This window comes from Myodes glareolus, chromosome 4 (assembly GCF_982192425.1).
Source record: "Myodes glareolus chromosome 4, mMyoGla1.1, whole genome shotgun sequence".
Lineage (NCBI taxonomy): Eukaryota > Metazoa > Chordata > Mammalia > Rodentia > Cricetidae > Myodes > Myodes glareolus.
In genome coordinates, this window is record NC_142029.1 from 98,635,266 (window position 1) to 98,779,444 (window position 144,179).

At 47.3% G+C, this 144,179-nt stretch overlaps 1 protein-coding gene across 6 annotated transcripts; it reads right to left on the reverse strand.

Annotated features, from left to right (window-relative positions):
* Positions 1-41,502: 41,502 nt before the first annotated feature.
* Igsf9b (immunoglobulin superfamily member 9B) lies at positions 41,503-98,703 on the reverse strand. 6 transcript variants are annotated; one of them, XM_087905743.1, is made up of 20 exons: positions 98,455-98,703; positions 88,254-88,451; positions 85,912-86,058; positions 81,051-81,202; positions 80,629-80,746; positions 79,423-79,564; positions 79,080-79,225; positions 76,652-76,785; positions 76,173-76,313; positions 75,968-76,084; positions 75,563-75,713; positions 74,560-74,683; positions 72,234-72,409; positions 70,337-70,563; positions 69,428-69,512; positions 67,214-67,375; positions 66,534-66,579; positions 64,389-66,041; positions 56,336-56,457; positions 41,503-53,230 (listed from the first exon to the last, which is right to left on the reverse strand). In XM_087905743.1, exons 1-20 carry the CDS (start codon positions 98,516-98,518, stop codon positions 53,022-53,024), a joined length of 4,314 nt encoding a protein of 1,437 aa, XP_087761869.1. In that variant the 5' UTR covers positions 98,519-98,703; the 3' UTR covers positions 41,503-53,021. The 6 variants fall into 6 exon arrangements, with proteins under 6 accessions (XP_087761869.1, XP_087761870.1, XP_087761868.1 ...); XM_087905744.1 differs by having other exon boundaries at positions 74,572-74,683; positions 76,643-76,785; XM_087905742.1 differs by having other exon boundaries at positions 76,643-76,785.
* Positions 98,704-144,179: the final 45,476 nt, after the last annotated feature.

Genomic DNA, 144,179 nt, shown 5'->3' on the forward strand with positions numbered 1-144,179 from the left:
TCTTAATCCTACTAAAAGAACATAGCGATAAAGTGACTTCTAATGACCTATTTCTGTACTCACAGATGAGAGCACCACATGCCCTCATCAGAGCTTCTTCTTGCTGTGGATGGAACACAGAGACTGCCACTAGATAATGTGCAGTGAAGGAGGGACTTTACTGCGTTCAGTCTTAAAGGGGAAGTCTCTATCAAAACCTTACTCCTGAGGTCAGGGGTCTGTGCTGAAGAGGAGCTGGAAAGACAGAACGAGCCAGAGGTGATGGATGATTCCAAGGAAACATTTTCTTCTAGACACAGCAGGTCTAATGAATAGATGACCTCCCAGACACTGTGACAGCATTATACATGACCTGCACAGGTTCAAATCCAAGCATGGAGAAGAGGAAATGGGCACCTGGAAGTTTCATACATACCAGGTAATGTGAATAGTGATGGAAGATTTTATATATGTTGCCCCAATCTTAGCTGTAAGCTCCACAAGCTAAAAGTACTGGCCTGATAAGATATGCCCACTGGTACAACAGAGGCACGAATATTATAACCAACCACTTTCTGATTGGAGCTAAAGCCTGCTCCATGAAATGGAATGCAGATCTGAGGCTGTTAACAGGACCAATAATCACCTGTAGTTAAACAGGTCACAGGCCCTAGGAGAGAAGCCAATACCATTTATTCAGCTAAATGGACATAGTACTGAAATGACTGCTGGTGACTTATTGCTGTGGCTATCATAGCACCAGAACGTCTCTCAAGTGTCACCCAAGAAGCTTCTTTTTGCAGTCGATGGCAACTGCAGTTACCACAGAGACAACTCCTCCCAATTGGTCAATGTGCAGAAAATAAAAAGACCATGGAGCGCTCAGTTGTAACTGGGACATTTGTATCACACCTTTCCCACCAAGGCCCAGGGATCTTGGCAGAAGAAGGGATATGCAAGCACACAATAGTGCCAGAGGTTGTTTAAAGCACCAAGAAGCAGCGCCTTCCAGACACAATAGGGCTGGTGCATGTATGAATTCAGTGACCGTGGCGGTATTGTATGCCCAGGCCCTGGGAAAGCTAAGCCAGCACAGGGTGAGGAAGGCGGACATTGGCAACTGCTGGGAGAGGGGAAGTCAGTGTTTTCTTTAGTGAGGTAACTCCTGGTAGGCTAACCACAAACCAGGGCAGGCGTCAATCCCAAGGCTAGCTGGGTAGCACAAACCGGACTCCATGGGAAAAGGAACAACCCGGAAGTTGAGTGTGAAGGGATGGAAGGATGCAAAGGGTGACGATGGGGGAGCTGGGGGAGAATGAGTAGAGTCAAAACACATTGCATGAAATTCTCAAAAATTAATAAAGGCATGGTAAAAAAGGGCAAAGTTATTGGATAATATCTTGCATCGTGCTGCATGAGAGCAGACAGAGGGTGGGGCGATCCTGAATGTGAGGCCAGTCTGACTTTTGTAAGACTCTGCATCGAAGAACTAAAAGAAAAAATATGTATATTAAATTTTGTCAAATGCTTTTTCTGTACTTACTGAAATGGCGAGGTTGTTCTGGTGTATTATTATGTTCATATTGTATATTGCATTTAGGGTTTTTTTAATTTTTCAAATGTCAAACCAGTCCCTCAAATAATCCCACTTAATTATAGTCTGTAGGATAATCCTACTTAATTATGGCCTATAATCTTGTTTGAAAGTGCTTGAGTTAAGTTTGCTGGGGTGATTTTGTGGAGGATTTTTACATGTGCTAAAGATTTGGGTCTATAGCTTTATTTCTTTTAAGGTCTTTGGTTTGAACACAAGAGCAAGACTGACTTTATAAGAAAATTTACATATTATCCTCTCTTATTTTTAGTCTTTTATGTATATGTATATACATGTCTGTGTATATGGGTACATGTGGGGTACATGTGTGTTTATATGTGTGTGTGTGTGTGTGTGTGTGTGTGTGTGTGTGTGTATGTGTACATAAGCATCACAAGGCCAGAGGTTGAAGTCGAATGTCTTCCTTCATTACCCTCCTTACTGTATGATACAAGGGCCTCTCTATTATCTGAAATTCATGAATTCTGGCTGGTCAGCGAGCCCCAAGGCTCCTTCTGTTTCTTCCTCCCTCACCTCAGGACCACAAGTGTGAATCACCACACTCAGCTTTGCTTAGCTTGCCTTGGGTTTTCAGGTGGTGCTAGGGATCAAATCAAGTTTGTATGCTGGCAGCGTGAGCACATGACCCACCAAGCCCTCTCTCTAGCCCTCGTCAATGTCTTAAGAATTGATAAAAGTGTGAATAGCACTTCGTCTTTATAAATTCACCTTTTAAGAAAATTCTAAGGGTTTTTTCCCAAAGTGATCGTAACACTGTTCTTCCCCTCGGCTGTGTTTGAGAGTTCAGCTTCTTGCACATCCTTAGTGCGTTCGCTTACATTTTTGTCGTCTTCCATTTAGTTGGTATAGAGAGAGCTGTCATCGTCATTTGCATTTTCTGGCTAGTTTATGATGCTGGTAAGTGTTCCCCCTGTATGTTTGCTGCATGTTTTAGTTAGTGTAATCTCCAAATCTTTTAAAAATTAGATTATTGCCTTCTTTTTATTGAGTTGTAAGATTTCTCTATACGTTCGATGCAGGCAGTGAAAACACTGTATTCCTTGCCTGCCATTTTCCTAATGTCTTTGGAAAGGGAAAAAGGTTTAGTTCTGATAAAGGCAATTCAGTTTTTTTCACTGATGGAATGTTTGGGGTATCATATCAAAGAGCTCTTCACACAATCCAAAGTTATGTTAATATTTCCTGCCTCCTTCTATAAGATTTATAATTTTAGCTCTCATGTGTAGGTGTATTATCTATTCTGAGTGCTAGTGCGTGAATGTGTTTGTGTCCTGTGGAGCTCATGTTGAAATGAATTCCTAGTTATAAAAGACTGAGATAAGACTGGATAGGGGTAATTATGGCTCTTCCTTCATGACTGGGTGGATGTATTCATGTTCTTAATGAGTTAATGAATTAAGAGGTTAATGGATTATCTCAAGGATGAGTCAGCTACAAGAGTCAGTGTAGCCAGTTTTTTGGCCAGTCTTGCATGCTCTTTTTCTCTTGGCATGTCATTCCATGTGCCGGGAAGAAGACCACCACCACATGCAGTCTCCCAACCTTAGACCAGAGCCATGAACCGAAACAAACTCACAGACTGGACCTGCCTGATAGTGACAGAACACAATCACAATACAATGACAGCAGAACGTAAATTCTTTGTGAATGCACTTGAATATTCCCTAAGCTAGACCATATGGCTATCATAAAACAATCTCAGTTCACTGGAATAAAAAGTAAAATATATATAATATATAATATAATGATATGCAGATATAGTAATACTATATAATTTATTTATAGTAACAGGGCACAAAGTAGCAGCTCTGACTGAGCATGTCCGCACGCTGATCCCTTCCCCCACTCCTCTCTCTCATTTCCTTCCCACCACCCATGCTTTTCCACACCCAACAATTCCCTTTCGGCCTTCATTCCTTTTCTATTACTTTCCCAATTCTCTTCTCTCTTTTTTTTATCTTTTTTTAGTTGATTGTATTAAGCTACACATTTTTCTCTGCTCCTCTCCCTTCTTCTCATCTCCCCTTCAACCCTCTCCCATGGTCCCCATGCTCCCAGTTTACCCCAAAGATCTTGTTGTTTTCTACTTCCCATGTAGATTAGATCTATGTATGTCTCTTTTAGGGTTCTCATTGTCTAGGTTATCTGGAATTATGAATTGTAGGCTTTATGTCTAAAAGCCACTTATGAGTGAGCACATATGATAATTGTCTTTCTGGGTCTGGGTTACCTCACTCAATATGATGTTTTCTAGAACCATCCAGTTGCCTGCAGATTTCAAGATGTCATTTTTTTTCTGCTGTGTAGTACTCCATTGTGTAAATGTACCACATTTTTCTTATCCATTCTTCTGTTGAAGCGCATTTAGGCTGTTTCCAGGTTCTGGCTATGACAAACAATGCTGTTATGAAGATAGTTGAGTACATGTCCTTGTGATACGATTCAGCAACCTTTGGGTATATACCCAAAAGTGGTATTGCTGGGTCTGGAGGAATGCTGTTTCATAATTTTCTGAGAAATCGCCATACTGATTTCCAAAGGAGCTGTACAAGTTTACATTCCCACCAGCAATGCAAAAGTATTCCCTTTACCCCACATCCTCTCCAGTATAAGCTGTCATTAGTGGTTTTGATCTTGCCCATTCTTAGAGGTGAAAGATGGAATCTCAGAGTTGTTTTGATTTGTTTTTCTTTGATGGCTAAGAATGATGAGCATTTCCATCAAAATCCCAGCAAAATTCTTCACAGACCTCCAAAGAACAACACTCAACTTCATATGGAAAAGCAAAAAACCCCGGATAACCAGAACAATTCCATTCCCTTCTTAAAACCCCTTTCTCCTCCTATGTTCCCCTTTCTTGCTGATGACCTGTACCCATACCTATGAGCACATAAATAAACAAATATAGAAATTAGAGACTGGATTCAACAAATGACAGCAAACATGCAGTATTTGACTTTCTGCATATGGGTTGCTTTGCTTAAAAGACTTTCCACCTTCATCTATTGTCCCGAAAATCTCATAAATTCAGTTTTTGTTTTCAACTGAATGAAATTCCACTGTATCTTTGCAGTACGTTTTCATCATTCCTTTGCCTCCTGATGAGCATCTGATTCTACTCTGTTGCTTTGTGACGAGAACAGCAATTATCACGATGTCCTCTGCAGGAGGACAGAGATCCTGTGGGTGGGTGCCCAGAAGTGACACTGCTGGGTGCAGCTGCGTCATCTGGCGGTTCTAGATGTCGTCCTTGGAGAAAAGTCTGCACTTGCTGTCATTTGTTTACTGCCTTCTTTATCTTTTTATAAGCAAAAGATTTTAATCCAAAGCAAAAATGAAAATATAGAATCTGAATGAGGTTTGCTCAGAAGCCTGGGTTACTGCTTGGAGCTTCAGTTAGGGTCCAAGAGGAACTGAAGCTGCTGTCTGAGGGACTAGATAATGTGATTTTCTGGTGTGATTGACAGGCGTGGGTTATGTAACGGTTTGTTTGCTGGGCATATCCTTTCCCCCGGGACATCTGATTTTTTTTTTCCAACAATATTTTTAATGATCATTTGGGATTTCACTTAATGTACCCTGATCACACTCACTTCTCAGTCCTCCTAGACCTACCTCCTCCATCCTTGTGATCTCCTTACAAAAAAAGGATAAGAAAAAAAACATGCCAAGTCCAGTTTATGTTGCCCGTGTACTCTCTGGAGTATGGTCGAATTCACAGTGGCCAGCCCCTAAAAGAAACCGAGTCTTTCCTCAGCCCACCTCACCCCCACCAGAAGCCATCAACTATGAAGAGTTACACGCCAACATCCCCATCACAGTTTTTAAGTTCTCTTCAATGGCTTCGTGTCTGTATTGTTTCTTTTAGGGGGGTGTGGTGGGAGGAGAGGTTGTCATAAAATCCTTCGATGTCTCTGACTCTCAACTGTGAGCCCGCCGTCATCAACCTCTGCACAAGAAACTCCCTTGTCTTTTACAGTTAGAAGAGCACAGAGCGTGGACTTCTACGTGGGTTTTGGTGACGGCATGGACCCCAGACATCCACAAGGCCTCCAGCAGCAGGACAGACTACAGACATCAGCATGACCTCCAGTGGCAGTACAGACCACGGACATTAACACAGCCCCCAGCTGAAACTCAGACCGTGAACATTATCACGGCCCTTGGTGGCAGCAAAAGCCATGGGCATCAGCACGGCCTCTGGCATCAACACAGGCCATGGATACCAACATGTCCCCAGTGGGAGCATGGATCATGGACTTCAGCATGGCTTCAGGAGACTGCACAGACTGTGGACATCAACATGGCCTTCGGTGGTAACAGGGACCATCAACATGGCCTCTAGCAACTGCACAGACTGTGGACATCCACCTGGCCTCTGGCTGCAGCATGGACCAGAAACCAAAACATGGCCTCCAGCAATATTGCAGACCGTGGACCTCAATGGCCCTCAGCTGCAGCATGAACCACACACAGCATCATGGCCTTTGGAGGCAGTGCATCTGCTCTCAATCACATGCATCTCCAACTTTGCATAGGCATAGGAAAATAAAGAGAGACTTGCCCCTAATTTTTTACATAGGGAGCACAATTTGCCTTTCTCTGACCAGTCTCAGAAACAGTCCAGGCAGGCTGCATCTTATCCCTTGCCCCTAGTTCCAGGATATGTTTGACCACAAAGGGGAGTGAGTAGGGTCTTAAGGAGTTTCAGGTCAGAGTGACCATAAGCCTTTAATGATAGGAGAGGTGTATTCATAAACACACACACACACACACACACACACACACACACACAGGAAAAAAGAAAAAAAGAAAATGAAAGCAAGAAAAGGAAGACAGCTCAACAGTTAACAGCACTTGCTACTCTTGCAGAGGACCTGAGTTCAGTTTCCAGCACTGACTCGGCAGGTCACAGTCATTCAAAACTCCAGCACCAGGGGAACTGATGCCCTCTTTTGACGTACACAGTTACTGGGTACACACATGGTATATACACATCCATGAAGACAAAACACTCATACACACACAAAGAAAATTTAAGTTTTTAAAGGCAACAAAAATTGAAGCAAACAAAACCCAGGAAAACATGACTGAACAAGTTAAATAGGTTCTCTAAAGCCTTGCATAGAGCACGAGGAGGTGAGGACACAGGACTGTTTTGCAATTTTTGTTGGAGATTTGTGAAAGCTTATTAGTCCTTCACGTCCTCCTCCTCTGGTCTCAGACACCTTATCTTTCTCGGTAGACAAGTCCAAGCCCTTCCAATAGAGCCTGAGGCTTAGATGGGGTCCCACAATGTTAAGAACTACACAGAATCAGCCTTTTCACAAAGACCAGTGACGCTGGATGGAGAGCACATCACGACATGGAACAAACATTTGTTGGAGGCATACGTGGTCTATGTTGGAGGCATACATGGTCTTTCTTTCACCAGTATTACAAAAACAATATGGTCATGTTTAAAATCAAACCGACATCTGACTTGATTTTTCTAGCAGTTTTTTTCCCCCAGAGAGATTGGGAGTGGGTCTTCATATTTGTGTTCTCCACAGGATGCAATTTAGCAATGTGGTCTTCGTGACAGGAAGACTTGAATGGGTGATGGTTCTGAAATACCTTGAAGATAGCATATGCATATTCTGCCCCATCAGCACACCAGACATCACTGAGGAGTGCCAAACATAATGGGTAATAGATGGATGGACACAGAAGCTGGAGAAAGTCAACCAGTCAACACTGGTCCTTGAGGAGCCAGAGTTAGTTCATTGAGGGCTTGATGCAATTCAGTCAAGTATTGTTCTTGTGTAAAGAAAACACCAAGCCTTCCTTCAACACACTGACCAGATTTTGCTTCTGAATCATCAAAGTTCATCTAACCTACAGTTTGCTCTATTTGGCCAAATCCTTATGCTGCTGGTTTAACTGTTTTATTGTAAACAACCTCTCTCCAGCTTGACACTAATCATGCTTTGTCTAGCTACTGTTTATCACCAGGACTAGAGTGTTCAACAGTATCTTTCAAAATAGCATGCTCCCTAGTTCTTTCGGGGATCTGGGACCATCTGGATCTTCACAGCATTCTCACCAGAAATAACTTGACAAAGATCTATGGCCAGAAAAAGGTGTGCTTTTTACACCAAGAAAAGCAAAGGTTACCATAAATAGTGTGCATGTTTTCTCTTGATAGTAGTCACACAACCAGCATTGACCAGCTCACTCTATTGTCAACCAGTACTCAAAACTAGAAATGTGAATTTCTCTACCTTGAACTTGAATTCTTTCTATAATTTTAATAGCTTCCAAAACTCATTATTTCAACCTCACTTATCAGATCAATAGCCCTCCCTTTCCTAACTAAGAAAAGCACATTATCTCAACCCAAGACATCCTTCTGGAGACAGCAGGCAAGGGTGTGAAGAAAGCCCATGGCAATGATAAGCAGGAAGGATGTAGTCATGTCTGAATTCCTATATATGTAGTAGAATATATCAAAACTTAGTGGGTAGGAAGAAAAAGAAATGGATCTTTAAATTAAAGCAATGTTTTTATATTTTTAAGCCTATCTTGCAAATAAGAAAAATTTGGATGGAACTGTGGTGCTTAAGAATATGATTCCTGCTGTATTTATGCCCAATTTTTATTTTTAAATGTTTGGTTTTACAATATGCTCAATTACATATAGTTTTTCTTAAAACTTTGGAAGTAAATGAAAAAATAAAATGCAAATTTCCAGTAAGGACTAGAGACTTTAACAAGTGTATATTTATCGCTGATTGAGGTGAACCAGAGTAAACCTGATATCCCTACCTAAGTAGTGTTCCCATGGAAACAGGGAACAGAACTTTCAACCCCTAGCAAAGACAAGTGTCAAGTTATACTGCACAGGTTTCATTTCTTCTATACTCCATATGAAGACAAAGTTCATAAAGGAGATCCTTTTGTTGTTGCTTCGACACAGTTTCTCTGTGTAGCCCTAGTTGACCTGGAACTCACTTTGTAGAGCAGGCTGGCTTTGAACTCAATCTGCCTGCCTCTGCCTTCTGAGTGCTGGGATTAGAGGTGTGTACCAGTATTGCCCAGTTTAGCAGCTTCTTTTAATAGTATAAAATATTATTTACTTAGAATGATTCAGACTCTTAAGCCCATGTTAAAAATGAAGATGTATTAAATTTTGTACTATGGGATTTTTCTTGAGGAAAAAAATAGATGGATCTTTCAGTTTTGAAAAAGAAAAAAAAAGCTAAGTGAATTAGCCAAATTGGGAATCTGATCGCCAATCTCATTAATTCAAATTTATGCTTTTAATTAAAATTTTAATTTTGAACTTTTATAGAGTATTAATCTTCCAAGTACCCTGGAGATAGGAATAAAGGTTACTAATATTCTTCCTTAGATTCTCAGTCATAAATGTTCAGTAAGGATCTACTGGTACAAAGGGAGGGAGAAAAACAGTACAGTGAAAAGCAGAATTTACTTATCTCCTTAAAGTGCTTTTAGGATACAAAGACCCAGGGATTCTATGGCTAAAATCTTGATCAGTGTATGATGTTTAGAAATATGTGTATTACAATATGTGTGTGTGTGTGTGTGTGTGTGTGTGTGTGTGTAAGGATCATTACAAACACAAACTGTCTCAACTTGCAGTACAACAATACTGCTCTCCTCTCTCAGCAGATGCTCTCAGGGCACGTGAATATCTTACCCTAAGGACAAAGTGACTTTTGCAAATATAATCAAAGTTAGAGTCTTTAGACAAGAAAACTTAGTTGGTAAACTGAGTTTGAGCCCCAGAACCCACAGAACAAAAGTTGGGCATGGTGGTGCATGCTTGTAACTCCAGCACTGGGGAAGCAGAGACAGGCAGATCCTGGGAAGCACTGACCAGCCAATAGAGCATACTTGGTGAGTTCCCGGCATGTGAGAAACCCTGCTGCAAAAACAAAACAAAACAAAAACAAGGTAGGATCAACATCTGGAGTTACCTGACTTACACAACACACACACATACACACACACACACACACACACACACACACACACACACACACACACACACACGATGCTCTTAGGTGTACTGGGTAGGTTCAGTCTCAGGCTAGCAGCATGAATCCTAGAAAGTGGAACAGTTTCTCTGGCCAAAGGCAGAGAATTGTGTGATAAGCAAGGAAAGAGGATGGGGCTGGAGATGCGATGCTGCTCAGCAGTGAGGAGCATGCGCTGTTGATGAAGAAGGGCCCTGCTCAGTTCCCGGCACCCAAGTCCGGCAGCTCATTACAGCCTCTAACTCCAACTCCAGGGATCGGAAGCCTGGCCTTCCTGGGCACTGCACTAATGTTCACACAAACCCACAGTATAAATAATTTTTAAAATGAAACAATCAAATAAGTAAATAACCCTTTTTAAAAAGAGAAAAACAAAGATATATGGTGGAAAAGGAACGTGGATAGAGGAGGCAGAAGTGGAAGCTGTCGTCAGAGAGATACCAGGTGGGAGAAGAATTCAGCTCACCAGGGTTAGTTCTGAGGATGGAGGAAAGGGATTGGAAGTAAAGATGTAGAAAACCTCTAGCAACGGAGACTAACGTCTGGCCAACGGCCAACATGGTAACGGAGAGTTAAGTGCAAACACACGCAGCTGAATGTGTATGAGAATGAACGTACACTACCCAGACCATCTTAGAAAAGTACCCAAGTCGGCCAACACCCTGATTCCTGCCCTATAAAATTTGGAGCAGGAACATTACCATGCCTTGGAAAACAACATGGGAGCCCCAGTGAGAGCCCCAATCAGGTGTCCTGCTCTCTCTCTTTTCTGACTTACTCCTTGAGACAGGGACTCTCCTTGAACCTGGAGCTTGCTGCTTTTGCGAGGCTGAATGGACAGCGAGCTCCTGGGATCTGCCTGTCTCTGCCCCATAGATAGCTCAGGGCTGGGGGTGCAACTGGGAGCCATGCCAGGACTTTATACAAGACTTTTTCCCCTCAAGAATGTGCTTTATTAGGAGAAAGGACCTCAAGACTTTTTAAAAGGTCCAGAACACCGTCTCGGAAACAGCATAACAGGGCCCTAAAGGAAAAGAGAAGTTTCCCTTTAAAACCCATAGATAAATGAAAATATGGTACACACGTAAAATGGACTACTGTTCAGCTCTAAGGAAAAGTGAAATCACAAAACTCCCGTGAAAAATGATGCACAATAATAAGAGAGGCATCCCAATCTCAGAAAGAAAAAAGTAATAATCGCATTTCCATTCACATTTCCATCTAGCCTATGGTGCATACAAATATATGTAAACAAATGTGTGCACAGGGGAATAACATTTAGGAAGGAGAACAAGGGTGCAGGCAAAAGACAATTGGGCTGCAAAAATGATGCGAAACTGACTGTTTTGCTAGTTTTAGCTGTCATTTTTTTTTACATTGTGGCGGACAAGTGCACCACACTTTTTGGTGGAAACGTGTAATGAATAGTAACAGTGTAAAATCCAAAGAGAGAATCACCACAGCTTCAGAATGTATTCTTTTTTTTTTGTATGAAACCTTTATTTGATATTATCTGTTGTAAATAGAAGGATCATTTGGAGGACTGCCCTCTTTTATCCTTTCTCTTTCCTATGGCACGGCATGGGAAAAAAAGTAGTAACCTGTATGGAAAAGCCTCCATTCTGGTCCCAATGCTGATTTCATCTTTTTTTAATTTAATTAACATTTTTTTTCATTTATTTTACTTACTGACCACAGTTTCCCCTCCCTCCTCTCTTCCCCTCTCTCCCACAACTCCACCACCACCCCGCCTCCCATCTATCCCACCTCCCCATCCACCCTTCCTCCTCTGGCCGCCTGTCAGAAAGGGGAAGACCGCCTATGGGTTTGAACAAAGCATTGCATATCAAATTGAGGCAAGACTGAGCTCCTCCCTTCTGTATCAAGACTGGGTAGGATAATCCAACAGGGGAAACAGATCCCCAAAAGCCAGCTAAGTGCCAGGGACAGGTCCTGATCTCACTGCTAGATGCCTTACAAATAGACCAAGCTACACAGCTGTCAAAAACGTGCAGAGAACCTAGGTCAGTACCATGCAGGCTCCCTTACTGTTGGTTCAGAGTCCATAAGTTGCAGCTAGCTCAGGTCAGCTGTCCCTGTGGGTCCCTCCCCGTCATGACCTTGATCCCCCTGGCTTATACACTCTCTCCTGCCTTTCTTCAGCAGGACTCCTAGAGCTCCGTCTAGTGCTTGGCTGTGGATCTCTGCATCTGCTTCCATCAGTTACTGGATAAAGGCTCTCTGATGACAATTAGGGTAGTCACCAATCTGATTACAGAAGATGGCCAGTTCAGGCGCTCTATCTACTATTGCTAGGAGTCATTGCTGGGGTCACCTTTGTGGATTCCTGGGGATTTCTCTGGCACCAGGTTTCTTCCTAATCCCCAAATGGCCCCCCATTAAGACATCTTTTTCTTTACTCTCCCCCTCCATTCTGCCCCCAACCTGACTCCTGTATCCAGCCTGCCCAACCCCCTCCTTCGGGTTCCCATTCCCCCCAGTGCCTCATCTCTGTCCCAAGGTTTATTGAGGAGATGTCTTTTATTTCACCTTCCACATGCATCCCTCTTCATGCCCCTGTTATCTAGCCTCCCTGGGGCTGTGGATTGTAGGTTGGTTATCCTATCATTTTCTCCTAGTATCCACTTATGAGTGAGTGCATACAGTGTTTGTCTTTCTGGGTCTGGGTTACCTCATTCAGAATGGTTTTCTTTTTTCTAGTTCTATTCATTTGCCTGCAAATTTCATGAGGTCAGTGCCTTTTACACCTGAGTAATACTCCACTGTGTAAATGTATCACATTTTCCTTATCCATTCTTCAGTTGAGGTGCAGCATCTAGGTTGTTTCCAGGTTCTGGTTATTATGAATAATGCTGTTATGGACATAGTTAAGCGAGTGTCCTTGTGGAATAATTGCACATCCTTTGGGTATATGCCCAAAATTGACATAGCTGGATATTGAGGTAAATTTGGAGTGGAAAGTACTTCTGTATAATGTGTTGCTTTTATTGGTTAATGAATAAAGAAGTTGGATTGGCCTGTGATAGGACAGAGTAGAACTAGGTGGGGAAAACTAAACTGAATGCTGGGAGAAAGAAGACAGAGTCACCAGATGCCATGTAACCACACAAGAGACAGACGTGACAGATCCTTGCTGGTAAGCCACAGTCATGTGACGATACACAGACTAATAGAGATGGGTTAGTTTAAGATATAAGAGTAAGCCAGAAATACGCTTAAGCTCTTGGCCAAACAGTATTGCAAATAATATAGTTTCTGAGTGATTATTTCAGGGCTGAGCAGCTGGGAACAAATGAACAGCCTTCATAAACATAAATTGATTCCCAATTTTCAAAGAAATTGCCATTCTGATTTCCAAAGTGACTGTACAAGTTTGCATTCCCCCAACAGTGGAAGAGTATTCTCCTTACTCCACATCCTCTCCAACATGAGTTGTCATCAGTGATTTTGATCTTAGCCATTCTGAGAGGTGTAAGATGTTATCTCAGAGACATATCGATTTGTAGTTCCTTGATGGTTAAGGATGTTGAACAACTCCTTATGTTTTATACATGGCATTTAAGGGGGGCCCAGTGATCCAAAGAGGTCCTCATGCTTGTCTACCAAGTGTTCTTACTCACTGACCCAGCAACCCAGTCCTAGGAAAGTGATCCTTACAAGTAGGTCTAAGACATCAATCTGACTGCATGGTAGATTAGCAATTAGCATGAGCCCTCTATTCGGAAAAGCTCTCTTTACATGGCACAGAAAGGACTCACGGAGGCAAGCAGAAGAAAACAGAGACTGGAATAATACTTCCTCGGGTCACATAAAACATGAAGTCAATAGAAGCTAGAAGAATCAGGACGGATTCTCTCTAAGAACTTTCAGAATGAATATGGACCCACCAACAACCATCTTTATTATAGATTTCTGGCCTCCAGAACAGTGAGAATAGACTTGCCTTGCTTGGTGCCACCAAGTAACATGGTCTTTGATGTAGAAACCTCAGAAAAGAGCCACATAGGGTCTTTGGGTTTGCTCATAGTTCTACGAGCCCTGGAGGAAGCAAACATCCAATAAAATATTGAAAGCTTTCTTGCTGGACCATGGGATTTCTTGCACCATGGGGTTTTCTGTTTTGGATTGGTTTGGGCTTTGGGTTTTTCTTTAATTTGCACTGAACTATCATACCCTTATAATAACTAGGATCATTCTCCCCTGGCATGCTGCCATTTCTTTCCCAATCAGGGAAAAATTGAGGAGCCCTAGCGCTTCTTTCCACTTTTCCAAGTCACTATGTTTGGGAGGAAAAAGTCCCTAACCTGCCATTCTAATTATTCTCCCCATAGATGCGCACAGAGCTCAGTTCTTATCCACCAAAGAAAAGGGAGTGAGACAGCTAATGTCTAAAACTGTCTTGGCTTGATCCTGCTCTTGTTTGTTTGTCTGTTTGTTTGGAATATGAGCTATGCGACTGAGTTCCTATTTCAGTCCTAGAAGCATGTATATGTATTTTATTGTTCTTCTTTTCCTTTTATTATGTTCCTAAGGGTAGTGAAGTTTTGTAGTGTCTAGGCATGAATCTTTCACTTTGAGCCTTTGTTTACTCCCTACCCTCACAATGGCTCCTTTCCCCCTACAGATCCCATCACACAGGTCTGCAGTGTTTTAAGAGATCCTTGTAACTGGGTGTTTCTCTCCCACCTGCCATTTCCTGAATAACCAGTCTGAGGCTTAATATTAAGCCACACCAGACCCTTACTTCAGAAAAACTCCAAGAATGAACTTTCCACCCATGTCATGTATATACTCATTGACCCTGAAAAAACACTGTCACCTTGACAGTATCAAAGTTGGAGGATGTAGGAGACCACCAAATGTGACTCTGAGCTTCCTTGTCCTCTCCAACAGCAAATGGTCAACCCTGAATTATGCCAGTTTTCACCAAGGACAGAAAACACAATTTCTTAGAACTAAGGTTTGGTTTCTTCGGAATGTAAACGCAGTCCATGGAGAAAATGAGGAGCAGGAGGCATGGTCTGATTGTGGTTGTGTATTAAGCACTTTTTCTTCTTCCTCTTCTTCTTCTCTGTTTTGGTTTTGGTTTTAGTTTTGAGATTTTTTTGTGGGGGGTAGTTAAGCTTTTGTCACTGTTGTTGTTGCTGTTGTTGTTGTTGTTGTTGTTGTTGTTTGAGGCAGGGTTTCTCTGTGTAGCAGTCCTGGGTGTCCTGGAACTTGCTTTGTAGACCAGGATGACCTTGAACTCACAGAGGCCCACCTGCCTCTGTCTCCCAAGTACTAGGATTGAAGGGGTACACTACCCACTTAGCACTTTTTTTTTCCCCTTCCACGTTCCCTTCTCCCCCCACCCCCATGCTCCCAATTTTCTTAGGAGATCTTGTCTATTTCCCCTTCCCAAGGGAATCTAAATATGTTTCTCTTAGGGTTCTCCTTATTATTTAGCTTCTCTGGGGTCATGGACTATAGGTTCCTCATCCTTTGCATTACAGCTAGTATCCTCTTACGAGTAAGTACATATCATGCTCATCTTTCTGGATCTGGATTAACTTACTCAGGATAATTTTTTCTAGTTCCATCCATTTGCATGCAAATTTTAAGATGCCATTGTTTTTTAATGCTGAGTAGTACTCTAATATGTAAATGTGCCACATTTTCCTTATCCATTCTTCAGTTGAGGGACATGTAGGTTGTTTCCAGGTTCTGGCTATTACAACTAATGCTGCTATGAATATAGTTGAACAAATGTCTTTGTAGTATGTTTGAGCATCCTTTGGGTATATGCCTAAGAGTAGTACTGCTGGCTCCAGAGGTAGGTTGATTCCCAATTTTCTGAGAAACCGCCATACTGATTTCCAGAGTGCTTGTACAAGTTTGCACTCCCACCAGCAATAAAGGAGTATTCCCCTTACTCCACATCTTCTCCAGCATAAGCTTTCATTGATGTTTTTGATTGTAGCCATTCTGACAGGTGTAAGATGGAATCACAGAGTCATTTTGATTTGCATTTCCCTTATGGCTAAGGATGCTGAACATTTCCTTAAGTGTCTTTTGGCCATTTGAGATTCTTCTGTTGAGAATTCTCTGTTCAGATCTGTACCCAATTTTTTAAATTGAATTATTGGTATATTTATGTCTAATTTCTTGAGTTCTTTATGTATTTTGGAGATAGTCCTCTGACTGTTGTGGGCTTTGTGAAGATCTTTTCTCATTCAGTAGGCTGCCTTTTTGTCTTGTTGACTGTGTCCTTTACAACTAGACCTTCTTCTTCTTCTTCTTCTTCTTCTTCTTCTTCTTCTTCTTCTTCTTCTTCATTTGTTTTTTGTTTTTTGAGACAGGGTTTCTCTGTAGCTTTGGAGTCTGTCCTGGTGGAACTAGCTCTTGTAGACCAGGTTGGCCTCGAACTCACAGAGATCCCCCTGACTCCGCCTCCCAAGTGCTGGGATTAAAGGCATGTACCTTCACTGCTCGGCCTACAGTTAGCACTTCTTAGTATGTGAAAAGTTAAAAAAAAAACCCTGAATGAGGGGAAAGTTCTAAATGGCTCTATAGGGCGAATCAATAATCAATGAGATGACTATTGAACTTCCAGATCAAGAAAAAGAATTAAGAACCCAAACATCCTGTGTATAAATTATATATATTAAAGAAAAATATAACTGAAACTAAAATATCACTAAAAAATAGAAGAAATTATTGAATCAAAGACACTGAATAAAATATAGAGAAAATTTAAAGAAATTAGATCATTATGTTAGGTTTTTATTAATATCTGTATTACAATTGACCATGACTTGCTTGAAACAATCTATATTTATTGTATGAATTTCTATGGAACAGAAATGTTACTCTCTCTGGCTGTGAGCATCACAAGATCAGTAGTTAAGATGTCAGCTCTACTTGAGCTCTTATCAAGAGGCCAAGAAGAATCCACTTGCAGCTCGCTCAAGCTATTGACAGAATGCTTCCCTTCAGCCCCTTAAGACTAGACTTAGGTCTGTCATTGGAGTTGACACAGCTTAATTCCCAGTTCTGGAGAACTGAACAGTGCTACAAGTTCAGCTGGGGAGGCTTCATGGCAGGTGCCAGCACAATGATCAGACTACACCTGGAGAGGGACTCAAGTAATGTCCAGTGGCTCAGAACACCCATCTAGTGTGACGTGATCCACTCTTATGGGACTCAACTCACTCCTATAAGCAGCATTAATCTAATCATGAAAGTAAAGCCCCCATAAGCCCTCACTCCCAACTTCTTAGAGGCCCTACCACCTCCAAATTGCCACAATGGAGGCCAGGCTTCCAACACATAAACCTCTAGGACAGTGGTTCTCAACCTTCCTAATGCTGTAATCCTTAAACACAGTTCCTCACATTGTGGTGACCCCGACCACTAAATTATTTTGTCGTTACTTCATAACTGTAATTTTTCTGCTGTTCTGAATTATAATGTAAATATCTGATATGTGACCCTAGTATTCACGACCCACAGGTTGAAAACCACTACTTTAGAAGGAAGATTGTGTTTAAGCCAAAGCAGAAACTAAACTCAAACCTTAATTCACAATGACATTGTTAAAACATAGAAAACATCTTTTGCATGTTTGCTCATAAAATGAACATAATAATTACTAAACAGAAAATTATTTTTTGTGGGTAGAATGAGAACAGATGACACACCCCTGTGACAGGGCCCATAAATCAGGAATAACAAGAATGAACTTACAAAGAGCAAATTGGGAGGACTGAATCCAGTTCTTCAGCTCTTAGATTAATAAGAAAATCAAAATACAAACAAATTAAAAAATACACAAAAGTATTAACTCTTACATTTTTGCCTCTGAGCAGACCTTCATCCATCCCATAAGCAGACCTTCATGCATCCCAGCCAAATATGAGTTACCAATCAGCTGTGAATGAAAGTGGGCTCAGTTAAAGAGATCACTTATCCTAAGGAAACTTAAAAGGGATCCTCTTCCAAAGCCACACCCTTCAAGTCAGAGGCCCATCAGGTCTACATGAAGTCTGCTCTCCCATGTTCAGAGCTGGGGCCCTCTTGAGATCATGGCCAGGTTCTAGGAGACGGGCTGGAGACTCCTCCCTGTGGTGATAATCACTCAGATAAGAATACAAAGCCTCTGAGGAAAGGCAGCACAATGAGAAGCAAAAGAATGAACAACGCCAGGAAACCAGAAAATATCACATTAAAAACTGTAAGAATTTTATCATTCGTGAGCGATGGCACAAAGAAAAAGGGGACAGCAATCTAATGACAAAGAATGGGGGATAATGAGAAAAGAACGAATGGCTGGTTACCATAAAAGATCAGCTAAAAATTTTAGAAATGACTGACATAAGAGGAGCTTAAAGGCCAATAAAAGGATCCCGATCTGATATAAAACTAGTGGCAAATTCCTGTACTGATGGACCATATTGAAACACTTGCACCTAATATTATACAAAAATATAGGGAAGCTTTCTAATTCATGTCACCTCATTTATCAACTCTTAGGGTCATTCTAGTCTTAAATCAAAGTCTTTAATCACTTTAAATTTGTTTTATGCAAAGTGAGAAATATCACTCTAAAGTCGTTCTTCTGCTTGCAGATACTCAGTTTTTTTTTTTTAGGACTATTTGTCATTTCCACTATATGTTTTTTAATATCCTTGTCAAAATGTAGGTAGCTATTCCCATGTGGGTTTATTTCTGGATCTTCCAGTCGTGTCCCAGTGGTATGTGTGTCTGTTTTTTCTGCCAGCACCAGTCTGTCCTTGTCACTATGGCTCTGTAGTATACTTTGAGGTCAGGTATTGCGATACCTTCAGTAGTGTTCTTTTTGCTTAGGGTTGCTTTGGCCAGCTACTTTTGATCTTTTGTGTTTCCATATGAATTCCAGGATTTTTTCTGGTCCCATGAAAAATGGCATTGAAAATTGAAATAGATTTATAATGCAAACTTGAAGGCACTTGAAAGAAGAAAATGAGGAACAGACAAGATTTTAGCAACACCATCCACATGCCTGTTGCTCGAATGAATATTGTGAAAGTGGGTATATAACCCAAAACAATCTACAGATTCAATGCAACCCCATCAGAAGTGTATTTTATAAACACAGAAAATTAATTAGAAACAATTGGGGAAGGGGAGATGTGGGGAAATCCCAAAATATTTGAAAACTAAACAACATAATGCTAAATAATACCTGGGTAAAATGATAAGGAAATTTGAAAATATTTTGAATTGAATTCCCATGGACAGTTTGTAGAATAAACACAAGGGTACACGCAAAGCTGAGGATATAGCACTTCACTGACATGTGTGTGTGGCATCTCCATTTAATTTCCAATACCAAAAAAAAAAGCTGGGGACAATGGTTATAACAAAAGTAAGTGTATCTGTATGCCTATATTTACAAGAGTAATCTCAAATCAATAATGTACATTTCCACTTGGACTAATTCATTTTTCGGGTTTTTTTTTTTGATAAGTTCTCATATAGACCAGTCTGGCTTTAACTTGCTATGCAGTCGAAGATAACCTTCAGTCTCTGACTCTCCTGCCTCTACCTCGAGCACTGAGATTATAGGCATTTGTCATCCTGACAATCATATGAGCATTACTGAAGACTGAACCTAAGATTTTGTGCATGAGCTACGTGCCAAGGCCCCACCTTGAAAGAAAAATTGCAAAAGAACAACTAAGCTCACAGTAAGCAAAAGAAAATGAATGAAAACAAACAGAATTTAGAATTAAATTAATTAGAGACCAAGAAAGCAATAGAGGGGAAAATAGAGAATTTTACTGCAAACAAAAATAATCTTTGAAAAACAAATTTTAATTAAATCATTAACAATAATGAACAAGAGAAGAGAAAGACTCACTTTAAAGATCAAAATCAGTGTCAAAAGAGAGGATATTGCCACAAATTACTTCCTAGGTAAAGTTTCCATGAAAGTGTCATGAAATACCATGCCAACCAATCAGACAACTTAGCTAAGTAGATCCACAGCTTCCAAACAATGCCTAAAATTTCAACAGATTTTTTTCTTCATCCTGCTAATATAAGCTGCTAATTACTTTGACTTCCAGGCATTGAAGCATCCTTGCGGAAAGCTGATGCATTTAGTTTGCTCCATCTTATTAAAGACTTGACATCAGTATTCAGGAAGGATATTTATCTCTAGATTTCCTCTCTCATGATGCCTTTGGTTTTGGTGTCATGTCATGGCAATGCCGATCTAAAAAATTAGCTTCAAAGTGTTCTTTCCTGTTGAGCTTTTTGTTTGCTTTGTTGTTGCTGCTGTTTTTGGAAGAGTTTGGGAGTTAAACATGTGATGTAGTCTATCAGTTGAGACATCTGGGTCTGGATTTTTCTCTATTCGGGGGGGGGATTTGTCATTGGCTCAATATCTTTAATATTTATAAGTCTGTCCAAATTTTCTATTAAAGATTCAGATTCAGGCTTGACGGATTATATTCCAAGAAGTTTTTTTTTTAATTATCAAATCCATTAGGTTCAAACTGTTCATAACATTGCCTTATAATCCTCTCAATTTTCTCAAAATCGGTTTTGATCAGATGTGATGTTGCTTCTCATTTTAATTAGCTGAGTCATATCATTTTAAAATATTGCATAGTTAAGAACTTGTCAGTTTTGCTGATCTTTTCTAAAAAGCTATTTTTGGCATTTTTGTTTTCTCTATTATTTTGTTAGGACACAACATCTCTGCTATAATCTCTTTCTTTTTTTCTTTCTTTCTTTCTTCCTTTCTTTCTTTCTCATTTTATGTCCAGTTTATTCTTCTCTTCTTTTTTAGTGCCTTAGAATATGATTTACCATCAGATCTCTATTCTTTTTAATGTAAGCATTTACAACTATAATACTAAAGAGACGAGAGAACATTCAAGACGGTTCTGAGAGAGAAAGCATCTGTAATGGTTAAGGAGATCGCACGACTGAAGAGAAAAATGCATATGCTGCAACGGTGCAACAGGAAAAAGTGTCCTACACGCAAGGAGCCCACCCCTGGAAGATTCCATCTTATGTAAACCCAAGTTCATTTAAAGGAAGAAAGCCTAAGCTAAAGGAACTGAATGCAGCTGCCTAGGAGAGAGTTTTTACCAGGGTCAGCACACAGAAGCTGATGCAGGACCAAGGGGTCCAAGGGGTCCAAGAGGTCCAAAGGGTCCAAGGGGTCCAAGCACCATCTTGACCTGGAAGAACTTGGCAGTGTCACCATTTAGTACTGGCTGCAGAAGCAAGAAAAATGCAAGATTGGAGGGGTCACAGATTCTTCTCCACAATTCCAGAGGGCATCTACAGCCAGACACTATGTGGTAAGGTAGAAGTTTCTGCATGGGAGTACTGAGAGGCTCTTGAATGTGGGAAGCTGTGAAGGTGAAGTGTAGGGGACCAGCTCGATAAAAATACCACTTGCCAGGATAGGGGCATGGGGATTTAGAAAAATTAGTAAAGAATACAAAGATGCATGAAAAATAATAAAGCAGAAACCATAGAATAGTACCTGGAGAGCATTCCAGTGACTATTGAAATTGTCTGCATTTAATTTTCCATGCACATTTATACCCCAATACACAAGGGGAACAGAAGGCAACAAAAGATTTCTTTAACATGATACAAAGGACAACTGGACAGTTAATGGCTTTAATACTTTGAGGCATCAAGTCATTAGCATTCTGTTGTTTAGCCAGTGAAGCCACTGTAGACCAAGTATCCAGAAGGCAGCCATTCCCTGGTAACCTCATATTACAAAAGAAGGAGCAGAAGTACACTTGTATATCCTGATCATCTGCCAGGGTGGAATGAAACGGATCTACTTGTATGAACCATCTGAATGCGAAAAGAACCCTACGCTTGCCAACCATTTTCAGCAGTCTCCAAAGTCTCTGACCATCAGACAAGGTGGAAATAGTCTCACATTTTTGGGTCTCCACAGTGAAGCCTGTGCTACAGTAAAGATTCTGGAATGCTAGAGATGCCAGGGCTATGGGACAGCCACCAAGGAGGACTGCAAGCTTGGAATAAAGGCAACCTAGGAAAAATTCATACGTGTTTCCGGCAGTAGAGCTGGATCCTTTTAGAGTCCAGCAAATTTCATCATTAGCCCTAGACATTGGATATGGAACTACAGGATTTGATATTTGTCCTGCTACATTTTAGTCTTGCTTTAGTCCAATCATTTTTGTTATGCCCTATTCTTCTAATTTAAATATGAATGTTTATTTACATTATGTGTTGGAAGCATGTAACTTTAAAAAAATTGAACCTGACAATTAAGGAATTCTGAACTTTTAAGATGTTGAAACTGTTAATGTTTATGGACTGTTTCAATGTTACACTGAATGTATCTTATATTATAGGATGGTTAGGAGTCTATGTGGACAAGAGGTGGAAGGATGTGGATTAAAAGTAGTGTGTTTGGGTGTAAAATTGACAAGGATAGAACTGTGATCATGTTGACAACTTAAAACAATCTAGAATCACTTGGGAGATGTGCCTCTGGACATGCCTGTGGGGGGTTCTCTTGATTATGCTGAGATGGGAAAACTGGATCACTATGGTAAGCACCAGGCTGAGACCTCAGATAGTATAATAGAAAATGAGAACTGAGCAACCAGATACACTCCTGACTACAGATGCAAATGACTGGATATTTCACGCTCCTGCAGCCTTGACTTCTCTGTAATGATGGACGGCATCCTGATTGTGAGCCAGAATTAGCTCTTGCTTCCATAGTTGCTTTTGTAAGGGTAATCTGTCACAGCAACAGAAAGGTTATTTAAGGGGGCTGGAGAGATGGCTCAGAGGTTAAGAGCATTGCCTGCTCTTCAAAAGGTCCTAAGTTCAATTCCCATCAACCACATGGTGGCTCACAACCGTCTGTAATGGGGTCTGGTGCCCTCTTCTGGCCTGCATGCATACACACAGACAGAATATTGTATACATAATAAATAAATAAATATTAAAAAAAGAAAGGTTATTTAAACCACTGTTTATTGGACAGGATCTTTCTGCTACCTTTCCTAAAGAATTGTTTTTGGAGACTTAAGAGATGGCTCAGAGGTTAAGAGCACTGGCTGCTCTTCCAGAGGTCCTGAGTTCAATTCCCAACAACCACATGGTGACTCACAACCATCTGTAATGAGATCTGGTGCCCTCTTCTGGTGTACAGGCATGCATGCAGGCAGAACACTGTGTACATAATAAATAAACAAATCTTTTTAAAAATTTTTTGCTGAAAATAAATTCATGACTGACTTCTTTTCTTCCATCACATTTGATAATACATTCTTTCCTCAGTATCCAAAAAGTATTGATCACAGAACACCCTGAGAATTCTAATGTCCATTGATGATGTTCTATTTTTATATAACAAACCACAGTGTGAACAACCTCCTATACACTTTAAGTTATCCCTAGATTACTTATAAGGCATGTAACCTATGTAAATCGTTGTTATGTAATATCCTTAGTTAATAATGACAAGGAAAAAAACCTTTATGATAAGTAGAAATACAGCATTAAAATATTTTTGGAAGTTTATACTAATTCTACATAGTGTGGTGGTTTGAATGAAAATGCCCCGCTAGGCTCATAGGGAGAGGCACTGTTGGGAGGTGTGGCCTTGTTGGAGGAAGTGTGTCACTAGGGGTGGGCTTTGGGATTTCAAATGCTCAAGCCAGGTCTGGTGTCACCCTCTCTCCCTGCTGTCTTGCTGATCTGGATGTTGAACTCCTCTCCGGCACCATGTCTGCCTGTGTGCTACCATGCTTCCCACTGTGATGACCATGGACTAAACCTCTGAACTGTTAACCAGCGCCAATTAAAAGTTTTACTTTGTAAGAGTTGCCTTGGTCAAGTTGCAGTGGTCACCACATATGGTGTCTCTTCACAGAAACTGAAACCCTCAGACACACAGTAAAGTAATGATTTCATTGTTTCATGTTATACAAGGGCATGATGTATTTTAGCTGTAGTCACTTTCAGCCCTCCTCTCCTGCCCCTTCCTTCTGCTGTTGAGCCTCTTCTTCTTCTAAGTCAACCTCCTCTCTACTTTCATGTCACTTTCTTTTTATCTTTGTGACCCAGTAAGTTTCATTAGGGTTGCTGACAAAAACCTGGTTCAGGACTGTCCTCCTGATCATTGCTACACCACTGAAGAAAATGCTTCTCGCCCTCTCCCATCAACCATTAACTATCTACAAATTCTCAGGAAGGAGTGAGACCCCATGAGCCCCTCCACCATCTATGGCAGGGCATTGATGGTATTCATCTTGTACAGACCTTATGCTGGTAGTCACAAATACTTTGTTTTCAATAATACAGTAAACAAAGATGGTGAAGGCTGCCCGTACCCGCTGGGAAGCTCTGAGGAGTGTGAGAGACCCGTGGAAGCTGCAAGTGGTGGTGTGGTAACAGGACAGGAGTCTGCAGAGCCCACTAGCCCCAGAACAAGTAAAAGCGTCGGGGGCATGGGGTGGGGGGCGGTCAAGTGTTATGGGAAGATGGTTTTAAAAAGTGGAGTCGCGAAATTGAAAGAAAAAACGGCAGAACAGAGCCTCGCAGCGGAGAATGACGAATCTGTACTCTTCGTTGCTCCATCTCAGCCAGCAGGCCTCAAGCACAAGGGTCGTCCTCAGTGAGTCATGGGGCTGGCGGCACTGATGGCAGGGAGATGTGTGGAGGCCCGGAGCGCCTCCTGGAGGAAAAGGTCATTACTGAATAGGTCTGGCTCTAGGCCCTGCAGCAGGTCAGCTCCCAACATGGAGCCACCTCAGCAGCAGCCTGTGCAGCTAGCCCTGCTGAGAGACAGAGTGCAGAGGGCTGGGCAGCCTACAAGCTCAACATTCGTGCCTGGTGAGCCTCAAGGAGGCCAGCGCAGAGGACAGGGTGGTGTGCAGCAGCCTGTAGCTCCCTCGGAAACATGTCATTACTAAATAGTGTCGGAACTAGGCCTGCCAGCTGGCTGGCCCCCAGCACAGCAGCTGCAGCCCATGCCGCTTGCCCTGCTGGGAGACCAGAGCAAGAGGGGTGGGCAGCAACTGAGCAGGTTACAAGCACAAAGGTCGAGTTTGGGAGCCTTGGGGTGATAGTCATTGAGGGCAGGGATGTGGGTGACAGTCAGGAGCTCCCACATAATCTGCCCCCTAATGCTCTGCCTAGCCTTAATATCACCCTGACTCTGGCCAACAGCAGGCTATCTGACACAAGTCTCAACGATGGTCCAGTGTTGATGGTGCTTCAGAAACCAGCAGCCTTGAACCAGACCACTGACTTGTCTCAATGAAGATCTGCATGTAAAGCTGTTTGAGCAAATATATACTGTGTGACCCACTGCGGTTTCCAATGCCACTATGGCAAAGGAACATGTGATGGAGAGGTGGGAGAGACGGAGGAACCCAGCAGTTAGTGCGTGGTGGAGAGAGGAGGGGCTGGAGATGCAGAGGAGATGATACGGGTGACAGAAGGCTGTGGTGGGCAGGAGACCATGTCCCGACTGTGTGTGTGGCAGCAGCCTGGAGTTTGTGCAGACCCGGAACACACTGCCTAGCCACGTGACTGTCCTGGCTCTGAGCAACCACAGTATGTCCACAGTGAAGAATGGTTCATTTTGTGGTTTGGACCTTCTCAAAAGACCCTATTGTCCTTAGGGTCTTTGGACCCTGGAGGCCACATTAGAGTCCATGGCCCATGTTGCCTTGGAGGCCATGTTGATGTCCTTAGCCTGTGCTGCCACCGAGGTCTAAGATGGTATATGATCCGTGCTGTGGCCAAGGATTGTGCTGAGGTCCGTGGTCTGTACTTCCACCAGAGACCATGCTGAGGTCCGTGGTCTGCACTGTCACCAGAGACCATGCTGAGGTCCGTGGTCTGCACTGTCACCAGAGACCATGCTGAGGTCCGTGGTCTGCACTGCCACCAGAGACCATGCTGAGGTCCGTGGTCTGCACTGCCACCAGAGACCATGCTGAGGTCCGTGGTCTGCACTGCCACCAGAGACCATGCTGAGGTCCGTGGTCTGCACTGCCACCAGAGACCATGCTGAGGTCCGTGGTCTGCACTGCCACCAGAAACTGTAGTATATGTAATAAAAATCCAGAGACAGATATTGGGGTTCAACCTGAAGATCAGAAAAGTAAAAGCAGCCAAGCCACCAGAGAGCTCTTACCTCTTTGAAACCCTCAGACTGAAGGCGAGCGAATGCCTGTCTCATCCCGCCGTATATTGCTCTCCAGTGCTGGGATTAAAGGCGTGTACCACCACCGACCAGCCTTTATGGCTACCTAGTATGGTTGCTGGAATTAAAGATATGTGCCACCACTGCCTGACCTATATGGCTGACTAGTGAGACTGTTTTGCATTCTATTCTTCAGGCAAGCTTTATTTATTAAAATACAAATGAAATATCATTACAAGACACCATGTGGAAGGAAACAACTTTTGCAGCAGCCTCGAAAACTGCAGCTGCACAGTTGAAAAAGAGGGACATAGCAGACCTCTGTGGCAAATCCCTACCCGCATCCCACCTTGCCCCCCACAAAGAGTAACAGACTAGACAGAAAGCCATCTAGAGAACTCTGAAGAACTGTGATAAGGATGCTGGAGTGTATCCATGGGAGTGGACATATATTTAGAATGTTATTTAATGGGCATAAAAAAAATCCTATTTAGCAAAACAACACCCCACCCCAGGGCCTATGACTTCCCCAGTAAGAGCTTTGGACTGGTTTACAGTATAGGCCCAAATTCTTTCCTGTGGAGCAGGTATCAAATCCAGCCAGAAAGCAATGGTTACTCCCATCACAAACGTGTCACTCTGGTGCCAGTGGGCAGAGCTTGCTTGGTCAATTGGTATTGTTGTATGCTGAGTTCCTAAATGAGTAAGCCTGCTGAGGAGAATCCTCCCTCAACTGTCTGCCATAGATGGGCCAGCACTCTAAGAGCTTAACATTGTCACGCTGGGACTCAAGTTTCTACATGTTTGCTTTGAAAGAGGAAATCAGCACTCTGAACACAACAGAAAGTTTGGGAGTTGTTGGCTATAAAAAGAGTGTGTGAAGTTAGGCAAGCAAGTAGGGGATAGGGAGCACCTTGAGAGAAAGTAAGGGGGATGGGGGACATGGACAGAAAGTGGGGGAAATAGGGAGGAACTGAAGGGAAAGTCAGGGGACCTGTAGGATAGGGTAGGGATGGAACTGGAGGTAAGGAAGAGAGGGTTCAGATCCAAACACATTTTATGCATGCATGAATATTGAATAAAATATCTAATAAGAAAGAAAGTTGGCTGATTAACAAGCCAGAGGGACCAAGCCAGTAAGAATCATTCTTTCCTGGTTTCTGCCTCTGTTCCTGCTTAAACTCCTGAATCCCTCAGTGATGGACTGTTTTATGATGAGTTTTAATGTCAACTTGCCACAAATTAGAATCCCCTGAGCAGGGAGCCTCACCTGAAGGAGTGCTCTGATTGTCCTGATCGATGTGGAGAAGCCCACCCTGATTGTGGCAGCCCTTTCAGGTAGTGGCCCATGCAAGCAAAGCCTTCCCTCTTGCCCATGGTGTTGCTGCCACCACTGATTCCATTGCTGATAGCAAAACCAGAACTTCCCAACTTTCATGATGGGTTAAGGTCCAGTGGCTCTCGAGGGACTTCCTAGGCTTTCAGCATCAGATTGGGACTACTAAGGTACCCACCTTGTAGACTAAGTAACCATGATCATTCCCTAACCAGCTTCAAGGACTGAGGACCAGGTTCTCCGCATCTTGGGTAGGATTTAACTATCATTATTTTAAAGCTCACTATCTATATAAAAACATACATACATTTCCCCCCTAGGCTCTGTTCCTCTAGAGAACCTGATTAAAACAGACTGTGACCTGAAAGCATAGGCTTAAATAAACCCTTTGAACCTTCTGCCCCCAGATAGCCTGGACTGGCCTGTCCTGAGATCCTGAAAATTGAGACAGGAACATATAAAAAGATCCTCATGCATCTGGGGACATTGAAACCCTAAGATTTTCCTGAATCAGCTGCTCTTCATCTATTCCAGTGATATCAACCCCATAATGGGCTCCCTGAGGCACTTGTCTTGTAAGATAGGAATGGCTCTCCTCAGACCCTATGCCTACTCCCTCTCCTTCCCCCTAAGTCTCTATGCACATTTCCGGCCCATAAGTCTCTAAAATGTGAGCTAATGGCCAAGGAGAAGGTAAGTTGTGCACCACACAAACTACATTACTTTTAAATTTTATGCAAGAGAAAACTTGGGGCAGGCGTATGGAGAGGGTAATTAAGGGTGTGGGGGACCAGAAGCAGGAACACACTGTTGAATCTTATCCACACTAGTCTACTCAGCAGACATTCTGGATGGCGCACTGCAGCTCGAGACCAAGAAGGCGCCAATGTGTGCATTCTGTGCACACTTCCCACACTTGCATGCTCCCCTGTTGTCTTAGTTAGGTTTTCATTGCTGTGAAGAGACACCATGACCATGGCAACTCTTATAAAGAAAACATTTAATTGGGGTGGCTTGCTTATAGTTTCAGAGGTTCAGTCCTTTATCATCATGTTGGTGAGCATGGAGGTGTGCAGGCAGACATGGTACCGTAGCTGAGAGTGTTGCATCTTGCAGGCAACAGGAAGTCAGCTGACTGTCACTCTGCGGTGAAGCTTGAGAAAAACACCTCAAAGCCCACTCCAACTGTGACACACTTCCTCCAACAAGGTCACACCTCCTAATAGTGTCACTCCCTTTGGGGGCCATTTTCATTCAAACCATGACACCTACTGAGTGTTTAATTCTTATACTTAGATTCTAAGAGATGTATTCAATGAAGTGGTACACTAGTCCTGTGTCTATTCTATGTGGCGCAAATACTTTCCACCAGTTTATAATTCTTACTTTTCAATAGAGGATCTTGGTTGTAAAACAGTATTCCAGCAAGGTTACAGGCGACCTTGTTCGGTTAACCCAGAAAGGAATGCTTGCAGAGATAACCCATTTCCCAAGATAATCTGTCTTGATGGAATCATACAATTCCAGGAAAGAGAAACTACACATCTTCAGGTAACACACAGAGCTGCAACAATTCCCTCATTCTCAAGCCCTCAATTCCTCAATTACCCCTCTCTATGTATGCTAATAAACACAGTCCTATCTGTGGAAGGTCAGACTTCCATCTCTTTATGCTGCCTCAGAAATCTAACATGTTTTGCCATGCTCCTGGTGTTTTGATATATAAAAATGTCCCTAGATTTTTGTAAGTAAAAGTAATGTTTCCAAACGGTATCAGGATTTGAGTCACAATAACTTTTTTTCTCACACTAATTTTGTGAGGATAAGCATTAAGTTTAAAAGTCTAAAATCTCTGTGCTTAGGACAGCTATGAAACAAATAGCCTCTACCCTGTAAGTCTCACTGCCCAAGGCCCGACAACTTCCCGGAATGCTGGGGACTCTTCTTGTAATTGCCTGATTTTGTACAAACTATACGCTTTCACTTCTGTAAACAAGCTTGCTTGCCCCTGACTACATGTAGACAACATGTGTGCCTGATCACAGGTAGGCAGGAAACAGGTCAGGGTGTGTTCTTGCCCTGATTTTACGAAGGCAGAAATATGTAGCCTTGTGAGTTCTGTCTCTATAAACCTATAACTAGGAAATTAGGGACCTCATCTTGAGAGTGCTCTTGGGTGTGGTCTTGGCACCAGTATCTGAATAAAGCCTCTTCTTTAATAAAATTTATTCGTGGCCAGATTGATGAATGTCTGAATGATCCCAGAACCATAACAAACTTATATAGGAATTTACCTGTGGTTTGTTCTAGGACATGTATGGATGTAGTTTGACTCTTCAGTCACTTGGCAGTTAAGAACATCAGCTAATCCTGCCCATCAGTTCTTACTTGTCTCAATAATGACACACTAAAGATCAGTTCCATGATGGGGATGTAACTCAGTAGACAGAACACTTGTCCAACAACCCTAAAACCCAAGAATTGCATAAACTGGGTGGAGTGGCATACACCTGTAATCCAAGCACTCAAAAGGCAGAGGCAGGAAGATCGGAAGATCAAGGTCATCATCAGCCTGGGATCATGAAACTCTGTCTCGAAAAAGTTAAAGTGTTAATGGAATAGACTAGTACTTACTGCTATTAACTTGTAGAACCACAAACACTGGGAAATAAAATCCTGCCTTCATCAACATGTCACGTGTGATCTTGATTAATATTCCCTTCACATCTGGGGATCAGCTGACCTACACTGGCTTCTTACCCAGTTCTAATGGGAGCAGTCACAGCACTGCAGTTCTGCGGCCGTTTCAGCCCTGCAGTTCTGCGGCAGTTATAGCATTGCAGTTCTGCAGCAGTTACAGCACTGCAGCACTGCACAGTTATAAGCACTGCAATTCTGCAGCAGTCACAGCATTGTAGTTGTGCTCCACATTTAAGTAATCCCCCAGCAGGCTACCACGGGCACACTCTCACTCTCTCTGCAGGAGCCCAGGAGAGCAACCCCAAAAGCAGGGTCCATTTCAGGCCTTTACCTATAAAACGTCTGTTGACAGTCCTCGCCCACCCTAGTACAACAGGAAGCCTCTAGGAAACTGTGTAGAAGTTTGAATACGAATCCATGAAAGGGTAGGGAATGGAGGGCATCTTCGTCATCCATCACAGCCTTCAGTCTCCTGTTAGGGTTCTCCTTCTTATCTTAGACTTCTTTGAGAATTGCTATCTCTATTTCTTCACCTACCCTCCTGCCTAGTTCTCTATAATTTATTTGACTTCTGTTCCTGGCCTTTCCACCCAGATCAGTTTTTAACAAGGTTGTCATTGGTTCTAAATGAACATCCATACCATAAGGATGTTCATAGAGGGTATGTCACTTATACCCTCTAATATTAATATGTTAATTGAGCACGAAGTTAAGTCAGATGCTCTGTTACAAGGTCATGTTTAAGCTGCTATCTTCTTGTTGTCTCCCAGGTTCCTCTTCTCATTCCCTATTTTCTTCCACTCTATGGGGCACATCACTGGAATCCTGGGCCTCATGGCTTTTAGCAGACTTCCACCTGCAGGAATCCTGATCTGGACGTGGGAAGGGGACAGGGCAAATGAGGTGAAAGTGTTTGCTCAGTGTCTCTTAAGTCAACCGGGGCTGTCACGCATGTCACAACTCCTTTCAACTTCAACATATCCTGCAATATAGGACTTTTCTTTCCCGATGGTGGTAGGTTCTTCTCCCCTTTTAATCTTCAAGCCTATGATGGCACAAAGTTAGAATTTGTTATCAACCTGGTAGAAACACCTGGAAAATGAGGCTCAGGGCATGCCTTTGAGAAATTATCTTGTTAGGTTAGCTGGTTAGGAGGACCCATCTCAACTATGAGTGGGATCATTCCCTGGGCAGAGGATCCTGCGATGTGTACTGGGGAGAAAGTAAACTGAGCATCAGATTTGCACGTGTTGCTGATTCTTGCCTTTAAATGTGATGTGGCCGACTATCTCAACAATAGTAGGCTGTAACCCTGAATAATAAGCTATAATCATTTTTTCCTCTATTAAGTTGCTTTTGTCTAACAGCAACAGGAAAAGAAATGGAGAACAATGATGTCATCAAGGCGTTAATTACCCTGGGTGTTTGCCCTAATGATACAGTCTCTCTACACACTGCCACACCTATGAAAATGGTCTCTTTACAAAGGAATCTTCCTATGATTATTTGTTTCCTATTCAAACCCCAATTTGCACAGTGTGATGTCATTCACTGACACCCCTCAGGCGTATCCATTTGCATTTAAACTTGAATGCTATTCCTTTTAGACAGCTAATCAAATCCAATAAGGTCACCAACGCAGAAGTGAGAAAATGGAGAGAGTCCCTAGTCATTACTCTCAGAGAGACTAGAAATCGAATGTACTGGGAGCAAACAAACACAGCCACATCACACAGCGAGTGGGACTCTGTAAGCAGTGTGTGGTTCTCTGCAGTGACTCGAGTGTTAGCATTTGCAGCCATCCACATTTGGAGGCTCTGATCGCTACTGCACTGACAGCAGCGTGAGCAAGAGGGATCCTCACCCTCCCTGTAGAGCCTTTGAGCTGGACAGGACCCCTGAGCTTGCATTCTCACCCATTGCTTCTCCGGGACTGCTTCTGTAACTCAGGGAAACATGAGAAGGGCCTTGGGAAAACTGCCCCTTCTATTGAGCAAACAATATACAAGGGCATTGAAAGTTCATGCCCTTTCATGAACTTATTCAATGAAATTATTTTTCAAGGCAGGGTTTCTCTGTGTAGCTTTGGCTGTCCTGGTACTCCCTCTGTAGAACAGGTTGTAGACCTCAGACTCACAGAGATCTGCCTGCCTCTGCCTCCTGAGTGCTGGGATTAAATGCATGTGTCACCACCACCCTGCAGGTTTAATGAAAATGTCATGAGTATCATCCCAGCTAAAGATACACAAACAACACTTACAGGACTCTCATCAGATTTGACCCTGCTGATCACTCGCAGGTCTCCCTGATTCTCTCTCATCTTTCTGGTTCATCTTTCTTCTATACCAGTTTTTTGGCCTGCCCCTTAGACACCAGCATCTCCCAATATTCTATTCTTGACCGTCATCCATCTCTTTCTCCACATTGTCATAAACAAACACAACTTGGTTCATGGCTCAGCCTGAGGCTCCATCTGCTCTTTCTCTGTAACAAACTGAATTAGCAAAAAGAATTTGGAAAACCCGAGGGTCAAATAGGTACACAGCGAATCCAGGAGGAATCCTTGTGTGTGGCAATACTAAGCCCCAGGAAAGACAATTACAGTCCACAAGGCTTGCCTATTTTTTCAGTAGTCCAAGGAGCAGAGGAGAGCTGAGCAAGGGAACTGGGTCTTCTATCCCCTGGTGGCACAAAAGATGGCCAGAACCCTTCTGCTGTTACAACTGTTAACATAAGGGGGTGAAGGTGATGCGACAGCAGTCCACAGCTCAGACCTTTGCTGCTAAAGACTGTGTCTCAGAAGATAACTGGATAGGAGACTGTACTCTCAAAAAAAATAAATCAAAATCACAGATTTTTAATACGGATGAGAATGGAAAGGCAAAGCATGAGTAATAAATTCGTGGAGACTCATTTATGTGCGTTCATATTCATAGGGACCATTTTATGCACATTTCGCTACATATTGAGAATATGCATCTGAGGACGTGTAATATAAAAGTTAGCAATTCCTGCGGATGGAGAGATAACTCTGCAGTTGAGAGTACTTGCTTCAGGAAAGCTGACACTGCTCCCCTGCAAGAGAGCTGGCCACACACACACACCATGGATGTTGGAGAGTTGGTCCCTACGGCATGGGCCTAGGAGAGCTGGCTCCACACATTGCCTGAGGGGGCAATCCCTGTGGCCCTGACCAACCAGTTCAACTACCCCCCAGACCTACATCCAGGGCCTTCAGTTGGCCCACCCGAACATCTGTCACATCTGTAACCTGCGGGTGTGTGTGAAGGGACTGGTTCTGCAGATAACTGAGGGACAACAGCAGGATGTCCACGGGGAGTTTCAGTGAGGGTCCAGGGATGATGGTGTGCCAGAATGCAATGAACAATTTATGGGTGGGGCTGATTGGACAAAAGGTTATACTGTGTGACACACTGTAGCACCTAATGCCACTAACATGAATGAGGAGGTGTTGGAAAGATGGGGGAGCAGGGTGGGTTTTGTGTTATGAGTTTTGTGTTGTTTTGTGGGGTTTTCGTGGAGGGTTCTGCAGAGGTGAAGGGACTGGAAGGTGAGCAGGATTGGAGTGCATGATGTGAAATTCTCAAAGACTCAATAAAGAATTTGTGTGTGTGTGTGTGTGTGTGTGTGTGTGTGTGTGTGTGAGAGAGAGAGAGAGAGAGAGAGAGAGAGAGAGAGAGAACTTGCTGTTCTTGCGGAGTTCCTCGTTCAGCTCCCAGCACCCCCACAGCAGTTCTGGGAGATCTGAAACCTTCTTCTGCCAGACCTTCACAGACATGAGGCACACATATGGTGCACTTACATACATGTAATCAAAACACACATGGATAAAAATTAGAAAATAAATAGACCATTAAAAGAAAGTAATTTTTGAAATAAGAAATGCCCACATACACTGGTTTCATTCTAAGAATAGCTTCAGACAAATACACTACACTCTCACCAAAGCTGGGGTTAATGTGGAGAGGTAAAGGAAACGTCTCCAAAGGTATAATTCAGTTAAGAAAGAGAAAAGAACACCCTATCATGTTTCAGGTAGAGGGAGCAGCTAGTTAATAGTGTCCCGGTAGATGAAAAGTTGGCGTTTGTTGTCATTCAATGGTAGCAAAGGACATATGGTACCGACTGAGTGTTGGAAATGAAACATAATAATTATTGGAATGAAAATAATAGTTGAATTCCCAAATTTAATAACAAAGTAAACAAGCAATAAAAACCAACTGAAAATAAATAGCACAAACCAGAAAAAAAAATAAAGAGAGAAAAATCAAGAAACTAATATAAAGTGAAATAAAAACACAAAGCACTATTCAGCACGGTGAAACAGATGATAGTTTCCTCAAGGTTAGCTAACTGTCCCCTCTGCAGAACAGACACTAACACACTGAGTGTCTTCATGCTATGAAGACAGACAATGTTGGGCTTATGATCCACATCTGGAATCTCAGTACTGGAAACCCCGAAGCAGGGGCATCATGAGTTCCGGGACAGGTTGTTCTACATGGCAAGATCCTATCTTTTAAAAACACAAAACAGGGCCGGAGAGATAGCTCTGTACTTAGAAGTTTTGGTTGCTCTGGCAGAACATCCAAGTTCAGTTCCCAGTACCCACATAGCAGCTTACAACCATCTGTAACAAAAATCTAGGGGATCTGATGCCTTCTTCTGATTTCCACGGGCTCCTGAGTACACATGGTGCACATATATAGACTTAGGCATACACACATATGCAATATATAGATATAGATAGATATAGATGGATAGACAGATAGAATGATAGACAGACAGAATGATAGATAGACAGATAGATAGATAGACAGACAGACAGACAGACAGACAGATGGTAGATATTTTTAAAGCACACAAAACAAACAAAAGCATACTTCAGAGACGATGTTTAGAGGCTTCTGGTGTCAGTAACAAGCTAGTGATATTATCTAAAAGCCTGCTGACTCTGAAGGCTCGGTGAGCTATTACAGACTTCTAAATGCAGAGTTTAATTTGTTAATAGCTATTAACCAAAAATAAAGAGGGAGCTGATGCTGCAGTTGACCTGAGCAGGGAGAGACAGCAGGAGAAAGAGGAAGGTCTGAGTTTATAAAGGAACTGTTGGTTTTTTTACTCTTTGGTAGGAGCCACCACCCAGCTCCCAAATAAATCACATGGAGTCTTATTTTTACTTATAAATTGCCGGCCTTAGCTTGACCTGTTTCTAGCAAGCTTTTTTTTTTAACTTATTTTTTTTAACTTTAAAAGGTCTACCTTTTACCTCTGAGCTTTTACCTTTCTCTATCTTCCCTTCTTACTCTGTCTGGCTCTGTAGCTGTGTGGCTGGCCCCAGTCATCCTCCTCTCCTTCTTTCTCTCGCACCTCCATCTTCTCTTCCCAGATTTCTCCTCTTCTTTATTCTCTCTGCCTGCCAGCCCCACCTGTCCTTTCTCCTGCCTAGCTATTGGCTGTTCAACTCTTTATTAGATCAATCGGATGTTTTAGATATGCAAAGTAACATCACTTCACAGAGTTAAACAAATGCAACATAAAAGAATGCAACACATCTTTGCATCATTAAACAAATGTCCCACGGCATAAACACATATAACACATCCTAAAATAACATTCCACAACAAGAAAGATCTTTGGTTTTGGCGCCTAGAGAGAGGTGTTAAACAACTTGTACAAGGCAGACTGTTGATCCTGATAGACCCCTAATAGGATCACATCTCCAAGGTATGTCTTTCCTTACATTTCTCCCTTAAACTCTACCATTTACCTATTTTTCAATGCTTGTTGTCTTCACTATTACAAAGTTACCTCATTTGTGTGTGTGTGTGTGTGTGTGTGTGTGTGTTTTTGTTGCTGTTGCTGTTGCTGCTGCTGCTGCTGCTGCTGCTGCTGTTATTTTTGGGATAGCATCTTACTCTTTAGTCCACTAGCCTGGAACAAATGATCATCTTCCTTAACCTCTGAAGTGATGGAATTAAATGCATGTACCACCATGCTCAGCTATATTTACCTTTTAAAATACCTATTTTTAAGCTGAATGTAGTGGCACATGCTTATTATCCAATCAACGGGAAGGTAGGGTCAGGTTGATCCCTGGGGTTTGCTGGCAATCCAAATTACTTTGAGAGTCTCTGGCTAGTGAGAGACCCTGAGGAATGATACCAAGGTTGTCTTCTGACTTCAACATGCGTACGCACACACATACACCTATAGACACATGAGTACAAACATACATACATATATGGAAAAAATAAACAACTTGTCTGTTGCTAATATAAACACTACCTGTCTTGGGCTCAGCAAACTTTTCTTGGCCCCTTACTTGTTTAGATTCTGTCCTGATTAGTGTTACCTGTCGATTTGACACAGCCTAGCGTCATCTGAGAGCAGAACCTCAACTGAGGAATTGCTCAGACCCAATTGGCCAGTGGGTATGTCTGTGGGAGATTATCTTGATTGCTGATCGATGTGAGGGAGCTCAGCCCACTGTGGGCAGCACCATTCCTGGTCAAGTGGTCCTGGGAAGTACAAGAGAGTTGGCTAAGCAGGAGCCTATGAGCGAGCCAGCGAGCGTTGTTCCTCCGTGGTTCCTGCTGGACTTCCTGCTTATAAAGTGAGTACCTTGGGCAGAGGTTGCTGTGGTTTGAATGACAAATGCCCTCTCATAGTCTTAGTCATTTAAACACGTGGTCCCCAATTGGTGACACTACTTGGGGAGGTTTAGGAGGTATGGCTTTGCCAGAGGAAGTATGTCACTGAGGGTGGGCTTTGAGCGCTAAAGCCTCATGCTCTTCCAGTTCACTCGCTCCACTTCACACTTGTGGTTCAGTGACTTCTCGGGCTCCTGTTCTAGCCATCTTTCTTCCCTGCTCTTTATTATATTGCCTCCCAACATAATGGACTCTTATCCCTCTAGAACCACAAGCTCAAATAAATTCCCCCTTCTATAATTTGCATCAGATCATGGTGTTCTATTGCAGCAACAGAGAAGCAACGGATACAGGGGTAACTCTGTTTGAAATAGTAAGCCTGAAGGCCTTCAATTCCTATCATGGTGTCCCTCAATGATGGGCTATGACCTAGAAGTGTAACACAAGTAATCCTTCCCTTCCCTAAACTGTTTCTGGTCATGGTGTTTCTCACAGGAACAGAAAGTTAGAGAGGGTCTTGGGGAATTTTTATGCTGATATTCATGTTATTTGAAGATAACGAAAGTTTAACTTTCAGAAGTTCAAACCTTCCCTTTGCTGAATGTTAACTATGAACATTAACTATACCTGTTAGATTTTCAGCACAATATTTCCTGATGGAGTTGGCATTTTTTTTTTCTCGCTTTGGACTTTAGAGTACAGCTGCTCATTTCACCATTGGCAATGATACCGTGTAAGGTTTAAAACATGTCCAGATTTGAAAGAGCCTGCTAATCTATCAACTCCAGCCTCTGGAAAATAGTCACTGCTAAACTTCTCATCCAGGTGGGGGCCATCTTTCTAATTCGTCCCTTTTTTGGTGAGTGGATGATCCACTATCACAACTAGAAAACCTAGTAAGCTGTTGCGTTTTCTGAATTGATTCTTAGAACAGGTCCATTTTATGGTGCCTACTCTCTATGCCTTTTGATACCCCTAGTCACAGAATGCAGTGGAGTTCTAACATCTGCTTTGGGGGGGCATCACTCTCATCAAGCTTCACAGAATCTTCTAGAAACTATTAGAACTGCCTTCTAGAGTCGAGACTGATAAGCCCTGGATCATGGGACGATGCCCCCAAATGAACAAAATCTCCCACTAGGAGATTTGCAGTCCTGATCCTTGATCCAGCAGCCTCGGCACTTACCCGCTGCTGGCACAAATGGCCCACTCTTTTTTTCTCAGGAGTGCTCTTTCTCGATATCTCTAACGTATATACCTTTACCTGCACCCTGCTTCAGCTCCACAAAGGTGACAGTCTCAACAACTGCATTGTCAAGGCATGTCAGGGACGATAGCAGCTGTATAGAACACTGTCACAGTGTCCTCTTGACAGCTGGCTTCTGTGGAACCTGACTTTAGAATTCCACCCTTGGGCTCCTCGCACCAGATTATTTTAGAATGTGTCCCTTATATACAAAGGCTGAAGCAGTCAGTTGCGGATGCGCTGCGTTGTGGGAACACTCTTTGGGGGAAAAAAAACTTAAACAGACAAAGGAAAACTAGACAGGATATAGGGAAGCAAATAGCAATGTTATTTCAGGTAAATTCCAGTCTTGGCCTGCTCCGGAAGATCATGATAGAGGTGCCTTCCTCTAAGGCAGATTGTGGCCTTTGTCCGTGAGCCACCCACTAATAGCAGGTCACAATGGGGCAAGGTCTGTGACCTCTTAACCAAGAAAGCTTGTGTCAATAAAACACACAAGTCAGCAACGGAACTTGTGAGACACCAGCCACCGGGATCCAAAGGAGTTGGAGACTTGGCACACCCACCTAAGAAAAAGAGTCTGGCAGGCTGCTGCGACACCTACTGTGTCCCTAAACCCTAAAACAGTGTCCCAAGAAATGTCTGCCTTGATCAGCAAATTCTCTCATCCGCCACCTGCCTAGCCCTGGACTAGTGTCTCAACTTTCTTCTCAACCCACTCCAGCTGGAATTGCTGTCCCCCCTCTTCCGCTGAGGCTGCCCTTATCAACAACAACTACCTCCTCTGATCAGCCCACACCAGTGGTCACTTTCATGTCCTTCACTCGGGACTTTAACACTCCCCTGCCTTTCTATATCCTGCCTCTCTACCTAGGTTTTTTTTTAAATGTAATTTATTTTAACTTTATTTTATGTGCATTGGTGTGAAGGTGTCAGATTCCAGGGAACTGGAGTTACAGGCAGTTGTAGGTTGTCATGTGGTGCTGGGAACTGAACCTGGGTCCTATGGAAGAGCAGCCAGTGCTCTCAACCATTGAGCCATTTTAATACCACCTCTAGGTCCTCACTAGAATCCTAGTTTTATAACCAGTGGCATCTCCCCTAGATGTCTAGCAATTATTTCAGACTTCAGGACTTCATTTCCTTCCTCTTTCAACTTTCCTTGTCTCCCTGGTCCTCTAGTTCTAGACTGGCAGATAAATACCTGTTTGCTTGCTTGCTTGCTTGTTTGTTTGTCTTGATTCTCCTTCCTGTACCTCTGATGGCAAGTCTCTCAACAAGTGTGGCAGCCCTCCCTTGCCAGCATGTGTGCAATAGTCTGACCTTTATTTATCTCCATTATGGCTTCCTCTTTTAAAAGCCACGTTCTTAACTTAGGATGGTGCTAGTGATCTTTTCACTGGCCTCCCGAGCAAATGGCCTTGGTTTGTATAGCCCGTGAGTTTGCTGTCCCATGAGCCCCACCTAGCCCTATCTTTACCTCGGTGTATTAATCTGAATTCCCACGAATAGAAGTATCACATTGCTCAATACTGTTGGGTTCCTAGGAGCTTATGGGACCAAGTTTGAGGGGGGAGGGGCACAGGTGCCCTTGGACTGTGTCGTGTCCGTGGAAGGAGGTCCAAGCAAAAACAGTCAGTGCTAGGATCTCATTTCTATGCAAACATCAAAGCTGCTGTGAAACACAGAGGCGAGGAAGAGGTAAAGGGATGGATGAAAGGAGCGAGGAAAAAGGGAGAAGCCACTGATGGATCCTTCCTTCCCTGGCTGACAGGGATGGTGAAGATGTATTTTACTTTACACGTGAGTTTAGTGTGAACACAAAAATGAAATAAATCTGAAATATTTAAAGTACAGAGTTAGGGGAACTTTTAAAAAAAATGGACAGGTTAAGAATCAGGAGAGATGGTTCAGCCATTAAGAGCACTTGCTGCTCTTGCAGAGGACCCTAGTTTGGCCCCCAAATTCACATGGAAGCTCACCACTGCCTGTAACTCCATTTCCAAGGTGTCTGACACCCTCCTCTGACCTCCTCAGGCTCCTGCATATACATGATACACATAAGAACATGCAGGCAAACATTGATACACCAAGTTTTTAAGGCTTAAAAAATTCAAAAACACTATTCGACATAGAAAAGGCCCTCTTGGCTATGTTCACTTATAATAAGAGGCAGAAAATCACTGTGTATCTGCTTTTAAAAATTAAAACCAATCTACATAACAATATCAAAATATTTTCCCCAATCCCTACCAACAAAAAGGAGGGGACAGAAATCAAGGAAACCAAGCAGGAACAAGAATTGCAGTAGACTGATGAGGCCAAGGACAGCTGTCTGGACATTAGATCCTACTCACCCCTTACATGTGAACTTCTTAAACTATAGCAGAAGCTTTTCAGTTTGTGGATGAACCTATGTGTGGGCATTGGCTGGTTGGTGCTAAGGCTTATAGCGTGGGCCTACAAGCTAACAGTTTTGTCCCCAGCCTGCATATCATTGGGAGACAAGGGATTCTTTAGGTGCTAGGGTTTCAGAGACTACTGGAATCTTTCTTCAGCCATGAACTGAAATCACTGAACTCATGAGTTAAAGTGACCTCTCTCACTTTAACTTGGTTGTCCTGGGTATTTTGTCAGTGTTGAAATGGTGACTGAGATAATTGGTTGGGTTCTTCATCCAGAATAATACACATAGTTTTTAAGCCCATGTTTGGTATTTGTCTTCTACCAAGTTCCAAAACAAAAAACTTTACAAGGCAGAAAAAATGAGAGTTCAAGACCAAGCTAGGCTATATACAGAGCAAGTTTCTGTCTCTCTCTCTCTCTCTCTCTCTCTCTCTCTCTATATATATATATATATATATATATATATATATATATATATATGCACATAGAGTTGACAAGACAGGGGGCATTGCCTAACAACAGAGAAGAAAGATGTCAAGGCCTGAGGTCAGGGAAGGAACCTGTGTCAGTGGTAGCAGCCATACCCACCAAATGACCCTGGAGCTGAGCTTAAGACTGGTAAGCCTGCTGATTCCTTCATGTGGAAGGGAAGTTGATCCCCGAGCCCTTGACTCTTGTCAATGAGACTCCCACATTGGGCTAAGACGCAGCGGGTTATGGCTGTAGATATCCAAAGGTGGAGTCAAACCAGACAGTGACCTTTGGCACATATGACTCCAGGCAGAAGTAAAAGATGTGAATGATCTTTTGGTGGAGACAAAACTCGGTTTTAGCTTTTGCGCAAACATCATCTTCCTCGTGAGGCCTCTGAGCACCGTTTTAGGCTGCAATGGACTCTTCCCTTCTACACTTGGGGTTGCACCTTTCCCCACTTTTCCTGCCCATATTTACCCCATGTTTTCTGGTCACTAACCACTTTATGACATGCTATGAAGTTGTTACTGCAATCACTGCTGACTGTGCACCACGACAACATAAGTTCCCCAACCTAGAGGACGAGGAAGCTTATCAGTTTTTACCCCTGGTGGATCCCAGGTGCAGACTACAGGGATTCACACAGAACGACCCCTCAAAACACACCTAACCAGTAAATGAGGATCAACCAGTTTAGAATCGTGTTAAGCCGCAAGTTAAAATGAGCTGATGGGGGGAGATCCAGGACCAGTATTAAAACTAGATACCATAAGCAAATACTCTAGATATTAAAAAAAATTAGAAAACACACTTTTTAAGCAAATTTTTATTTATATCAAAATACAAAACATTTCTGAAGCAGAGTAATGTTACATGAGAAGCAATTAAATACTAAACGCTTTGTTAATCAGCTTAGCTTGCAACATCCCCAGGGGTGCCTTCGCTGGCTACACATCTGGCTATTCGATATGCCTTCTTTCTCTCTCTTGTCCTGTGTTTGCTTATGTACTGTTGCTTGTTTGCAGAAATGAGCATGCAGTGTTATCGGTGATGAGTTGGTTAGTTTCAGCAAGCCTGACAGAGCCAGCAGGTGAAGCCTGGAAGAGCAACCCAGGCCAAGGCAGACGGCGCATCTCCCCCCAAAATGAATCTGGGGAGGAGTGCTCAGCTTTTACACTGACAAATCTGAGGCCCACGGGATCACTGTCCTCAGCAGCCAGGGCAGGCATTATCGATTGGGACCACGGAGCAGGTACAGCTATGGGTCACCCACAGTGAGGCCTTCTCAATGGGCTAAAAAGCCCACCCAGGCCAAGGAACAGGAGATGCAGAGATCCCTAGAGGAACCTTTGTCCCCAAGAAACTAGGCAAGGGCTAGAGAGAAAAGATGTTCCTCCCAGCCTTAGGCGGTTAGGATTTGGTAGCTGAGGTGCCTGCCCCCTGGACAGGCCCTTCACAGATACTTAGTTTGGAGATTTTTGAAGGGGAAAGCACCTGTTTGAGAGTGTAGCTGTTTTGGATACACCTCCACTACTAACCTAGAAGGGGAAATGGGAAACAGGAAGGAGCATGCCCCTCACTCCCATGGCAACCCCACACCCAGTCCTACCTGGGTCTCTCTTTCCATCCCCAGGTAGTGCGTTCACTTTGGCACTATGCACTGGTGAGCTCATGCACACATGCATGCACGCACACACACATGCATGCACATGCATGCCACACACACCAACACCTGGTTTCCCTTCAGTATCTGCTCGGGTAGAAGATGGGGAACCCCCCCCCCCCACTTCCACCATCATTTTCTGTCCCCAAGAGTCCCCTTGGCCCACAGGTCTCCAGGACCCAGCTCCAGGCTTGACACACACCAGCATTCCCAGGCTTTCGAAGAGTGATAAAGCAGGGGGGCTCCCCAGAGACAGACTATACAGAGTGTAGAATATGTCATAAGGCTTTGGTACAGCACCAATTCAATGTTCATATAGTTTGAATTTTAAGGTATCTTTTAGAAGAAAAAAAAAAGCTTACTGAAAAAATAGTGTTTTTTATTTACTTTTCAGTTACATACCTGAAGTTCAAAAAGTATGCCTCTAGTTGCCATCCAAATTCACACTCAGAGGTGTTCTGTGTGCAGCTGCACAATGGGTGGGTTAACTGTAATTTGGAACCAAAGTCAGCTGCCTATGATAACTGACTTTAACCAATCCATACATACATACAGAAAGAGGAAGGAGCAAGAGGGGGAGGGAGGAAGAGAGAGGAAAGAGAGAGAGAGAGAGAGAGAGAGAGAGAGAGAGAGAGAGAGAGAAAACACAAAAACTACCCCTAAACCTCCCACCCCAGCCCCCCCTAGGAAAAAACATCTAATAAAGACAATATACAGCAAGATCTAAGGAACCAGTGGGACGAAGGTGACTGATTCCGTCCAGCTGGCCTCGTCAGGAACAGCACCATGAAGCACCCTAGCGCAGTGATGTAATACTTAACATTCAAGAAATGGAAATGAGGTCTGAATGGTCTCCATAAGAAGACCAGGCATGAATGGGGAGAGCCCCCAAAGAAAGCCAAAGGAAGAATAAAGGTTTGAAATGAGAGCATGGGATCTCATGACAAAACTCAGAGTCATGTCCAGGTATGTTAAAACTAACAGCCCAGAGGTTGCTAGGTGCAAGAGGTGCGCAGTCTGTGAGGGACCCTGGCAGGGAGCTCCAGGATCCTTTGCCTCCCCATTTCTGTGTCTACAGATGATGGGGGTAACAGGAGGAAAGGAATTCATACAAAAACTGCCTTTAGGTGAGTGAGGGAAGAAATATGTCCAAGATGATGTAGTCCCTCCTCATGAAAGAGAAAAAGGTGGTAATAAAGGGGGCCCCAGAGTTGCTGACCAAAGCAGGATGCTCTCTGCCCAGTCAGGGACTCCATGAGGACAGGTAACTTGGGAAAGCATGTCCCATGCCTGTCCTCATCCTCCAGCCCCACAAATGGCAGTTAAGAAATTAAATCTGAGTGGAGCTTCAGGACTTTCCGACGGTGGCACACGGGACTCCGTGAACAGAGCTTGGTTCACTGCTCCCTTTGTGACCCCTCAGCCTCAAATTCCAACATCGAGATCATTCATTCTACAGAGAAACTCCTACCAGTCCTTGAAGGCGGCACTAGTTACTTCCTCAACAGGACAAAAAACCCTACTTCAGCATCATAATCCACCCTTCACCCACAGGAGGGGTGCTGTGTCCTGTCCCTCAACCTACCTCATGCTTTTGTGTTAATATTTCCCAAAATGATTCCACATGAGTACCTTACACAAGGTGAGGTCCAGGCAAGAACCGAGGAGTTGTGGATGGGCCTCCTTTCCCCCAGGCACCTGGCTGAGGACAGCGGAGAAAGGACAGAGCTACAGCAACCCTTGGGAGAGCAAATTCCAGATCTGTTCCACATTCATTCCATAGAGCAGAGGTAGCCAAACTCAATCTCTTTGGACTCTCTCAACCTCCTACCAATAGGGAAGAACATCACAGTTCCAACAGCCTTTCCCATGGCCTAGGGACCAAGATGAATCACAGGTATACAGAAGAGTTCAGGGTCCTGGCAGCAGCTTTACCAGAGCACCCCTCCCATTGACTGAGAGATTCAAGGATGACAACCCATCTTTTCCATGTATAATCAGACACTGACCCTTGTTCTGGGTTCCCCTGTAGAAAGCTGGCTCTTCTGCAGATTAGGTGACTGGCGTTGGGTCACCAGACCTTTCTCTTCCAATGCTCACCGTATACCATCTTACTGAGGTCTGGGTCAAAGAAAGGGCAAAGGTAATACTTTGCCCAAGTCCTAAAACTTCAGGGTAAAGGACACGTCCATCTTCCCATTTCCATAGAAGGGTCCAGTTGGACATCATGAAGTAGGATGGTGATCTCGTGTCTTGATGCTGCTGAGGTGTCTAAGAATCAAGCCTTTGGCTCAATGTGGAAAGAGGAAAGTGTCAGAGCGAATCTGGGCTTCATGGAGTATGAGCCCTAAGATGCTAAAATGCTTAATTCTGCTGGTCTCTTTTATGACCAGAAGTGAGATAGCGTCTGCATACAAAGAGAAGAGGTGGGCTCTAAGAACCAAAAAAAAAAAAAAAAATAGTATGGAAACCCCTCTTTGGTAAGTGAGGAGGGGACTCAAGCTAGGAAGGGACAAAGAATTTGCTGTTCTTCCTCTTGCCTAATCTCTCAGAAGGTTTACAAAAAACACCTAGCCTTATCCTCTTTTGGCCTCCTGAGGAGGCTGCAGGTAGGAAAAGACACACTTTCAGTTAGCCCCAGTGCTGGAGTCCACCCAATACTACATGGACAGAGCCCATAATCCTCCAATATCCTTGAGAAAATTTGAGTATTTTGAGCAGAACATCGAAGGAACCATAAGGTCTCCCTAAGGGTCAGGAGTTAGACTCAAGGCTCCATACCTCCCTACTCTGCCTATCACCCCTAAACCCCCAAAAGTCCTTCCCATGGTTGAGGCACTCTTAGCTAGCATCATGTTCTACTTGGGAAGAAGTGGATTTTCCCGCCTTTTCTTGAATGAGAAGCAGAAAGACTAGACTAAGTTCTGAGTCTCTCCTGGCTTCGGCAGTGGTCTCAAGCCTGTCACTCTGATCACTTGGCACGTGAGAAGAAAGAGCTAGCACCAAGAGATGCCCGCTTAGGCTGCAAGGCGCATGGCCCTTCCAGCATAGGTGAGGTCTCGAATTCTCAAAGAGGTATTCCTCAGAGTGCACATCTTTCTGTCCAGACACAAATGAACTCCTTCCACCCATACCACGTCCTTCCAACACATTATTTAGTTTCCAAGCCTCAGGCTAAGAAGGAGGAAGAAAACAGAGGGACTGATCCTTCAAGTCCTGCCCAGCAACATTCTCTCATCCCTGATCTTCCACTCAGTGTTCCAGGACTAGACCACGCTCCCCATTGCCGACAACAACTCATTTTCCAATTAAAAAGAAATGAAAACGCACAGGCGCTATATTTATACTAGATATCACATTCACACTGGTTCCAAGAATCTGCAGCAATAATTACCAGGGTGTTATCTTCTCCAAAACTGAGCCCACGCAGTCAGTCTCAAAAATCTCACTGCCACCTTCCAGAGAGGAACTGCTTGGGCCCAGGTGCTACAAGCCAGGACAGGCGTGACGGTAAGACCCAGACACCCTGACCTCCCTCTGTCCAAGATGCTGAGCTAGGAACTAAGTACCAGCCTTAGCTGCAGGAGCATGGAGTCATGCTTCCACGCTTAGATCTCCGTCATCCTTTCTATACTGAGCACCTCTATCGAACTGGACGAGTTAGGGAACCCTCCTAACAGGAGACACACCGGAAAGAGACGTACCACCTTCAGCTCTCTCGCTCTTCCTGAAAATGACTTGAATTTTTTTCCTATCTACACGTTTCTATCAGAAAGGCTCAAGAATCTTCGAGCAGACAGTATGTCTAAGGAAGGATGGAGAAGTAGGTGGTATCAAGGCATGAGCTAGCACCCCGGACCACCTGGGGGAGGTGACACTGCTCAAAGTGTCTCTAAGCACAAGTACAAAAATAAAGCAAACTATGACTTCATATAGATATATAGATATATAGATATGCTAGATAGATAGCTTTATATAAGTTTTCTTTACATTTATATACGTCTGCAGAGGGCACAAGCCTCCACTCCTGCCCGGCTTACATCTCGTTCCCACCCACTCCTCCCACTCCCCACGTGGACAACTTACCTGAAGCTCCCACTGTTAATGACCACTATTGCATCTGATTCTTGCCCTCCCCCCCCATGAGTCTCATTTCACCTTAAAATAGAACAAGTTATATATATTTATATAATTTTATATACAATCTCCATAAAAAATACACTCAGGATGGTATATTATGAGTAAGACCCTCCTACCCAAACAGAAATTTGTCTAGCAAAGAAAAGAGTCAGCCATAACTAGGCCTGATGCTACCCAGGCAAAGCGGTATCTCTACAGTTCCCTCATGCCCACTCATCAAATTCACATAAAAATCATAGCCATACAACACACACACACACACACACACACACACTGCACACACAGACACCACACATCCCAGATACTCACACCCATCTAACACACTTACTTCTGAACACTGAAATACACAGTTGGCCAGGGGGTTGTGACCAGGCAGATAACCTAACACGGGCAGAGAAACAGGTGCCTTCTTTCATTTCTCGGACCCAGCCAGGGCAATGTCAACCTGTGACAGACTGTTTAATTGTTCTTAGTAGGCAATAAAACTACTTGGGGATAGAATGAGCTTCCCTTCCAAGGTTCGCAGGGTAACTGTGAGGAGGCTTATTCTCCTCCACCAAATAAAATAGATTCCTAAGCCAAAAAGAAGCCAAATGTCCCCTGAGTCCCCACCTCCCCTATGAGGAGCATCAGGCATTTTCCCTTGCCACAGTTTATGTGAAAATCCCAGTTCACCCCAAAACATGCTTACAGTATTTTAAGGTTGAAAATGTAAATTCCCTTCCCCAGTCCAACCCCTACACCCTCCCCAATTCTCTCCCCAGCCCGACCACCTCCCTATTGTAGACCATGCAGAAGCCAGAGGTCCTGGAGCCACACACAGCGGGGAGAAGAAGGAAGTAGAGCCCGAAGGATGTGAATGTGGGTGGAGAAAGAGCTTGCTCTACTTCCTAAAGCAGATCCAGGAAACCCATGCTAGTGGGAGATGGGCTTGCTGGGATGTATTTCTTCAGTACCCAGGAGAACAACAGGTGCCGTCATTCATGGTGAGAAAGTTGGGTGGGAAAGGTACAGTGAAGGCCCCAGCTGCAGGCTGAGCTTCTTCTACTGCTTTGGTTGAATTCCCTAACCAGGGGTCCAAAGCTGATCACTGTTCACCAGTGCTCTTCAGAATCTCTAACCGCTGCAGCCAACAACTAGCCCACTGCAGAAGAGAATGTTCAATGACTGGCTGCTGATCAACCCAGCTACTTAGCAGTTAGGATATCCCAACTCTTCCCTCCTAAGGCACGGCCAGCCACTAAAAAATAATTGCACTAATACATTTTTTTCCAGTCTACACAGAAATCCCTATGATTGGGGACTGTCTCTGAATCAGACTCAATCGATTAGGGATTTTTGTTACTATTATTTTAAATGAGGTCATGAAAAAAAATTCTACCCTCTTGGCAATCTACGACACCAAACATCTGGTGCAGACAGTGTATCTGTTCCTGAAAGGCTGATTTGGAAGTATAGACAGGGGTCCAGATAGAAGGTTCTGGACCCATGCTGATTCAGCATCCATCAAAAGGTGAAAGAGTTACAAGCCAACCCCACGCAATGCCCAGTTGCATGAGTTGGTAAGAGTTAATAGAGTCCAACCAGAGCTTTGCTTCTCGGTTTATCGATTTCTCTTGAAGAGATTTTCAGTTAGCCTCTTGATCCAAGAGGAAGCTGGATACAGTAAGGAGTACAGAAGAGATGGTCTCTGATTTCAGATGAAATTATTTGCCTCCCTTAGCTACACTGTGGTAAATCTAAACTATCAAAGGAAGAGAAATTGAAGACAAAACCTCTAGATACCAGGCCATTGTGTAGCCTCTGGGATGAAGACACTCTCTACAGCTCAAGAAAGACTGACAAGTCTGGAGGCCCAGCCTCCTGGGCACCATCAGCACCAGTGCCTGATGGGCATTTTCAGACACAAATAAGAAGAAGCACAGCATGTCCCTGCTGTCAGGAGAATGAGCACCAAGCTCCCGAGAACAACCTTCCCTCTCCACTGGAAAGCAGGGACTGACAGCATTTGAAGGCCCGTCTCCCAGATTTCACTCCGCAAAGAGAAAAACCTGAAGATGTCTGTATCCGGCAATCAGCCGTAGAGGTCAGTTCTACAAGCAGAAAGCCCTGCCTTAAGCAAGATTTCTTCCAAGATCCACTCTGTGTCTGCTTATCAGGCCCCGCCCACAACCTGCTCTCAGTGGGCTACTCCTTCCCACACCAGGGGAACCTGTTCTTCATGGCCCTCCCTGGCAGTCACTCGTTTCCTTGTGATGATCCTCCTCAACCATCTGCACTATCATCCAGGCTGGCAGAGTGGTCAGAAAGAGAACTGGAGGCTTAGTGCCTTATTTGGGTGTTAACCTCATCATCCCAGGATTCCTATACTCTCTACAATTGGTTTAATACTCTATCCATCTCCGTCTTGCATACCTGAACATGATCAAGCCTTCTCTCCACGGTCCATCCCTTTAACTTCTCTTCCTGAATCACACCCGCCCCATCAACTACTGTCTTCAATGCAGAATGGCTGCTAAGGCTCTTCTGGAGCCTGAACAAAGGGTAGGGCCAAGTCAATGAGCACTAGTGAAAATGCTCAGGATCCCAGAGAAAGCATCAGTGGGATTCTCCTGTACCCCCATCTCTGCCCTTGACTCTATCCTCCTACCCCCAAGTCCCTGCAGTGCTCCCAAAGCACTTTTACATGCAAGCAAAGCAAGTCCAAGCCATTAGCTTTTCAGTTCCTAGAGTTCTCTACATACTAGTAAAATGTACTTACCTACAATTCTCCCAGCCCACCCCAAACCCTCTAAAGGATTTTGCTATCAAAATCAGAAGAAACGGCTCAAGCTACACATGCCTCAGCCTCAAATACAGATCCTAGGAAGCAACTAAGTTGTCCTAATGCTCTGGGACGCCTTCCCTGAAGCTGGTGTGTGCCAGCCTCACCAGGAGGAGGAAAGAAAGCAATCCCACATCCCAACTTTACGTAGTTTTCTCTCTATAAAAAGGGCAGAAGGATGAACAGCTAAGATCCGTTCCACCTAAAATAGTTTAGATTACTGTGCAAAAACCAAGAGAGAACACACTGGGAAAATATAATAAGGAATTGTTATAATCCTGTCGAAGTCTCCCCCAAACACATAAGCTAAGCCTGCGGAGATGGAGTGCAGAGTCTGTTCGTACCATGTGACGCTGCACCCTTTCCACTGGGAGACTTTCTGAAGACCTCTCTCCTGTGCTCTTCTGTCTAAGAAAACGGGAGAAGACAGGCTGGCCGCTAGGCAAAAACCAGCATCAGATGCTGGACCAACAGCCACCAATGACCACAGATGCACAGAATTCCACTCAGAGTCTTGAAGCAAAGCCTTACGTGGTCAGCCACCAAATAGAAGCAAGATTCACTTCTTACTTTTCATCTTCTTTCCCGCAAATTGCAGTCTCTCTGGAGAAACCGGTTACTCTCCTTCTGGATTTTGGCTTAAACACTGAGATAGCATTTCCAGTCAAGGTACAGAAGGAAAAGATAGAAAAAATACTGAGTACAGGAATAGGTTTGGAACTGGTTACTTCTGCAAGGCTACCAGACCCAAAGAGGGGATTGGGAAGACACGATCTCCCACAGCAAGGAAGATGAACGCCCTAGGAAGCTCATAGTGGTCACTGCCAAGTTCAAAGGCAGAGTGTAAAGGTCATTGGTCCCTAGAAATGGATATACCCCCAAATTCAGATATTTCTAACCAGACTGTCAAACACATACCCAGAGCCAGTACTTGAGAGTGTGCCTATCACACCCTGATCGCATTGACCATGGGGACTGTTTTTTTGCCAATTTGCCTTGCAGTCACCAAGGAAGGGCTAAAACAGCTTCCTGAAGTGCAGGAATGCTGCTGGCCTCCAAGAAAAGTCACAAGAAGGAAGACCTCTTAGGAGGAGAATGAATCAGAGGTCACTTTGGAATGGATAGACCTTGTGCCCCTTTGGAGCCCAGGGGACACAGTAGCACAGCTGCCATCCAGTGGCCAGTCAAAAGCAGTTTCCACCATTTGGTCAGCTAGGCAGAGGTAAGGGGCACCATCAGAGGCAAGAAGAGGAAGAAGACAGCACCTTTGTTAGCACAGCCTGCAAGCCCAGCCTGCAAGCCTAGCCATGGACTTGCATCTCACCCCACAAGGTTTGGCTCTTGTTCCCTACAATATCCAAAAGAAGCAAAGTCTTCCACCTCAACTTCTCCTCCATTCTCACCTCAAGGCTCAGACAGTACCAGGGCCAGAATTGCCAGGAGGGTCCTCAGAATGCTTGGCTAAATTCAGTACCGCCCAGCACCAATGACCTACTTTCACACTCCAGGCTTCGGGAGTCACATGGTATGAGAGAGCAAGCAAAGACCACAGACAAGGCCACTGAGAGCCTCCAAACGCTACCCCAGCATTGCAGGTAGATTGGTTCCCAGTCGCCCCAGGAGACACTTGAGGGAGAAGCCCATTGTGGCACAGTGGCAGAAGCAGTGGCCTCCTTGCTGAAAAAGGAGCGAGTCTTCCAACTCAACTCTTCTACTTTGTCGGAGTTGAGGTCCAAAGGGCCCGTGGCCCCCAACACCTCTGAGCATCACATCAGGTGGACGGTCTGAGGTCCATGGCCTAACCTCAGAGCAAAAGGAACTCTGCCCCTCAGCACCTCTTTCTCCTATATCCAGAAGAAAGTTGCGGTAGTGTGGCTTGTGTGGTGAAGCCTCAAGCGTAGGGTCCATCCCTAGTTCACTGGGAGAAAGAAGGAAGCACCAAGGCCTGGCTGCAGAGATGCAGTCAATCCCCCAAGATGGAAGCGCCGAGAAAAGGTCAGTGTCCCAGCCCCTGGGACCTCATCAAAGTCACTAGGCTGAGTGACTGGCAGCTTCTGTGGGAGCAGCAGAAGCCTTCCAGCAGACAGGGCTAATGCCCGAGGAGGTCTCTGGGGAGAGGTGGATTCAGCAGCACCAAGAAGGAATACTTCCAGGAAGCTGACAGTTATACTTTAGGCAAAGCAGGAGGGAAGGAGAGGGAGGGCCCACTCTTCCCCTTGTCTACTCTTGAGCAACATCAGAACCTTTTAAGGAGAGAGAGAAGCATCTGAATTGACAAATGGCATCAGGAAAACGTTGGGATGCTGACAGTTTGAACCAGGACAGGATTTGTACAGAGAAAGGATTAGGGCCCTGGTGCCTACCCACTTCTACTTCCACCATCATCCATCATCCCGGTGCCTCAGCCAGCTCCACGCAGGAGCAGTGAGGAAAGGGCACCCCAGAGCTCAACAACCTGAAGTCCCCTCACTTTTTCATCTCATGCACTGGAGAGTGGGTCCAGGGGGTGGAGAAGGACCCCAGGGCAAAGCAGAGTTGGCAGGCAGCACACAGAGAGTATGCCAAGGAGCCGCAGGCAGCTCCCACAAATGGCAATTAATCAATCTGGAGAATTAGCAAACACAAAAGGAAAGGAGGAGCCAATCGGCCGCGGGGGAGCAGTGCTCTGAGTTCAGAGCCAAGACGGGTATAAATAGAGCTGCGGTAGCTCGGTGCTCAGCACAGGTGGCTGCAGAACAGGAGGGCCTTTGGCTTCGGGGTTCCTAGTCCTGGCTGGACCAGAAGAGATGGAGGCATGGCCACATGAACAAGGGATTGTACACCAGGACTGCCTGTCAGCCCCACTGGTAAACAACCGCTACTTCTCGGGTGAGTGCCAAAATGCAGCAGAAAGGAAGATGCCAATCTGGCCTTGTGCCTGACCATGCTTGCCTCACCTAGCAAGCAGGCAGTAAAGGCTTAGGATTAGTTCAGGGGTAACTTGTTGCTATGACCCCAAGCAGGGAGCTAGGAATCACAGCAAGGTCCCTTTTCTGCTCTAGATGGAAGAAGCTGGAAAGAAAGATGGTGAATTCAGCTGAGAGGCATGACTCCTATTTCAGCTGGAATGATCTCCCAAGACAGACATGAGGGCACCCACCAGCCCACAGGCCGCCCGAAGCCCAGCTGTTCAGTCCTTCACCGACCACAGGGAGAGACGGCACTTTGCTTCAATGTACATATATATACACATAGAGAAACCCACCAACTACACACAAGTGTATTTGTATCTATATCTATATATATGCGGAGTTTGGAGGATAGGAAATAATTCTAACCCCCTCCCAGGACTTAGAAAACTGAAACAAACACGGAGTAGTAAAAAGCCATTGCTTTTCTCTTCCTCACTTCCTAAGACGTTTGAAGAGGTGAGAAGAATCGAGTAAGGTGGGAGAGATGGTGTTGAGACAGAGGCTTCCTGTCCTCACACACTCCCAGATCTGACCCACAGATAAAAGCTCTTCCCCCAGTCCTCTGTCCTGTGGGCAAGGCTAGCCAGCTAGATGGTGGGAGAGAGAGACCCACGGGCAGGGGGGGACCACACATCGGACAAGGGCCTGCGCCATCCTATGATGGGCAGAGGAGGACAAGGCCCTGTACAATGGTCCCGCTCTGCCCCTTAGGCCTAGCACCCCACCCTGGGGACACTTAGAGTGACGTCAAGTCATAGCAGAGTAGCGTGGCCTGGGTCATCATGATCCACGCTGTTGAGGATCGCCGTCTGGTCTTCCGGAAGCTGACGGTGGCATAAGTCCGACAGTCGGGCAAAGGGATCAGGACGAGAATGTCTCTTCTTCTTTCGGAGGCAGACAGCTTCGTCGGGCGACAGAACCTGAGAGTTGGGAAGCTGCTGAGCCTGGGAGGCAGAACCGTCTACAGAGAAGACAGACACACAAGAGAAGAAGAGGTGTGAAAAAAGGCGGATCAGAGCCTTGCCGCTCCATGCATCTCCCAGGGATGAAGTCCAAAGTGCCACTGAAACCAAGGGAGCACCTGTGTGCATGGCTCCGGGGCCAAACTGCTGCCGAGAACCTCCTCTCTCCCCCACTCGAGCAACCAGCAACCCAGCCTTGAGTCAATGAAGTCAGGCAAGTATTTCCCCTTCTGTGAATTCATGGAGCTGTTTCAGCAATCAGTCTACACATATCAGCTGTGCAGTGCCTCTTGGATACCAATTATCATTTCAGGTGGCAGGAAGCAGAGTTTCAATATGTCTCTCACCTACCCCAGACAATGACAGACATTACACGAGACTTCAGTCATGAACAACAGTCAGGCCTGCTCCCTTCTACTGCCAAGGCCATTGGTCTGCCTCATGGCCCTTTGGAGGACACAGCGGGGAGGTTTTGTTTTCTAGAGTATACTCCAGCATGGAGGTATGGAGGAAAACACAAACGGCCAACATTTGAAAGATACAGAAACTGGATTCTTAGGTGTTGCCAAGTACAGTAACAAAGAAAGACGGAACAGGAAAGGGCCAGCGGCTAGGATCCTGCTTCTGCCTCCCCAGGTATTCCTACTACCTGCCTGGAGTCTTGAGCGAGGAGTCTTCCCCAGAGCTGAATGAAAACGGCAACCATCAACAAGAACAGCCAGCGCATAAACCCAAAGTCAGGAGCAGGTGTAAGCCAGCATGGTGGCACAAGCTTGTAATCCCCATACTTGGGAGACTGAGACAATAGGATCAGGAGTTCGAGGCTGCTGGGCTACATAGTGAGACTGCCAGAAGAAAGAGGAGGAGAAGGAAGAGGGGGAGGAAGAAGAGCAAACACAGAATGCTCTAGAGAGAGAAAGACGACAGTGTCAACAGAGCTTAACACTTGTCCTTGATTCAAGGAAAGGCTTCTAGACGACTTTTGCGTGAGATTGTGTGTGTTTGTGCATGTATGTATATAAACACACGTGTTAAAAAGAAAAAAAGAGCTGTAAAATCTCTACAGCTCACTCTGGTAGAAGCAAGAGGATTGAAAGTTCAAGCCTAGACATGGCTAGTTCCAGGCCAGCCTGAACTATACAGTGAGATCTTGTCTCAAAACAATTACAAGACAACTTTTTTTCTTACTGCCTCAGTATTCCCATTTAGTGAAAAAGAAAATTACACAGACTGATAATAGGAAACCAGCCATACCTAAAGGCTAAGTGACGGATGAGTAATTGCTATCTCCCTAGGTCCGGTTAAGGGTGTCACCTCTATGGGATACGATATGAGTGTAGACGGAGCAGAAAGGCAACAAGACACAGCACCAATCTAAAAGGGAGAGGAAGGGATTAAAGCTTCCATTTTTTTCAGTAAGGACAACCAAAGAAGGCCAGGTATAATGCAAAGGTTGAGCCAACATACCTCACCAAAGGATCAGGTGTGAGGGCAAAAGACTTTGAGGAGAAGCTGAGCATGAATGAAGAAGCAACACCATTCACGTAGCTGAAGAGAAGTGGGGAGCGGTGGTTTTGAAGAGGATAATCAAAAAAGCATTAAGAGTTATAAGACACGCAAGTCTGAGTTCAATGGCCAGCTGGAAATATAAGATTTGAACTCAGGGAAGACACCTGGGCTAAAGGCAGACACCCGAGAGCTATTAACACAGACCAGGCATAGGAGAGGACAGGTGCAGCTGACGTGGACCATTTTCCAATAATTAGATGAGATTTAGTTATTGAAATTTACAGTCGTGCATTATATAACAATATCTGAACTAAGGAAAGGTCATATATTCAATGGCAGTTTCATAGACTGTAATACATGAGGACTGTCCTAGTTAATATAAGCATAGTCTATGATGTTCACACAATACCCAGATCATCTAAGGGTGCATTTCTCAGAATGTGTTCCTATCATTAAATGACGAAGATATAAACACACAAAAGGAATATATGTGTATGTATTATGCACCTGTTTAAATTGAATTATTTTAAATTCTGCTTGGAATTTGACCCAAGCCTCAGAAAACTCATTTTTGTTGACCATGGCAGCACATACCTCTACTCCTACCCATCAAAAGGTTACAAGAGGACCAAAAGTCAGGGCCAGCCTAGGCTGCACAGCTTGTTTCAGGCCAGCCTGAGCTATCTAGCTAGACCCCATCTCAAGGCGACAAGATAATTTTCTTTTTCTCTGCCTTTGTACTGCCATCAACAAACTGACAGGACACTGGTCACATCCAAAGGCTAAGTCACCAATGAGTTTAGGGGCTGGGCCTCTGTGGGACACTTTTTCACACCTGCCTTATTGGGACAGTTACTCTACAGAAGTCAGCCAAGACCTGCAAAGAAACTGCTGAATATTCTTCCTTGACAGGTCGTCATAACGTTCCTACAGACATGGGTAGCAAGAGAATATCTGGTAAGCATCAACTGCTTTTCTAAATGAAGGATCAATTCCTTTTGCACCATTTCATAAGCTACCCATCACGGCTGGAAATGCGCCAGATGCATTGCAACGGAAGTGCCCTTTAGGAGACAATGAGAATTCATTCTCTATCCTTAGAAAAGGTTAGTCAATGTAGAGACTGGTCCGTGCCACGTGACTCTAAGCTCTACCACGCCTGCCCAGTGTTCAACTAGAGGGCTTGAAATGGTGACAGAGCATGGAACAAGGAGACAGGGAAGCAGCGAAGTGTGCTTCAGACTGGGAAAGAACAGGACACTACTTATGTTCCTCAAAAACACACTGAAACAATGTAACATACTTCCTAAAGCCGTGACTACAGACAAGGATCTACGGGTACACACACCCTCAGAGCAATGACTCCCCAGGTAGGAGGAGATGGACTGGGAAGGGAAGGCAGTCAGATCTCTTTCTTGTGTTTCTATACGAATATCATTTGTGCATTATTGAAAACGGGTGTTTAAAAGGAAATCAAGAACAAGAGAAGCTGGCTTCACTTCTAGAGAACACCCAAGGTTGGGATCCTGGGCCCACAATCCTCATCAATCGGGAAAAGCACGGTGGAAAGAGGAGAGGCGCTTCCCACCATTTACCGGATCGTTTCTTTGACTTCGAAGAGCCCTTGGATGACTTTTTGGGCTTCTTTATCCGTTGGTATCTCAGAGCCTCCAGCCTCTCAGGCACAGCAGCGTTCCCGGGTGCAGGTGGAAGTATTCTGCAAGGAACAATTAGAGAGGCACAGGTCAGCTCCCAGAAAGGAGCCTTTGAAGAGGGCTGGAAGAAAGCCAAAGGACTGCCCATAGAAGGATGGAGCCCAGGGATGGAGTCCGGGGTGTCCACAATCATTCTTGGACACTTGCCTTCCTATTTGCTCCTGGAAGGGAGAAAACCCAACAGAAAGCTCCAGCGGCAGGAGGCCTATCTCAGGTGGAAACCAACCTGTGGAGCAATCAGAAGGCCCTAGGGAAGGAGAGAGAGACTTTAATGTCAGCCTACCACCCATCACTTAGGCTGGGACAAGCAAGTGCCAGAGAAGAGTCGGTTCCTAGAACTCACCACCATCAAGACCTTTAAGTAAAAAGTGAAGAGCAGATTAAAGCCAGAGGTGAGCCAATCCAGTCCCAGCAATCTGCCTCCCGTCTCCAGAGACAGGAAGGGACACAGCCCGTGAGGTGTGGGCTTTGCGGCACCCAGCTTCCCAGAGCTACTCCCTCCGCCTGCAAGATTCATCTAGAACCTCACAGCTAACTGCTGCGACACACCAACGTCTTCAGCAGGTCTGTCCGCAGGACACTCCGCAGCCTAGGCTCAGATTTCCTCAGTCTCGTAAGGAAACAGAAGAGAGCAGAAGATTACAACAGGGCCAAGGGTTCGAATCCTAGGGCCTCGCAAAGGCCTTGCTGTTTGTCACTGGTCTCCAACGTGTTCTGTATCTTAAGATTCAACCTAAATGTTGAGATTGTTGAGAGAGGAGACGCCTACATATGGGCCCTTCTTTCTCCACCCCAGTTAAGGGATGGGTCAAGTCAGTCATTTAACCAGAGCCTGTGCAGTCTCGGTCACAAAGGGAAGCAAAGCAAACTGAAAGGAGAGCAGGGTGTGACACCGTGCCTACAGAGAGAGCTTTGCCAAGAGTCGCAAAAGAAGAAAATGGAGAAGGCACGTTATCAGTCTCAGTTTTTCTCAAAGCAAGACAACTTGGAGCCTGAGGAACAAAGAGGGCAAGAGAGAGGCAGATACGATTCCTTTCCACAAACACTAGTACTGGAATGAGACCAGGTAAGGGGGGGACATTCTAGGGCTACGGCAGACAAAGGTGACTCTCGTTGGTCTCCAAGCACCATATCTCCCTTCCCCACATCCATCACAGTGAGGCTTTAGCGAATCCTGATTTTTAAAAAAAGAAAACCTGGTGGTCCTGTGAAAGCCAAAGAAGTCCCCAAAGGTCCACAAGCTATCCTGAGGGAGGGGGAAAAAATGAGGGGTGGACAAAGAGAAAGGATGAAAAGACAGCACTTCTCCACCATCGAAGGTCTCTACAAGCAGTGGGAAAAAGAACCTTACAGATTGCAATAGAGTCTCTGGTCTCTGGAAGTAACTGGCAGTGAAGAAACTTCCATCTTCCTTGATGGATGCCAAAGTCTTTTAGTGCATTTAGAAACACTCTCAAGTTCAAGTCAGAGGCAACTCCCTAACATTCCACAGCCCCCCAGCAACACCATACACCACACAGGTACCCACGCCCCACGATAAAGCAATCTAGTTCACAGTGTGAGCAAGTCCCCCACGCCAAAGACCCAATATGCCAGTGTCCAATTCCTTTCCCTTCTCCCAGCCCAGTTCCACCCAGACATCATCCCCGAAAGCTGCAGCTGGAAGGGATCTTGGAGAGACCCTGAATCACCCCTTCTCAGCTTGGACAGTGCTCTCTGTGTTACCTGAAAGGAAAATGAAAGACAGGAATCCTCCACAATTTGCCATCTCTAACCTAGACCCTGGCCGGCATCTAGAAAGGCCATGTGAGGTGAGATACACAGTCAAAGGAGACACGAGGCAGGCGGAAACAGCGCTCCCCAGCATAACCCTTGACGACCCACAGTTACAGCACGATTCTCCCTTTCCCCCAACCAATAGACAGAAGCAGCATTGGAGCCACCTCTCCCTCCTGCGGATGGTAGGAGGGGAAAAACAATTCACTAACACACAACAGCCGGGGAAATGTTGAAACCGCTTTCCATATGTCCCATAGAGAGAATGAGTTCAAAAGCCAGTGCCAATCCAGCCAACCACAGAAAGAGCCCTCGGTGGTGGACTCAGGGCACAGGCGGAGTACAAGAAGCTGGTACAGAGCTTCAGTGCCCCTGAAAATTCTCAAGGATTCTTCGGGTAGGTGAAATTTTCAGGGGGTGGGATACCAACAGCACAATCAACATATTATTACTATTACGTTTGTATTATATAATGTGTGCTTACCACTTACCATGCCTACGAGTCTAAGAGGTGAAGACTGCATTCACCATATTCTAGATGGAGAAGCTGAACTGTAGAAAGGGATCAACTTTGCCAAATACCATCAATCAGGCAGACTCATCAGTATTAGGCTACACCGCTCTTTAAATTTCCTCCCAGTAAAATGGGTACAGAAGCTACAACAGACACAACAGAGCTTCCCTTTTCCACCCACCTGCTCTGCAGTACACTGACCACTGCAGCCCTCTGCTTCGGTGACACAGACAGAAGACAGACCAGGGACAGGGCAAGCTGCTCAAGTTTCATCTTGAGGCACAAACTCCCAAACGACAATGACATATCAAGAGAGAATCCAATTTTCACTTGAGAAGCGGCCAAGCTCCAACCCTTCCAGGATACCTGCCGCCCATCTGCCTGAGCTCCTGGCTCAGGACTCAGACACTGCAACAGAGCAGACGACATCTCCTGAAGGCACCAGGATTTACTTGCGTAATGCCAGAGGCAAAAATAAAAGCAAGCCTTTAGCAGGACAGGTGGGAAGAGAGGCACAGACAGAATGGGTCTGTTTTAAGTGAGTTATACAGAAAAGACATGAACTATTTCCCAGGACACTTTAAGAACAGCGCCGCAAGTCCTGAGGTATCGACCTGCCTCCCGTTTTTTAGGAAGGGTAACTGTGTCCCAAGTCTACCTGGCATCACTCCACCTTTGGAACTTTTGGCATTGGTGTCTAGAATAGGAATCAGGATGAAGAACACACAACTCTGAAATCACCCTGAACTTGACCTGTAGGTGAGGCGGTTACAACAGACTCCAACCCTGGTCTCCCAAGGCGAGGCTCTGTTCTCCTTCTGGTCAATCTTGACTTTTCCCCACATACAGGACTGCTGCATACTCCAGGTCCCCTTCTCCCAGGAGACGACCCAGATAGACCACTGACAGGCAAAGGTCTCCAAGCCTACGAGCTTTCCTGGTCTCACATTTCTCATAAATCCCAGTCCTGTGATTTCCTTGCAGCTCAGAATTGCCAAAGAGTGCCAACATTTACTTCAAAATCCACCCCCATGCCAGGCCACACAAAATTCCCAATCTACTCATTCAACCCAAGAGGTGTCATCATCGGCCTAGCACCCTGTTCCCTAGAGTAGCTGAGAAAAAGAGGTGGCATATTTACAACATAGGAAAACCTTAGGCCAGGAAAGTCAAAATCCAGCTGGCCATTGCCTCGCTTCCGTGCTCTAAGAACTGGCCATCAAGACACGTGTGATAGCAATTCTTGACACTCCTGGGAACCACAGTTGAAGAACTGCTGCCATTAGACTGGCATGAAGGCACGTATGTCGGGCATTTTCTTGATTGCTAAAGGTGGGAGCGTGTAGCCCACTGTGGGTGGCACCATTCCTAGGGAGGTGAGTCTGGTCTTTATAAGAAAGGTCGCTGAATGTAAGCCCGGGAGCAAGCCAGTAAGCAGTGTTCCTCCACGGTCTCTGCTTCGGTTCCTGACCCCAGGTTCCTCTCTTGAGCTTTTGACCTGACTTCCCTGAACGATGTGCCTACAAGCCAAACCAACCCTTTTCCTCCCCAAGGTTGCTTTCGGTTCTGGTGTTTATCGTAGCAACAGAAGGTAAACAACTTAGAGCACCACAGTTTAGCAACAGAAGGTAAACAACTTAGAGCACCACAGTTTCCCTTTACTCCCCCCAGACAGGAGGTAGAAAGAAGTAGCTTGGAGGCTGTCTCCCTCTCATCACGGGTGAAAGGATGGGGAAATCTATTCGAGTACATAGGACAGTCAGGGAAAAGGTGAAAGCACTCTCTATGTACCCCAGAGACGACCAGAAATTCACAAGCCAGCATCATGCCAGCCCAGCCCGATCACAAAGGGATCCCTCTCGGGGAGGGAGGGGTCAGGGTGCAGACTCAGGACTCAGGAAACGCTTGTGTCCAAATGGGGACGCCTTCCTAGAATCCACCTAAATAAAAGGGGGGTCAGGTTACGTTTTCCAGGCCCCTGCCTCACCGAGGGCGCAGGAAATGGAAGTCGACAGAGATGGGAAATTGGAGTGTTACCGGCATCAGAGGGGCACTGAGTAAGTGGCTGGGCCCTCAGTGACTCACAGAAGAAGAGATCCACATACCGCAACTCCCCACATTGAGATGGGAGCTGGGAAGAGGGTAGAGAAAAAGAGGATGGGGGGGGGGGGAGGGACGGCAACAGGATAAACAGGAGGAGAGGACAGAAACAGAAGGGGAAAGAAACAAAGCAAGGACAAACGCAGACGAGAAGCATCACCATGTCTCCAAGCAAGACCGGGGGACACATGCAAAGGTGCAGCGTGAAGACAGCGCCTACAAAGGAGCCACCGCTTCCCCATGGCCCAGCAGCTCCTGTGCCCCAGGGAGTATTTCAGCAAGCAGGAGAATGGGCAGAGGTTCCTGTTGCCTAGCACCAGAAAGGCCTAATGCAGATAAGGTAGAGGGCTTCATTCTTCCGGGCTGGGGATGCTAGCCAGGCCTAGGAGAGGAACAACTGTCCTTCCCTGCTGCCCCTGGACTCCAGGTTTGCCACGGTGATAATGTGGCTGGGTTCTCTCAGATCTGACATGATGAAGACATGGGGAAAGACAGGGTCAGGGGAATTGGAGGAGTAGGCGGGGGAGGGGCTGGAAGTCACAGATGACAGTAGAGTCTGTCTACTTCCCAGGAACTGGGTAAGAGCTGTCCTAGGGCTACCAAACCTCGGGGGCAACAAAGGAGCTATGCGCTATGCGAGGGAATGGTGGGGAGGACAGGCACGGGGCAGGGAAGCTGGTCATTGCCCCTGCTCTGTAACATCCATCCAGGAGGTCCCGGAAGCAGGTAAGCTCGCAAGCACTGCACGATCCTGCCAAAAGGAATGGCAACAGGCTGGCATTCAGTTGGCCTCACACCATGCTAGGGCCTCTGGGATACTGCCTGACAGCTTTAGAGCTTCAGGTCATGAAGAAATGTCCCCGCCGTTTCTTTATGGGAGGCTTCTCTTATGACACAATAAGATTTATAGTCCTGAATTACAAAGAGCAGCCTGCCATGGCACGTGAGAGGAGAGAAGCGGGTAGCGTCTTCTCACTTGGAAGAAGCTCTTGGTTTCACTTGGAAACCAGAGCACCAACACAAAAAGCTCCCTCTTTCCACCCAGGAGCCTGGTGCAGTTTGCCAGTCCAGCACGGACAATGGAGCAGATGCAAAAACAAGCATCTCTTTAGGATGCTCTGACAGAGAGGAAGTTCCGAGTGTCCTGAGCATCCTTAAGAGATACATGACCCCTTCACTGGGGGGGTCCTTCTTTTGGAGTCCACCTGGAAGGAGGCTAGAGGAGCCAGCCACAGTAGGGGAGGACATAGTGTTGATCTCTAGGATTTTCGGCTTTCTGCTAACTCAACTCCTTTCTCCCTGGCATGAGCTGCCCCCCTCCCGAGGCCTTTTCCTAAGAACATGACCCTAGGAGGCCAGCATAGCTACAACAGGGATCCTGAAAGCAATGTGGCTCTTAGGATGAGGTCACAGTTCAGTCCTGCAACAACCATGAAAGGGCTGTAGAATGCAAGAAGCCAGGGGAGTGGTTACACTTCCCACCTTCCAAAGACCTGGAAGCCACCTGATCCTGAGGACCCAGATGGATGTGGAAGAAGGACCTCTAACAAGAGTGCCGGGAAGGGGAAAAAAAAAAATCTCAGGAAAAGTGAGGGATTAGCAACCCCAGGAAAAGATCTGAGTATAGGGGGCGGGGTTGTCAGGGAGGACACTATCCCTGAGTCTGCTGGGGAAACTGAGCAGTGGGGTAGAGAGAATGAGAGGACCCTGGATCCCGGTATGGACCCAAACAGGTCCCCAAGGGTAGAGATGCAAAGCTGACTGTGAAAATTCTGGGTCCTTTGGGGTTCATGCGGGGTCCTGCAGCTGCTGTGGGGGGTCTACATGGGTGCCGGCAGTGGAGTGGCAAGTGTGAATCGCTGCAGTCCATTCTAGAAAGGTGGGTGTGGGCTTGGAGGTTAACAGCTGCAGCTAGGCAGTGCCCCAGCATGGCCAGCTGGGCAGCTGGAGCGGCAGAGCAGGGCGATGGGGGGAACCCAGAAGCCATGGGAACCCAGGAGCAGCGGCTGCCCAGGTGGGGCAATGAGAGGGATATGTTTTGGATCCCCTCTTACAGAAGCGATGGCCCTGCTGAAGCCCCATCCCCCTGCCCGCCCCGCCCTGCCCCGCCCCACCGATGACCTCCCTTACCTATTGAGCTGAGGAGAGGCTTGTCTCGACAACACTGCCCAGATAGCTGAGATAATCAGAAACAAAGCAGTTACCAACACCGGCCAGGTGAACCACCCACGCGCACCCAGAGGGGAGAAGGGGGGCACAGCGAGCAGAGACCCCAGGCGAGGCCAGAGGATGGGTGAGGGAGAAGAGAGAGCCAGAGAGCCAAAGGCAGGATGGAACAGAGATGGTGAGCAGGCTGTACAAGGCACAGACAGGGAGTGAGGACAGCATTTGCTGCAGACAGAGGCGGGTGCCCCAGCTAGCCCCTAGGATCCCCACACAGCCTGCCCATGAGGAGCGCCCTGCAGTGTCCAGTGACCAGAGCGGTGGGAGGGGGAGGGCTGGGATCCCTCCTCTCCAGCTACCTCCCATCCCTCCACCACCAGGACAGCCTCTTCTGGAACTCTGCTCCCTTCCACAGGCCACTACATCAAGAAGAGAACCCAAGAGAAAGAGTGAGAAAGAGAAGGGAGAAAGGATGAAGGTCAAGCGAGGGAAGAGGGTAGGGTGGGCACGGCAGAGGCGTGGCAGTCTCTTCAGAGCAAACTGGGTCAACCTCAAGGCAATGGAGAAGGAAACGAGGAAGACAGTCTGACTTGAAAAGGAACAAAGGCTAGGAGGACGGGAGGAGGGCAGGTTGCCGGAAGAAGAGGTACAGACGGGCGTCCAGGCCGACTGGTACCTGGAATGCCAGCTGCTACAGTACAGAGTGTGCTCTCCCAGACGAGCAGATCTCGGGAGCTTGTCTGTCTGTCTGTCTGTCTGTCTCTCTGTAGCTTCCTGTGACGCACACAGGACAGCGGGGATATGACTCCCCACACACACGAGTCTGAGCTTGTTCTTAGCCTCCAGGGGCATTTTCCTGGGGAGACTAAGGATGGCCTAGAGTTCAGCACTTACTGGGCATGCTAACTGGCATCGTGTATAAGCACACGGGGCCCCAGAGCAGCGGCCCTACGTGGTGCGGAGTGGCTACGCAAGAGGAGACTCTGACACAAGGTCTGTAGGCAACTGCGGAGAACCTCCGCTACCCAACGCTGAGATCACCAGGGTATGGTCAGCCCCAACCTCATAAGCAGGATTCACAGACATCACTGCCTGCTGAGCTGACCCCTTCCCCTTCCCCACATTCCTGATACACGGAGAGCCTTCACTGAACTCTGGGCTGGGTGAGGCAACTCATGAAGCTCCCGACAGGGTACCAGCAGGTAAGCCCACTAGTCCCAGTGAAGGCACTCTGCCAATGTGTGGCCAGACCTCCTCTCCCAGAGGTGGAGCAGTATGTCCCAAACAAAGCCTGTTGTTGGGATGTTGGGGAGGTAGGGGACAGAGTAAGGCATGAGGAGCCTGATTGGAAGTGGGCCGGAGGCAGTGGCTTACACTCACCCTGAACTAGGTAAGGTTGTTGGGGGATCTGGCCGGAGTGGCTCCTCCCCCATTCTCCGAGGGGAAGGCGTCTGTCCAAACACATCCAAGTTGTCCCCTGGGGCCGGAGGGGCAGGTCCCGGTGGAGGAGAAGGGTAGCCTGTGGCCAGAGTGGTGAAGCCCATGGTGGGTCTGTAGCTGGGGCTCCCACTGCGGCTGCTCTGTGAAGGAGATCCGGTGGACGGTGTGGACTTGCGAGAGAAGCTGACCGCAGCTGGCGGCTGGAGGGTAATCTCTGACATCTCAGCCTGCTGCAGTAGGCCTGGTCGAGGTCGGGCTCGAGCAGCGAGCTCAGGGGAGCCAGTGCGGGAACTGAGGGGGCTTTGGGTCAGAGGTGAGAGCCGGGAGGGCTGTAGCACCACTTGATGTAAACTGGGCTCGGCACGCCGGGCCTGCCGGGGACTGGGCCGGGGCCTGGGCTGGGGCTCGTACCACCGGGTATCCAGGCCAAATGTGCTGGGGCCACCGTGCCCCCCGGGCTCGGTTGGCTCGGGGTAAGGCAACACCGGTATCCCCATACCTTGGCTGGTATGTCTTAGCTGCCCTTGGCTGACCAGAGGTTGCATAGGTCTGTCCTGCCATTTGGTGGCAGGGGGCGCCGGAATGGGGCCCCTGCCGGGTGACTTGCCAACCCAGCCTTTGGGCGCCTCCAGAGAGAGCATGCCTGGATAGGCTGCAGGCACCTGGAGGGGGGTTGGGGGCAGTCCTCGGGGCAGGCAGGCCTTGGGCTGCAAACTCTCGGCCACATCACAGGGGTGCAGCTGATGGGGGAACATCATGGCTGGGGTCTCCAGTCCCCCAAAGGGAAATTCTGGCCGGCCCCAGGGCTCAGGGGAGCGCCCTCCTGTTGGTGTCTGAGTCAAGGGCAAAGTGCTGTTGGAAGCATTCTCTCCATTTTCCTCAGGGATGGTGGGGTGGCCAAAAGGCCCCTCGGTGTGCAGGGGTGGGGATGACATGACCGAGCTCAAGGGACTTCCCACTTCTGGCATATAGAAGGGTGGAGGCTCCACCTCCCCAGGGCTGCTGCTGCTCAAGTACCCATAATACTGGCCGTGGTGGAAGGACCGAGGGGCCGGGGGCCTCGCTTGGCCAGTAGCCTGGAGCCGTCCTCCCAGTCCACTGGGGCCCTCGAGCCCACGAGGCTGGAACCGAGGGCTGTATGCTGGTGGTGGCAGGTAGGGGTCCTGGCTGGAAGACATAGAGGTCAGCTGAGGCTTCAGAGCAGCCACAGACGTGGGCACCAGGGTGTCTTCATTCTCCTCATCTGACTGCCGGAACTCGGGGTACATGTCCGTCTCCTCAGCGAAGGGGAAGCCCTCGATTCGCCGGCCCTTCACGGAGGGCTCCATCTCAGAAGGGCCCATGACAAAGCGGCCATCGGGACCTCTGCTGATCAGCTCAATGGGTGTGGTGGCTTCCGCCTCAGCCTCAGCCTTGGCCACGCTATACTTCCTGCTGCTGATAGCTCTCTTGGTCTTTTTGTACAAGGACAGCTCTTTTTCCCTTGTAGGGCTCAGCATCCTCTTGGCTGCCGGCTGGCCCTGGTCGTCAGAGGATTCAGATGGGGGTCGGAGAGTGCGGATGCTCTCAGGACTCACTTTGCCCGAAGACAAGCTGTAAGGATAGGAACAGAAGGTGATAAGGGGTGTTATACAGCCTACAACTTTATGTCATTGTCTGAACCGCGACTCTAAAGGAAACAAGCATGGATGGGCTGCATATTTCGGTCAGAAACTCTGGCCAGCTCGCTCAATTGTCTAGACACGCATCATCCATTTCTGGAACAAACACCCACACTGCTACTGTTTTCCTGGCCTAAATTTGGTACACCCTGCCTAAGTGCAAATCCAACTCTATTCCCTAGTTGTTCAAGAAATGCAACATTGACTCTAGCAAAGCAAAACCACAAAGCTAAACAAATAACTTACTAGCTTGGATCATCTCAACTATACTCCCTCAGTCCACGTGGGCAACTTAAAACTGAATGCCAATCTGCAAACGTGTAATCGCTTAGGGAAATGGGGCCAGCTAAAACTAATAGTTAACCTACGTCCAGCCTCCACCTTCTACCTATAGCCCCCGCCCCCAAGAGCCAGAGATACTTACGGAGACTCAAGACTCTTCCTACAGTGAGTGATGGAGAGCGGAGGATCTGGAAGGAAAAACAAAAGGAAGAGGCCTGAGCCCACAAACGAAACTGGGACATTCTACAACCAGGGTCCACAGAGAGGCCTGATAGGCAGTCACAGTGGAAAGGCTCTGCTTGCCTCGCAGCTCTATGCCCAACTCAGAGGCCCTCTCTCCCTGTAGCCTTGGCCCATCCCTGTTCTCTCCAATACCCTTGCTCTCTTCTTCCCCCTTTTCAAATCAAGCCCGACTGAGCATAGAGGCACATGCCTGTAATCTCAGTACTTGGTAGGCTGAGGCAAGACAATCTCAAGATTGAAGCCAGCCTGGGCTCTCTATCAAAATAACAACAACAACAATAATAACAATAACAACAATAATAGTGATAATAATAATAATAAAGGAAGTGAAATGCGGATGGAGCTGGATTGGTGGGTCCTGGAGGGAGTGAGAGGTAGTAGGGGAAGATAATAGGCATGTGGAATTTTCCAGAAATGAGCAAAAATATTTTAAAAATCAAATCCAATCCCACTGGCAGCTCTGCCTGCAAGATCCCTGTATCCCTCTTTCCAGAGGAGAAAGAAGCTCTCCAAGCGGTTTGCCTGCCTTCTAGAGAACACCTGACCCCAGTCAGGCACCGAGAGGGGACAAGCGCCTACCTTTCTTCCGCTTGAGCTTCCGCTTCCGCTGCTTGTTGACAAAGCAGGCAGCCAGAGTGCTGAAGAGGATGGCGGCCGCCAGGAAGCAAATGGTGGCCACTATCCCAGCCAACACTGGCCGGGCCAGCCCATCATCGGTCAGGTCCGGCTGTGGGAAGATGTCTGCAAGGAAGGCCAGAAGCACTCGTGGGTCTCATGCTTACAAAGTTTTCCCCACCTGCTCCGAGATTTGATCTCCAGAGACCTTTCCCTGTCCGTGGCAGATGAGGCTGAGGCCTGGCTTCCACACCCGGTTCTCACATGAGCCTTTAAAGAGGAGTAATGGGGTCGGCGCAGCAGTGTGGGGAGAGGTAAGGAAGGGGCAGTCTGTGACAGTCATGTAACTTCCCTGTAGCTTACAAAGAAGCAATGATACCCACATCTCCCCTCCTGAGGATAATCCCAGTCATCCTCTATGGCTGTCTGTTGCTGTGAGTGCGGCAAAGCGCTTCCACACATGCTCTCAGACCTCCCATAGTAACCCTGCAAACTACACACAGACTCTCCTTCTCCAAATGAAGACACTGACTGGCGAAGCCTGAGGAACTGACTCACTCTGCTATTGGCGTACCCTAGCAGGAGCACAGTTATTCCAATTTCCAGCCTTCTCCCGTGCCATCTATAGAATGAAGACACCTTGGGGACACAATTCTAAACCAGAGCGAGGGACTGATAGGTTAGGATATGGACCCATCCATCTTCTAACTCCTTATAGGACAGGCTGGAAGCTGCCTACAGCAAGGACTGCTCTATCTTGGTCATTCAGACTCCAGAAGCTGTAGACAGGATGGGCTCCTTCTCGCTCCCACAGTTAAAGAACAAGCTTTATGCAGGATTCACAGGCCAGTTAGTGACAGAGCTGGTCCAGACCTCAGCCCACTGTACTGCACACATGGGTCATGGGGTCAGTAAGTGCCAGTCTTACAGGATACCAAAGGGAAATTTCAAACATTGTGATAGGGCTGCCCAGAGTTCGCTTCCGTGTCAATAATGATAATGGATAAAAAGAAACCACGTCGCACTGATGGACCATTGGAAAATAGGCGAGCTAACTACAGGGGATGCCGCTGTTGCTGCAGCCTCGTTCCCCCATGTGGCTTCCTTACTTTGGGGGGCCTGGGCACAAGGCTACTGAGTCAGAACAGTTCACAGAACCAAGCGCGCAAAACACTCAAGTCCTCTACTTTGGCTCTGGCTGGAAGCTATTTTTCTAGGTTCTTCTCTCTCTCTCTCTGCATCTCTTCCCTGGAGGGAAGCCAAAACAGAAGCAGCTCCGTTTTGCTGCCTATGGGAGATAACTTGAGTTTACACAAACACCCCAGGGTGCCTAATATAGAAGACAAAAAAAAATCACACTCTCCCCTTCCCCGTATGCCCTCAGCTTCACTCCTCTCTTCCCATCTGTCCACACCAGTACTTTGGTAACTCCAAGAGGCTTCCTACAAGAGCCTTCTGGCCAAGACCCTTGCAGCCTGGTCCTAGGGATCTCAGCACACTCTACACCCAAGCAAATGTGCCTTGGCTGGCTTACTAAGCAAGAGCCTCTCCCAAACCAAGGACACCAGTTCCCTGGCGAGGGTCTCTGCTATGTTTCAGGAACTCTGGAAAGGACAGAAGACATGTAGAAATGGGACCAGCGCCAAGAAGAAAAAAGATAATGGAGAAAATGCTAGGGAGTTGGCTTTATTTAGCCTGAAGAAAAAAAGAAAAAGCAAAAAAAAAAAACTCTAGGGAGAGGAAGAAAGGAAGGAAAACAACACCAAACAACAATTTTCCAAATAAAACCCACATAATTATAAGGAAGCCTATAATAGGCATCCAACAAACACTTGTTGACCTGCTACGTCTTCCCTCTAATTCACAGTGCCCGCCCCATCACACACCAAAGCTCAAGAGCAAACAGAAAGTGTATAGCAAGCAGCGCACACTGACAGGATGGAATGGATTTCCTTCCTCGGCTGGCTTACAGTGTAGCAGCGGCCCAGCTCCATGGTGGGACAAACCATCACGTGTCACGGAATCACAGATCTGATGGACTTAGGAAATGCTAGGACTCCCAAGCTTACGTCTCCAACCCAGTCCATCCTCCCAGATTAGCTGTTCCACAGAGGATTCTCATGTGTCCCTAAGGCTTATGTCCTGATTGTTGTTAGACCATTCGGGAACCCAAAGTACCTGTGCTGGAGACGCCGGCGATGTTGCTGGGCTCGCTGATGAGATCCTGCATGACAGCCAAAACCCGGAACTCATACCACGTATCCTGCAATCCAGGGACAATACCTAGTCAGCTGCGGGGCTTCGGACCACAGCCACTGACCCTGTGCATGACTTCCAAGGAACAGGGTACCCTTGTCCCAGGAAGTGTTTAATGATGACTGCTTGTATCAGTCAATGTTATGGTGTGCATGTTCCCACCACTCGAGCTATGGACTTTGAGCCATGCACACAAGACCACTGAAGACTGCAGAGATAGATACACAATGAGCTCTCAAATGGCTTCATGAATCAATTCCAGTGGCCACTCAGAACATGCAGGAAAGGGGAAATTGAAGGATACATGGATGAGATCTCTTCTATCTACGAAACAAGCTTCTTTCTCTCTCAAGAAAAAGATGCGCCTGCTTAAAAGATGTCCACCAAAAAAACAAAAAAAAAGGGGGGGGAGGGAATGTGTTTTCTCCCAGGACTCTGAATTATTAAAAGAAGACCCCTTCTCTTGACCAGCCTAGGAGACAAATTTTCTAGGGATTCCTTAGCCCACCCTAGCTGGAACCCAGGAAACTGAGTTCTGAGGTCTGGTGATCCCTACTGGCCTCAGCCTGCCTTATCCTAGTTAGAGTCTATAGCCGAGTCAAACCATCTGTGTAGCGCTGGTCCCCAATGCCAAGCTAACTAGCTCTGGTCTGGGGACCTAATCCAACCCTTAGACTAGGGAGAGTCTAAGACCACAGATAAAGAGGGTCAGTGCAGGGCTTGACCTTATGTTCCTGAGGTGCGTCACTCAATACTCAGTGGCTTTACAAACAGTCGTAACAACTCCAGAAACTGGGAAGAAGAAAGAGACAAGAAAGTTCAAGTCCCCACCTGTGACAGATCCTTGGCAAAAAAGTCTCCATCAGTGCCTGGGATGGCATCATCCAGCATCTCCCAGCGCTCCCCAACTCGGAACTCCATGATATAGCGGTCAATGGGGAAGCTGTGGTTGGCAGGTGGGAGCCAGGACAGGAGCACACCCTGCTGGGTCCGGTTGGCTGTGAGGCACCTTGGTGGGGTCACCAGCACCAGGGGTTCTGGAGTTGTAACGGGGAATGCTATAGAAGGAAGAGGAAGAAGAAAGATGATGGCCACAGATCCCCAACCCAGCGTGGGGAGCAGAGCCTAGCAAAAGACGAATTTGGTTCAGAGAGGAGAGGGTGTCCCCTACAGTAGCCCTCCTGATGCCAGGAAAGGTAAGTCAGGGCTGGTGACCCAGAGCTGTGACTCTTTTCAGACTAAGACAACTGGCAAGATGACCGAAAACCTCCTCAGAAGGGAAGAAGCAGCAGGCACCATGGAGAAGAGAGAAGAATCTAGTGCAGAATACAGTCATGTGCCATATGACATCTCTGAGGGTGGCCCCATGAAATTATGGAGCTAAACATTCCTATCATCTGGCAAGAGAGTAAACACTGTAAGAGAGAAAAAACGGGTGCCTCCCACAGGGGCAGTGCCTCCCACAGGGGCAGTGCCTCCCACCTCCCACATGAGCGGTACATCAGTATGAACAAATCTGTGGCACTGTGGGTCACGTACCATGTGCAGAATATGTGGCAACAGCAACACCCACCCAACCATGAGTGTTTATTATGTATATGCATTTATTATGCCATATATGTCTTTCTAAGACTTATGTATTTACTATGTATACAGTGTTCTGCCTGCATCTCTCCCCACAGGCCAGAAGAGGGCACCAGATCTCTTTACAGTTAGCCACCATGCGGTTGCTGGGAATTGAACTCAGGACCTCTGAAAGAGCAGCCAGTGCTCTTAACCTCTGAGTCATCTCTCCAGGCCCGATGCTTTATTTCTATGGCTAGGGTGTACTCCAACAACGGAAAGGGTTTCTGGTGAAAACAGCCCACCCTGCTCTACCAACATCAGCTCTGTGGGTCTACAGTTCACTGGATTTCATTTAGTCTCATGTACCATGTCATCTCCACGATGACCTCATTGCTTAATGGCACGTTTCTCAGATGTGGATTCCTCTGATACTTTCCCTACTATTAAGAGGCACATGGTTTATCTTCTGTTCTCATCCCAAGAACTAATAAGCTCTTCTCATGACACACGAGTCATACTTTTGATTCCATTTTGGGGCCCTTGAGCTCAAAATGAGGCCCAGGCCAGGCTTGGTGGTATAAACCTTTAATCCCAACATTTGGGAGGCAGAGACAGGCAGATTTCTATGAGTTCAAGGCCAGCTAGGTACAAAGTGAGTTCCAGGTTAGGTAGGGCTACACAGTGAGACCCTATTCCAAAACAAACAATAAATGACGCCCAGCAGAGGAACTTCAGAGTCTGGGGTGAGCATTTTACACCTGCCATCCACGGGGCAGAAAGGGGGCTGGGGACACGACCTCCATCCACCTGAGAAGTGTCTCTTGCCAAGGCTTGTTCTTCAAGGCCCCCAGAAGAAATACAACTGCAATCAGACAATGCAGAAGGACTCCCTGTCCCCTTGTAGAACTGCCAAACATTCCTACATGGCATTGAACCTCACCATTCCATCTGAGGGCTCCCATGAAATGGGACCAGAAACCCTACAGAGGAAAATGGTGAATCCTTACTGGAACATCAAAAGAGCCCATTACAGAGAACCCTTGGTAAGGTATTGGCACACACTGAGCCCTAATGTTAGTTCTAAGACTATCAGTAGCATCACCTTTGTCTAGCCCAGATCTGCTAAGAAATAACCCCGATACACACCAGCCCAGGACCTCACCTAAAGTGTTCACAGTGACCACCTCACTGAAGGCGCTGGTTCCCAGCCTGTTCTGGGCCAGGACACTGAACTGGTATGCGGTCTCAGGCTCCAAGCTGTCTACCAGCAACCAGCTGGGGCCCGGTGGCACTGACAAGGACAGCCAGTCGTGGGGCCCAAACTGAGCCCGCTTCATCCTGACCAAAAGAGAGAGAGAAGAGATGGGGGAGAAGGGGTGGGGTGGGTCACACTGGAGAGAACAGCATGCACGCAAGATCCCCAAGGAAAAGGCAGTGAAAATACAAGCATTCCTAGGTCCAAGGGCAGGAAGAAGGATAGCCAAGATGGGGTTACCTGCCCAGCTCTGGCTATGCCAACTTTCATGGCACCTGGGTACACCCCACTGTGGTACCTCCCCTTGGAAAGGGGGTCCTCGAGGGTAAATCGTGCTGAGGACACTGATCAAGTTACCAATTGCGCTATGAGAGAATTCCACTCTCAGTACCACTTTATATATGGGTTCTGCTTGATAGAATAGGGACACTGGATTGAGAAGGAGCAGCTGGACAATGGCATGACTAGAAAAGGAACCTAGACACCCTTGACTGTCTATCCTACAGGGAGAGACAAAAGTGGGGTCCAAAGTCATCCAGGATGCTCTGCTAGACCCAGTCCAACTTGGGTCATCTGAGGATAGCTAAGGCGTGGGGGGAAAAAAAAACAGGCTTTGCTTCGTGGTTCGTGGCAGGCCCAGGATTCCTGAGACTTTGACCTTGGAGGACAGAAATCACAGTCAAGGGGAAAGTGACAGAGAGTAAAGAAACTAGGGGTGAGGTTTTCCACCCCAAAGCCCGCCTCCTCAACTCCCAACAGGTAAGGAAACCACCTGCTGCAGATGCAGTTCCAGAAGACACCACAGGGAGGAGACATTGTCCAGGATAACTGGCCTGTCTGGCCTGCTCCATGCAGCTCTGAGCTAGAACACACTGATACCCACAGGTTCCTCCCTAGGTTTGAAGACTCACTACTGCTATCAGGAATGCCCAATAATGTGAGCAGAGGCAAAACACGTATGGGAAGAAAAAGAAAAAAAAAAACCAGCAGGCACCAAATGACTATAATAGTACAATGATCTGTCAAAATGAAGGGGGGAATCTCCTCTACCCTGGCAACTGCTCTTCCCTGCCAAAGCAAGGGAACAGAATGTGATAAAAGTGCTGCAGAGGAGCAGCGTCCTCACTCAGAGCAGTGCCATAGGCCACAAAAGGAGCCCATATCTGCACTCAAATCTGCTACACCAGATGCCACCCTTCCCCAACTCCAATGCAGGCACAGTTCATCCACAGGGATCTGGAAACTCTGTATATGCATACAGTCTGAGAACTGCTGGGGAGATGGAAGGCCGCCCTCAACCTCAGGCTGCGGAAGGCTCTCTCTGAGGTCTACATCTGCTTGTTCCTCCTCCCCAGATTCAGACTGAACCAGGCTGAAGGAGAGGGAAGTAAAAGGTTTGTCTTCCCCACTGGAGAATGTTGTCTGTGAAGCTGTGGTTCCCAGCTCAAGACAGGAATGCTAGGAATGAGAAGGCCCGGAGATGTGGGAAAGAAGGAAGTGCCGTGCTCGGCTTCTCTTCATAGTATCCCAGGCCTTGGGTCCTCATTCTGGTCGGTGCATTTGTGAGATCTAGCTACCCCAAGGTTTGGGCAAGGATCTTAAGTCACTTAATAACAGACATGAAAATGACATGCACAAAATCCTAGAGAGAAAAAACAAACAGGAGAGGCAAAGACAGGGATGAGAGCATATGTTCTCCTGATACCTGGAACCTCTGGGCAAGGAACAACAAAAACTAGACCCTAAACCTCACATGCCATTTACAACACCGTCAAGACTAGGAACCTGGAGAAAGACTGGGGTAAGACAGTAAATGAGGGGGTACTGAGAAGGCACAGGAGGGTGATTTAAGCCCAAACCAGCATTCTAACCTCCAGGGTGGTACCATAAGGACTCACTGAGTCCCTTATACACATCCCTAGCATCCTTAAGATAGTAAATGAGGGGCCACAGAGAGGGCATAGGGGGAGGGCGGATGATTTAAGCCCAAACCAGCATTCTGACCTCCAGGGCGGTACTATAAGGATTCACTGAGTCCCTTTATAGACATCCCTAGCATCCTTAAGAACTCCATCACTGCCTGGCCATCTGCAGAGCTGACAAGTGCAGGTCCTAGCCTCCTTGGGCCCACCACCAGCCCCAGGGTGGGATGGGATGGGATGGGGCAGGCTGGGTGCCCTACATGGGGCAAGGGAAAGAGAAGCAGAGAGCAAAGCATGCGGGGCTGACTCACAGAGGTCCGTACCAAACTGAGAATGTCTGCTCGTAGCCTCCATCATAGCCTGGCTCCCAGGACACATTGGCAGTTGTCATGGAGACCTGGACACGGACACTGCCTGGGGCGTGGGGACTGGTGCCTGGAGACCAAGGAAGACAGCTCAGACCAAAAGAAGCCGCCGAACCTATCTGCTCGTCCCCATCATCTTCTGGTGGGAGCTCCATGGTACCAAGATGCATCATAAGAAGTGCCTGCAGCGAAAGCAGGATCCCAGGCCCACCCTGGTCCTGCTGGGGTCAGAGAGAAAAGCCCATCCACTACATAGGCTTAGCATCACCAGCAGGAACACGGGCCAGAGGGGAAAACAGAACCCTCCTCATCCTGACCAAATTCCCATGCATTTTGTGAGCTAAAAAAAAAAAAAAAACAAAAAAAAACAAAAAACAAAAAACAAAAAAAAATCAATCCCTTGACATCCTGGGAAAACCCAAAAAATCACATCCCCTTAATCTCTAGCTACAAAAGACAGCCACACTGCACACAGAAGTCAGCAGTGGTCCAGGTACAAGGCCACACCTGCTGGGTATGAAGGATGTGACTCCGAGCCAGGTTATGAATAGCAAGATGCAGACCACTTCCTTCATAGTCTAAACTGACAGGAAAAACTGTATTGGCTGTGGGTGCTACCGTGACTGTCAAGTCCCAAGGGCACAGGCTACACTCAGGCTGGCACGTCCTGAGCAATCAGAACAAGGAACGCAGTCATTCCTCCTGCCCCAGGCTGTGGACCCCAGTCCTCCCTCCAGGCAGCCCCGTGTCTGGCCAAGGTGCCATATCTGATTCTCACTCTTTCTGTTCCAGTTCTCACATACCTCCCCTCCCCTCCCCAAGACAGGACAAGCATGGATCCTGACCCTGCCTGCCAGAGTCCCCTGCGGTCAAGGGTTTCGGGTTGTACATAGGAAAGATGCCTGCAGAGTGATAACAGTCACCCCAGATGGCCTACTCGACCACGTACCGATGACAGTGAGGTGGGTGCTGGCAGTGATGCTTGTGACCACATTGGTGGCCACACATTCCCACTCCCCGTGGTCCTCCTTACTCAGGGCACGGAACTGGAGACTCCCGCTGGGCAGGGCGTTGTGCTTGCTTCTGCTGGGCTTCCCTACCTTAGCCAAACAAGAAGCAGGGAAGAGGATGGGAGCAGGGATTCAGGTTAAGGGACGCGTGCTCACAACTCAGGAGTCGTCCGAAGAGGATGACGGCGGTGTGGCGAGCCCCGAGCCCAGTGCCAACACCCCACCGCTATCCTCCAACGTCGCCTCCCCTCCTAACATCTGGCCTGTCCACACGGTTCCAAACAGAACTACCACTGGCTCTTCCCTGCCTCCCCCACAGTGCAAGAGCTTCAAGGCCCAGGTACCTTTCTCCAGGTGATGACAGGGAAGGGGTCCCCTGCAGCTGCGCAGGGAATGAGCAGCTCCCGGCCGGCCTCCTGCCTGTACTCCCAGCCTGGTAGCACCGTGAAATACGGGGGGTCCTGAGGGAAACACAGAGACACACGCGTGAAAGGCTGGCCGAAGGAAGACTGCCCACCATGGGGGCCACGCACCGTCCGGGAGACTCACCTTTAGGACAAGCCGAGCAGGGGCAGACTGGCCCATAGTCCCCAAGGTGTTGTAAGGCACACAGGTGTAAGTGCCAAGAGCCTCCTCTGTGGCCTCCTCAATGCGAATAGAGCCATCGTCCATCAAGGTCCACCCCAAGTTCTGCCAGACAGAGATAAGAGAGCGGGGGGGGGGGGGGGGGGTGGCCATGGTCAGGACACAGGCACTGCATACCAGCTGCTTCCGGGCCGAGTCTGAGCTGGGCTAGAGGGGTATAGGTCAGAACAGCGGCTCAGCTGAAACTGGCGTCCCCTGCGGACAAGGAACACAACCAAACGCCTGCCAGATGGTTGCTCTTTGTTTGCCTAGACTTTTTTTCTTTTTTTTTTAAGGAGGAGTGGGACTGGCAAAGGATCAGAGCCCAGAGGCAGCATCTCTATTGTCAGAAGGATCCTCCTCCTCCTGAGTCCCAACAAGCATCTCCCTCCTACCTTCTCTACCTGCAGTGGCCGGCCATCCTTATTCCACTTCACCACAGTCGCGGGTGGCTCTGCATCCACAGGACAGCGGATATAGCCATGGATTCCCACGGGCACATAAATGACAGGGGGCATGTTGAGGACGCGGGCTGGGTCTGCGATAGGGGTGGTGTGGGAGAGAACCATCAGAGCCGAAGGTGAGCGCCAGCGCACGCTCCCCATTCCTTTGCAAAAGAACCGAGGCATCTACTACTTCAGATTCTCAACATTCCACACAGGGCTAGGAGCCAGGGCCACCAACAATCCCACCCTTGAGCACTTACAGCCTAGGGGCCACGCACAGCAGACAGGAGCAGGCTGCATACTTCTTTCATCTGCCCCGCTTACTACGCTATTAAGAACCATAGGATGCTCAGGAATGAGTGGAGGCATTCGAAGGTGCGTTTTAAATGGGCCTGGACTTGGAAGCGGCTCTCACCACAGACTTTAGCCCAGCCCTGCCAAGCCAACAATGACTGTGCAGTTCTCCAACTACTTTGTATCCTGAAGTTTCTCAGGAGTAAGCAGTTAATTACTTCACATCCTAAACCGAAAGAGCAAAGTCAGTTCTAGGTGCAATGCTGTCCCAAGCAGAACGGTTGGTATTCCTTCTGCAGGATGCCTAGCCTCCCTTGGCCTCAGTATTTCACTTGACTCTGCAGTTAAAGGTAAGACCCACCATGGCCCCAGGACAGACAGCAAGAGGCCCGGGAGCCCTGTGCTGAAAGGTAAGTAACATCTTCTCATATTCCCCCAGGACCCCTAGGGCTACAAAGGAGAAAGATCCAGAGCTAGGAAGGCTGTGACGAATGAGCCATTTGGTACCTTTTAAGCATTCTGAGCCCTTCACAGAAGAGCCTTACATAAATACCAGGCCGAGTTATATATTTAGATGTAGCTTTCTACTTTTGTATGATAGTCCTTTTTTTTTTTATTCCTCCAAGGTTTTCAAAGGGTTTATGAATGGGAAATACTCTGAGCACTGCTCTTTAGCAGAAATAAAGATCCTTGTCTCACCCACCTATAAATCTCGACTCCCTGGGTTCTCTTTGAAGAGAGGAATGAGGTAAAAAGGGACAAGTGGGAGCAGGTGGGGACGCTGGTGCTGAGGAGAGCCAGGGAAACCAAGATGCCTCAGCAAGAGACGAGTGGCCTGCAGCTCCAAAGATGGAGCCTTCATCTCGGTTGGTTTGGCATCCTTCTGAAAGCTGGTTCCTGCTGGCTGGCTCACTCCTGCATCACTGCTACCTTCTAGTTCATGTGGCACTGCCTACACCCAGCCCAGAGGGAGACACACATCTGCAAGGTGAAGCGGCCCCTTCCTGTGGTCCATGCAGGAAAAGGACTGCATGCTTTTCCTACTACAGGTCTAGGGAGTCCACCCAGTGTCCCGGGCCTCCCAACTCATAACAGTCTGGAACCTGCACCCCAGCATAGCACAAATCCTGAGGAGGTGTCAGCAGTACAAGCGGATCGAGGCCTTTGCTCCCTCCCACCCGCAAAGTCACCCCACAGAATGAGAAAACGCACACCGTGAGGAGTGGGGCGGGACTCGGCAAGTCCAATGGAGCTTCACCACTGTGACCTTGCGTGTTCAACAGCAGACCCCTGCCAGCACTCCGCAGCCGTCAGGAGGAGCTCCCAAGGTCACCAATTGTTCCTCTAAGTTGTCCTCAGCTTAGAGGTTGGTTTAGATCACCATGTTACATTGTTTATCCCTGCCTCTCCATGTCCTCGGGTGTATATAATTCTCCCACACCAGCATTCTAATAATGGAAGTCTGTCACCTATAGCAACAACCTGCAGCCTTTGTTGCTTGAGTGACAGGACCATCCATGAGTCAAAGGGAAGGCATTAATCTTCATTACCCATCTTCCCATCTCACTCTGTCAAATGTCCAGCTTGTCACGGGGTAGGAAAGCAACCCGAGGCGCCCAAGTATTAGTTCTAGGTGGGATCTAGGGCTCCCCAGAAGCCCTCTATGGGTCTGGCAGAACAGCAGCTCATTAATTTGAGTCTCACGGCCCCAGAGGAGAGGGACTGGGTAGCCAGGAGGGAGCCAGGTATGGAAGCAGACCCAGTCAGTCCAGGTATAAACCAGTACTCAATAACACAAGGACTACCATTCTGAACGGCAAATGGTTAAAGCTAAGCTTCGTTATCCTTGAACATGACCTAAACTTGAATCAGTGAACTGGCTGGCACCAAGTGATGACCAGCCCACGGACAACATCTGCCAGTATCAGTTCATTCTATTGGCCCGACTGGCCATGGCCTTCTCTAGAGGATTAGCCCCCCCTCGGGTGTTCCTCTAGTCCTCAGAAACATGCTGGGTCTTCAACTTCCAATCTCGCTAGTGTAACTTGCACGTGCTAAAATGCCCAGAGCCCTCTCCCTCACCCCTACTCACACTGCACAGTCAGGTATGCTGAGGCAGAAGGGGAGCGCCCCAAGCTGTTGCTAGGGACACAGGTATACTTTCCAGCATCCTCTGGCTTCACTCGGAAGATGATCAGCGTCCCGTCAATCAGGATCCGCACCCTTAGCTTCAGGTCACTGCGAAACAGTGAGGAGCAGGCAAAAAGAAGGGCGATGTTGGCAGAAAAAAGAACAAGCAAGGTAGCTGTGAGTCACTTCACCGCCCCTAGAGGCAGCAAGGGAGCTTTGGGTTCCCAAGCAGTGCCAGGGCCCCTCTCTCAAGGCAGTGGCCTGTGGGGGCCCGTGTAAGAGGGTTGGAGCAGGGTACTACTCACTTCTGGAAGTAGACATTTTCATCCTGCCAGTACCAGGTGTAGGTGAGGTTGCCAGGATACGCCTCTGCCCTGCAGGTAAGCAGAGCATCCTGGGAGATGTTGACTGTGATGTTCTCAGGAGGGGAAACAATGAAGGGAGGCCCTGGGGAGAACGGGGAGTAAACATCACCTCTCCTGATTGGGAAGGCTACTATGTCAGGCCTCCCAGGAAGCTCTGGGATGCTCGAGATGAAGTGTCCAGGTCGCAGAGCCCAGGCAGTCAGCATGGAGATGCTTCCAGCTGCTGCGAGGCTCAGTACCACATCTGCAATGGCCCCATGGTTTGCAGACCAGCCAGTTATAACCCCCATGCACCTTTCCTGCCCAACTCTCCCCAACAGAGCTCAAGTCAGAAAGCACAAGGCCCGCTCTTGTCTCTAAAGTAGCGGAACCTTGTACTGTTCTCCAGTCGGAGGTTCAGGCCACTGAGGCGAGGACTCTGGGGAGCAAAGAAGCACAATCCAGCAAGCCCTGGGACTAGTAAGCCAGACCTTAGCAGAGCTAGGCTTTGACCCTCCCTTGGGGTCAAAAGGGAGGCTACTTCCCACCATTTGCCTCAGGTCCTGCCCTGTCCTCAGAAGCCAAATGAGAGGATGCCATCACAGTTGCCCTGCCAACTAGACACAACTACCCTTACCTGCCATTGTCACTCTAGCACACAGAGACCCCTACCTGACACCTTTCCCACCCTGGCAATGAATGCTCAGTCCCTTTCAGTGCGCTCAGGGGCCACCTCTCACAACTGAATACAGAACCCAGATTTACCCAAAGTTCCTGAAGTTGCTTAAAAGTCAGATACTTGGATTATTGTCCTGACTTTACATATTGACACTGTCTCTGATGGATAGATGACCCGGGGTGGGGGGGGGGGGGGCAGGGGGGATCTCCTATCTGAGGAAGGTGAAAACATAGCAGGAATGTGCCCTCAACAGGAAATCAGAAACAGCTCAGCATGGTCCCTGTCTCCGTGCAGCACCATTTCCCCACTCACCAGGGCAGGAGTCAGGGTAAGGGATACATGTGAGAGAGATCCCACCCACCCAACTCTAGCACCCCCATTTGGGCAGGCTAGGCCCTGAGAAAACATCCTCCACAGTTCACAGTTCAGCAGGCCTGGAAGGCTCCTACAGAGATCCAGCGATAAAGACCCTGAGACAATCTCCCTACCTTGAACAAGCAGATGAGTTGTATGCACAGCCTCACCCTGGATGCTGTACGCTCGGCAGGTATAGGCGCCTCTGTCTTCCCGACTGACCGATGTCACTGTCAGGCTGCCGTCACTCACCTGGGGGCACAGAACTCAGCATCAACCTGTGGGCCTCACAGGCTTGTCTCTTAAAGCAAAAAGATGAGCTCTGAGAAGTAGGAAAAGGCCTGAGGGACTCATTGACAGGGGAAAGGAGGAAAAGGGCCTCCCCGTTCACCTCCCTACAAAAGGCAGCAGAACGCTTGCAGACAAGTCAGGGCATTAGGTTGCCTGCCTCCACCCTGGGCCTGTACACCAGTGGCCAGCTGCCTTAGATGGGAGATAGGCAAGGAGACAGGATGAGGAGGGGTGGTTGTGGTACCCAGGTGAGAGCTGCACTCACCTGGTACTTTCCACTAGCACCGAGGAGGGTCCCTTCCTTGAGCCAGGTGACAATGGGCTTAGGGTTCCCAAAAGCGGTGCAAGTCATGGTAATACTTCCACCTTCCTTGGCCTCAATGTACTGGGGGGGTGTTTCTGTAAAGGTGGGGGGGGCTGCAAAGAACACCAGCAAAGTGAGAGACGGGCTCCATCCACCTGCGCAGAACTCTGCAGTCTTGCAAGGACAAAGGAACAAAAACAGAGTGCAGAAACTTCTACCCGATGTAATATATCACAGGGGGGAGGCGGCTAGGACCTACAAATTATGTGAGGTTATCCTCCCCCCGTGCTCTCAAAGTATGATTAACTCTCCACTCTGTTTGGATTATCGGCTTTTAAGAGACTCATCACCCTTTGTCTGAGCTGCTGGCAGAGACAATCTGGTCCACTTTGACCTACTCTCAGTCTGGCTCCCTCCAAATTCTACACTCATCTGGCTGAACTTCGTTACTGCCCATAAGTGTATTTACAGACACGTATGGTCGGGAGGCCGCTGTGCTCGGGGCTAGAAACACGACACACAAGACTGACGCTTCTCCCACCTCCCTTCAGGATTAGCACGCTGCACAGGGTCTCCCACTCCCTGTATTCCAGTTCCACCAAGCCCATTCATTTGCAGGAGATTTCTTGACTGAGTCCCATCAAGGCCTACTACAGGTCCCAGGCTAAGGATGCTCAGTCTTGCTTATCCCTCATTCCACAGAGGGAAAATCCCCCACCTGCCTCCTCCTCCTGGGCTCCTGTGGATAAAGGTGAGCAGTGAATTCCCACAGGCTGCTACTTTCTTAATTCTCCCCTGATTACACGAGGTTATCCTCTTCCATGCACTGAAGGTATGATTAACACTCCATCCTGTTTGGATAATCGGCTTTCAAGAAACTCAGCATCCTTTGCCTGAGCTACGTGCACAGACAATCCGGTCAACTTGGACCTCTCCAACTACTGGTTCCAAGTTCTCCTCAAATGGCTATTCTGAATACTAGCACCAAATCCAACAATACGAGGATAGGCCATCCTGGGTTGCTCTCAAGGGTCCAAGTTCAAGTACTAGCCTGCCCTATAATCTCAGGCGGGTTCCTCGGACTCTTTGGGCTTTCTCTAAATCTTCTCCCCTCTAGAACTGATGCAGGTAATAAAAAAGAAGAGGTTTATGAAAGAGCTTGTGTAAAAGGCGGACAAATGCTTACAGCAAACTCTGATTGTGCTGCCATCACCACCGCCATTATCACCCCTGGGAGTCTTAGACTGCAGACTAAGGAAGAGCTTCAGAAAGGCTCCTGCCCCCTCCACACAGTCATGCTCCAAGAGTCAGTCAAAGAGTGCTGGCATTGGGTCCTGCCTGCACCAGCAGCCTCTCCCGGACACATTCTCCTGCTGATTCTAGCAACCCTGGCTTCCTGGGTCTCCTCTGCAACAAGAACTTCCAAACTCAAGACCGTCCATTTGCAGACACTCTCGCGTGACCTGGACCTCTATATCCAGACCCCATTCCGTTGATTCATGTGAGCGGGTGCCTCTTCCTAGTGCCACTGAATATTCAAATTTCCTCTCCCTCCTGGATGTGGGGTACTCCATTAGCACAAATGCAAGCACATACATCCTCTTGGAAGCAACACCAAGCGGGGCTACCTTGGCCTCGCATCTCCAACACCTCTAGCTGGGTGGGTACAAAGGACATTTGGAACTACACAGTGAATCAAGAAGTGCATTTCATCACATAAAACACAGACCCTCAAGAAACGCAGGGCTCAGCCATGTGTGGAAAGATACCAGCAGCGATGATGACAAACCTTCCCAAGTCCCTGCAAGGGCGTTCTGGGACTCCAGCCTTCAGGCCCTGCGAATGTGCACTCATTCTAGAGCCTGCATTCACCCACCCTGCCTCCAGAATTCAGTTAATTCAACCACAGCCCCTATTACCTCTGGTGTCAAGCTTAAAAGAAAAGATAACAAATTAAATTATGTCCTGAAGTGACAAATTAATTACTAATTACATAATTACTTTATTATTTAGGTGCTAATCAGGAAAGTACTTTGAACAATTTTAAGTTTTCGGGAAAATAATGGTTTGACTCTCAGTTATTTACTGAATTAGGTGTTAGCTTGCCAGCTGCATTTCCAGGCTCGATTCCTCTTGCAAGTGCCCTATAATTAATAGTGCAGGTTGGAAATAAGCTGGCCTCTCCTTCGAGCCATACACCAGCCCTAATGCGAGACGCGGCCTGGGCTTCGGAGGCATTTTACGTGTGATAAAGGAATAATTGAGATTGTTTTCACCTAAACCATCTTCAGAGAAAACACAGGAGGCGAATGAGGGAATAACTCGTATTTTCATCTTGTCCTCTCTTGTCTCCAAAGGTACCCCGTCACAAAATGCCTGACGCTATACATTCTGCTCGGGATACGACAAAAGGCTGGTTCCCGCTTCTTTCTGTCGACAATGGAAATATTTACACAGAAAGAAATGCTGGAAGAGAGGAAATGTTGGCCTGGGTGGGAACTCTCTTTCATGTAGGATGCTGCTCTCTTCTGCATCTTTCCGGCCGGCTCCTGGGTGACAGCAAACCACATGCAATGGCCGGTTCTCAAGCACAGAGCAGATGGTAGCTCTGCTTCAGTGCCCTGACCAGCACTTGCATGTCCACAGCCTGCCTGCACCCCCTTACTGAGGTGCTCCCCTCCTTTGGGCTCCCAAAGGCCCAAAAGATCCTATAGGAAAGGACCCTTCCCACCTCATTCCCTGCTCTTGTCTAAGCTCCTCCCTGACCAGGTTTCCTCAGCGAGGCTCTTCCTCCTTCGTGCTCCCAAAGGCACAAGGCAATCATTTCTTGACATGACTGGAAGCCTTAACCACCAGGATTGGGTCATATCCCCTGCCTGACTCCCAGAGCCCGCCACAGCGAAGACACTGGGAAATGTGTCTTGAATGGATAATTTTTGGTAGATTCACAAGGACTTTTAAAGGACCAGCTATCCCTGCCACCCATGCTTTCTGCTTGCCCTTTCCCCACTATGTAAAATGTGGCTGCTATCTTGCCCATAACTGTCCTCAGGTAATTAGCGCTCAAGACACAATCTCACACAGCAGTCCACTGAACCCTGCAACATCCTGCAAACAGATTCTGAGGAAATTGAAACCGAGAGAAATGACTTAACTGGTCCCAATGACTTAATATGCCATGGGTGCAAGACATAAGCCGCATCTTTGGCAGGTCTTGGTCCACATCTGTTCCACTCTGAGACATTAGCAATGCCTGAGTAATCAACTCATGCAAACGAAGACACTATCCAATAGAACGTAAGTTCCCAACAATTCTATCTTCCTGAACATGAGTCTTGGCTACATAGCTGGCGCTTGGGTTCCCAGAATAGACACTACCAATCAGGATGATGTGAGAGCTAGGCCACACCTCCAGGTGGTTTCAGGCAATAGGGAAAGGAACAGGAAAAAAGAAAAGAAATGATGATGAAGATGATGCAGGGCCTCCTGACTTGGTGCTCGGTCATGAAAGCCTTGAGCGGCAGATCTCCCTCCTGACTTATGATCTGCTAGGGTTCCTGGTGAGAGGAGAGTGTCCTGCGCAGACCACAACTGACTCAAATGACCCCATGACAGTTGGCTGTTGCTGTAGCAAATCTACACAAGGTTTAAACATCCGCCTTCAACAGCAGGAACCAACAACACCTAATGACCGCCCTGCCTCTGACCTTGGGTCAGCAACTTTGAAATGTCCTGCATTATAGGCCAACACTCTTGTTAAAACCCTCTCTTCTGGGGCTGAGTACATAACTCTGGCAAAGCACATGCCTGCCCTGCACAAGGCCCTGGCTTTGATTTCCAACACTGGGAAAAAAATATTTATCTCTTAGAGAAAAACTAAAATACTCTGTTCTCTGCAGATTCTGGACAGGTTCCCAATCCCGGGGAGACTATGAGGCTCACCCAACCCCACAGAAAGGAGAGACAGAACCATTCTTCAAGGCAGAACCATCTCGAGAGAAATATCTAATTTAGGAACATCAATTCTGAGGGCCACAGCATCAATAATCCCAGATTTATCCCAGATATGGCACATCTCAGCATGTCTGCCATGAAAACCTCATCCTCTATAGAGACCTTAACACTCAGTCTGGCAGACCATCATCACTGTGGACCCAGGACACCCCAGCCTAGACCAACCCCGGTGCTCGGCAAGCTCACCCAGGCCTCCTTGCCCCAGTCAGGCACTTGAAAAGCCTCTGTGCACAGCACAATCCATTTAACATGAGCTATAAATAACTGACAGGCATTAAAACAGTTCTTCCCAGGATTCTCACATTTTATTAGCTGGTAAACCCTGTTCAAGCAGGAAATGGGTCTGGGTTTACTCAGCATCATTTACCCGGTCACCTGACGCAAGGCTAGGAACATAATAGACCCTTGATACTTAGTATCCAAATAAATGCACTTAGCAAGGACTGAAGAGCCACGCTGAGACTCAGGGAACCCCACCTGAGAAAAGGCATTCCCTGGGCTAGCAGAGTCACCCGCGGCTGAGAAATGACACCAACACTGATGGATTCAAACCCCATGGTGTCCAGAAGCAGATTCAAGCCTTCCTGGAGGAACTCTGATAGCAGCCTGCACATACGGTACCTGCTGCTTCCAGGCATGCTACTGACCCATGAATTCCAGGAACATATCTGAGGGGTGTAAAGAAGACATGAACCAAGATCTTGAGGGGTCAGGGCTTATTAAGGCTCCTCTTAGTAGAGGCATTTCCTCCAGAGTAGGTCCCAGAGGCCATCTTCCTTGGCCAGTCCCAAGAAATATATATACGCACCATTAATGGTGAGGTGGACCCAGCTGCCGTTGTGGAATGTGTCATACTGCTGGTCCAGCATGAGGACTTTGCATTCGTACCAGCCCTGGTCCTCCGAGCGTACCTGCTCCAGCCGCAGAGATGCTTTGTCGTGAAGACTGGCCCGGCCTGGGGGGACATAGAGAAGAAAGCCCAGTGTGCCATCAGGCTGAGCCATCAGCTCTCCCGTTCCCCCCACAAAAGGCAAAGGGACCTTCATAGCCTTCAGACCACTTCCCATGGCAGTGTACCAAGATGGCAGTCGGCAGCCACCATAGACAACAGGTGACGAAAGCAAAAGCAAACTGCCCTGACTGTGAGCCACTATCCCTCCCTCAATGACTCTGCGTCAGCTACTGTCCCTCCCGCAATGACCCTGCATCCGCCTACAAAGGCAGCTTGCTGGGTGTGGCACTGACCACAGTCTCTGCTCCTTAAAAATGTACCCGTTCTTTTGGAAACCTGGGACAAAAGAAAGGCTTGATGTATGCAGAGATGAAAAGAAAAAGATATAGAAAAAAAGGAAAGACTGGGATTGCCCAGCAGGAACCACAATATCTTTGTCCCAGGTAGGTGCTCGGGACTTATCCGACCCAGCTTCATTCTGCCTGGCTTCCCTGAAGAGGTAGAAGGGAGGCAAACCAGGGCCAGATGTTTGGGTCACTCCTACTCCTGCTACCAGTACCAAGATGATACATGTCCCCCACTAAGACTAGAAGGGGCAGGCAAAGCAAGGGTTGACAGTTCTTCCTTAGCCACCTCTGTGACACATAGTGCATAGCAGAGTCCCTACCCAAACTACAGTGGACAAAGAAACCCAGGGGCCCCTCTTACCCCACCTTTCACTCCAGCCCACATTCATCCAAACCAAAATCACTGCTTCCTCTGCTTGTCTCTCTGACTCAGAGTCAAACCTTCCTTGCAGGATCTCTGATGCCATTCTGCCTAAAAAGACTCTCAAAGTTAATCCTGGTCAGAAGGAGGGCAGGGAACATAGGCTCAGAAGAAAGCCAAACAGCAAAGTGCCTGGCACAGTGATACAGGCCTGTAATTTGACTCAAGAGGCTAAAGCAGGAGGATTGTGAGCTAAAAGCCAGAATGGGCAACTTAGTGAGACCCTGACTTACAGAGACCTGGGCAGAGTTCAAAGGTACCGTGCTTGCATGGAAAGTGCAGGGCTTTGAGTTTCATTGCCAGCAGCAAAGGAAGAAATGTAGGAAGGGAAGGAAGGAGGGAGGAAGGAAAGGAGGGTAGAAAGTAGGAGAGAGGGAGGGAAGAAGGGAGGGAAGGAGGGAGGGAGGGAGGGAGAAAAGGAGGGAGGGAAGAAAGAAAAGAGGGGAGAAAGTGGGAGAAGGTGGGAGGGAGGGAAGAAGGGAGGGAGGGCAGAAGGTGAGAAGGAGGGAGAGAGAGGAAAGGAGGGAGGGAGGGGAAGGGAAGGAGGTGAGAGAGAGGGAGGGAGGAAGAGAGGAAAGAAGGGAGGGAAGGAGGGGAAGAGAGAGGGAGAGAGAAAGGAGAGAGGCAGGGAGGGGATGAGGGAAAGGAAAAGAATTGATGCATTCTCAGAGAATGCATTCCAGACCTCAGAAGCCACAGGAAAGAGAAAGGCAAAGGCAGGGTCCTGCCTGTCTCCTCGCTTCCTTCAGTTCCAGCACACATTCACACTCACAGACACACATGCACACACCCTGCCTGCACCCTCTTCCCTGGTAGGCTGGCGGGCGGCAGCCGTGAGTCACAGGGAGACCACGCTGGCAGAATAATTACAGAGCGGCACACAAATGGGGCCAAGGAAGGGGGGTGGTGGCAGAGGAAGTGAGATCGGGTGTCTGCCAGGGCCACAGACAGCAAACAGTGGAGGTGCCTACCAGGCTCGGCATAGGACACCCAACTTCAGAGCCAGGACAGTGGGGGCATACACAGCAGATCCTGCAGCCTTGCTTACACCATACCTGGGGAGGGGGTGGAGCTGTCTGACTCCCTTCTTCCCTCTACTTCTTGCTTCCTTTTCTCTAACCTGCCCTGCACTCCTGGCCTCATCACATCCCCAGGCTGAACAGACATGTTTCCTGTCTGCCTCAACTCCTACTTCCTCTCCCACTTATGATGAAAACCCACCAGAGGGCAGAGAGAGAAGGCAAAGGGCAAAGACCATGAGAATAGAGATACTAGGACCAGTCAAGAAGAAGACCAGAGGTGACAGGGATAAAAATGAAGAGTACCTGGGACTTTGTGGTTACCACTGCGTCCTGAAAAGAAAGATGCAACACAGCCAAAACCCACAGGGTGATGGAGAGGGGGCATGGCCCTCATCACTCACACCTTACCTGCATACTCAGGGTCCACGTGTGGGGGATAGTAGCCAAACTTGATGAAGATAGGGATGGGGACCCCAAACTTGAACCACTCTACAACATAGGGCGGGGGCTGTCCCGTCACTGGATGGATTACGTCGCATCTCAGGACAACACCCTCACCGGCTCGAGCAGTCACAAACTCGGGTTCCTCTCGCAGGCCGTGGGCACCTAACAAGGACAGTCAAGGTGACACATGAAGAATTGGGAAAAAGAGCCTGCTCCCACAGTTTATGCTGATATCCAACCCTCCCTCCCCACTCCTGGATCTGCCTCTTCCCTCCCCAAGGGTCCCTAATGCACCCTGGACACCCACCTCTTATGCACACGCCCCTCTGCCCTGAGGACAGTCAAGCTTTTCCTGTATAGCTTTGGAAGAGAAGAAAGGAGGGGGCATCCCAATTTCTCTAGCCTTGCAAGCAGAACTTCCCATCCCAGACCCAAAAAGCAGCCATCACGATCATGCCTGGCCTGCCTTCCCCGGGTATCCCCTGCCCTTCAAAGAAGCATTGGGAGCTATAGACACAGGGGACGAAGGGCTTTCAGCCCTGGGAGCCCTGCCCAGCTATAGTCCTTAGGAACATGAACATTCGGCATTCTTTCTGAAGCAAGGTGCTTCCCGCTGGAGCCTGGTGGGCGAAGGCAGAGCCCGCCTCCTCCTCTGCCCCACCCCCAGCTCAGCCTGGTGTTACAGCACTAAACAAGAGGGCTCCATACAGGAGCGGGGAATCCCTAACAAGCTAAGGAGGCTGCTTGGCAACACCAGAGGGAAAGCCCCACGGACCTGAGCAGCCTCCCCAGCCCCTCCTCCAACCCACTGCGCCAGTCTTGCTGCAGAGGGGAGCAGGAGGCACTGCAGCCCTCCGATTTCCAGGTCTTGAATCTATTAGACTCTCACAGGAGCCCCAGACATCACCATTAAGGGAGAAATATGGAGGTAACAAAGGAGGGGCCCTGGAGCAATCCCCTACCTTTCACAGGGGACATCAAAATCAGGGAGCTAGAGAGGGCACACCCACATGAGGAAGGGGGTAAGGGACAGAAGCAGACAAGAGAGGCTTCGGCCCTATCCAAATTTCAAGCTTTGGGGGAGTCAGAAAAGAAGCTAACTCTGGGGCCATTGTTCACACATCAGAGCAAACAAAACCTAAAGTCCACCTCCAACCAAACACACTTCAGACCAGGAAGAGGGAGAGGGAGATGACAAGGTCACCTTGACCATTTCTTCCAACGAGGACAGCCTCACCCCTGCCTCTCTTCAACTGCCCACAACTCCCAAGCTAACTACACTTTCCCCTAAACCACCTTCTCAGCCCTCCTCTCCAGGGCAGTACCAAGGACAGCAGCCACCAACAGGAGGCTTCCAACCAAGATGCCTGTTGAGCCCTCCCACCCAAAGATGCCCGCTGGAGAGCAAGACTGTCTGACCCCCTTGGCTCTTTCTGCACCCCTGACCCGTGAGCTCATGCCCGTCTTTCCTTCACATCTGTGTGTCCAGTTTTGTGTGTGTGTGTGTGTGTGTGTGTGTGTGTGTGTGTGTGTGTGTGTGTTTTCCGATCACTGCCTAGTTCTGTGCCAACTTCTCTCCTTTCTCTAGGTCTTGCTTTTCTCTTTCTGACTCCTTTGCGTATCTGCCTTTGTCTCTTTTTGGCATCCCTGCCTATGTGTGTTTGTGTGCTGTGTATCTGTGTCTGACTGTCTGTCTCTCTCTTTTCTGCTCCTTCCTCATGTCTCTCTGTCAATGCCTTCATCTCTGTTTCTTTCTTACTCTATCTGGGTGATTCTTTCTCTCTCTCTCTCTCTCTCTCTCTCTCTCTCTCTCTCTCTCTCTCTCTCTCTCTCTCTCCCCCGCCCTGCTTCCTCTCTGTGTGTATGTGTGTGTGCCCTGTGAATTTCTGCTATATTTATGACAGAAAGGGTTTTGCCTGCTTTTCAGAAATATGGAGCTTTCTATGTGCATGTGTGCTTCTTGTCTGTGCCTCTCCAAGGAGTCAGTGTGTGTTGCCTGTGTCTCCCTCTCCCCCCTCTTCCTCCCTCTTCTCTGCAACTTGCGGAAGGAGGAGGCAGAGAGGGAGGCAAGCCCTTCCAGAAGCCTATTGGCTCCCGGTGACATCACTGTTTTCTAGAGAAAGAGCTAAGATCACTGAGTATTTTTGGAGCAAAGCAGAGTACTGCACTCACCTGTCAGAGGCCCAGGCAGGTTTCCCAGCCTCCCCTCCTCCAATCTGGCTGCAGGCTGTTGGTAGCCTAGGCCCTCCAGGAAAGGAGAGGGCCCAGCTACAGGGAGGCACTCCCTGCATCCCCCCACATCCCATAGGATACCCGGGCAAAAAAGCCTACTGAATCTAGGCATTCAAAGACCAGAACTAGACCAAGAGGAAAGGATGGCCAGCAGGATCCATGAGCCAGAATGGGGAGAGGGGTGCTCATGCATGTACATGTGTGTGCACACATGCATAAACTACCTGCAGCACAGCTTGTAAGAAGATTAGGAGACACACTACAGGAGCCTGGGAAAAGGGAAAGGGATTTTTTCCCAGGTCCAGGTTACCAGGCAACATGGCCCAATACAGGTAGCTCATTTGCCCCAAAAGTCTAGGCAGAAAAATGAGAGCTGGGGAAGACAATGAATTTCTGTGAGTCAACTTCTGCTCTGGACAACAGACTGCCAAGTCCAAGGCTCTGGAGAGCAATGCCCAGAGGTAGGTCAGCTTTGGCATGGGTCCCCAGAGTTCCAGCTGCTCATTTGCACCCAGTGCTGCCTGGTTCTCACCGCATCTCAATAAGGCAGCTCCTTCACACCTTCTTTCCAGCCCTGGAAGGGAGGCTGTAGGCTCACACTCCTGACTTCAGCCAGGTCCTGGGCTGGGCCTCAAGCCCCAAGCATGAAGCCTGCCCCCAAGGTAGCACAGGGCTGGTGCTCTACAGCCAGCAACTCTTCTCCAGAGCATCCCAAGCACAGACAAGTGACTGCAAACTGGATGCATCCCCAAGATGACACACGAGACAAACCAAGACAAGTGTCTCCACAAGTAAGGCGAGGGGAAAGCCATGGCTCAGCCTCCACACTCAGCCCAAGCTCTCCTGGGTTTCTGGATCTCAAAATAGTCATCTTCTCTTCCTACACACACACACACACACACACACACATACACACACACATACACACACACACGCACACACACATACACACACACACATGCACACACACACACACTGTGTGTGTGTGTGTTTCCTCCCTCACTCTATCACCCACAGATACCTCTCTCTAGGCCTGATTTTCTCTGAGCCAAAATATGTCTAATAAACATCTCTCCAGAAAAACTCAGTGAGAAGAAAAAAAAAAAAGAAAAAGAAAAAAACAGAAAAAAAAATCAACAGCCTGGCATACAGTGGGAAGTGGGCCTTTAAAGAAGAGAAATTGAGAAAGCAAACACAGGGGCAAGCAAACCCTAGGCCAGGAATGAAAAAGACTCAGGGCATGAAAATTAGTGGGGGTGGGGACACAAATGTATCTCATGCAAGCTGAGTGCATGCCCAGCCCAACTTGGATGGGGGTGGAGGGGGAGGCAGGGGACACTCAGATCAGTTACCATAACAAAGAGACATTAAAATCCAAAGGACCATAGAGCTAAGAGTCAGAGCAGGGCCTACATAAGGCAGACATATTGGTCTCCAGTAGGGCCACAGGGAACAGCTGGAAGGCAGGGGAAGGAGGAAGGAGGAGGTCAAGAGAGATGCTTCGGAATAGTGACCATAGATCCCTCACTTAGACTGACTTTGGTGAGTAGGATAAGGAAGCTAGGAGATACCCTTGGCCCTACACAGCAGTTTTCAAGAGGGCAGAATATGATTTGATATGACTAGTAAATCCAAATCCTGAGTGTCTGCCCAGCCTACTTTAAGACTATGCCATCCTGGCAGGAAAGAGAAACCAAGAGGGCAGGTGGATGGAGTGAGCCCCCACAGGTTGGCTGACCTTTTGGGAAGCCCATAGGATACAAATCTCCCATTCTCGGGGCCAGCTGGTACCCAGTGGGTAGTTGAGTCCAGAGCTGCCAGCAGACACCCTGTGTGCACAGAACCACAAGGCATCCAAGGCTTGGCACAGTCCCACATCCAACAGTCACAAGCTGGAGCCAGGAAAGGGGTGGGGAGGAAGGGTCCTGGGGATGGAAAACCACTTTTAAGTACCCAGAGAAGAGGCAAGGAGCAGATGTCGAACCCTTGGCTGCGGCTGGGAGGCAAACAGAACACACTGCCCAGCCCCACCACATATGGAGTCTGTACCAGGAGTGTGATGTTATCTGCCTATAATGTGGCTCCTCACATGGGGCTGCTCTCTCAATCTCACAAATGGGGACAGTATGTGGCTTCCCCAAAGTTACCTAGGTAACAAATGGTGGGTCAGGATTCCTTCCAGAACCCAGGTGACCAAGGTCTCTCCCCTGTGCCCCTTTCTTTCCCTACAGAGAGACAGGGCTTCCTCCAACATTCTGCATAAGTTCTGAGAGTCCAGACCCTCCACTCCAAGACCACAGAAGGCTGACAGGACAGGCCTCCCTCCCAAAAGGAGGTGGATCAGATGAAGCATCACTGGCTGAGTCTGGTGAAGGCCACTCTGCCTGGTCCTAGAAGCCCTACTGAGTCTGATAATGGTTAAGAGGAGGGAGGACGCTGGCTGAATACCAGCCTCATGGCTCCTTGTTGCAGCCTCCTCTTCCTCCTCCTCTGGGCACCAGACTCTCAAACCACAGGCCTGTTGTCTAATAATACCAGCGACAGCCACCGCCACCTCCATCTGCCAGCCTAAAAATAATCCCTGCTGAGTCCAAAAAAGACACAGCCCCCAATAGTCCCCCAATCCCTCCTCCTCGACAGGCCAGGAGGCTCCAGGAGATTCCAGGAAGCCTGCAGACTTGGGCTCTCACCATGTGGGAGGCACATACCCAGAGGAGGGCCTGAGGACAGCAGAAAAGTTGGCTCCTGTCATCCAGTACCAGGTGAGGCGTAGACATAGAGCCTGAGCTGCAGAGGAGACCAGTACACAGGACATGAGGGAGCCCCACTCTCTGCACACACGGGGAGGGTGGGTGGGAGGCCATCCATGGCACCTGTCCTCCCTCTGCCTAGAAAGGACCGTCACATGCTAGAGAAGGTCTACCTTGTGTGACTCCCATCCATATCCTCAGAGCCTTCCTATACCCCTCCCCGAGGAGGCCACGGGGTAGTGGGCCAACCAGGTAAGCCATAACTTTAGGGACAGCAAGGTACCAGGTAGACTGGGACTCCACCCTCTAACTCTTCTGCCTGGACTGCTCCCATCCCCACCCCCACCCCGGCCACTCTGAGGTGGCAATGCTATTAACGACCTTAATTTGCTGGGCTAGATTATATTTCCAAGAGCCCTTTCCCCAGGAGCCGCAGGCAGGAAGGAAGTCTGTAATTCAATCTCTTATCAGAGCTCCTCAGCAGAAAAGCGAAGCCACACCCCCTACACCCACAACCCCAGCCCTACCACCTGGATGGAAGCACAGCCTGGGTACCCCACAGGGCAATCTGTGATGCACACAGCCAAGCTAGCCAGTGAGGGCATCACAGGCCGGGCAGGCACAGTAACTAGTGAGAGATTATTCCTGGTCAAGCACGAGCAGCATCCTTGATCCGAACTAGGGTGAGAACAACGAGTCGCGAGTGCAATCTGTGCCCATGGACAAGTTTTATGCCACAGCCCCATATCCATGAGCACACTTGACAAGGAAGAAGACAAAGGGACAGCGAAGAAGGCAGAAGGCCAGGTTATCAGTCCCCTCTTTGTCAGAAGTCCAGGCAGGTAGGCTGAGACCTCTGCCATGGCCCTGACCCCCACGGAACCTACAAAATCCTCCCAGAGGCCCCATCTCTACCCACCACTCTCCTGCTTACTCATGCAAGAGCGAACGGGAAAGCAGGAAGATTTCTAAGAAAAAATAGGTCAGCTGCCTCAGGCAGACCAGGCCACACCCATGGGCAGTGCCCCTGGGGCAGAAGCCTGACTGCAAGCTGCTTCTGCAACCACAATCTTCTCCCAGCTCCCCAGGCATCCAGAGCTTTGTCTACGCTCGCCTGTGCCAGGCTGGTGGCAACTAATGCCTGTTAGCAAAAGAGGCAGCCAGCCTCCCCATAAGCCAAGTCTCTGCCCAACACTTAGGCTTTCTCTATTTGACCTCAAGAATTCTTTGCTCCTAGCCTTGGGCTGAAGGCTTCAACTCTAAGAATACCTGCCTTGCCTGGATGCAGGTGCAGAGTGATGAACAGGGAAGCAAGCAGTTTGCTGAGAAGTCTCCCTCCATCCCATAGTACTCACAAGAGGGGCTCCCACCTCAAACTTATTTGTAACTGCTCTTCCCCCAGTGTAATCCATAGACGTGCACACAAACATATGAGAGCCTGTAAGTGCATGTATACACATGTCTAACTAGGTGGGAACACCAGCTACAGAGGCATGCATGCATACAGGGAAATTTATGTGTGTGCATACATATAAAATATGCACATTCACACATGCATACAGAATACACATAACACATACTGAGGTGCATGTATCTATGCACACATGCACATACATAGACATATGCACACTTCTAAAAAGAAGTCTAAAGTTCTTACCAACCACAGCTCATTCAGACCCACTCCTTACACAAACTGCTCAACTCATCCCCGGAAGCAGAGGGAAGGGGGACACAACCTGGGGGGCCCCAGCTGAGAAGCCCACAGAAGGGAGCAGCTCTCGTGAAGAAGAGAATCAGTTAAATCTCACCGCTCATAGCGCCTTCCTAACTGGGCCTTACCTCCCACCCCCACATTTTCAGTGCAAACTGGGGGCTGCAGGGAGACCTAATGAGTACCTGGAAGAACTGAGAGAAAGCCAAAAAAGAAGCATACGTACTGATGAGCTCTAAGAGCCAGGGCTGCCGTGCTGGCAAGAGGGCAGGGAGGAGACCTGGCACTGGAAAGTGCAGGGCACAGTGAAGAAGCAAGAGCTACCAGCTCTCAGCATCTCCTACCTAGGCAATCTTTGCTCCGTGAGAAACCAGACCCCAGCTTTCTGTCTTAGAGATACAAACATGAAACCATCTGAACCCGGGACCTGACAACTCCAGAGACTGGTATGTATGCCAGGCCACAGACCCACAGGTCCCAGCTGACTCCTTCCAGTGGCCAGCATCATGCCTCCTCCCACTCCAGTTTCTTCCAGGGAACCTCCTACCAGACACCCCCTCCCCCTGCCGCCTCCATATGTCCTGAGACTCTGACACCAGGGCTCACTACCCACTTCCTGAGCCCAGTCCTCAGCTGATCAGCTGGCCAAGGGTTTAGAAACACTCCTTCCCATCTCCATCAACAAAGAGAAGCTGGGTGGGTCAAAGCCAGATAGAGGGCACTATCTATTAGTCAGACACTAATTTACCTGGGCACCTAGGAGCCAGGGAGTTCACCAACAGACTCTGGCAGACAGGGAGGGAGCACTGGGAAAAAGGAACAGACTTCCCTCCATATAGGAGGTAGAAAATACTAGCTCAGGATTTCCACAAAGTGTGGAAACTACCCCAGGTCGAAGGGCAGATGTCTGTATGCAGAGACCACGTCAACAGCCTTCCTCTTTTCTTGACCCTCCTAACCTGAACATCGATCTTCGTTACTTCCAAAATGCCTGACCAGAATCAAAAGGAGGACTCCATGCCCACCTCTCTCCCAGACTTCCAAGTTGACCGTCCCAACCTGGCAGTTTGAGGGACCTGACCCTTTTCACCTAGAGCATCCCCTGCTTCAGACAGTTCTAGAAGAAGCATCTCATAGTCCCTGGGGTTGGAGGATTTCTCCAGAAGTCACCTCTGTCACTCAACAGAACAACTTCACCGCTTAACTTCTCTCACTCGCACTCCAGCCCCGGTCTCTCGGGCAAGCAGGTGCCCCTCCCCCTCTGTAGGCTGGGCTCTGCATCCTTCCTGTAGCATCTGGCAGCCAGCAATCCTTCAGCTTTGCAGACCTTGTAAAGGACTTCCAAGCAATTGTACATGCCCCACCCACACTCCAGAGGTTCTACCAGACAAGGTCAGCCCACGATATAGGGTCTAGCCTCCTCAAAGGCAGACTTTTGGGTGTCCCTAAACACACTCCTAACTCCCAGCTCCCTGAATAACCCAAAAGAAAGAAACTGATTAGGAGCCAGGAATTGTACAGATACTGAAATACTGACGATGAGGTTTGGTGAGCACATACTTCCCAACAGGCAGTCAGCCACTTCCTCACAATACGGTTCCCACACACCCCAAATCTCTACAAGTCCATACAGCTAACCCATTTTCTATTGAAGTAAGTGACATTTAGAAAAGCTGAGAAATTTGTCCAAGGTCACAGGGTCAGCAAGTGGGCCAGTCAGGCTTTGGATCCTGTCAATTTATCGTTAAACCTTTGTCTGTGTCTGCCTCATGGAGCCATTTTAGATTTAAAAGACCCCAAGACCAATCGGGTCATCCTTGCTCCTAGACAGAAGTAGGGTTCCAGACAGAAGGGATAATAACCTTCATGTCCAGCAACCTTCAACATTGGAAAGTTCCTCCTTCTGTCTAACCACTCGGCGAATCTCTGCAATTTCCTTTTTCTGTTTCAGTTTACCATGCCTATACCCTCTCTGAGGTTGAAAGGCTAGTTAAGAGCCTTCCTTCAGTGTCTCTTCGATTCTGATCCTGGCACAGCCTTTTGTGCTTTCAGAGACAGTCCCACAGCAGAGCATACCAAAACCTAGAGGGGAGGAGGAGGAGGTCACTAAAAGACTGCGTGGAAAGGGGGGGGAGGGGAGAGGCACAGCAAGATCCACCCTTTTTCCATAGGCTTCTGAGGTCATCCTGTCTCAGTTTTCCCACCTGGCAAATGGAAAGCTTTATAATCATCCCGACCATCACAATGTTTTGAAGGAAAGCCGCCCTTTCCTTCATCCTCTCCTCTTCAGAGTCCCCCGTCAAGCAGCAGAGGAGACACATTCCAATTCGGAAACTTTCTCAAACCACTCCCCCCACACGCCCCTAGGCAAGGTGAAAAAAAAAAAAAGCCGGCGGAGCCCGCACCTCCAGCAGAGCCCTTTCAAAAGGTTCCCTGGTCTTCAGGTCCTCCCTCGCCACCCTGCCGGCTACCCTGCCACCTTCCACCCACAGACTGTTCCTCTCTCGCCGCCATCTCCTCCCTGCTTTGCAAACTTGCCCACAGCGGGATCCGTTCGGCGCGCAGAAACCTTGAGCTCAGAGTCCTGGCAGTTGCCAGGCTCGGCTCTGACTTCCATACAAGGGACGAGAGCCGGGTGCCACCCAGAGCTCTGCCATCTCCAAAGGGAAAACCCTCACGCTCAAGCATGAACCCTGCGCCCTGTCTTCTCCCTCGCTTCTTCTTGGGCTCAGACCCGAGAAGGCAGAAAGAAAAATTCCGCTCGACTCTAAGATGCAGCGGAGCAGACCCCTCCCTCGCGGCCCTCGCCCCCAGGCCGCTGGGCCTGGCAGCCCGGAGCGTGGCGCGGTGACGGCTCCTCCCCGGGAACTTTTGCCTGGCCGGGGCCCAGGTGCGGCTAAAGTGGGCGCGGGCGGCCGCCAGGGCCAGGAAAAGCAGATGCTGCTCGGAGCCGCTAGGTCAATTCTGCTTGTCACCTGCCAATGGGATCGGAGTTCCGCCACCAAGATAGACGAAAAGGAAAGACGCGGGGCGGAGAACCGGGTCCCTTGGAGGCTGCTGTGGGGAGTCCCAAGATCTTGGTCGCGCCTCCCAGCAAGGGCTCTTCCATCCAGCGGTGCGTGCAGGCTGGGACGCGCGGAATCCTGCCGGAAGACCGGCAAAGTCTCCAGCAGCCAGAGTTAGAACACCAGGGGTTCCCAAAAGCTCAGGTTCGATGTGCGGCTGTGGACCATCGGGCCCAAGGTGGGCCAAGTACACTTCGCTTCCAAGACGTTCGTCCCCACAACCCATAGGCTTCCGCACCTTCCCGCCGAGTTCCTCCCTCCCGCAGCTCCCCAGCCCTCGAGCCAGTAGCCCGAGGTGCGCCTGGACGGAGCCGGAGCCTCGCTCCCAGGGTTCGAAAGCCAGATCCCAGAGGGAAGGTCTAAGAAAACCAGAAGGGTTGGAGGAGGGACGCTGCACTTCAACTCACCTTGAGCCGCAAGACCTCGGGTGCTGATCACACTTGCTATCAAAGTGGCCACATACCAAATCATAGTACTACCGCGCGCCAGCCAAGAGCCTCATCCTATCGCAAAGTGCTCCTGCGTTTGCACACTTATCGTGCCCCAGCGCCCTTTTCTCGCCCGCCTACGCCCCTTGCCGGTGCTCCTGTAGCCCGGGCGGCCCGCTCTCCATCCCTCCCTAGCTCGGCTCGGCTCGGCGCGCAGCCTCCCGGGCCCCGGCGCAGCGGCACCTGCACTGCCAACGGAGGCAGAGCGCAGCCAGGTCCACGGTGAAGCCTAGCCGGGCCTGGCCTAGTGGCCCGCCCCTGCCACCTGCCTATTGGACATTGCCCACAGATCTAGTGACTGATTGGCTTAACTCTTTGTCCGTCGCTGCGCGAAGGAGGCGAGCCCATTTCAAGGTGCGTTGAAGTGTAGCGAGCAAAGAGCCGCAGAATCATGCGCATTGCCTGGGAAAAAGGCGTTGTAGCATCTTTGCTCTATTCTGTTCTAAGCTCAGACTGCATGGCAAGTTTCTGATGAAATAAATGTTAGCTTCTCGTACTGGCTAATGGGACCCTAGGAGTCTCAATAACCCTTGACAGGTCCGAGGGGGATGGAGCCCCCGCCCACCTTGAGAATCTAACATCCGGTTTCTATCAAGAAAAAAAATCAGTTCCCGGGAGGATCATCCTGATACAGGGATGGGGAAACCCAAGCAACCTGGGGAAACGAGGGAACGTCCTTTGCTGGAGATCGGTTCAAAGGGATCACGTGATGCCTCCCGACACCCCCCCCCCCCACACACACACACACACACACACACACCCTTGCACACTCTTCTCTCAGAGCACACTGTCTCCATCATACATGATATTAAGTTAGGCTCCATCCAGCCCAAAGGCAGGAGGATGACTAAAATGACCTCTAAAAGTCGCTAAATTTGGAATGAGTCATTGGCTCTGCTATGGAATCACAGACCCCCTGAAACACATGTGCACACGTACTGCCGCCCCCACGGCTGGTCATCGTTGCTCATGATCACTAAGTCCCAACTCTGAGCAATTAAACTTTTTCCTCCTCCTTCTAAATAAATGCTGCTTCTCCTGCATACGAATGCTGCTTCCCCTTCTATCTTACTCAGAGCCCAGCCCCATTTTAGCAGCATAAAGTCAAGGTGGGGTTGGTGAGAGATTAGGGGGTGGGGTGGAGAACCAAGGCAAAGGGAAAGGTTCTTCTCACTCCTGCAGAAGATAGATAAGGAAGCTGAAAGAGCTTCCTATATCCCGGGGCTCCCGACTCCAGCATCTCTTCATCTCCTCCCTCAGTACCATTGTATTTATACAAGGAGTAAGTGAGTGTCATGGAGACGGCTACAATCATCTCACAACAGCATTCTGATGCTGCGGGGAAGATGTTTATTCTTTTGAGGACTGTAAGCAGAGGGGAGAGCCACTGCTCCCTAGGAGGGGCTGTTGGCCAGGGAAGGAAATGAAGAAGAGCTCTCAAAAATCAAAGAGCCCTGCTCTAAGGTATGAAGCTCTACTACACAGAACAACAAATGGACTTGTTGCTGCTGGAAAAGCCACCTGTACACATGGACTCATGCCTCTCAGAAGTGGTCATGAATGGTGAAAGGCCCGCCTAGTCAGAGAGCTGCACTCTCATTGCTGTCCAGGGGATGAGCAGCTGGGGATCCTGTAGCAAGCGCACTGATAAACATTTATTATCTGCGTATAATCTGGAGAGTTGACCTTCTGAACACCTCCTGCTTGCCCACTCACTCTGTTCATGCAAACACACTCATGCTGCATCGCTGTAAGAATATATTTCCATGGGCCTCCACTTTAGGTTCTCTTCCTTGGCCAAGATGCCTTTCCTGGGGCTTTGATGAAAGCTGCAAGCTCCAGATCATATTGATGCATTAATTCTCAAGCAACATGCCACAGAATAACAATTCTACCTCCAACACATGCATATACACATGCACCCATAAACATGTTTGCATGCAATCACATAAACCCATACATACTTTCTCTGGGTCTGAGATCTCTCATCACTTTCTGGAATAGATTTGTATAATGGATGATGTGGCTAGGATATGGCTTAATTGTGACCTCACAAAGGTTCACATTAGAAATTTGATCCCCAAGATGGCAGTACTGGAAGAATGAAACCTTTAAGAGGTAAATCCTAGAGACGGGAGAGATGGCTCAGCAGTTAAGAACATGAACTACCCTTGCAGAGGGCTTGAATTTTGTTCCCAACATCCTTACCAGGTGGCTCACCACTGCCTGTAACTCCAGCTCCAGAGGACCTAACACCCTTTTGTAGACAGTGCATTCATGTACACAAACTCACAGAGAGGCACACATATACACATAATTTATAATAAATAAGGAGGTGAGTTATACAGAAAAGTCCTTAAGTCATTGGGAGGCAAGCTATTGCAAGGTAATGCTTCTGGGATCCCCTTGGTATTCTCATAAGAAGGTTATCATCAGCAGAGCTGGACATGGTGGCTCATGTCAATAATCCTAGCATTTGGAAGGTCAGGAATGTAAGATCATTCTCAGCTACATGGAAAATTTAAGGTCACCATGAACTACAAGAGACCCTATCTCAAAAAAGAAAAGAAAAGAAAAGAAAGAAAGAAAGAAGGAAGGAAGGAAGGAAGGAAGAAAGAAAGAAAGAAAGAAAGAAAGAAAGAAAGAAAGAACGATCAAAAGGGGGAGGGCTGCTATAAAGGGAGAAAGACTGGCCCCCCTCCCTCTCTCTACCTGCTACCTGGTTTGAAATCCAGCCAGTTGGCAGGACACGCTAATGCTATTGCCATCCGCCATCTATTTTGAGGCCTTCATCAGAAATAAAAGAATGCAGATACCACACGCATGAACTGTGTACTAAGTAAATCCTTTTTACTTCATGGAGTCCACTTTCTTGAATAGTTAATAATGTCAACAAAAAAAAATAACTGGGTAATACAGCTGATGACCACAAGATTCTTCCCTTCTCATAGGCTCTGGGTAGCCTTTTGATGCCTACGGAGTGATGTCCTATGTCTTCTGAGACTGGGGTCTAGGCAATGTTGAGTCCCTAGGCTAGCCCATGTCCTTGAATCCTTGAGGTGGAAGAGATATTCCCACTTAACATCTACAGACCACTACTCTGAGAAACTTCCTTCTGCAGTCCCAAAGCTGAGGAAAGGATGGAGCAACTCCCACAATCCATTCCCACCGTACTTGCTCGGCTGCCCTGTTTGTCCTTGGTAAGAAGGTGATTTCTGCTAGGAAGTTAAAACTGTACATCCGATCAGAAAGGGAAAAAAAGAATATCTGAACTTTAAAGAATAAACTGAACAGGGGAGATGTTCAAAGGAAGCTATCTAAAGAGAACACATTTCATCTGGAGAACTCGACCAGAACTAGAATAGAACACAAGAGTGAAGGCAGAGAGGAAAGGGAAGAAAACTGAATTGAAAAGGGGAAGATTAGCATGCTGACAAGTATAGTACAACACGTGTCGGTTCATTCCAGATCAGCTCAAGAGAGGCGTGTTGTAGCAACCGGCAGAGAGGAACGAGGCCAGTCAGATCTTCTCCTCTTGACATATGGCTGAGCATTGGATTCAGGAAGATGGCAATCCCTGCCTCTCTAGCAGAGAGGCCAAGCTGGATACTCAAGAGCGGCGTCAACCTCAGCTTCCAATCAGCACATGACTTGGGGACACAAGCCAATCCCCGTGAATAGTTGTCCCTGGTTCATTGTGCTATGCTCACTGGGTATGAGAATGTCTGTCATCTAATTTCACCTCATGGAAAAGTTCACTTTTGAAAATATGTAATTCTGCTCTGACCAGCTATTCCAAGGAAAACACACTAGCTACCCACTCTTACATGCCCCCAGTCCCCCAGAGGACATACAAAAAAGCAACCAGTGGCAGCCTAGGTTCCCTCTTTACACCTATGAGCAATCACGCTAAAAGCAGCAGTTTGTGTTTATCATCTTTGGAGCTCTTTGAGGGCTCCCAAAATTCCAAAGTAGAATTTGGGGCAGGACAGTGGTTAAGGCAGCTCCTTAGAAGGAAGAGGAGATGATATAAACCAAAGGAATTTACGCAAAACAAATTCGAAATGTTTGCTGTTTATACGATTTGAGAACTGTATTAGTTATCTCATCATATAAAAACCCATCCCAGAATGACGCAGTGGCTTAAAACAACAAGAGTCACTGATTTGAGCAAAGCTTGGTGGGAACACCAAATATGAGGTCCAGTGGAACTCTCAAGATGGCCCACACACCTGTCTGTTAGCTGGTTGTTAGGCAGACCTGTTGGTGAAAGTTCATGTCTCACCCTCACGCTGACTTCTCTATAAGAAGCCTGGGCTTCTTCACAGCTTGGTGGCTCAGTTCCAAGAGCCAGTGTCCCAGCAGAAACAAGTAGAAATATCTCATCCTGGAAAGCACAGCCTCATGCCTGGAGATGTGGGCTACCTCTGCCGTTCCATGAGGTGAGGTCTGCGCCACAATCTGCGTTGAGCTTGTGGGATGGAGGGAGCATTGCAGCCATTTTTGGAATGGTGCAGTTTGCTGTGAAAACAGTCTTCAAAATAAAAGCAAAGAGTGGATTCTAGAAGAAATCTCGGGGAAAAAATGATATTATGGAAATTGCCTCATGCAATTATGGAAGCTGAGAAGTCTAACAATATGCTGTCTAAAAGCTGGAGAACCAGAGAGGCTGATAGTGGGATTCAGTGTGAGTCCAAAAGCCCAAAAGCAGGTGTGGGTTATGGGACCTGAAGACCTGACAGCTTAGAATCCCAGGGTCTGAAGGGCAGGAGGGGGGTGTCCAGCTCGAGAAGAAAGCAATTCACCCTTTTGCTTCTGTCTTGATCTCAACAGGTCAAGTGATGCCCACTCACAACGGCAGGCAAACGCTCACTCAGTCTTATGCTCCAGTGCTAACTTCTTCAGGACATACCTTCATAGCACACTGCAAAGTGATCTTCTACCCATCATCAGGGTACCCTTTATTCCAATAGAGCTGACACCTAAAGTTACCCATCACAAAAGGGTTTGGCATTCAGTATCTGGGTCTAAGATTGTTCTCATTTTAATTCAAGCTGCTACCTCCTTAGGTCCAGGGATGTACCCTTGACACTTTCAAAAGACTAGTTAAATTGAGAAGCTAATACAATAAACAAGTATTACCTTGTTTTCTCTAAATACAACATAGACCCAGTGTGTGTGTTTCGGAAGAACTCAGTGCCAAGCCTGTTGGAGTATGCCTTTAATTCCAGCACTTGGGAGGCAGAGACGGGTAGATTTCTCTCAGTTGGAATCCAGTCGGGGATAAACAGTGACATCTTCTCAGGAAAGAAGAAAGGGAGGGAGGGAGGGAGGGAGGGAGGGAGGGAGGGAGGGAGGGAGGGAGGGAGGGAGGAGGGAAGGGAGGAAGGGAGAGAGGGAGGGAGGGAGGAAGGATTAAAGGGAGAAGGTGGGAGTAACTGAATGTGAAGGGAATTGGCTATCCAATATCTATTCTTAAGGTACTGGATGCATGTCGTTGGAGAGAAGTTTTGCCAGCTTCTCAAATTCTCAAGTTATAGCACTTGTCCTTCTGACTGAAATACAAACAAGAACTCTGTCTGCATACCCCCTGCTTGGCTTCCTTCTCTCCCACTCCACTTGTCGCTTGGGCTGTGGCCTCTTGTTTCTACAGACCCTAGTGGCTATCCTACCAATTCACCTTTGCCACTTCAAAAATAACTTCCTGACAACTTTTTTTTTACATTAAAACTCAAAGGTGATTATGATTCGTTTCTCAGGGCATCCAGAATTGTGCTTCTTAGCTGCAGTTACCCCTAAATGTCTGCCTAGTTAGGTGGTGCTAACTGAGTCAGGCAAGACACGCCTGAACTACACTGTACTATGCCATCCGAATGAGCCCAGAGCCCAGGAGGAGGGTCTACCAGAACCGCATCCCTTTCAGGGGCAGCTTCCCATTACTTCACTGTTCTTTTGCCATCTTGGGCACATATGATGAGAGTTGCACACACTGATGCAGTGAACAGTGTCATGAACCTCACATGTGTCCAACAGGTATGACCAGGTATACAAAGAATTCTTGTATGTTTAACCTAAAAACACAGATCTTAAACATGTACTTGCCTCACTGCAATAGAAACCAATTCCTGGAATTAAACAAACTAATTCATTCCTTGTCTGACACAAAAAGGAACAAGGCATCTCTAACTTAGGTTTTCTGTTTGAAAACCAGATAGCTAGTATCCAGGAGCACACTGGCTCTCCTCTTTTTTTTCTTGGTGTTACAAGCAGCTCTGAACACCCTCAAAGGAGACACATGCCATGTATTCATGGCTTCATTTTGAGGCACAAAAGGAAGAGTTGCTGCTCTGTGTGATGTTTTCCCCCACAGAACTCAGGATCCAAGTGGCAGCCTTCTTTGTGGACCCTGTGGACTGTCCCCGAGAACATACCACCATCACTCTTCAGTGATTCCTCCCCTTGCCAAAAGATGAATTGTGGAGCGTGTGGTTCTTGGCTTCTCGCCACAACTCTAGGACACCTGGGTATACCTGTGCCTGTCTGGAGATAAAGGATTCGGTGGCAAGGCACTGGCACAGATAGGCTGAAATGGTCCCTACTTACATACCCTATTAGGTAGAAGTCTAAAAGACAGCTAAAAATCTGCTCTCTACTGGATTGCTCAAGCCGTCGCCGCAACAACTTAGAGGTTTGGATCACTCCTTTGCATTTAAGTTATTATTCTTCCAACTGTAGAAAGGACAGAAGAAGATAATAGGAGCTGGAATCTGAAGGATAGGACTTGAAGCATTGTTATAATCTATCTCTTTTATAGGATCCCCAATAACCCAATTTCATTCCCCAGTGATATCAGAGAGGTGGCAAATGGAATCTGGACTTTTCCCCCAAAGGATTGCATGGCTATGGATTCTAAAACAGCATAGAAGTGTTCCCAGAAGCACACAGGGTCATGGACTCAAGAATCTGGTACCTGAAAATCAGCAAAAGGTTGCTAGAAGCCAAGGATCAGAAAGGTATACAAAATCATCAGGTCATGGTTAGTGCCAGCAATAGGAAGAGCAAGAACATGAGCTCAGGAAGCATCCGTGGAAATAACTTCCCAGTGGCCAAGTAGACCCTGAACACAAACTTCCAATCACACAGTGCCAAGAATCGAGGCAGACACAATAGAGACAAGCCACTCAGCACCCAGACAGACTGTTGAGTCTGACTATGTGAGCAACTTTATGTGTATCTGTCAATACGAGACCACGGAAAGATCGTGACCTGGTCATTTTTATTACTATAACAGAATATTCTAATAAGGATAATATGCTTGCTTTCTATTTTTCATTATCATTATTGCGGAGGGGTGCATATGTGTGGTGTATGTGAGTTTGAGCACATATGTCACAATGTATGTGTGAAAATTAGAGGACAACCTTCAAGCGTTCACTCTCTCCCAGCATCATGGGATCTAGAAACTAAACTCAGATCATCAGCTTGTGGGCCAGCACTTTTTACACACTGCTCAGTCTCACCTGTTCTGGTCGCTTTCCTCGTGGAAAATAAAAATAAAGAGGTTTGGGAGCTGGAGCGATGACTCAGTAGTTGACAGCACTTAATGCTCTTCTAGAAGACCGAACTTCAACTCCCAGAACCCAGGTCAGATGGCTCACAGACAGCTGTGACCCCAGTTCCAGGGGAGCGGATGCTCTTCTAACATCTTCCGACACTGGTGTACATGTGGTGTACACACACATGCACACAAATAAAAGTAAACGTCTGAAAATGAGGTTTGTTTAGCTCTGATTTAGAGATAAAAATCTAAGACCCGGTGGCTTGTGTGTGTGTGTGTGTGTGTGTGTATGTGTGTGAAGGTTTGCAGGATCTAACTGTGGCTAGCTAGTGTCACTGCAGAAGTGAAAGGTTACGTTGCAAGACAAGAAGCCACAGGACAAGTCGAAGTCTGAATTCATTCTCGCAACTCAGTATCACAGAAGCCCAGACAAGAACTACCTTTGTCCCTTCCAGGGTCAACTCACTCAATGATCTAGTTCCTCTCACTATGTGTGACCTTAAAAGCCCCACCACCTCTTTGCCCGGCAAAGACCAAGCTTTAACATGTAATCCATTCAAGGACAAGCCACAGCCATACCACAGTGGCCAAGTTCACACAGCCATAGACCTGCAAGAAGGTGGCAGTATAGGTGGGTGAGGTCTGAGCTCAGTCTTCAGTAAAGATAGAAAGGAAACAAAGAGACTCTGTGGAGTAAGTTGTGGGTCTATGGCCTGTTGAGGGCAAGATCCATTATGGCGAGCATCCCTGCTGCCCATCTCAGAGTGAACATTCGGGAAGCATCCGTGGCAAGTGAATATGTAAATGTGATAATAAATTGACATGTCAGGCTGGAGAGATGGCTCAGAGGTTAAGAGCACCGACTGCTCTTCCAAAGGTCTTGAGTTCAATTTCCAGCAACCACATGGTGGCTCACAGCCATCTATAATGAGATCTGGTGCCCTCTTCTGGCATGCAAGCATACATGGAAGGAATGTGGTATACATAATAAATAAATAAATCTTAGAAATAAATAAATAAATAAATAAATAAATAAATAAATAAATTGACATGTCTAGACAGTTTATAACACAAAGATGCTTTCATGTTAGGGAAAGAGAGGCTGAGCATTGTGGTGCATGCCTCTAACCCCAGCACTTGGGAGACAAAGGCTGGCGAATCTCTGTGAGTTCGAGGCCAGCCTGGTCTATAGAGTGAGTTCCAGGACAGCCAAGGCTACACAGAGGAACCCTGTCTTGGAAAACAAAAACAAAAACAAACAAACAAAGAAAAAAGGATGTGCTGAGGAAAGGAGGAGACTGGGCAATTGGGGAAGGTGAGGCCTAGAAGTAGGAAAAGAAGAGTAACGAGAATGAGGGCTAAGGACTGGGCCAATAGAAGGTGGTAAACAAGGTCTGGTCTATGGAAGGGCAGAGAAGGAAGCATCACTTTTGATTCCAATGAAACCAAAGGCACAGAAGCTGGGAGTCAAAGAGGCCCCTACAATGGTGTGAGGAGGAGGCTGTGATCGTGCTGTGGACCCACAGATGGACAGGCTGGGGATGGGGGAGAGGACAGGCCCTGAAGCCACAGCTGGAGAGTTTGCGGGGGTCTATTTTTGGCACCCATTCGACCCCAGACCTCTCATTCCCGGACCCCTTCACGCTTAGCTCTCCACTCCACACAAAAAGGGCCTTGTGTGGGAGTGCCAGTAGAGGCAATGCATCTTTATATCATTGCCTCCCCTCCCCAGAGCCTTGGCATGAACAGCACTCCACCAGGTGCGGGAGACAGGAAGGGAGGGGCTAGGCACCAGACAGGAGCCAGAGGGCAGAGGGAAGCACCAGCCTCGCCCGCCCCCCACCCCTGCTGCCTTCTCACCAACCCTCCCCTCAGATTCCTCCTGCTTGCTCGTTCGTCTCCCTCCCTGTTCCACTTCCATGGCCCTTTTACCAGAAGCCCCACTTCTCAGTTTCTTCCTTCTCCCCCTCTGTCCTCCTCTTGTTGGGCTGCAGAGTCAGGGGAACCTAGAGACAGAGCCCAATTTACTCTTGGCAAGCATCCAGGACAAAACATACCACAGCAACAAGTTTCCATGGTGCTTGGACACAGGCAAATGAGGTCTAGGGAGAGATTTCTGGCCTCGGACTTGAAAGCCCTGAGTCCCGTCACTCCATCAGTGATGGATCCTTAAATTAGACATTTAGACTCCCAAAGCCACGCTGGGGATTCTGTCCGTGATCAATCATGCAATCACCACCATCAGGATTTCGCGATGCCCACTCAGCAGCTTGCACACCAAGAGCACACACAGTGCCTGTGCTATCCCACCCCCTCCACGTGGCCCTGCCTTCGCACAACCAGCAGTTAATAGCAATAGGGTTGCTCGGAAGAATGGTGGAAACTCATACCTTAACAGAAGGCCAGTCCAATGTCAGAGCTCAAGGATGGCTATGCTCACAAAGTACACCAGATTCCGAGGAGGAAGGAGACAGTGTGGCCTCTGAATGCCTCGTGGAATGTAGCTGTTGTGGCTCCAATCGGAAGTAAGAGGCTAGTGCTGAACCCCTACAGCCAATGTCTAGTCTAGGTAATTAGAAACAAGGCACGAAAGGAGAGTGCAAACTTGTCCACGTAGGAAACAGTTTGCTGGGTCCACGAAAGTTTAGCTGTAGAGACATTTGTGTGCATAAGGAGTGTTCCTGGGGTGGGATGAAGTGAAAGGTAAATCATGGTACAATATATCTGGAAAGGGGAAAGAATTTTATCCAGAGCCCCAACTCCTGAGAGATCAGAAGGTAGGTACATGCATAGAGAGGGAGAGGCAGAAACACAAAGACTGGGAGAGAGGGAGAGAGAGAGAGAGAGAGAGAGAGAGAGAGAGAGAGAGAGGAGAGAGGAGAGAGGAGAGAGAGAGACTGAGAGAGACAGAGACACACAGAGAGAAACACAAAGGGAGAAAGATAGAGAGACTCAATCCCTTTCTAGGAAACCAAGTTAGAAAAGAAAAAGCCTGTGGACTTGGGGGCAGGCACAGCTGCCTGGTCAGGGATTGAGAGGAGGCCATTTGAGGCTCTGAAAAGAGAGTTTCATGGGAAACCCAGCACAATGAGCTGATAGAAGAAGGAATGTGGAGAAGAGAGGACAGAGGGGCAGGCTGCCACGAGCGCTGCTTGCCTGGCAACTTCCCAAGGTTAATCGAGGGGCACCAAGCAGACTCTTCAACATTCCAACACCAGGGAGGCGGGTTGAGCGGTTGCTGTGGGGAAAAGGGACCTTCCTCTGCCCTAGGCTGATGCTCCTTCTGGAAGCTCTTTGACGCATGAGCCCTACAAAACTCATGGTGGGTTTCCGGGGGAGGCATCCATTCACCATCCAAGCAGATAGTCCTTTGCTGGCAGACAGAAGGGACATCGGGACCTAGTTCAACGGTTCTTGGACCCGGAAATGACAGCAGGTAGAAAACCTCTGTACACAGCATGCTATGAAGCCAACCCCCACTACATAAGTGATGGGCATTTTTAAAAGAACGTGAAGTGAAAAGGAAGCGGAGAGGAAGCAATCTCAGAGGCCGGGGAACGAGGTGTCTACTCTGTAGAAGAAAATGGCGACGCTCTCGGGGCTTGTTTTCTAGGATGAAGGGTGGACACAAGCAGAAATACCAGGACCCTTTTCTCTATGGTGTTTATACAACCCAAAGCCCACATCTCCACATGAACACGCGAAGCAATGAGCTGCACAAACACTCGTTCAGAGGCCATACATGGGTGTGCCAGAGCACACGGATGGAAGCTCACATGTTCATGCAGGACACTCTGCACATAGACCGGTACCCAGAATCCCTTTATGTCACGACAGGTATGTAACCTACAAAGTTTATTCCCTCTACAGCCACTCTGTGGGCAGGTGTGGCACTCCCTCGGGTGCTGTGGGACTCAGACACACTGAACCATATATAGTTCAGGTGTACATGAGTTGCCTGTGGTCTGCCACAACAGAACTCTCAGAATGGGCTTCCCTAGAACATGGGTATTCTTTCTTTCTCGTCTGCCTGTACCCCGTCCTAAGGTCACTTGCCCATACAATGTAAACCTTGTTCATGCTCGCATAGTACCCAACATCAAGGTTGACCTGTACAAATTCTTCTCAATTCTGGTTTGTAAGGTACCCCGCTCCACCAGCCATAGCTGCTAAGGAAGAGCCACCAGTAGGTGGCGCCATCAGGAGCCTCTTGGACCAGGAGTGGGATTAATGAGGACAGATTACATTTCTAGAAGGAAACCTGGTCATGCCAGTGGGTGAAAAACCCTCTTTACTGTGCCAGAACCAAGCCTGGAGATGAATTTGTCAGGCATTCATGCCAATGATGACCACTCCCAGGAGGAAAAAAGAGAGCACAAGAAACAAAAGAGAGCACAAGAAATATCCCAGAAGGAGGGCTGGGTAGAGCCATTGTTGTGTGAGCTGTTGGAATTGGACACGTGTGCACAGGGGGTAGGTCTTCACCAACACTTGAGTGCTGCACTGTGAGGCCAGGCAGTTACTTGCGTGCCCGTGGATGTGGGTAAAGTAGGTGTGTAAAAGCTGAGGATGGAGCGGGTAGCGTGCACACGGTTCCGCAGTTACTGCTGTGTAAGACGAAACCAAGGAAGCTAGAACTCCCAGAGCCACGCCGTCAGCATTGCGCAGGCCACAGTTGTTAGCCTCCTCCCATAGATACCCCACCCCACACCCTCGAGCTATACACACACACACACACACACACGATCACAACACCCACGCAGACAGGTGCTGAGCTGCCACATACAGACCTGCTCGCCCACACATTTTCACACATATACACAGGCCCAGAGAGAACCTCAGGAATACATATAATTGCCATAAAGATCCACACTGCTCTGTGTGCGCACACACAGGTGGGCACTCTCACACGTTCCGTGCTGTATCTGTAAATTCCCATGCCCTTACACCCCGCGAGAAACGGAAAGGGAAGAGGCTTGTCTATTTCGCATAGCATCCTAGTTTCTGAGCCTCTGGGGACACGCGATAGGTGTATAGTCAGTGAGCCTCCTGGACTCAGGGAAGATGGACGGGAGGACAGAACGGGTCAGTCTCCTACGTACCCCACCCCCACGTTGGAGGTATATACATTTGTACACAAGCCACAAATGTGTATACCTCCTATGGTTGTGGTGAGCCACAGGGCACCCAGACTCATGCCTGGCACATGATAGGCTCCCCACAGAGGTGGGAACACCTCCTATTCCATCGTTATATCCATCGTTAGCTTCTGGAGCAGCAGGGGAAGAGTCTGTACAAAGCACACTAAATAATTTGGTGACACAGCATATTATGTTTCAGGCTTGTAAGCCAGGAAACCCGGCTTCCAACGCCAACCTTGCTAACCCCTGCGAACCAGGAAAACTGCCTTCCCCATCTGAGCCTCAGTTTCCCCTTTAAGGATTATGATAGTCACAATAATAGCACTTACTCAAATTGAGTGTTCCACATGCTAGGCTGTGTCATAAATACTTCATGAAAAATCACTCTCTGAATCCTCATGGCATTCAGTGGAATGATCTCTTATTCTCTTCACTTTACAGAAGAAATGTGAGCACCTGACTATGTGGTCAGGTACGTGGTTGGAGATGAGCCCACACAACCATCGACAGAATTCGTGTTCTTAGTAATGACCCGGCACTACCTCCTTAGTGGCCTGCCATGTGCGTCAGATGACATCATGGGTATAGAAGTTCTTTGAAGACTGCAAAACATTATACAAATGTGAAGATGATTTTGCTATTTATCTTAGCCTGGCTCACGGATGAGTAACTGCATAAAGAGTGAGAACCACACAGAATCCAGGAAGCAAGATGGGGAGGAGTGCCATCTGTGACTGGCATATCGTACAGAGAAGAGAGAAATGGATAGAGGATGGGCCGAAAGGGGCCCATGAATCCTTGCGTGGCTTCTGCCTTCATAGTCTGCCTAGAACCATTGGGAGGTCAAAATATTTCTCTATTAAGAAGAAAAAATTCAAGTCACCCTAAAATCCTCCCCTTAATTATAACTATTTCTATGAGGCACCTCCTACCACCACTTTTTAACAAAATTACCTAGACCACAATAGTTCCCGGACAGCTCTCAGAAGTATAGTCAAGAGGTGTCAAGGAACTAGAAGAGGTGTCTCTGGTGTTCCAAAGATCAGGGCAAGGATCCCAGGAAGAGTTTTGCTAATTTTGTGAGAAGAAATGAAAGTCCTGGATTCTGTTCTTGGTTCCCAAACTGATTATTCATTCCAGTATGACCTACAGGTTTCTAAAGAAGGTTGCCCAGTTCTGAGAAGAGACTCGCTTGCTGTACACAAGGGCAAACTCCATCTCTTTAGAAGACACACTTCTCATCCTCTGGCGGCTTACACACAGGACAGAAAGGCCATGACGGTAAGGGTAGATGAAACACTGCCCTCACTTCCTGTGTTCTCCCACCCTCTTTACGCCCCGGAATCCCTGGCAACCTTCCCCGTCCTGGTGCTGCCCTTCTTCCCTCCCTTCCTTGCTGAAGAATTCATTAGCACAGAGTCCTTTTCTGTGTTCTCAAGTTGGCAAAGCTGTCTCAGGCATTTAGTGGCAACGGCTGTGAATCTGCCACCATTAGCAGAGCAGTGACGGCACCAACCATACAAAGTGGCTCTTCCTCCTTTTCCAACTCCTATTACATTCCTCTCCAACATGGTATAGGGGTTTAGGGAGTCCTGATTTTATTGGAGAGGAGTGTGTGTTGGAAACTCCTGTTAGCACACTGTAGAGCAGAAAAAAATGCAAGAGGCAAGGAGCTTGGCCTCCAGTCCCCAGCACTCCCTGGGGGGAATCTTGGCTGAACTTTGTCCTGAGACTAGTAAAGGAAAGGGGGCAGGGTAGATAAACGTCATGTGCTAAGAGAAGGAGCCCTTGGATTTCTTGGAACAAGCTTCCCCTATATCCATGCCTTGCTCTGCCCAGGGGCCAGCAGCCCCCATCAAAGGTAGTGGTCCCAGTCCTTTGCATCAGCTCCTCTCCCTCTAATTACTCTTTACACACTCTGGCGCCAGGCCCTCCAACCAAATGACAATTGATTCTTCACTCCTCCTAGATCAATGCCATCGACCTAGAACCGAGAGGACAAATCCAAATTCAGCTTCTGGGAAGCAGACGGCCCAAAGCAAAGCCCAGCCAAGAGGCCTGCCCCAACACAGTACACATAACACACATACGTGTGTACTCACTTGCTTAAGAAATACGTGGATGAATATGTGCACCAACAGCTCTGAACCTCCATGCGCATGTTGTCCACAAGCAAACAGATATATAGCTCAATATACACCATAAGTATCCTCATGTCTACATATATTTATGTATGTAGCATACATGCATACAAAGCATACATGCATATATATTTATATGTGTATACATGCATATATTTATATGTGTACATATGTATATATATTCATATGTGTGTATATACTAAAGCACACACACATGTTGTTAACGGGAAGAAGGGGTACTTTGGGGGCCACAAGAAGCATGCTCTCTCCAAGCGATGCACAGAATTCGAGCACATCCTAGCTTTCTTCCCAGCTACCCTCATAGCTTCATACTCAGGAGCACACACTATTTGTCTGTCATGGGTAGGATCAAACCCAACATATTGTACCTACCTCTGAGAAGAACCTTTTCTGTAAATTATGGGAGAATCTGGTCATCCTCTTCTGGAATGGGCTTTGCTTGCTCATCTCTCTGTGGGTGTTGGACACATGCCCAGCCATTCTCTACCAGGCAGAACCATTATACATTCCCAGATAAGAGATCCTTGAAGAACACCTCAAATAGTTATAAACGAGTCGCAAATTGTACAGTACCCACTTGGGTCAACAGTCAACCACCCACACCCACCCAGCACAGACAGATATGGAACTCCAGTGTAGAGAGAAAGTAGGGTGGAAACCCACTCATTTCTGCCCAGGAGTTTACCTGTGGCCTCTGACTAAACGGCTCTAACCTTATGGTCAGTTTTGCTACTCCTCCACATGCACACACAGCCTCCTCCAGTCCATGATCACAGAAGCACAGAGAGTCATAAATGGAAAATCCCTTGGGGGTTAGTAAGTCCTTTCTGCTCACACACCCTCAATGTCTAGATTTCCTTAATGACCCTGTCCCAAAATAATTATCCATCCTAATGAACACAGACACCATGGAGGATGGTGATTTTTTTAAAATTTGTTTGTGTGTGAGCTTGTCAGAATTTATAGCCACCATATGCATGAAGGAGCTCACAGAGGCCAGAAGGGGGCACCAAACCCCTGGAACTGGATATATAGGAGGTTCTGAGTTCCCAAGTGGATGCTGGGAACTGAACTCCTTCTTCTGCAAGAAGAGCAAGCACTGTTAACCACTGAGCCATCTCTCCAGCCCCAAGAGAGGAGAGGCTGTTAGTCCTCTGGAGGAGCAACTACAGAAATCTCTCAAAAGAGAGTCATCTTCCTTTGCCTGAGGTATACCAGTTGTCATGAAGCAGAGGGAGTCGCTGTAATTCTAAACGGTGGGTCATCTTACTGAAGTCACCTAAAGAAAAGACCTTTTGTTTTGTTTTTCAAGACAGGGTTTCTCTGTGTAGCGTTGATGCCTGTCCTGGAACCTCAAACTCACAGAGATCCACCTGCCTCTTCCTCCCAAGTGCTAGAATTAAAGGCGTGAGTCACTACCACCCAGCAAGAGATGAGCTTTTTATTTTTATTTTTTTTTTACACTACCCTATTTTCCAAATATGACTGCATGCGAAGTGAAGGGGGTGTTAGGCAGGTGGTTGTAGCCTCCTGCGCATGCATGTAAGGAAGATCTTGAGAAAGTCTGAGATGTCTTTCAGACCATGAAAGAGCTTCCCATTTACATCTCATCTCTGATTTTCCCTTTTGAGTTGTCTGAGTAACAGTAAGGAAATTCATGGGTCCCACTAGGCCTCACCTCCCCTACAATAACATATTAGGATTCTGGCAGATAATATGTTTGTGGAGAACATCCTCGGTGCTGGATGGGCCCTAGGACAGCGGCTCTCATCCTGTGATTCATGGCGCCTTTGGGGGTTGCATATCAGATATCCTGCAGAGCCGATATTTACATTACCGTTCACAATAGTAGCCAAACTACAGTGATGAAGCAGCAAACGAAATCATCTTATGGTTGAGAGTCACCACAACATGAGGAACTCCTTTAAGGGTCCCAGTCTGAGGAAAGTTGGGAACCACTGCCCTAGGAACACACCTAAACCTTGGCTCCCACATAGAAAGTGAAGATCTTTGGTTTTGTAACCTCCATGTGTGCCACTCAAATCTCTGGGGAATCCTTTCCCAGCCTTCATTCACACAGAATTTTGCATCCCATCCTTGAAAGCCGAGGACCATCAGATGTCCTAACAGAAACTCTCATACCCTACCAGGTGTGAGTACTTAGAATGAAATTGCTTGCCGTTCATCCGTCCTTTGCAGGCCAAAGCAATTGAGAGTTCTCCTGGAGAAGAGACATGAGACTCCATCAACCACATGACATCGCCACTACCCTATCATCTGCACAGCAAGGCTGGAAGGCATTCCCAAGCCACCCGGAAGCCATATATCTGGGTGTGAATTTGATTCAACTAATTGCACACATTCCCATGAGTTCTAGAGCAAGCTGGAGGTGGAGAAACGCTTCCTGCAACTTGGGCAGCTGATGGGGGCTTTCGGGGTTGGTACGGTCTTTTAGGACAATCCAGGGCTCACTGTTAACTTCCAAAGTTTCAGACTAAGCTTATTGTAGCCTCTTGTTCTGAGTGCCTAACCTATGAATTCTACGGTCTCTTCTCCCATCTTCGTGTCTCCAGGGAAGACTTCTCATGGGCCAGTGGCAGGCAGCTCTACGGACAGAACCCCAAAGGCATGCTGAGTTACAGCCTCCCCAACCCTCTGCAGTGTTTGAAGTCATCCTTGTCGTCTCAACCCTTGACCTACTTCCCCCCTAGAGATGGCGGTTTAAGTCTGACAGTTCTGTATTAACCTCCCTTTTGCTAGAGCTGCCTAGAGAAGAATCCTCTCCTTCACTGAACCTTGACACACAAGGTGCAAACTAAGCTAAGAACAGTTTATGGTGTCAGCCCCACTCAGCAGATATTCAGTGAGTGCTAAACGTTGAAATGGGCGTTGTAGCTATAGTGACGGTAGTACAGAGAAGTAGTCTCTGCTGCAGCAATGGATGTCCTCACGTGGTTTACAGAGGAAGACAGAGACAGAGGAGAAAGAGAGAGGCAGACAGAGAGAAGCACAAATACCAGAATCAACTGCAGATAGTCTCCCGTTCACCGTGGTTACATTTCAATAAAATAATAATAATACCACAAGTCAAAACTGCATCTGTCTCAGCTTGGCAGTGCATTGCTACAATCCAGGAACTCAGGAGGCTGAGAAGGAAGATTCTGAGTTCGAGGCCAATCTGGGACATACAACAAGACTGTCTCCAAAAAAAATTTGCATTTAATACACATAGCCTACCAAGTTGTATAGCTTAGCAACATGTGGCAAACATGGGTCTATACCCTTGTAAGCAATGCAGCTCCCAGCATCTCAAAACATTACTCTGCATACAGCTCTCCCAGGAAAAGACCAAAGTTCAAAATGCAAAATACCATTGCTACCCGCAGTGTATAGGGCTTTTGCATCTTCGTAAGATTGAGAAAAAAAAAAGACATACATTGAACCACTGTTGTTGGGGACTGTCTGTATTTGTCTCTGGTCAGTTTTCTCCAATGCAGAACCCAAAGTAGGAGTTCATATGTCAGGGACTCATTGTGGGATGCAGGGCGCTCTTAGGAAGCACTTACAGCGGTAAGGAAAGCGGGATGGAAAGGGAGAAACAAGGGAGAATGAAGTTTTATCTAATGTCTTCATCCTGCTCTCCTTCAGATTTCTGAAGCATAAATGGCTCCACAGACACGTCCCAAGCTGAAGAAAGGGTCTTTAGTAACTTCAGCAGCCACTCACGGCTATGGGTCACTTGGGAGGCCTAAGTTCCTAGGCATTTCCCTGCGGGAATGCCACAGCTGTGAGCAGCGGCACTGTGCTCCTGGAGACACTGGGGGAGGGAGAGAGGGACCCAGGAAGAAGCCTGGGGGAGCCTGACTGCAAGAAGTATAAAATAGCAAACGCACTACAGGATTGCTAGGGAGTGAGAACCGGACAGAATGGGGTCAACGGGAAAAGCACGTTCCTAATCTGGTTGCCTTTCTCCTCCATCAGCTGAGCGGGAGCTGAGAGTGAGCAGATTCCCATCAACATGCCGCATTGGTCATAACAGAATTCGTTATATAGGCAGGTATTTGGGGATTAATAATAAGCTTATTAATTAAGCAACATAGAGATGTGGGGTATTTTTTTATTGTGTGTCACAGAGATGTTATTTAGGCGGCCATGAATTCTGAGCCATGCATGGGACCTGTGAGCCACTGACAGGCCCATTATTGACACACAAGGGGGCATGGTAGGGAGAAGACATCTGGAGTTATGTTCACAATGCATGATCACAGCATCCAAAAGGCCCAGGGCTGTGTCTATTTAGCTTCTCCCAGGAGCCAGCAAGTGTCTGGCACCTTTCCTTTTCTTTCTTTTCTTTTCTTTTCTTTTTTTCTTTTCTTTTGTCTTCTTTTCCTTTCTTTTCTTTCTTTTCCTCTCTGTTTGTTTGTTTGTTTGTTTGTTTGTTGGGAGGGGACTTGAACGTAGGCCCTTGCATATGCTAGGCAAGAGCTCTACCTCTGCACTGCCTTTCCAGCCTTCACTCTGTCTTTTTGAGCAGCCTATAAGGAGCCCTTCTGCATCCCATTCTGGAAGGTAACACTGTCCTCCCCTGGAAGTCAGAGATAGGCAGGTAAAACACTGTGCTGGAGCTCCCAGCAGGGCAGCCAGTGAAGATCCAGAACCAGTAGCCAAAGAGCAGGCTGACGGCCTTCAGGGAGACCTGGATGCCATTCTCTCCAGCCAGGGAGAGCAGTACCACAGTGACCTGCTGCCTTGGATTATCTTTCCAGGGAAATGATGTCACGGCCATGTGTTACCTGCCTGCTTAGGAAACATCAGTCTTGGGGTTCTTTTAAAACCAACTCTGAAAGCCGGGCGGTGGTGGCGCACGCCTTTAATCCCAGCACTCGGGAGGCAGAGGCAGGCGGATCTCTGTGAGTTCGAGGCCAGCCTGGGCTACAAGAGCTAGTTCCAGGACAGGCACCAAAAAACTACAGAGAAACCCTGTCTCAAAAAAAAAAAAAAAAACCAACTCTGAGGCAGAAGTTCTGTATCCCAGCAACCTTCTACCAGCACACCTCTGAGACACCAGAGGTGTCACACCAGGAAAGCAGACATTTGGGCCATCCTGCAGAAGTCCTTTCTTCTCTCTCCTCAGTTTGCTGGTCCTGTCATTTCCCACCGTGCCAGGAACCAGCAGGTGAGGATTCTTCTCGGAGTGGAATTGGGCCCACAAGAGCATCTCTTCTGACCAACGAGAGTACCACAGTAACAGAGTCCAGAGAATCTGTCTGTTTGGGGGAAACATTGGACCATATCAGCAAAATGTCTGGTGCCATTGTCCCTGGTCCTGGCAGGTGTCCCACTTCTGTCCTGAGAAGACAAGACACCAGTGGCTTTCTGTTCTCCTGGCTGACATTATACATTGTCTGAATTTCCTGCATAAGCAACAGCTAAATTGGCAGTTATTTACATGGTGACCACTGAGCTGGATCATTAAGAAAGGGTTATAAAAGAATGAGGAGTATTCTCATAGGGTAGCTACTAAAAAATGAAGACCCAGAGCCAGGAGGAAAAGGGAGGAGAGAATCCAGGGCAGCAGGTCACTGTGGTATTGTTCCTTTTGCTGGGAAAATGGGTCTCAGGTACCAGGGACTGGAGACATGAATGGCAGGAAGGCTGCCAAGAAGAAGGGAGGTGTATGGAGCAGATACAAGCAGGCATTCTGCCTGGCTCAAATGGTTGTCCCTGATAAAACTCAGGCTAAAATTCTGCCTGGATTCCCTCTCTTGTTCCTCGTGGGTTCCAGGCAGTTCCTTGGGGACAGTGGTCCCCTCACGAGAAACACATCCTTGGCCCCACTCCAAAGACATCAAGTGCTGCTTTAAAACCTTGGTTACGTCTGGAGTCTGACAGCAATCACAATGCCCATCCCCTTGTCTCCAGAGAGTTACACATCCAGGATGCAAACCGCCCCCTTTTCCTATGCATTAGTCACATTATGTTAGCACAGAAGATAATGCTGGCCCAAGACCAAAAGCCCTGCAGGCCTACATCCTTGCACCATAACCACCCCCAAGCTGCATTCCGTCCCTGTGTTGTTCCTGCACACATATATGAAGACTTTCAATGCCAGGCCATGACATACTCTGAATGTTTGTGTTGCCAACACACAATGGTCCCTGTTGAACAGGTCTTTTTCTGCTGGGACTGACTAGACGCAGGTGTCCTTCAATCCTTCTCTCCAGATCTACACCCATCTGAGGCAAAAGAGGAGGAAATCCACACCTCAGGACCAGAGAAAAGCAGAGCCATTTCTCTTTATCAAGCCCAGAGCCTAGAGCCCCTGGTATGAATCCATAGGTCAGGGCAAGTTAGCAGTAGGAAAGAAAAAAAATTGTAGGCCACCAAATTCTCAAGGACTGACACCATGCTTTAGTTCGAATCCTCTTTCCACTGCCCCACAGAAACACATCTATGTTTCATACTTGTTAAATGAGGAAAGAATATTGGGAGCAGGGAAATCTTTAGGCTTCCTTGAAGAACACAGCTGGGTCAAGTCGGGTCACTGGACTGTACAGCATCCCCCCACATAAATGTGGTAGGCTGTCTGGATTCTCCACCTTCAGGTCCCCTTACTCTCACCTGAGCTAGCAATGAAAGAGGGCCAAATTGCTGCTGCCGTGGGAGGCTGCAAATGGTGTTTCCTGTGGGGATTATTCTCAGACTAATGTTGTATGAACATAGCTCTGCCTGGTGATTACTATATTATTATATATTAATCATAGGCTAATGATACACACTCACCCTCTTTCTCTCCTTAGTCTGCATGAGTCTCCACCTAGATCCTGCTGCACCTGCTTGTTCTCCTTATACCTACACCCAGTCAGGGAGCACCCCAGTCTTTGACAGCTCTTTCACATGAGGGGGTCATTGTCTTGTGTCCAAGAACAGGATATAGAGTCCTTCAGACTCGTGAGGACAAATCCTTGGCATATATTCGTCTTTTTCGTCATCCTCAGATGGCAAGGTCTAGGAAGTAGAATGAAGTCCAGAAGGTTGCAGGGGATGGGGGGTGAGGGGGCACATCCCTTATCCTAGCGTTTGTGAAGAGAGGGTAAGACGGTCATAAGTTTTAGTCCTCCACAGCAAGTTCCAGACTGGCCTAGGCTCTAAAATGAGATCCTGTGCAAAAAGGGAGGTGAGAACGACATTTGCTTAACTATGTTCACAGCAACATTATTTATAATAGCCAGAACCTGAAAGCAACCTAGGTGCCCCTCAACCAGAGAACAGATAAAGAAAATGTGGTTCATTTACACAACGGAGTACTACTCAGCAATAAAACACTACATCTTGAAGTTTGCAGGCAAATGGACAGAAATAGAAAAACAACAACAACAACAACATCCTGAGTGAGGTAACCCAGATCCAGAAAGAGAAATAGGGTATGTACTCACTCATAAGTGGATATTAGACATAAAGCAAAGGATGCAGTAGCCCACACAAAGTAGCCTACAGTCTACAACTCCAGAGAAGCCAGAAAACAAGGAGGACCCAAAGAGAGACATACATGGATCCACCTAGGGAGGGGAAATAGACATGATCTCCTAAAACCTTCATCCAATAACTAACGGAAGCAGATGCAGAACGGTTAGTTGTGGAACTAACCACTGACAGAACTCCTGGAGTCCCGATAAAGAGAGGGAGGAGCAATAACATGAGCAAAGGGGTCAAGTTCATGATGGGGAAACCCACAGGAAAAGCTGACCCAAACTGGTGGGAGCTCACTGACTCTGAACAGACATCCAGGAAACCTACATAAGACCGATCTCACCCCAGTGAAAGCAGGTGACAGTGGGTGACTTGGGCAGTTTGTGGGGCCACTGGCAGTGGAAGCAGAAGCAATTTCTAATGAATAATTTGGCTTTTCGGAGTCCATTTCCTATGAAGAGAAATCTTGCTCGACCTAGACACAAGGGGTAGGGTCTTGGTTCTACCTCAATGTGGTGATGTGACAGAATCCATTGACTCCCCATGAGAGGCCTTACCTTCTCTGAGGAGCAGATGGGGTGTGGGGTGAGGGGAAGGTGGAAGAGTGGGAAGGTAGGGAGGAGGAACTGGGATTAGTATGTCAAAAAGGGGAGGTGGGAAAAAAAACCATCCAGAATAAACAGGAAATAATTTTGGTGGTGATCGAAAAAGGAAAGCGAAGCTCACACAATGGTTACCGTTGGCTTATTAAATCATACAGCCTGATTTAGCGTGAGCCGGGGTCAGGCCTTATTCACTTAATACTGTTGAGACTTTTCTTGGCAGATACTATGTCAGACAAGATGCACAAAGCCGACAAAGTCTCTACCTTCCTCAAACTTTACTCCCGATGGAGGCTAGCGTCAGGCTTCAGGGTGACAAAACTGAAGGCGAGATCTGAGCCCTGGTGGGGAATTCCCGAAAAGGAAAAAGCAGCGACCCTGAGAGAGACAACTCTTCCCTGATCCTAAGGGAGGGTCTCATGGCAAAGGTATAGAGATGAACTCTGCACAACTGGGCAGAGAAGAGTGAGTGTGCAGTGCAGAGGGGCTCACAGAGCCCTGGGGGAGCCTCTGGGTGTGTCTGCATCTGCACAAAGACTCAAACCCTCGTCTGTGGTCTGTTTTGCCCTTGAAGGCCTGAGCCTTTTTTTTTTCAAGAGCCCATCTATGCCACAAATCTACAGTCCAACCAAGGCACAGAAAATGCCCTTATAGGTGGTGTCTATAAATCCTGTGCTTCTGTGACCAGAAGAAGCAGCTGTTGGTGATGAAGATGCTGGAGATAAGAGGTTTTGAAGCAGGAGAACGGGTCACCGGTCATACACTGAGCTCAGACCATGCCAGTTTATTTGCAAGATGTACGAATAGCAGGATTTTGTCTGCCCTACTCATCTTTCTGTCCTCAGCCAAACAGTCTACAATATGCTCACTGGTGTAGCTGGCCGTTAAAGAGTCCCCTTTCCCAGGGCTAAGCAACAGAAGAGGATGGAGTATAACTCACAGTGCTATATCACAAAGGCATCGTGACTTCTGCCTTGTCTCCTGGGCTCCTCATTTGAGGAAAAGTCATTGACATGCCATGAAGACACTAGACTAGACTAGAAGGGTCTGTGCACTTAGGAACTGAGACTACCACCAAAAGTCAGAGCCAACTCGTCAGCATATGAATGGTTTATGTTGGGAGCCATGACCCAGCCGTATGAGCACACAATGCTGGAAACATCATCCCTGGCTCTAGTCAGGCCTTTTGATGATGGCAGTCCAGGCTGACATCTGATTACAGTGGCATGAGGCACCCCCAGCCCAGGGCTGTCTGCTGTCACCACTCCTGGATTTCTGATCCATAGATACAACGAAGTAATAAATGGTATGGTTGTTTGAAAGGAGAGCAACGGAACTGTAGTTTTAAACTACCAGGTTTGAGATAATATGTTATACAGCAGAGATAACTAATACATGTACCTAGCAATAATAGTTTCTAGAACACAGGATATGTTCAGAAAATGTTGGATGGATGGTGAATGAATAGGGATTTCTGGCAGGACTATGCATCAAATGTTCTGACTACTGATGAGAAAGAGAACATGGCCATAGCCAGGGAAACAACACTCAAAACCTAGAAGGAAACCAAACCTAACCTAAAAACTTCAGTATTCCAGAAATGTCACTCATTCATTCAGTAACGATGTATGAAGTATTAGAGAGGGTTCACTAGACAAATAAAGTAGATAATTGTGTGTGTGTGTATGTGCTGTGTGTGTGTGTGTGTGTGTGTGTGTGTGTGTGTGTGTGTGTGTGTAAGGGGGGATGAAAAAGGGAAGGAGGAAAGAAAAGAGGAGAGACTCATTGGTGGGTTGACTGATTTTTAAAGAACTGGCTCATGCAGTCAAAACAGCAAGTGCAAAGTCTGTAACATGGACTAAGTAACTTGAGACCCAGGGAAGACATCACGCTATATCTCAGCACTGACAGACGAATCCCCTATTTTGGGGGACAAATAAATCTTTTCCTCTTTTTCTTTTTAATGACAGGGTCTCTCTACATAGCATTTGTTGTTCAGGAACTCACTTTGTAGGCCAGCATGGCCCTGAACTCACACTGATCCACCTATCTCAGCCTCCAGAGTCAAGAGCTGTGATTGAAAGAGTAGGCACCATGCCCGGTTGTCTTTTATAGTCTTAAAACACCCACTTGGTCATATGAGACACACATCATGGAGATTACTACAGTTTGTGTATTGAATGTCTTCAAAAAGTTCATGTATTGAAGACTTGGTCATCAGCTTGTGGCAATACAAAATACAGTAGAAAGTGTTGGGGTCTTAGGGTTTCTGAAAGTCTTAAGGGGTCTGGAAGGAATCTGTGTCAATGAGAGCACACCCTTGGAGAGATATTTGGATCCTGTCCTCCCCATCCCTTTATTCTTCCTAGTTGCCGCAAGATGAGTCACCTCCTCCATGATACCTTCCTGTTATGAAGCACTGTAATGTCACAGGCCCAAGGCAACAAGACCAAACGAGCCCAGTCTGAAAGCAATGGGAGTTTCAGAGCCAATATAACTATTTCCTATTTTTAAGTTGATTATCTCGAGTATTTTGTCGCAGTGAGGGAAAGCTGACTAACACAGAGAGTAACAGCTTCACTCAAAACCTACTTGTTGAAATCTCAATCTTGTCAAAAAATAGCTTATAGGTAACATCCATTTTAGTTCTTGATCAAAATCTATGCACTGTGGCTTATCCAAGTTCCTACACAAAATCAGCTATTTTAAATGTCATTGATCAATCTCAGACATTGAGATTCCAAAGTGAAAAAAAAAAGATGCTTGGAAGCCTTTGATCAACTAGAGCTTCTATAGTCTAGGTGAGGGGAAGTAATCACAACCAAATATGTATGTAGTATACTGGTAGTTCCTAGGAGGAGATAAACTATAAATCAGACAAAAATAAAAGAAAGTAACAAAGGCTGGAGAAATGCTTTAGTAGGGTGAAGCATTCATCATACAAGTGTGACAGCCTGAGTTCAAATCCCCAGAACCCACGTAAATCCAGGGGCAATGGTATACATCTGTAATACCAGGTCTCTGGTGGAGAGATGGGAGGCAGAGACAGGAGAAAGCCTGGAAATGACAGCTATCTTGGTAATGCATTGCAAGCAAGGAGGGACACTGCTTCAAACAAGGTAGAAGGTGAAAACTGGTACCCCAAATTGTCCTCTAACTGCCGCATGTGAGCCACAGTCCACCTGTTTCTTTTGGGTACATTCAAGATCCAAACTGTTACTCTTTTTTTTAATGAAAGCAGGTCTCATATCTCCTCCAGGGAAGAGGGAATTCTGCTGACAGACTCAGTCTGTAGCATCAGATCTTTCCTACGTCTCTAGTCTGTGCTGGAGACTTTGAACTTATTGTTTCAACAGCATGAGCCAGTGTGTGTGAACACACACACACACACACACACACTACAACAACAAAAAGAAATGAAGGCCACTATTTTATATAAGTTGGCTGGCAGGAGATTGGAAAGACAGCATCTGTGGAGCAGAAAGCTGAAATGTATCAAAGAAGAAAGTCACATAACTATCCCAGGGAGAAACATTTGAGGCCGCACAAATAACAGGTGCAAAGACTGTTCGCCAGATGGGCAGGGTTCTAACACTCCTCCCAGGCCATCCCATTCCTCATTAGGGCATCATCCCTTTCAGGAAGTTTTCCTTCCACCTTTTCCAACCCCATCCTCAGCCCTCTAAAGAACCCAGACTTCAGAAACAAAAGCCAGGCGGAAAATCTATCTTCAAGGTACTTCTTTTGGGGGCCACACAAATCTCATCTCTGTAAGCAGGTGAACGCAGAAGGAAGGTCTGGCAGCATCCATAGAAAAGTTAATTTTTCAGAAACACAAAAAGCTCAGAAAGGTCCATCTCTACTCCCAAGAGCGAAGGGTCTTCATACAGATTTGAGTGGCAGGAAAAAGAACGACAAAGGGAAATCAGGGACACCATTTTCAGAACTTCCGATGTAGGACAATGCATTCATTGCCTGACAAAAACTATGAAACTTCTCGCCTCCACCACAAGCCTTCCTCTGCCTCTAACAGTCCAAAATGGCAGTCCAAGGGATTGCCTCTCCACTCACAGCCTCAGAAAATGGGCCAAGAGCTCCCATCCTGGAGCTCCCAATACTGCACCGTGACCCCAGTCTGTATTTGGAACCAATGGGGTTGACTGTTGGAAACAGAAAGCTTTGAGGGTCTTCTAGAAGCCAGTCTCTGAGAAATACGAGGCTAAGGTGGGTTTCAGAAGTCCACACCAGGCCCAGTCTTTCTCTCTACCTCTAACTTCTGGATCAGGACGTAAGCTCTCCGCTACTGCTCCAGCACCATGTCTGCCTGCCTGCTGCCATGCTCCCCACCATTATGATCATGGACTCACCCTCTGAAACTGTAAGCAAGCCACCAACAAAATGTTTTGTTTTCTATGTTGCCTTGGTCACAGTGTCTCTTCACAACAATAAAAAGTAATTAAGACACAGAGTTGCAGATGGTGCACAGGTGAGCCGGCACAGTAGGATGCATAATGTGTGTTCCAAGGACGGTACCTGGTACCAGCCAGAGGGCAAGCCGTGGTGAGGAAACTGGCTTCAAATGAGGCTGGGACTTGGGCTCATGCTTCCATTCTGATGACTGGATAGAGAAGCTTGCATCTCATTCTATAAATAATTTTTAAACTTGAAAGGCTTTTTTTTTCTCTTTGGGGCAGGCTTTCAAATAGTTCAGACTGACCTTGAACCCTTGATCCTCCTGCCTCCCCTTCTCAAGTGCTAGGATTACGGACAAGTAGCCCCAGACTGTTGGAAACAGAAAGCTTTGAGGGTCAGTTTATGTTTAGACAGCGTGTACTGATGCGAACATCTAGCATGAGTCAGCTAAAACACGACTAACACTGGACAGCCCGAGGTGCTGTGAGTCAGCACAAAATGGCTGACACGAGCTGTCCAGGGAAAGCCGAAATTGAATAGTATTGTAATCTGTAACATAACTATTCCTAGAAGAACGTCACTTTTGTATGGGTTCTGTATAACATGGCTTTGAGGTCAGAAACCAGACTCCTTAGTCTTCACCAGCCTGCCTGTATGTGTTTGCCTGTAGGCTTGTGTGCTAATCTGTACGTGTGCCTGTGCCTTGGGCCCAAGTGTGCCGGTGTGTGCATTGCTGCCTGCTGGTGGCTCCCTGCCTAATGGCCTCTGCCCAAAGAGAATAAAGTATTTCTCATCTGCCGGTGACTCCTTGAAATCACACACACACACACCCCCTCGCCTCTCACCTTCCTCCTTCCTTCCTGGCTCTGGAGCTTAGACCTCACACATGCTCTGCTTTAAAAATTCATAAGCAGGATCATATATTTATGAATTCTGAGAAAAGCAACGCTGGCATCAGTAGGTGTAATGGTCAGTCTTCAGTATCAACCTGACTAGGTTTAGAATCACCATGGAAACACCTTTGAATTCTACCGAGAAGGGAAGATCCACCAGGCATATGCACCATCTCATGAGGTGGATTCTGGGAGAAAATAAAAAGAAGGAAATGGTCTAAGGACCAGCATTCCCCTCTTTTAGTTTCCTGGCTGGCTACAACGCAAACAGCTGCCTTTACCCCCTTGCTGGTAAGGTTTCCCTAACATGATACACCTGTACCTCCTAACTAGGACCAAACTTCACCCTTCCTTCCTTAAGCTGTTTTTTTTTTGTCTGTTATTTTTTTTCCTAACAACAATAAAAGCAGCTAATACAGCGGAGTATGGGGTGAGGGTAGATTACAGCAGAGAAACACTATGAGGGGGAGCTTAGAAAATTGGAGTCCAGATCAATGGCCCAGGTTGTAGTCAGTGTTGCCAGCACCCACAGAGGCAACGCAGCAAGGCCTGGGGAGGAGAGTGCAGATAGGAGCCAAGTTTCCAACGAAGTGGGTGGAGTTAGGGTGGGTGTGGAGGTAGAGAGCTCAGGCACATTTGCAGGGGGAAGCTTGGAACGTAAGTCTTGGGAAGGCAGTGGCTCTGCCGGTCTTATCCTCACCGTTCACAGTGCGCCACACAGAAGACGCATGATGGTGTCTGTGGACCACGTGATCAGAATAAGAGATGCGAAGTGCCTATTAGGGTTTGGATAGGAGGGATGCATCATACATGCTCTTTTCATGTGTGAAAGGTTTGGTTCCCAGCTGTTGGATCAATTATTGAGAGGTGACTGGATCATGAGGGCTCTGACTTCACCAATGGGCCAATCTATTGATGGGTTTATGGTCTGGCGGCATTATTAGGAGCAAGCAGGGATTGGTACCTGCCTAAAGGAAGTAGGTCGCTGGCTCTGTGCCTCCCAAGGCTATCTTATTCCTGGTCCCTTCTCATCTCCCTCTTCCCGCTTCCCGATTGCCATGAGGTCAACAGCTGTGCTTCACCGTGCCGTCTTACCATGGCCTTCTGCCTCACCACAGGCCCAGAATCAAATAACCGTGATCTAAGACCATGAACAAAAGAAATCTTTCTTTCTTAATGCTATTGGTGTCTCGTATTGTCACTGTCACCCAAAGCTGACTAACACAGTGGCAGAGAAGGAAAAGTAATGGGGCCCGATGTGTTGCCCTGCTGCAGGTAAGAGCACAATGCCCCATCGCTCGCCCTGTTAATGGCAGCAACATTTCCCCGAACACACAGGAAGAACTAACAGCTGACAGGGTGCCTGGCACCGAAGAGGAAAATGGGTAGTTGTAGGAATCTTGTCATTTACGCCTGCTCTGTCTTGCTTTCCAGCTAAATGGAAGGTGGGGGCCCAGCAATGAGAGGGTGAGAAGGGCAGACCCTACAGGGCATGCAGGCTGTCAGGAGTCAGCCGCTGAGCACCAAGAGCAGGACAGCGAGCGAGTTGAAATCTATTAGCAGCAGGAAATCCATAACTGGGTATGAGGCCAAGAAAAGGGATTTGCAGGGAAAATTGTATTCGGAGCATATTTCCTTCTTATCTCAATAAATGGTCTGCAGAGTAGTGTTGCTGTGGGAGAAACCTGCTGTCCTTTCCCAATCACGCAGACCCCATGAGTCGTATCTACTGTGTGCACATAAGGGGAAACACATCCACCACTCCCATCCAGAACGCAGGGTCTCACACTCCCGGGTGTGGAGGAGTGAGTCCTCAGGACAGCCTCTCTCTTCGGCGGGGCTAATTTTCCTCCTGATGGCCTCCTGGGATGTTTGATTCTGGACAAAGTTAGCATCTTCCTTTTAAAAAGATTTGGTTTTTTTAAATTTTCTTATTACTGTATATTCATTCTACAAAATAATAGACTTCACCATGACAGCATTATGAGGGATGTGATCATATTCACCCCTCCTCATCATCCTTTCTTGCCCCCTCCCACTGATCCTCATTGCCTTCCTTTTGTTTTCATCTCTGTTTTCAAATACCAGCTCTGTGTATGACAGAAAATACGTAATATTTGTCTGAATCTGGCTTCTTTTCGGTTTTCATGTTGTTCTCTATTCAGTCCCATCCACTTTCCTGTAAATGACATCATTTCTTTCTTCTCTGTGATGTGTAAAGCTCTATTGCAGACCTTGTGGCGTGTCTGTGTGTGTGTTATATGTGTGCATGAGTGGGACTTGTGTGTGCATGCGTGTGACACACCAGCAAGGGCCAGAAGAGGGTGTCTTGTTCTCCTCTGTCACTCTCTTCCTTGTTCCTTTGAGGCAAGGTCTCTAGCTTAAGCCGAAACTCGTTTATTTTTGGCTAGGCTGGCAGCCGGCAAGCCCCAGCACCCTTCCTGTCTTCGTTTTCCTCAGTGTGGGGATTGCAGGTGTGCACAGGATCTCAAGCAGCTTTCACCTGAGAGCTGGGCTCCCCATCCTCACGCTTGCACAGCAAACTTCCTCAGCCCCTGAGCCATCTCTCCAGCCCTCACACTGTTGCTCCCGGTTGTCTGTTGAAGGTTATCTAGGTTGATGCTCTACGTTAGCCGTTATGAAGAGTATTGCAATCAACATGATGGACAGTGTCTCTGTGGTATCCTGAACTACATTCCTTTGGATGTATATGTATATGTATCTGTGAACGGTATATCTGGATCATAGGGCAGTTCTATTTTTAGTTTTTTGAGAAATCCCCTATGATTTCCATAGCTGTGTATACTCATTTACATTCCCACCAACGGTGCAGAAGGGCTTCTATTCCACCTCTTCCTTCAGCATTAGATTTCTTGATAGCAGCCATTGTGTCTGGGGTGAGAGAAATTTTAATTAAAAGATTTTTATTAATTTTTGAAGGTACATTGTACTTTGAATTCTAAAATTATAACAGCAAAACTAACTATCCTTTTCTTTTCTCTCTAGTTCCGTGCATCTTGTACCTATAGGGTCATGAAAGTCCCCTAAGATCAGAATACACAAGAGTTGCACAAAAAAAACCCTACTTATAATGTAGTCTAAAATCTACTCTACTTACCATCTGAATTGTTTTCTCTTTTTCAGAATAGAAAATAAGTGGTCTTCTGTGTCTGTGATCTTTTAAAACTGGCTTCATCCCCCAAGCAGCTGCCTTTATCACTAGTGCCCACCACAGCTATACAGTCCGCAGTATCCCGTGTTATACATGGACCTCAGCTTTTTCTCCTGCCCCATCGGCCCATCTCGCACATCCTAGGTTTCTTGGATCAGCGCCCCTCTTCTCTGTAGGTTTGTTTTTTCCTCTTCTTGCATTAAATTAGTGTTTATGGAGCACCTTCCTTACACTGGACACCAATTTCATGACTGAAGATGCACATTTGAATGAAGCAGACAGCGATCATTTGTGAAGCTTCAGGTCTAGTGGGAGGAGAGAGGCACGCTACAGTACACACAGAGCATGTCATATTAGAAGGTCACAGAGCTGGGAGAGAAGGATATGGGACAGGTCTGTGGTTTGGAAGTGGAGCAGCAGGTTAAAGTCTCATAGAGAGGGGGACATTAAAGAAAACCCTTATAGAAGAGCCGGCGACTCTGGTTGGGACTCAAAGGAAGAACAGCCCACCTGGCAGAAGGGCAAGGCTAGAGTCTTTGCTGGAGACAAGTAGACAAAATGAAGCATTGGGCACTTGTCAGCATAGGTGACACCACCAAGACACTGTGCCTCCCCCATTCTCTCATTGCTGCAGAGAATTCAGGATCATTGTCTCTTACTTGCCTCTCAGTGGAGGCCCGGAAGAGGTGCAGGCTGGCGGCACAGGCTGAAGAGCCAGGTCCACCAAGGCCTCTGGGAGCTCTTTCCTAAAGGCCTCCTAGAGTCAAGCAGAAGGCACTAAGCCTCTCCTGTCTCACAGGCAAGGCTTCCAAATCTCATTAGCATTTACAAAAGTGGAGTTAATCTTCTCTTGGTAATCTGGTGGTTACTGATTTTTATTTTTAACTCTTGTTTCACAAAGATAAATAAAGTGTCTGCAGCAGCATGGATGTCCCCAGCGGTGGAGAGGAAGTAGGGGGCAGGACATTCAGACAGGATCAAGAATCTCCCCTGTCTCCACCAGAAGGTTCCAGGAGCAGAACAGGAAGTGAGACAGATCCGAGACATTCATCCAATCATGAGCAGGGAGGACCCCTAAAAAAACAGCAGCGAAACCTGAACCCCAACACCCCAATTAGACCCATCTGCAGCTGGTGGAAAGAACTCTGATTCATCTTAATCACATGCAAGTTAAAAATAAACATCAATAACCAGCAGCATGGAGGAAGGAGTGACATTTTGAAATGCAAATGAACTAGGAAGTCCCCAAGCCAGACAGGAAGACTCACTAATCCCAGTGCCCCATGGTCTGCATGGTCTGCAGATAATTTTTAGATCACACCCAGACCCCACACCTCTTGGGACCAGGTATGTAATGGCAGCTGCTCATTTTCCGGACCAGGACCTGTGATGGTTTATTACCCGTGGGGCCTCTACAGCTAGCAAGGCTTTTAAGGACAGATCTGGACCCTGGGAATAGAACGCAGGAGTTTAAAAGGATCACGTCCCACCACCTGAGCCTCAGAGAGGGGACATGATGAAGGCACAGCAACACTGGATGACACCTGGCACACAGTACTGCTCAGCTAGTGGGTTTCTGGTATTCGCTTTCTATTTTCCTCCGAATACAAACTCCAATATTGACATCAATTAACGCAAATCACAGAAGGTACAGTTCTCGGTTAAACATCAAGTAGGTTAAGTTTAGCACACTATGTAATAGGCATGGTGTCTGCTTCTTTCTTCCAAATCAAAACAGTCCCTCCTGGAGGGAGGGGTTTGGAAGCACGAGATTCAGGAAGCCAGTGAAGCTTGCAAGACCCACTGTTGATTCACACTGCCTCCCCATCCCACATCACCAAAGCAGGAAACTGTTGCTGGGGAGGAGGTTTTACAGGGGAGCTGCCTGCAAGTTGAGCTGGGAGCAGGAATGCAGTTTTTATAAGTCATCACCATTTTGAGGTTCGCCCTTTCCACGATGCAGGCACCTATGAAACACTCACGTTCCTAAAAGTAACCCCAATAAATTCATTAGTCCACCAACTACGCTTGGGCAGGAAGATTTCCTTGGTCTGTCATCAGTCCCGTAGTACCTGGGGTGACTAGTTGTTTGTGTTCATGTCACCCCAGAAAGAGGCACACAGCAGGCATCAAGATATCTGAGAGCCTTATATACAGCTGCACGTTAGCTAATCTAGGGCCGCATAATACAAGGTTGAGCGCAAACAGTCAAAACAGGGTAAAGATCATCGCCCCTTGCCTAGAAATGTGGCTGTCATAAGGTCATGTGCAAGATACTCCTCACACGTATATGATGTTAGTGCATGGCCAGCTGTAGAAAATCAAAGCATGAGACTGAAAAAGGTGACATATGCCTGTAATCCCAGCACACAGGTGACTGAGGCAGTAGAATCCAGGGTTCATGGCCAGCCTGGGCTCCATGGTAGGACCTTATCTGAGAAAACAGAATAAAACAAAACCGTATCACACACATAATTGTTTATGGCACATAACGCTCGACAATGATAATAAACAGCTATGTTGCTGGCTTAGGTACTTACTTACGATACTTTGTGTATTTTTTGGTGGGAGGGTATGTATGTACAAACATGTTGTGGTGAGTTGTGTGTGTGTGCATGTGCACAAGTGCAAAGGTCAAAGGTAGATACCAGGGGTTATCTTCTATCTCTTTCTACCTCCACCTTTTCTCTTGTTTTCTTTCTTTCTCTCTTTCTTTCCAAATATTTATTTATTTATTTATTATGTATACAATATTCTTTCTGCATGTATGCCTGAAGGCCAGAAGAGGGCACTAGACCTCATTACAGATGGTTGTAAGCCACCATGTGGTTGCTGAGAATTGAACTCAGGACCTTTGGAAGAGCAGGCAATGCTCTTAACCCCTGAGCCATCTCTCCAGCCCTCTTTCTTTTTCTTTCTTTTTTTTTTTTTTTGGCAGAGCCTCTCACTGAAACTGAAGCTCATCTATTTGACAAGACTAGCTGGCCAGCAAGCCCCTGTCTCTGCTCCCACAACTGCGCTATCACAGGCATGCATCACCATGCCTGGCTTTCTACACGGGTGGTAGGGATTCGAACTCATGTCTTCATACTTGTCTAACAAGCACTTTACCAACTGAGCCAGCTCCCCAGCTCCCCTGTGCTATACTTTCCATTGTCATTTTTTAAAATTTCACAGTGAAATGTGATATGCCAGCATCATCCCCATGAATCTCGTGTTAACTGTCTCTTACAATTGTATCAAGAGACCATGCTAGTAACTGATGCCATCTACTTGTGCCAGTGTGCTCAAGTTTGCAGAATGACAGCACAGCTGTCCCCATCAGTAAGGGGTACATGGCCGTATATGAAACAATATATTCCAACTCACGTTTACATGGATCTTAAAAATCGAGTAGGGGTTTTTATAAGTGATCCATTGATGAGGAGGGAAGCAAGTGGCCCCTGGGAGACTGTGTGGACCACTTCCTGATAGACGTTGCTGTCTTGCTTATATCCTGTCCTGCTTGGAAGCAACCACAAATGGGGGAAGAAGCAACTGCCATAGACTAGGCATCTCCATCTACGATGTTGTGTTTAATCTTCAAAGCTACCTCCAAGGATCATTGTTCTCATTGTCAGATGGACCAATTGGAGCTCAGAAAAGGTAACTTGAACAGGCCTGGGAATTCTCAAGGCTTCTAACAAGGCACCGGTTCTGAACTTTCACTTCTGCCGGCTCACTGCACTCTGGAGTTCCCAAAGCGTCTTCTGATGGAGCTTAATCTTGCCAAGCCCTTCTGAGATCACAATACTTAGCATAAAACCCCTGAGTTGCTTTCTTTTGTGTCCTCTCCACTTCAAGCTTGCCTTTCTCTGCTCAGCTCCTGAGCCTCGGGGCCTGACCATCTACCTAACATTGTCATTACCACAGCCAGCCAAGGACAGAGAAGCCACTGTCCACCAATGGGCTGGGGCACCCTTAGCACAGAGGAGACCAAGCCAAACTTAAACCACAGAGAAACTTCATCATCTGGTTGCTGGTGAGGAGGAATCAGATGCAGCAATTGGCTGATTAAGAAGGCCACATTAACCCCCAGTCAAAACAACTCCTTCAAACAAGCTTTGACAAAATTGTCACATTAGATGTATCTGAATGAAGTCAGCCGGGCAGCTGGCAGAGCACAATTCTGCATCATTTTGACAGCCTGCATTACGAAGCTGCAGGCACTACTGGGAAATCCTCCAAACTAAGCCTAAATTACAGCCAGTACCACATATTCCAGCCGTGGTGGGGTGAGAGGCAACCAGGGGAAGCTTGGAGGGCAAATAATGGATGTTTTCCTCCTATCTCTTACTTGACTTAGAGTGGAGCAAGGTGCTGCTGCCTGGTGGGAACATAAAAATGGATGTTCATACAATTAGAAAGCCTTCATTATCTAGCCCGAGCCTTGCATTTCTCCAGGGCTGGAAATCTAGTGGCTTGGGAAATGTCTCAGACAGGGGCAGTAAGTCTGAATTCAAATCCCTCCTTCTGATTCTAATGAGGTCTTCCATCTTGGGGAACTTATTCCTCCTCCCTGGCCCTCTACTTTCCTTCCTAAGGACCAAAGGACTATAGTCAATGTTAAAAAGAAGAGAAAGAAGGATGAGGAGAAGAAGGGGGAGGGGGAAGGAGGAGGAGGAGGAGAAGAACCTTAGAAATCCTCAAGCACAAACTGGTTAACAGGACTTTCCAGTCCTCGCAGGGAATGGAACAAACTCTACTTCTAGGCTGTATATACTGGCTTACAGTGCTAGCTCCAGTTGGCCCCTTTACTCACTGGCTTGCTTTTTCCTACACATTTGCAACTAGGGAGAGAAGAAAGATGCTCTGGAAAGAGCCCAGAGTGTCCATTAGGTGATTGTTATTATGTTGGTGCCTGCTACAATGATATAAGTCTGAAGTCTTAATAAAATTTAACATTTTCCAATTAGCTTTTGCTTAATTAGCATCATGAATATTCAAAGTCCTTATGCCCTTTTTGCATCCTTCCTCTCCAGTCTCTCCTCACACCGGCTGCTACATCAGACTGAGCTAGTGACACTCGTCAGGAGTCGGGGTATGGAGTCCTCCATGTGCAGAGGGCCCAAGGTGTCCTGTTCCCTGCTTCTCCTATACTTCCTGGAGCAAGAGGCTCAGGCTGTCTGATTTTCCCATCATCAAAAACGCAAGACATGCTGGTTTCCTTACCTGCCATGTAGTTTATGAGAATGTTTGGGAGCTGAGACAGGAGGATCTCTGCTAGTTTAAGGCCAGCCTGGTCTACATAGCCAGTTCCAGGCCAACCAAGGCTATTAGGAGGACACCTGTCTCAAATAAACAGACAAGACAAAAAAAAAAAAAAAAGGCTGAACATGAGAGTTGAGGGAGCTAACCTTAAATCCCCCCTGATGAGTGGTGCATACAATTAATCCACCTACTTTGCAGAACAGGCTGTGTCACCAGCAATAGGCAGCTGCTTCCCCAGGGAAGTCTGCAAGCCTGAGGATTCCCAAAGAGGAGCAGGATGGAGGTGGTGCTGCTGCCCTCTTGCCAGGCCCTGTACCGACCCTTTTGACAGTGATGGTCTTGCAAGGATGGGTCTCCCTCAGGCAAAAAGGGGACTGAGACCCTACTCCCTAGTCTGGGGAGAAGGACGGTGGATTTGGGAAGGTAGATGCCTCTCCAGTGTGAGCAGGCCTCGTCTAGGTCACTGAAGAAATGAACAGAATACAAAGTAGAGGAACGTAAACTTAGCCTTTTCTGCCTGCCTGCCCAGGTTGGGCCATTGCATCTCAACCCCTGCCTTTGGGCTGGGATTCACTCCCTGGTTTCCCCGATGGTGTGCTTTGAGGAGAACGACGCCATCGACTTCCCTGAATCTCCAGCTAACAGTGGCTATTAGTGGAACTTCTGGCGAGGCAAGCTTTCCTAACACATCTCTTCTGACACATTTCTCGCTCATTGTTTGTTTTCTGAGACCTCTAACAAAGTGACCCACCTCCAGGGCTCAGGAAGGAAGAGTAAACTGACAAGAAGGCCGGCACTGAGCGGACCTCTAGGCTTTCATCCAGTCTGAGCCAGTTTCTTTCTACAGGACAAAGAGGGAGCCGGGGCTGGAGTCCATGGAGGAAAACCCATCTGGACACATTTCACCCAGTTTCATTGTCAGAAACCTAAAGAATGTAACATGCCCACCAGTTTGGTAGCGATCAGTATTTCACAATTAATAGTTTCCTATCATGTGGCAAAATTTAAATATATACACTTCTACTTACCAGTTATACTGCAATGAACCTGAGATCAAAAGAAGAGTTTGCTTTTTAAAAATCAGAGCACATTTTATCCTCTGAAAATTCTATTCTTTTGCCAGGTGGTGGTGGTGCATGTCTTTAATACCAGCACTTGGGAAGCAGAGGTAGGTGGATCTCCATAAATTTGAGCAAGCCTGGTCTACAAAGCAAGTTACAGGACAGAGAGGGCTACATAGAGAAATCCTGTCTCAAAAAACAATAAAATAAAATAAAATTCTTGCTTTCAAGGGGGACTATTTAGCTCATTGCTGAAAATTACTCAAAAATTGATGTTGAAGTCCATGTAGAACCCTCTATAAACTGTGTGTGTACATATATGCACACACATACGCACATGCAAATATGTATACACACATGTATTCCCCCCTCTTTCTGCTCTCAATTTCTTTCAAAGACATGGTAAGCCTTCCATTTTGAATCATGAGCCTTCACAAAATGGACTGTCATCATAACTCAGGTACGGTTAGATTTTCTGCAACCTCTCCTTCTAAGTATTTAAAAGTGAAGCATTTATCCAACAGTAAACACTCTCCCGCAACCCCAAAGAGTCCGAAGTTAGTCATAACCCGATTGTGAGTGCCTTCGAGATGAGTAAGAGAAAGGCGAGCCAATGCTATCTGCGTAGCCAGAGCGGCCAGAAGAGTAAACGCCCAGGATGTGATGTCAGTGCGACTAGAAAACCAGGATGCCCATCTGTGATGAGAAAATCAGAGAGACATGAGGGGTTGATGCAGAGGCTCAGAGGAGAGCGAGGGAGACCCTGGGATGGGAATAAGAGAGAAGAGCAGAGAAGAACTACCCTGCTGGCACACTGTCCCCAGGTAGCCCATGGGCTCATATGGTTGGCATAGATCAAACAGGATCCTGGCTTCAGTCCAGGGTTGACTCCAAAGCCCCCAGAACGTTGGTGCACTTAAAAGCATCTACAAAGGAAAATGAACTGTCATTTCTATCATTTTCAGAGACCCTGTTTTTGTTTTCTTGTTTGTTTGATTGATTGTTTTGCTTTTTGGACCCAGTCCTACTATGTTGCCCAGACTGGCCTCAATCTCACAATCCTCCTGCCTCAGTCTCCCACATGCTGGAATTACTATCACGTGTTACCACACCTAATTTAACTATGTTTTCTTGAAAGAAGATGGGCTGTACTGCAAAACTGCTGCCCTCAACTCTGTTGCCTTTGTATCTCACCTCACCACATCCACAGGCTGGACCTGGCTGCACTTGTTCTCTGGGCCTGAAAGTAGCCTTGTCCATTCCACCTGTGTCTCCCCCAGGCCTTATCTTTTGCCTCCTGGAAGTCCTAAGTACACAGTGACTACCTCCACAGTTGTATAATAAAACCACAGTGAACACCATGGAAACACTTGTCCATCCTCAAGGTGGTATTGTTCCCTCTGCAGTGAAACACGCCAGGGGTCTCCATTTCCTGGGCATAGCAATAGGTCCTAGGAATTCCGGTGCAAACTATTCAGATCTTAGCTAATGGATTGCTTCAGCGAGAGCTGCACACACTACAGCCCACTTGACTTCATCAATAACAGACGGCCCAGGCAAGCTAGCAGGAGAGCAGGCTCAGGCAGAAGCCTGCAGGGTCTCTAGGAAAAAGCTGAAGAGACAGGGATGTCTGCTTTGTGTGCCATTTCAGCCTCCTCACTGAGTCAAAGCCTGCCCCTGACTTGGTGACAGATTGTTCTACTCCCGACCCACCGTCTGGCTGTCTCCCTGCCAGCACTGGGTCTTGGCTCCCTCTGAGTCACCCTGACCCCAGCTGCCACTCGCAGCAGGCTCTGTCAGCCACACCATCTCCTTGTTAAGTGACAGCTCTGCTGTATTACTGTAGCTAGGCAGCACCCAACGTCCTTGAGTTTCACCAGCCTGCAGTTCACGCTGTACTGTCCCACCTGCTACGGCTCTCTTCACCTTCAGTGGTCAGGTGTTCTCTACTGCAAGATCCCCACCAAGTGGGAACCCCAATTCACCCTAGCCCCTCTTTTCTGACAGCCATGAGAATAACCTCAGTGGATCTCTCACCCTTTCCAAGTAGTTTCTCTTTTCTCTAGAATAGTAATCATGGCACCTACGTTGCTACCTGCATGATAGCCATGGAGGTGAAATTGGTCCCTGTTCATGACAATTGCCAGCTTTGCAAAGAGAACAGCACCTATAGATGCTAAGATAATGTTAGAATGTTATTCCGAAACTGGCCATGATAAAGCTGGGATGGAAGGAGTTTTGATAGTCAAGGATTGTCTTCTACCTTCCGCCAAGAGTTCAACTGAGTCACTCCCAGCTTACCCCAAAGCTCAACCCCACAGGAGGGACAGTAAGGCCTCCCACAATCGTGATGGTTAAATTTACGTTTAAACTTGATTGACTTGGGGTTAGTAATGTGGTTTACAGGGTAAAATCACTTGTAACCCAACCATGACAACAGGAGCGCAGTCCCTGGAACCCACATGGTGGAAGGAAAGAACCTGCCTCTGTAAGCTGTCCTCTGATCTCCACACTTAACACTGTGGCACATGCACGCACGCACATACATATGCACGCGTGAGCACACACACATACACACAAAAAAAACCAATAAGTGTAATGATTTTTTTAAAAAATTTGCATTTGGCCAAGCATTGTTCTTCATGAGTCTTGAAACATCTCTAGCTGCTTACTGTATGAGTTGGCAGACTGGGTATAGGAAGTGCCTTCCCCAGTGTGGTTAGCTTCCTCCAGACTAGACAAAGCAACCAGGCTGCCTCTCACTAAATAGAAAAGAATTCCTTCTGCCTGATTTTCTTCAAATCAAGACACAGGCTTTTTCCTGTGTTCACACTTGAAATGAAACAGCAGCCATTTCTGAGCCTCCAGCCTGTCCACCATTGACCTTCAGATGGGAACTAATCCAATGGCTCTCCAGCTCACTGGCTGCAAATCTTTGGCTGTCTCATCCTGCAGAACTGCACCAACTCATCCTGTTAATAAATATGTTCACACACACACACACACACACACACACACACACACACACACACACATATACACGGTATGTGGGGGTTTCTCAACTTAAGATAGTTTATGTCTCATAAATTTATTGTAAGGTAAAACGCAGTATGTTGAAAATACATTTAACACACCTAACCTGCTCCACACTGTAGCTCAGCAACAGTGCCCTCACAACTGTAGCCGACTAGGAGCTATCTCAGGAGAGTATTCTACTACATGTCACCAGTCCTGAAAAAGATTAAAAGTCAGAATTCTAAGCACGGTTCTACTAAATGCATATGGCTTTTGTGCCACTATAAAGTCAAACCATGGAAGCTGTGACCACGTGGGGTTGAGTGTGTGTGTGTGTGTGCGTGTGTGTGTGTGTGTGTTCTGTAAGCATATACACACAGTGTTGGTTCTATTTCTCTAGAGAGCCATGACTAATACAGTGATTTTCCAGGGGTCCTTGTGAGGCAGTGTGTGGGAATGGAAATGGTTATGGGGATTTTTCTTGGTTGTCAGGATGAATTGGGAGAGGAGGTGCTAGTAACATTTAGTAGGCGAGGGCTGACGATGCTTAAATGTTACCTAATATCCATGCCTGTCTCACCCAAAATGCCAGCAGGGCTCCATTAAAATGGTGTGACTGGAGCCTCTGCCGCTTTCTCCAAGTTCAGCCCTCCACTCTTGTCTTGGCTCTACCAGAGCCACACTGCAATCCTGATTCTGTTTCTTTTTCTCAGACACCCTGCAGTACTTGCTGCCTAGGGTTTTGCATTTACTGCTTGGGGCAGTCTTTCCCATTCCTCTGTCCCTAATGGTTAAGCTTGGCAGTTGGTTCTTTCTTGGCGATCAGATTTTAGGTCCAATAGCATCATGTAGTAAGGAGAGGGGAGCCCCTTGTTCCGTCTGCCCAACTAGCTTACACCCGAAATAATCACACAGAAATTGTATTAATTAAAATTTTGCCTGGCCCATTATCTCTGGCCTCTTATTGGTTAACTCTCACATCTTGATTCAACCCATTTCTAATAATCTGTATTTCACCACGAGGTCGTGGCTTACCGTGAAATATCCAGCATATCTGACCTGGCGGCTGGCTGCATGATGGCTCTCTCTGACCCTGCTTTCTTCCTCCCAGAATTCAGTTCTGTCTACTCTGCCTGCTTCATTGCTGCCCTATCAAAAGGCCAAGGCAGTTTCTTTATTCAACCAATGAAAGCAACACATAGACAGAAGGACCTCCTACACCAGCATCACCTGACCAACTCACTTCAAATTGGTCCTCCATTGCAGAATCAATTCACCCTTCCCTTTTACCTTCTACAGAGCATCCCATTCTCCAGAAAAGGTGTGGTCTTTGCTTTCTTCTTCATTATTAGGATGTAAACCCCAATGAGGATGGGCATCATGTTGTCATCTCTGTATTCTCAGAGGAAAACCTGCAATTGTACTTTAAACCTAAATTGAGGAGTTCTATGCTGTGCCTGGTGCTGTTCTGGGCATCAAAAGATGCAAAGTTGAATATCCCCACCCCCACTTTAGGAAAGAGGATAGCTCTAGAATGCATTTATCAAAGCCACCTCAGGCCTGGCATTCTGGGAAAGAGCAGTGAGCCTCCAAGGAGCTGTCTATGACAAGCCCTGCCTCTGTTCACAGCGGTGCTCGAGGCCGCTCCCCACCTCCAGCAGAAACAGTTTGCCATCTGCTCCTATGTCACCAGTTCTTTCCCGTTAGACTGAATCCTGTCCCCCTTGGACCCTGCCTGTCTCCAGAACTCAGTTTGATACTGTGCTGGTGACCACAGCTGGCATCTATCTCCTGACAGGACCCACCAGCCCAAGTCTGCCACGAGTTTCATTCCAGAGCAATTGGGTCTGCTCCACCTCTCAACTAAACAGAGCATACTCTCCAGCTCGCTCTCTTTCTCTCCCTCCTTCCCTCCCCCACCCTTCTCCACAAGTGAGGTTTCCAGAACCAGCCTGCCTTGTGTTCAGACTCTCTTAGCTTCGAATGAGCTGACCAACCTCATCCCAGGATTTGGCATAAGAAGAGTGCTTTCAAAATGACCTAACGTTCCGCTTGATCCCAGATATAGTCTCCTTACTGGCTGTCCCAGTTCGCTCCTCTGTTGCTGTGAATAAAACACTAACCAGAAGCAACTTGGGGGAAAAGGTGCTTACAAGTTACAGTTCATCATAGAGGAAAACCAAGGCAGGAACTCAAGACAGGGACCTAGAGGCAAGAGTCATAGAGGAATGCTGCTTACTAGCTGAGTTTCCATGGCTCAGTGGGCTTTCCTTCACTACTCAGGACCACAGAGCCAAGGGTAGCACTGCCCACAGGAGGCTAGACCCTCTCACATCAATCAAGACAATGTCCCACAGTCATACCCACAGGCCAATATGACAGAGGCAATTCCTCCGCTGAAATCCCTTCTTTCTGGGTGTCTCTAGTTTACGTTGAGTTAATAAAAACTAGCCAGCACACTGGCTCTATGGTCATCCCAGACTCTGGAGCTCAGCAGCAAGGTCTTTTATCTAATGGCTCATCTGGAAACTGAGTTCTACAGCTGTCTGCAGACCACAGTGAAACCACAGAAGCCTAAGAAGAGAGCACACTCAGAAATGTCAATGACAGACCAATCAGGTCCACATGAAAGAGCCCTTTTTGCTTCAACCTGTGGTATTTACCCCTTGCCTTTATTTTCTACTTTATCTTTCTTTTGTTTTATATCATCTTTCAGCACAGGGGTTGAGCCTAGTGTTATGCAGATGTTAGGCTCATTGTCTACCCCTGGGCCACAACGCTCACCCTTGTCTTTAATTCTAACACCATCTCCAGAAACTGTTTAAAATGTGAGTGCTATTATTAATAAGCAACTGTGTATAGGGCGGTGGGGGGAGAAGTCTCAGTATTGCCACAGCAGTGTCTCATGACACTAAGATCAGACACCGGAGGAAATGGGAGCAAGAGTAGAGTACAGGGAAAAGGAAAGAGTATCGGAAGCAAAGGTTGTTTTAGAGTTGCAAGGCACACCTATATGATATTCCTCCTGGAAGAGAACGCCTCAGGTGGGAAGGTCTCCAGATGTTAGTCCCAGCTTATTGCCTTCTCAGGAAGCTGCATCCTTGCTCTGGCTCTCCTGGAGTGAGAGGGCCACCATCCCTCCCCTTAGGGATGCTAATCTGATCATTAAACCCTGCAAAGTGTGAAAACTGTTGCTTCTGACTTAGATTTTATGACACGCCGCTGAAATTATTCAAAGAGAATTCTCAAAATAAAAGGGGCAAAAGGCACAATGAGAAACCATAAAGAGCCATCCTCAGTATCCATGGGGAACTGACTGCAAGAATCCTGTGCTACCAAAAACCAGCCATGCTCGAGCCTAGTCTATAAAAAGGTATGACATTTGGAGGTAACTAACCCAATGGTCTCTAAACAACTAGACACACACACACACACACACACACACACACACACGCACACACGCACACACTATAAAAGCAGTTGTTATACCACATTGTTTAGAGAATAATGACAAGAGGAAAAAGTACATGTTCAATACAGGAGAAACTTTATAGCTATAGATAGTTGAATCTGCAGGTACAGACGCAAGGGTTGACTGTATAACCGTCTTCTACAGGTAGATACTGCTCTGCGTACAGAATAATTTATAGGTTTCTACAAGATTGTCAAGGGCTTAGAGAGATGGTTCAGCAGTTAAGAGTACTTGTTCCTGCAGAAAATTCTGGGTCTGTTCCCAGCACCCACATGGTAGCTCACAACTGTCTATAACAGCAGTTCCAAAGGAATTAATGCCCTATGCTGGTTCCTGTGGGCAGCAGGCACACAGACATAAAATTGAGCAAAATATGCATATACATAAAATATCTAAATACATCTAATTTTTTTAAGTTGTCAAACTCCTATTGTTTTACTATGTTATGATGTATTTACAGGTGCAAATCAGTATACCCTAATAATGCAAGGGAATTACACTGTAGATTATAGCTACATTTTCTGATACTATATGCTTTTATTTGATTTACACGTTTTCATTTTTGTTCATTTTTACATGTATTTATTTTTATTTTGTGTGTATGTATATGTGTGTGCGTATGTATGTATACGTATGTAAGCAGGGATAATGTATGTGTGTATACATGTGTGTTTGTGTCTATGTGTGTGTGTTTGTGAGCATGCACATGTGTGTGGAGGCCAGAAAACAACCATCACAAGTCAGTTCCCTCCCTCCATCATGCAGGATCCAGGAATCGAACTTAGGTTACATCACCAGGCTTACATAACCAGGTAACAAGCTCTTTTACTTACTGAGCCATTTCATCAGCCCAAAATGAAAGTGTTTAAAAGGAAAGTCTCATAAAGAATACAAGGTATGGGGTCTAAAGAACTGAGTAGGGAAAGTAACCTAGAGCCCAGTCAGTTTGGTGGGCTAAGCAGGACATACTATAGACTTGAGCACATACTAGACTGTGTGTGGCCTAAGAAAGTAGGAGATGTGACTGACATCTTGAATGTTACAGCTGAGTTTGCCAAGACATTTGATATGGTAAGGAGTGAGACTGAAGGATACAGTTTCCTTCAATGCAACAAAGTATCTTTGATGCAAAAATGAATGTTGTCATAGAAGGGAACAATGGGAATGAGGGTGATGGCTTTAGTTTTGAACACCCAGCATTAAATGCAGTAGCAGTTGCAAAGGACTGTTGAATTTTCTCCAGTGGAGTCTCACTGGGTATATTAACCACACTTAAGGGCAGGCCCCATGCTTAGCAGGAGATAGTGAGCACAAAACAAACCAATGATATTTCTCTAGACTTTTTGTCTCATATTGCTTTGTTTGAACATTTTTTGTTTTATTGGTCTTTTGCTTGTATATATTATGGTTTCTGACTTTGTATTTTTATGGTTTG

Bases quoted from the DNA above. Each gene is read 5' to 3' on its own strand.
- Igsf9b (XM_087905742.1), bottom strand. From the start codon at position 98,518: ATGATTTGGTATGTGGCCACTTTGATAGCAAGTGTGATCAGCACCCGA. The intron at 80,747-81,050 runs GTGAGTGCAGCT...CTGTGCCCCCAG, and splicing joins GTGCTAGTGGAAAGTACCAG to GTGAGTGACGGCAGCCTGAC. The intron at 56,458-64,388 runs GTGAGTGTAAGC...TGTTCCTTGCAG, and splicing joins ACAACCTTACCTAGTTCAGG to AATACTTCCACCTGCACCCG.